Source organism: Monodelphis domestica, chromosome 2, assembly GCF_027887165.1.
Source record: "Monodelphis domestica isolate mMonDom1 chromosome 2, mMonDom1.pri, whole genome shotgun sequence".
Taxonomy (NCBI): domain Eukaryota; kingdom Metazoa; phylum Chordata; class Mammalia; order Didelphimorphia; family Didelphidae; genus Monodelphis; species Monodelphis domestica.
This window is the reverse complement of record NC_077228.1, coordinates 347,658,400-347,802,578: the sequence shown is the minus strand read 5'-3', so window position 1 is coordinate 347,802,578 and position 144,179 is coordinate 347,658,400. Positions and strand designations below refer to the sequence as shown.

Sequence of the window (144,179 nt, the reverse complement as noted above, 5' to 3'; positions counted from 1 at the left end):
GTTCATGGTAGATAAAATGAACAATTTTTATCAAACAAAATTTAAAAGTTTTTGTACAAACAGAGCTCAATGAAGCTAAAATTAGAAGACAAGCTGAAAACTGGAAGGGAAAGCAATCTTTGCAATAATTTTCACTGAAAGGAAGTCTTATTACCAAGATTTATAGGAAACTGAGTCAAATTTATACAAACCCTTCCCCAACTGATAAATGGTCAAAAGGTATAAATAAGCAATATTCAGGGAAAGAAATTCAATCCATGAATAACCGTGTGAAAAAAAAATCCCTGTTGGGTTCAGGAAGGTGGTTCAGTGTATTGAAAGCCAAGCCTAGAGATGGAAGGTTCTGGGTTCAAATCTGGATTCAGATACTTCCTTACTGTGTGACTCTGGGCAAGTCACTTAACCCCCATTGCCTAGTCCTTACCACTCTTCTCCCTTGGAACCAATACATAGTATTGATTCTAAGACAGAAGGTACGGGTTTAAAAAAAAAAACTACCTGTTCATCTCATTTGTCCAGTTATCAATTGAGGGATCATTTTTTTGCTTTTGCATTGGTTGTACCTCATATCTGGAATATGTTTCCTTCTCATCTTTACAGCGTAGAATCCCTGGTTCCTTCAAAGTTCAAGTTAAATGTCACCATCTACACGAAGCTTTTCCTGATCCCCCAGATGTTGGTCAGTTGGCTATTACCTTTCATACTCCAAGAGTACCAAAATAACATCACTATGTTGAGATCAATGTATAGTGTCTCTGACTATGACTGCTCAGAAGGCTCTACCACAGGTTGGGCACAAATAGCCTGTATGAATATTTTGGATGGAGATATCTCTAAATTTGCTGATTTCATGTTTCTTTTGCACTACTGCAAAACTACTTTGCATATAACTCCTCCCACCAAAAAAAAAAAAAAGAATTACCATGTATCTATTTTATATATACTTTTACATGTAGATGTTGTCACTTGGACTAAATACCATGTTCTCTAAGTGCAAGGTCCTTGTCATTTCTGTCTTTGTATTCTCATCATTTAATACAATACCTGACATATAACTAACTGATGCTTAATAAATGCTTGTTGGTTGATTGACTTATGCATTCGTATTTAAAGCAGAAGATGAAAAGGTAGAGAAATTCTAAAATTCAATAAGACTTGAAATTAAATTAACATATACTTTTAACATTCAGTTATTTCAAAGCACAAATGGGAATAAGTAAGGTTCAGTTGGGCAGCTAGGTGGCTCAGTGGTTGCAAGCAAGACCTAGAGATGGGAGGTCCTGGCTTCAGACACTTCCTAGCTGTGTGACCCTAGACAAGTTATTTAACCCCAATTGCCTAGCCCTGTCGCCACTTCTGCTTTTGAACCAATACTTTGTATTGCTTCTAAGATAGAAGGTAAGGATTTTTTAAAACAAAATCAATCATTAAGAATTCCTGTTTTCCCCAAAAAATACACCATCCCTGAAATACTTTGACTACCATAAACTCAAAATAAAACTAAATCAACAAGTATCTCACCTAGCTGTATTCCCCAACCTCTGCATGAGTAGAAACATTGTAGTCAATCTCTTCATCACTACATACCTTCGTCTCTAAGAAAGTATCCTCTACCTTTCTCCATGAATTTTTTTCTCCCTGCTAGAGTAGCAATATCTTGAATGTTTTAACTTTGCTTAACTCCTTATATGTGTTTTAAGTGTATATGCATTTAGCATTGCCGACTTCAAAATGACGGGAGGGCTATAGCAGTTATGCTATAACTGTTCATTTCCTATTCAGTCCGGAGCCATGCATCTCTTATGGACTCTAAGATACAGATAAAAACGTAGTAACAGACCATGTATCAACAAGTGCTCCTTTGTGTTGAGATGGGTAGAGATATTCTTATAAACTCCAATGAAAATTGTCTCCTCTCATATTCTGGGAGAGAATCAGTTTATAAAGTCTCAGCTCTGAATTTTAACTTACTTTCCTAATTTCAATTTTTGACAGCTGGGGAATGGTGATAGCTTTCTGGGTGATTATTTTTCTCACTATAGGTGACAGTCATATATACTCTATTCATATCCATAAAAACCTACGATAAAAATAATCTAGCAAAACCTGAACACCATGTTTTATCCAAATAAATGCATTATTATGGTGAATAAAAATATAGAACATTCCAAATATAATATTTTCTTTATGTAAACGTATTTTATGGTGAATTGAAAGCCTAAAAATATCTTGACACTCCTGTTCATTTTACTTCTTTCTTTTTTTTGTAGCCAATATTTTAAAATATCTATTATTTCACTAATGCTGTTATTCCCTGAACCATTGTAGATCTGTTCCCCATCTTCTCTATCATTCCTCAAAAAAAAAAAAACTCTTCTTAAAAGCTCAATGTTGTCTCAAATATATTTAATTCCTTTGTCTTATCCCATTATAGATCTTGGGTTCAACTTTGTTGCCTTTGGGAACTGTATATATGCTAATATAATTCTCCTCAGTTTGGTTTGAATTGTCCATTCCAATAAGCTTTTGTTTTTTTATAAAGACAAGCTGAAGACTTGAAAAGTAATGTATTCTATTTTTCTAACCAGGCTCAATTTGGGACCTATTAAAGTTGATAATAGACCCTTTAGATGAAGGAAAGAATCAATTCTGAGCAGGATGGTTGGGATAAGCAATATTTATATGAAATTGAAACTAAACAAGAGTCTATTTTGTCAGTTTTAATAAACTTAAAGGTTCTTTAAATATTCTATTAAAATAACTTTTATTACATTGCATTTATTGAAGATGCTTTATATTGATGAATAATAAGCTGTTGCTATGGCTGAATATTTGAAGACTACCAAGCTTTACTCTCATTTGGATTGATCGAGTTTTTTTTTTTCCCCCTTTGGGCTCTTTCTTAGTTGTGCTATCCATTTCATTCTAAAAGCTGGAGTTATGGATTTATGTCTGGGAAATAGTAACTGTTGAAAATTGGAAATTTATCAAAAGAATCAGAAAGAAGGTTTCCTAGAAATGTGAAGGAATCAATGCTAAAAATCTAAAAGTAAACTGAAAGATAAAGATAATCACAAGCAAAGAGATAACATTGGCCATTAATTCCCTAGTTTCTTAAAGATAGAGCCAGGAGGAAGAGTCAACATGCCCCTGGTTTCCAACTGCCACTTCTGGACCTTCTCTCTGCTTCTATTTTTCAACAATTGCTCCTCCTTTGAGGTTCACACTATTCAACTATATCACCTTGTCCTTGTTGCTGAATTCTAGGCCTTACAAACTGCTCTTCTTCCTTCTCTAATGAATTATTTACCTTACTCACAATCTTCTGTTCCACCTCAGCACCTGCCTTTATCCTTTGTGTTACCTACTGGTGACTCCAATATTTACAATGATAATTCTTTGAATACCCTCACTCCATATTGATCATAATCACGTTTTCTTCCATTTATCCCACTACTTCACAATTCTTATGCCTATTCTTTATCTTCACTGAGACCTTTAGTCCCTCATTTCTTCTTTGTACTCCCATTTTACCAGCTCTGCTTGGGCCTCTCTTTCCTTCAATCTTGACCCTATAGATATCCTCAAACTTTTATCAATCTCACCATTTGCTTTTTCCTCTCCTATTTCTATATTATAAAACAATACTTGAAGAAATCACAAAGTTATATGAACTGAGTCCATAACAAATTCATGTTAAGTAATGTCAGGAAGGTCTTCAAAGCTATCCAATAATTTAAATATCTTTAACTCTCTTCCTACAGTGAGAGTCTTAGACTTTCCCCCTCTTCTCAAATCTGCAATTCCATCTCCCTGCCCTCTCTCGGTAGAAAATCTCCCCCTCCTAATTTAATGAAAAGACTGAGGCCATCCATTATGACTTCCCTTATCTCTTTTTCTCTATAATTCCAACCTCAAATATATTTACTTATGCTCTCCTTTTAACCAAGTTTAGAGGATGAGGTGAGCCTTCTTGCTGAGGCTAAACATTCCATTTACAGCCTAAATCTCATCTATTCCTATCTCCTTCCAGAGATGCCTAATCAATCACTCCCTACTCATCTTTAATCATCATCTGTCCTTCCCTGCTTCCTACAAATATGCTTAAGTCTCCCGTAGGCTTTTAAAAAAACTTATCCTTGAATTTAACAAATTTCAAATGCTCTCATATATAACGGATCTTTTCTGAGGAGCGGAGATGCCATCTCTCACTAAGGAGACATAACACCAGGGTCATATTGCTACTCAGTTCAGATCCGAGTGCCTGGCTATTAAAGAGAGCAGTTAAGCTCTTTCTTGTTGATTCTAGTTCTTCATACACTATGTTCAGAGCCTCAGGGAAGTTTGCTTAAAGCCTGTATTTGGCTCATGTCTATAACTTGTCCTAAAAGAAATAGAAAGATACTCAATGTACAATGGGGATCAGGTATAGAACAGCTATTTATTACCTCCACACAAAAGAAATGCTTAAAACTCAAAAGTTTTATAGGCATGGATTGGCAAAGACCTAAGTAATCCATATTACTTAGAAGCAATTTATGGAATTGCTAAAAAAAAAAAAAACACTTTGCTTTTGATTTGACTATACTCTCTAAACAACTCCCTTAGGGAGCATATCTCTGCCAAACCTGGCCCGAGTTTGGCTCATCTTCTCTGAGAAAGATATAGATGCAGAAAATTCCTCCTGCTATCAGGTAGTTCCAAATTAGACTTCTCAAATTCATGAGGTTGCCTCTAAGGATAGAGATGTCCATCTTAGATTAGGCACTGTTTTGTCCCTTATACTCAAGGGAAAAAGCACAAAGAAGAGGAAGGCAGGTTCTTGAGATTTTGTCTCAGGCTCACCTAGCTGGTACATATATGAGTTTCTGGAGTAGAGATGAGAGAGAAAATGTATTCACTCCACTCCAAGTCCCAGAGAAAGTTCCAAGTAGTAATATATTCAGGAAATAGAAATAAGAGAGTGAGAATAGAAGTTATCTTCTCCTTCAAAATCTATTGATGGACTAGTTCTTTTTCACTCAAATGTCAATCCTCTTTGATATCTTTCCTCTTCCTGATATTGTTACAGAATCCAAGAGATTGCTACATCACCCCAAACTACTTCAATATTGAACACGTGTCCCAAAAAGTACATAGGAAAATTGAGGTTCAAATCCACAAATGCTACATGATATGGCTTCCACTGGCCCATCCCTACACATGGGCATCCCAAAATGGTTTCCTCATATCTCTTGACCATAACACTGTATTGGATATTGTTGATCACGTTTTCCTCCTGGATATTCTCCTACCTTGTCTTCTGTAACACTACTCTCTACTGGTTCTCTTCCTGTTTGTCTCATTTTTTTCTTAGCTTCCTACATTGGTTCTGTGGCCTCCTATCTTCTGTGTATATGTCCTACAAGATTCTATTCTAAGACCTCTGTATTCTCTCCCTATGCCTGGTAATTTCTGTTGGTGATCCTCTCTTCTCTCAAAAATTCAATTATCATTCCCATGCAGCTGATTCCAAAACTTATACATCCAAATTAAACTCTTTCCTGAACTATAGTGCCGCATCTTTAACTACTTACCAAACATTTCCATTTAGATGTTGTGAAGGCATCCCAAATTCAATAAGATCAAAATGGAAATCATCTTCCCTGAAACTTTTCTTCTAAATGTATTTTTATATGGAACCATCAACACCCATCTAATGGCCCAAAATTCTATCATTCCCATATCTAATACATTCCTAAGTCTTATTGTTTCTATTTCTACACTATCTCTCATGTTCTCCCCTACTCATACCACCTTATTCAGATCCTCATCACTTCTCTTCTAATCTATTATAATAACTACCTAACTGATGTCTTTGATGCCAATCACTATCATCTCTAATCCCTCTTTCAAACAGTGGTCCCCTATCCCTAAACCAACAACAGCTGATATTTATATAGCACTTAAGATTTACAGAGCATTTTTGCATACATTATTAAATTCAATAAGTATTTAATAAGTAATTGCTTATTTGAGGCCCTATTCCATACATTAGCCCATTTGACCCTGATTATAGATTCTATTAGTATCCTCATTTTGCAGATAAGGAAGTAAAACTCCTTAAAATTGGGTAGATAGCCTTCATTGTGATATTCAGTGCTTAACATTTAATGCAATGCTATGCTATAATATTCAAATATTCAATTTGTCTAGTAGAGGAATCTTACACAGGCATTTTATCCTTTAACTATCCAGGACTTAGTCACCAATAGTTCACTTAACGTATTGGTCACAGTTTCCCTAAATGAATTTTCCACAAGCAAAATGAAATTGTAGCAATGGATAGGTAAAGGACATTTGAAAGGGCCAATCAGACTACAACCTCCAGAAAGACTATATGAACCTAGTTCAATAATACACTGTCGGAGTCATGCATTTCGAGGTCACTAGCTAGCCCTTTCAATGCCTGGACTAGAAAGCTAATTCAAGGCTGCCCATATCCACAGAAATTACAACCCTGAGTCAACCACCTAGGAATCAAAACTCAGAACCAATCAAAAGACCATCAGTTAGGACTCAAGAGAGCACCTACCTTTTAATGCTTTGTGAACAGAATTCTTGTCATATTGCTAAATAGAACTTTTCAATGTCTCATGAGAAGTCTATGGCTCTTGAGTACTATGTAAATAATTCCTTTATTGTGAAGAGACAGACTCAGAGAGGTTAACTGACTTGCCCATGGTCACACAAGTATTTAAATGTTACAAGAAGAATTAAAACCATGGGCTCTGCTTACTGAAAGTTCAATATTCTTTCCATTGCTTTACTCTAAAACAAAGGTTTTTCCCTGCCCAAAATTATCTTTCATGTAAAGCACAGACTCTTTAGTCTGGGTTTTAAGACTTTCCACAATCTAATTCTTCTAGCCTTCCTTCACATTATACCAACTCATGTATTCTGTTTTTCAGCCATACTTTACCAGCTATTCTCTGACCTCAAAACGCCATAATCTACCTCAGTATTTGCATTCTTTCTTCATTCCTTTCAGAATATGCTTCTTCCCTCCTTCAAGTTTCAATTTAGTTGCTACCTCTCCCATGAAATCTTCACAGATCCCTAAAGTTGAAAATTTTCTCTTCCTCCTCAAATTCTCTCAGAGAATTTTTACCTGTATTTCACATTTATCCTATCACATATTACCTTGTATTTATTTCTCAGCATATATCCAGTAGAAAAATGACTGGGATTACTTCATTTTGTCTTTTCTCTCCATCACATAGCAGACAGTTTTATTGCAAGGTTAAAGTTTTCAAAAACACATCTCTTCTATTTTTTTTAAACTCTTACCTTCCATCTTGGAGTCAATACTGTCAATACTGTGTATTGACTCCAAGGCAGAAGAGTGGTAAGGGCTAGGCAATGGGGGTCAAGTGACTTGCCCAGGGTCACACAGCTGGGAAATGTCTGAGACCAGATTTTAATCTAGGACTTTATGTCTCTAGGCCTGGCTCTCAATCCACTGAGCTACCCAGATGCCCCCAAAACATATCTCTTCTATAAAGTAAGACATTTAACTTTTAAAGCAGTTAATTATTGTTTGTTGAATCCTATTTTAAACAATAGGGAAGTGTTCAACATCCCATTTGGGACTGTATGTTCATCTTTGTTCATTCAATATTGTACTTTTGAATACAAAACACAGGAAATATAGCCGAAGAACTAAACATGCTCAAATGGACCTGTGACTTCACTGTTGTGGTCCCTCTGACTATACAGACTGTGACACTTCCATACCTGCCCATCCACTGTGATCTAGTCCAATCCTATAATAAGCCCTCCACAGAGGCACAACCCAACACTGTGTAGTTTTTCCTTATTTTTTCCTTAAATCAGGAGGGTACCAGGAGCTCAGAGGTTATCTATCTCTTGCTCTGGCCATAGGTACAAATCATCTTATTTTTATTCATATATTCACTTAGTTATATCCTCTGCCACTTTTTTTTTCCATAATTTCTTAGTGTCTGAGGGTTGCAGCCTGCTTACATGCACTTTGCATCTCTCTGTTGTCCTCTAAGAGACATTCATTTTTAATATGTTGAAACTATAGTGTTCTGTGACTTGTAGTCATACAATAACACCAATAAAATATTATTAATAAAAAATGGGCCCATAGTCAAGTCTCATTTTATGGAAGAGGTATGTTCCTAAAAAGTTCAAATAGTCGTAAATCACATTGTATTTTTTTCATTAGTTGCCATTAAAGAATAGAAAGTTCATTACTTTAAAAAACTGTAAACAATATTTTTAAAAATCATATAGTTAGGGGGGAGATCAGTGGATTGAGAGCCAGGTCCAGATATGGGAGGTCCTGGGTTCAAATCTAGCCTCAGACACTTTCCAGCTGTGTGACCCTGGGCAAGTCACGTAACCCCCATTGCCTAGCCCTTACCACTCTTCTGCCTTGGAACCAAATTGGTTCCAAGACAGAAGGAAAGGGGTTTGTTTGTTTTTTTTACCATTTAGTTATATAGCAGTAATGTTATTATTTAAAGAAAACCTAATTTTCCACTAGAATATTAATAACTCAATATACCAAATATCTGTAATTTCATTAATAATGTCAACCTAAAGTCTGCAAAGTAATTGTCTTTAAGCATAGATTTTGAAAAAACAAACTCTTTATCTTCTCTCTTTGTATAAATTCTAAGAAGAGTAGTAAGGGCTAGGAAATTGAGGTTAAGTGACTTGCCCAGAGTCACACAACTTAGAAGTGTCTAAGTCCAGATTTGAATCCAAGTCTTCCTGATGCCAGGCCTGGTGCTCTATCCACTATACTACCCAGTTTTTAACTACAAATTAAACCATGTGACCCTTCCTCCTCTTCTTTCAACCCCAGTTGCTTTCTAGTAATTCTGGGGTTAAGTATAAACTGCTGTATTTGTCCTTAAAAGTTAAGTGCAAGGTAGTTGGGGGGGGGGGGGGAGGCACTAGCAGTTGGGGGAATCAGGATAGGCTTCATCCAGGAGAAGCTGCTTGAAGTGCATCTTTGATAGACTCTGTGAAGTAAAGTTAGGAGATGGTAAACCCTCAATGTGGGACCACTAATACAAAGGCATATAGAAGGGAGATAGAGCAGGGTCTAAGGGAATTAAATCAACAAGCATTTATTAAGTGCTTGTATATGCTAAGCACTGAAACAAAGAAAAGCAAAAGATAATCCCTCCTCTCCCAGTTTAATATGGAGATATCATGCAAACAATTATGTATAGACAAGATATAGGTGAGATAAAATAGAGATAAAAAAAATACAGAGGTAAGGCACTGATGTCAAAGAAGATCAAAAAAGGCTCTTTATCTGAACATAGGATTTTAGTTGAGACTTGAAGGAAGCCAGGAAATCCAAGAAAGGAAATTAAGGAAGAAGAGAATTCCAGGCATAGAGGATAGCTAGTTAAAATGTATAGACAAGAAAGTACTTCATATGAGAAAGAGCCAGGCCAATGTCATGGATCCCAGGGGTGTTTGAGGTATAAAAAGACTAGAAAAGATATATATAATTATCCTCAATTCCAAATTTTAAAATCTTTTAAAGCAATTTTAGGAAAAGAAAATCACCAACAGTCCATGTTGGATCTTCTGGAGAAGATATTATAATGATGCCTACAGAAAACACACACTACATCAAAAGATCCCAGATGAACTTTGGAATATAATGAACTAATCTGAAGGGGGTGAACATATCATTTATTCTGAATGTAAACTCTTATGCCAAAGGGGACTGCCCTCTAATTGGCTTTTTGTCAATGTATCTATCAATCATTTGGGTTTTTTTCCTCTTTCTTTTCTTTCCCTCTTATCCCCAAATTGTTGAAATTCCCTCTTTGTAAAGTGCAATATTTTATACACCTCTAGTAAGAGAAGCTTTAGAGGTATAAGCTACATATGTGGAATGCTTCACTGGGGAGACCTGACATGTTAATATCCTAAAAAACCCAAATGAGGAGATTTAACATGCTGGTTTCCCAAAGAATCAAAGTGGGGATTGTGTGAAGGAAACCCTCTCCTAGGGTCACATATTTGGGTCTGACCTGCATCCTTGCGCTCCAGTGTGGGTCATGGGACAGTGACGTAGGCATGTCAGAAAGGATGAGGTTGGTCTAGGATAAAGGTCTAGGATATAAAAGAGGGGGTTCCAGAAAGAGGACTCTCTCTATTTGCTCCGGCGTGTGGTGAAAATAAGGTGGCTAAGGGACCCACTTGGAGAGTTCTTCATATGGCTTGTAAGAAATAGGCTTTTTCTCTGTCTGCCTTCTCTTATTCAAGTAAATATTAATAAACTATGGAAATTAAGAACCAGAGTTTAATATAGTTTTAACAGTAAGTTCTATTTAATAATGGTTAAAGACTATTCTTATCCTTTAGCCACTTATCTATATTTCAGCTTTATACATTTGAATCAGTACTTTATATATCATAGATGAGATCTCTATTGGAGAAACTTGCTGCAATTTTTTTCCCTTTCCCTTTTCCCCTTCTAATTTAGCTGCAATGGTTTTGTTTATGCAAATCTAAACAAATTGTCCATTTTATATTATTTGTTGTTCTCTATTTAATCATGAATTCCTTTCCTATCCATGCGTTTGAAAGGTAATTTTTTTTTCTTGTTCCTATGATTTGTTCATGATGTGACCTTTTATATTTAGGTCATATATTCATTTGGAGTTTATCTTGGTTTATAGTGTGAAGTACTAATCTAAAACTAATTTCTGCCAAACTTCAGTTCAATGATCCCAGTAATTTTTATTTAAGTCCTTCCCCCAGTAACTGAATCTTTGTGTTTAGCATACACTATGCTGCTACATTAGTTCACTTCTATATGTTATATAAATAATTTGTTCCACTGATTGACTTCCTTGTTTTTAACCAATATCAAATTATTTTAGTAAATTACTTCTATGTAGTACTGTTTTGACACTTGATACTGATAGATCCTTTTTTTTCTCACTTTTTTTTTCATTATTACCCTTGAAATTTGTGCACCAATTTTCTGGATTTGAAAAATATTCCTTTGGGAGTTTGATTGATACAGAACTGTATGAGCAAATTAATTTAAGTAGTAGTATCATTTTTATTTCATTGGTTCAATCTATCCATGGCCATTAATGTCCTTCCAACTATTTAGATCTCTTTCTTTCTACAATTAAAAAAAAATGTATAAACTGTTCCATAAAATTCTTGCTACATCTTAGCAGATAGACTTCCAAATATTTTATAGCTCCTGTAGCTATTTTAGAAGAATTTCTCTCTCTAGCTCTCCTTGCTGAATATTGTTGATAACATATAAGAATGCCCTGACTTATGTGGATTTAATTTATATCCTGAAATTTTGCTGAAATTATTTTAATTGACTTAGTTTATTCCTTAAAGCTTTCTAAGTAAATCATGATACCATTTGCAAAGGAAGTCCTGTTTTCTCTTTACCTATCTTTACTTACTCAATTTGTTTCTTGTTTTACTTCCCTAAAAATACTAATAGTGATAATGAATACCTTCGTTTTTACCCCTGTTTTTTTTTTTAAACCCTTACCTTCCATCTTGGAGTCAATACTATGTATTGGCTCCAAGGCAGAAGAGTGGTAAGGGCTAGGCAATGGGGGTCAAGTGACTTGCCCAAGGTCACACAGTTTACCCCTGGTTTTATTAGAAAGGCTATGAGCTTTCTCTATTAGATATAATATTTTCTCTTAGATTGAAATATATTATCTACCATATTAAAAGTACATTTATTCCTATGCTTTCTAGAGGTTTTTAATGGAAATATGTGTTGGGTTTTTGTCAAAAAGCTTTTTTAGCATCTATTCATAGAATCATAAGGTTTTTTATTTAAAGCACTAAAAAGATTTATTTTATTTATGATCTATTTTTAAAAGAACCCTACATTCTTAGTATAAACCTCACCTAATATGATTCTTCTAATTTAGAGTTATAGCCTACTTGCTAATATTTTATTTTAAATTATATGTCAATCAATATTCATTAGGAATATTAGGAATATTATTCTAGTTTTATTTCTATGTTTTGTCTTTCCTTGCATCATACATATATGTATTAGAGAGAGTTAAGAAAGGTTCCATCTTCTCTTATTTTTATAATTTAAGGAATATTGAAATGAATTGTTCTTTGTATATTTGCTATAATTCACTTATAAACCCTTCTGATCCTAGAGATGTTTTCTTTAGAAGTTCTTTACTTGTGTAAGGGTGGAAAGGGGGTTATTCATCTAAAAAGGTTGGAGTGGATTATATGTAAAATAGGGTCTACAGGAATTTAATTTATTCCAAAGAGATTTATTACAAAATATAGAAAGAGTGAAGTATGAAAATCAGAGAAGTTAGAGTAAGATATCTAGTCTAAGCACTAAGTAATTTACTCTGACCCCTGGCTCAACCCGGGCAGGGGAATTTAGTCCTTAAACAGAGAAGCCTCAGCCCTTTTAGTGTGAATTTTAGATTTTCTCCACCCTGAATAAATCTTTAAAATCCTAACAAACAGGAATGTCTACACCCCTACTTAAGGATTAAGTGTTGAAAAGGATGGCCTATGACAGACATGTGCTAGCAAATGACAAATAAGAAACAACTGACAGACCTCATGGGCTGTCCACTAAGTCAAGCTTAAGCTACCATTGGTACATGTGAGACACAGGAAGTGATGTAAAAAAAAAAGGCTATATATTCGCATACTTGCTCTTGCCAGTCTCTCTTTGGCAGTGGAGGCGTTGAGCTCGGAGGTCTCTCTCTCAGAGACTTTGAGTTCAAGTAGAGTTGTGGCTTGTGGCAGCATTTTGGTGTCTTGGCATGAGTCAGGTGAGGCGTCTTCCCTGAGCTCTCTCTCAGAGTTTAGGCTGATTCCTTTTTTTTCTTTACCTTTTCTAAAATGCTGTCCTCCTAGGAGGCCCCTCATCTTGGAGGAGGCCTGGCTAGAAGCCGAGCTAGATTAAATCTTGGAGGAGGCCTCCTGACTGAGGTTCTCTGAACTCCCCTTGGCTCAGGTTGGCCAGAGAAATCTTATAGCCTTTTCCCTGTCTCTTCTTCTTAATTCTTTCACTCTATATTAATTAAATCACCATAAAATTCCCAAACTGATTTGAGTACTTTTATTGGGATTTTAATCAATCCCTGGTGACCATAAGTATAATATATTAGTCAAAAAACCCTAAATTTACCCCTTACAGTAGTCCAGGACTTGGGAATACAGAAAGCCTCTCTTGAGAGGATAGGTCTCTTTTGAGGCTAGTTTCTTCAGAAAAAATCCAGGAAAAGAGTCAGCTTTTTTTTTTTTAACTCACCATGTGTCAATTCAAAGGAAGAGATTTACAGACAGTCTCACCAAGAACAGGATCTCAGGTGCAGTCAGCAGATTCTTCTCCAGTCTCAACTCCAAAGAATGAAGAACTGTTCTCTCACAGGAAGTTCAACCCCAAGTAGAACTCCAAGTAAAATCTGTGTTCAGGAAGTTGTAACTCCCTTTTAAAGACATTTTCTTTTGTGTCACTTCCTGTGCCTTCCCCTAATTTTACATCTACTGATTATAGTTGAAGCTTTTGCTTTAGGACTGCGCAGGGACAGTCAGTTTAATTCTGATTCATCACCCACTCTTGCACATATGGGTCACAGACCTGCCCCACTCAAGTGTGAATGGGGTGTTTACACTTTCGGTGATTAGATCTAAAAATGGGTAGGGGATTCATTTAATTTTCACAATCAGGTGTGGAAAGGAAACAAGACTGACAGTTTGTGGGGGAAGGGGCAACTGTTGGGTCTTGTAACTAGCACTTCCTTCCTACTGGGAGTGGCAGTTGGGTCTTTTGACTAGCACTTTCTTCCTGCCAGGTTTGGGGACTTCCTTCCTGGTGTTGGAGGAGAGAGGAGCTTGTTCAGCCCAGTCTGGTGTGGTGTGCCGCCTCTTCTTGGTTCAGCCTGAAGATTCAGGCCCAATCACTTCTGAAAGTTAGACCTGTTCTTGTTTGCTTTCTATCTACTGCTAAGATTCTGAATTAGACAAAGCAGGACTGATATAGAGTAGACGGGAGTGGGAGAATCCCTACACCAACCTCTGGGCCTGGCCTCAACTCTGAAGCTGAGGAAAAACTCCAATCCCAACTGGTTATTAAACTTTATATTATTTGAATTCTCAGTCAGATAAGTGGACTATCTTTCTGGACACAGAAGAGCTGAACTTCAGTTCAGTCATTGCAGGACAAACAGTCCTTATTGGACCCCTGACGCTTCCTCTCAGCAGGGGGCATCTCCCTCCTTTGCTTCACCGAGCGATATTCCCTCTCTCTCCTTAAACTCCTCCCCTTAAATTCCTCCATACCCCCATACCAACTTCCCATTATCCCCCTGTTTTCCAATCCTCCATTTACTTTCCCAATAAATATTACATAGGAGAGAGTTAATTAATTTAATTTTCACAATCAGGGAGAGTTAAATTTAATCTTCACACTTGTTATTAATTTTCAATAAAAAATAATTTGGTCTCCTCTTTCTTAAAAATTATATTAGATAACTGGTGTTTTTATTAGGTTTTTATTTTTATGTTTTCAAAAAATTCCAATTCCTAGTTTTATTAGCTGCAATTTGCCCAGTCCTAATTGTTAAGGAACGATTTTCTTCTGCCAGCTTTTGAACCTCCTTTTTTATTTGGCCCATTTGTGCTTGCATTGCTTTCCTTTTTCTTCCCCATTTTTCCTCTACCTCTATTAATTGATTTCTTAAATCCTTTTTGAGCTCCTCCAGAATCTGAGTCCAATTCATATTTTTCTTTTGGACTTTGTGTGTTTGCTTTGCTTTCACTGTTCTCTTCTATATCTGTGCCTTGCTCTTTGTCTCCATAAAAATTCACTATGGTTAGGTGTGTTTTTTTAATGTTTGTTCATTTTTCCAGCTTTTTTAAAGTTAGGGTCTGTTCTCTGGGAGGTTAGGGTACCCTCTTAAGCCTCAGTCCTCCCTTGATGCTACCCTTAGTCTCATTTCTGGGTTTCTGCAAGTTTCAGTTCTTCCAAGATAGTATAATGGCCTATGGGCTGGGAGCTCTGAAAACCACCTCCCACTACTGATTCAATCACTCCTGAGACTGCTGATAGCTCAAATTTTAGTCCCAGTCTTGGGTATAGGCTTTTGGTCCCACTCTGGGTCCTGGGGTTCTGCCCTGAGCTTTGGCAAGGATCACCTGGGCTCTCTCAAGACAGCACCTTGGGGACTGTCTCTGTCAGGGATCAGGGAGGGGAAGGGAGGGGAGGCTCCAGGTCTACCAACTGCCCCAAATTGGGATCTACATATTTACCACAAGCCAAGGCTGGACCTGGCCTTGCTCTGCACCCACAGAGATTAGGCTGTGTGGCACAGACTACCCTCAACTTGAATTCCAGACCTCCCACAGATTTGCTTGGAACTTTAAGGGTTGTGGTTTGGGTTTGACTGCTCATGGCCCAGGAGTGGTCTCAGGATCTGGATGTTGGCCTGGGCCCAGGTTCAGAACTTGGAACAGTAGATGTTGGATGAGGGGGGGCGGGGGAAAGGAAGTGGTGAACTTGCTCTTAGTTTGTTTCTTACTCCTTGCTATGGCCTCCTGCTGGCTGTGTTCCCCTCTCACCCCAGTGCCCTATATTTTCTCTGCCTATCTTTCAAATTGCTCTCTTCATGAAAGTTACTTCACTCTCTCTCCTTGTTGATTCTTTCACTCTTGTATTCATTTTGTGACATTATTTTAAGACTGGTTGGAGAGGAGTCTCATGGTGAGTTCAAGATTCCCTACTTATACACTTATATATCTTGTCTCTGGAACCAGAAATCTCAATTCCTTTTTTAAGGCTCCTTATCAAACACATATTATCACCTAGTGATCAATAAATATATTTAGCATTTCTGCCTTTCTAAATTTTTTGGAGAGGTCATTATTCCCTAGTACCTGGTCATTTCTTATAAAGGTACCATATGTAGCTAAGGCGTATCTAAGTTTATTTCTATTCTCATTCAGGAATCATGAGAAATGTATTGTCTAATTTTTCTAAAGAATTTTTGTCTTTAACTTCTTTCCTGTTTATATTTTGGTTAGATTTATCTAAGTCTGAAAAGAATACATTACACTCCCCAACTAATACAATTTTACTATCTATTTTTCCTCTCCCTAATATAACTTTTCCTTTAAGTGTTTAGATGATTTGCTATTAAGTGTTTATATTTTGTATTGATATTGATGCTGGAAAGAAGTCATTGTCTATGGTATCATTAAGAATACTATAATTTCCCTGCTTGCTACTTTTTATCATCTCTATATGTATCACAGCTTAATTTGACATCGTACTTGGCTGCCTCTGATTTTAAGTTCAAGTTGAATCATAGTAGATTTGTTCTAGACCTTTAATTCTAGGTGAATCTTCATATTTCAGGTATTCCTTGTAAATAATATATTGTGAGATTCTATTTTCTAATTCATTTTGCTATTTTTTTCTGTTTTATGAATGAGTTCATACCATTCATAGTCAATTTTAATTATTTAAATGCACATATTTCTCTTCATCCTGTCATCTTGTACTTTTCCCTCCCTTTGTCCCCAGTCTCTCCTCCTGTACAAATTAGAAGGTGGCAAAAGAGAAAATGTGGCACTGCTACTTATGATTTATAAATGAAGTCACCTTTTCTCTTGTTGTCATAACTCTTCTCTATCCCTTGCTTTATGTATTAACCCAGATGTTTATTATTTTTTTTAATCTTCCCTTCTCATTCCTCCCTCCAATATTTGAGTTTGCTTTCCTTATGAATATTCCCTTACCTATTCTACATTTATGTTTACACTCCCCACTTCCCTTCCCTTGTCTCTTGCCCCTCTTTTTTTCCTTTTGAGTTTTGTGTATCTTAATGCTAACTACCTAAACTCTGTTTTATGTCTGTTTTCATATCATGGTGGAATCTCTCTTTTCTATGAATAACTACATATCTATTCAGTTCTGGTCTTTTCATCAAGAATGTTTAAAATCCTTTATTCCATGGAATCTCCTTTTCCTGTTACATTTATTCTAAGTTTTACTGGATATGTTATTTTCCTGTGTAAGACCTACAAGGGCAAATCTCTTCTATATGTGTCATTTTCCCATTCTCAAGCTCTTCTCCTATTCACAAACTGCTGTAAGCAGCTATAGGGCATCTCACAATTGTGTTGTCTGCATGCAATCCAAGCTTGAGATTTGGCAAAAGAAGAGCAATGACAGGACAAGAAGTGTTAAGAGCAAAAGGCAGTTTAGATTTGAAATGTCTACTAAGTCAAAAATTTTTTTACCAAAAACTGTATTCCCTTGGGCCTAGATACACAAAGAATATGGGTCTTTCACATTCATTCTGTAGCTCAAAAAACATCCCAAGGTATATATTATATATTGTCCCTTTTGCAAACACCTCTCTAACATTAAATACAAAATTCAATTTAATAAGTATTTATTAAGCACCTAGTATATGTAAGGGTCTGTGCTAAATCATAAGGAAAAACCTTTTAAAAGCTTACATTTTACTAAGGCAAGAATACAACGTTAGTGTATGCAAAAGAGTTTTAGTAGGAAGGAGATAACTAACTTTGATTGAGCCTTGAATGAAGATAATACAAGTCTCAGAGATCTCCAAATTATCACACAAGTCAAGCCATAACATAATCTATTACATGTATTCAATATATTCATAGATCAAACCATGTCCTCTGAAACTAACCTACTTAATGTAAAAGCCTTTTCTATTATGATTGATCTGTAAGGAGAAGAGTAAACCTCTCTAATAGTATCAGCATTGTAAAAAAAGATTATTACTCATTTTAATAGTTTTGGAAAAGCATATGTCATTTAGTAACTTCTGCTTAGGCCAAGTAGAGTCTTTGCATGTCAGCAGACCAGCAGGCATTAAAATAATAACTTTCCTCATTCAAGAAACTTAGATACAAAACACCCAAAGATTTTCCCAAATAAGAATGGGAGTTCCAGAGAAATCAGTGTTGTATAGTGGGTAGACTCTGGTTTGGAGTCAGGAATACGAGAATTTAAATCCTACCTCTAAAAGACATTGGCTGTGTGATCCTAAGAAAATTTTTTAAACTCTCAGAGAACCCTGAAAACAACACCAAAACTTGCAGAATAGTTGTGGAAGGAGGTAGTTGGGGGGCTCAGTGGATTGAGAGCCAGGCCTAGAGATGGGAGGTCCTAGGTTCAAATCTGGCCTCAGATACTTCCCAGCTGTGTGACCCTGGGCAAGTCACTTGACCCCCATTGCCTAGCCCTTACCACTCTTCTGCTTTGGAGCCAATACACAGTATTGACTCCAAGACAGAAGGTAAGGGTTTAAAAAAAAAAGAGTTATGGAATAGTTACTGTACTGATATAAGAAGTTTCCTTGCCAGGACAAAAACCTAATAAAAAATCAAATTGGGGGCAGCTGGGTAGCTCAGTGGATTGAGAGCCAGGCCTAGAGACAGGAGGTCCTAGGTTCAAATCTGGCCTCAGCCACTTCCTAGCTGTGTGACCCTGGGCAAGTCACTTGACCCCCATTGCCTAACCCTTACCACTCTTCTGCCTTGGAGCCAATACACAGTATTGACTCCAAGACGGAAGGTAAGGGTTTAAAAAAAAAATCAAATTAAAGTAATATTCGAGAAGTTTTTCTTTTTTCTATTAGACTATTTTCACTCAAATTTCCTAAACCTGGTGGAAATAATTGAGAGACCCTGGTACCTTTTCACTACCATGTGGTAAAGTTTAAATGTGACATAATTAAACTACCTAATAATTTTGCTAAATTAATTACAATCCTAACAGAAACTTAGCAGAACTTATCATTATTATCTTAATCTTTACTCAGCCAATTTACCTCCATGGAGCACTCTGTATTTCCAGAAATGGGTTCTAAATACAGAGCTTCTATTTGCTTAATGAAGCTTTGTACTTAGCCTAGCTCTGTGGGGTGCTGAAGAACTTGAGGAAGATGAGAATCAGGGTAGTTGGGAATAAGAATGCAAAGTGGAACTTCACTTTACAGGCTTCAGACACTACACATAGCTTACTCTGATTACAACTTCAGCAAAATGGAGTGGCTTGTTTACTGAAATAATGAACAGTAGATGGTATCAATTTAGGGGCAAAGTTTTCATTTGTGTTTCCCTGAGGCTATGTGAAATGAAACACCTTTATTTATTTCCATAAAAGGAGCCATTTTAGTTTGGGGTTTTTCCTTTGGATAAGATCATTCAAGACCACCTAATATATTAGTCTAAGTCTGAAGTGAAAACAGAATTCTTTTTTAAACAATGAAAAGCATTGTCTTCTTATCTAATTAAATTTATGATTTCAAAAGCTGAAGGAGACAAAGAAGTTTAGATTTTCATCTAAGTCTCAGGGGAAAATATTTATTTATTGCCACTTTTACTTATACATTTTCTTCCTGTTCTGTTAAAATAACAGTAATTTTCAAAAAGCTATCATTTTATATTAATCATTATCTGATTACATTGCTTTTACTGCTTCCTTATCCTGTAAGCTCTTTGAGGGAAGGGACCATTTTAATTTTCATCTTTGTATCCTCAGATCTGAGCACAGTACTTTGTATATAATATGTATTAAATAAAAGTTTAACTAAATTGAACTGCCATTGCTATTTGAAAACATCATACTTTGTAATGGAAAATAAATGTGGGCTGATAATATGTAAAGTATTATCTTAATACTGGAGGAATTGAATAATAATAATTTTAAATTCTAGCTATGAATGAAATCAGGGAAAAAAATGTATACCTCAATAAAAGGATGGGCACAAGTCCTCGAAGAAACAAATCAATGAATTGGCAGTTACTTATCACATCCTTTAAGGCAACAAGAAACATCACTTCTTGGGAAATTTGGTTATCTTAAATTAAAGTATTCACAATAAGTATCTGGAAAAAGATACTAGCTTATGTACCTATGGCAGAAGATAAAGAGATAGAGTAATTCTATGGAAAACTCAATAAAAAACCCTCCAAATTAAATCAATACATACTTTGATATTTGTTGACTTCAGTCCAAAAATGGGAATGTCAGGATGGCAAGAATAGGTTGGGAGCATAGGTTAGGAATAAGGAACGGGAGAGTCCAAAGACAATAACTATACAAAAGTCTTGTGTTAATCAGCAATCAATTTTATTAAGCACCTACTATCTGCTAGTAACTATGCTAAGTGCTGGGAATGCAAATACAAACAGAAAAACAGGAGCTTATATATGCTCAAGGAGAATAAAAAAGAGAAAGAAGCAGAGTAACAAGGATAGTTCACTTGGTAGGGAAAGTCCAGAATGCAACATACAGAGGAATTAAACATGGTTGCTTTGGGTGCCTTCTTTAAATGAAGGTTTGAGAAGTAGCTGACCAATCAGATGGAAAGGACCAAGGGCAGATTTCAATTCCAACATATGGATTCCAGGGCTAAAGTGAGCTTCCAAGATTAAAAAGTTTCTGAGACATGGTAGACATAATCTAGAGTGCAGCTTGGAAAGGACTATATCCAGTTCATGAATACTTTCTTTGAAAGAAGAAAATAAATACACAGAAATACATATAAAATATACACAAAACCTGCCTGTTCCTTACTTATAACATCATTTAAAGATTCTTTGGATCAATAAGCAGATGATTCTTATAAAATTTTTATAGATTCAAAAGTAGGCATATAGTCTGGTAATTGTTATTTCTTTTTTTGATATTTCTAAAATCTAAAGATTTTCTCTTGAATCACTGAAAACTTGAGGACAGTCAGATTTTTCTTCTTTCTTTTTGTGACTGTACATTTGGCACTGCCTTTTTGGTCTTCTAAACAAAATAAGAAGAACCAAAAAGATAATTTTTATGATGAATACAATAATGTAAAGGAAAATAACATAAAAAAATTTAGAACTAAAATCAGTGCAATGACCAATCATGACTAAGGAACTAATGATAAAGCATGCTTCCTGCCTCATCAAATTGGTGATGGACAATAAATGAAGAATGAGACCTACATTTCAGACATGACCAATGTGTTTATTAATTTTGGTTAACTATACTGGTTAAGAGGAAGAATTCTATGGAAGCACAAGGAGTCCTTGGAAAGCTACAATATTATAAATTCTTTATATGTCTATTTCTCTGCAAATAAAATTGTTGTGTTTCATCTTTTCAAGAGGAAATCGATTATATATGAAACAGGCAACCTTATTTCTGTAATTCTATGGAGAAGGAGGAAGATTGGGGATAGAATTGTAGGCTGTGAATCAAAAGCTAACCTACATGCCAGCACTAATAAATCATTCACTAAACTTTTTTTTCAGCAAAGTTCCACCTTTATTATCCTCTAAAAATCAGTTTATATTCTACCATGTAAACTAAGCAAGTCTACCACTAACAAACACCTTACTAAGTGATTAAATTGTTTAGAATAGCTATAACTTTGCAGCCTCTTCTCCATTACTTTGAGTATTTTCTGAAATCCACGGCTGTGTCTACATTTTGTACAGTCATACCTTGCCCTCTTCTCCTTAAACCATTTTAACCACAAACACAGTGTGCTAAACAGTGTAATAAGTGTTTCTTGCACTCAAATAGAACACCCTAAAATATGTAGGAGATAGAGTAGAAAAGGAGCCAAATGAACATATATGTGAAAAATTCATAAATACATATATGTAATTAAATTTACAAATTATTACATAAAGGTGAATTATTATTTGTATTAGGTGATTGCAAATTTATTGGCAATATACAAAAGGTCATATATAGTCTGGAACAAGTCATATGTAGGCTTTCTCTCCCTTAGTGGGTCAGTTTGAGCCTACATCAGTGCCATATAGCTTTTTTAGAGTCAACTTGATCTTGTATTTTTGGTCTTGATATCCACAGTCTCCAGGGTATTGCTGTCTTCAATGTTCTTTATACCTGACTTAATGATCAGGGGAAACTTCATGACCATATATAATCAAGTGAAGTCAATAAGTATTTATTAAATACCTACTATGTGTCAGGTACCATACTCCTACCAACACTTTTCTTCTGAAGCTACCTTTGAAGCCAAGGTAGAAACTAGAGGACATACTGATTTTCTGTTTTTTGTATCTGTGGACACCTTTTAAACTTCCTGCTAAGCCTTTGATTTGGCTTTTCTTTTAGGGAGCAAAACTTACTTCTTTACCTTCAATATCTTGGAGAGAAAGAATAGAAAAAACCCTTTATTTTTTTAAACCTTGTGAGCCCAAATATTTATAAGAAAATCCAATGGCTACCCTTGAGGAATTTCTACATACTAATGGGTGGATGTACCAAATCAAAGAATTGGGATTTCATCAAACGATGCCCTAAAATCAAAATATAGTATGAAATATCATTGAAAAAAATGAGTCATCAGAAAAGGTAGTTATCTGGTTATATCAGTGCAATGGATGATTGATAATTATAGTGCTCCACTTATATGCAGGAAATGGAAAAATAGTTAAAAGAAAATCTCCAGCACATTGAGTTTAATCTTCTCTGGAAATTTTTTAGAAAAATATGGGTGGGCAAGAATTCTGTAGAATAATTGTAAAATGTAGTTTGTGTTATTTGGGGTAATTTAAAAAATATTTTATGAATCAAACAAGAAACAATTTACAATTAAAAACATTTTCAAAAATTAGCAGGAATATAATTATTTCCACATCATTATAGGGCATTTTTTGCAACATGGGTGAAATGCAACTCTACATTAATATATCACATTTCTAGACAGAGCAAAAAATTAGAAAAGTCCTAGGGAAAAGCAACTCATAACTTAGATATGGAGTGAAGTTAGTTGGGGGGAGAATGGGGGGTGGCACAGGGAGAGATACATCATGGCTCTCCAATCAAATAGTCATCAGTGTCTAGACCCACGGAGGGTAATGAAAGTGTGTCAAGGATAAAAAAAAAAGCGGGCACTAGTTAGGGAATATTGTTCACAATTCCCACTATATGAAATCTAACCAATCAATTTTCCAAAGTCAGAAGGTGAAGCTTAGCTGATAATAAGCACATTAAAAAGTAAGGGTTGTTTTTTTTTTTCATCTATACAAGGTATTCCCAAAGTCCTAGTTCAATTTTAAGTTATTAAACTACTACAAGCTTAAAACTGCACTAAGACTAGTGGGACACCCCTTATAGACAAAAACAATTCAAACTCAGATAATAACTTCTACCAAAAAACATTGTTGCTAAAGATATACTGGTACACTATTGCCTTCCCTCCACAAATACAGGAGCTAATGGCACATGGAAGACTCATCACAGACCTAAGAGGAACATCAAAAACAATCATGTTCTAACCTCCTACTCCATTATCTTGAACTCCAGTCAACTCCGCAGCATTCTTCAATGAATCCCCCTCAATTACCTAAGTTATGTATTGGCTCTTCTTTCCATTTTTAGTGGCAAACCATTAAGAATAGTTCTCTATTTAGAGTATTTGTTTCTAAATGTTGGAGAAAGAGCCAAGAAATATTGCTTTTCTAAATTGCAATTATCCCCTCAAACTGTGGTCATATGATTTGACCTGGTGTTCCTGATCACTTGGTCATCCCTTTCAAACCACATCCAGTATGAAAAGGAGGTTAAAAACATGTATGATCAAAGACCATGAAATAAGTAAATCATGAAATGTTTGCCTAGAGTAAACAGACTTGCTTGCAAAATGCCAAAAACAAAAACAAAAACTTAGGAGAAGCCTTAGGGTTTAAAGAAGGAAACTTTTGGATGAACTGAAATGCTTATTTATGTAATGAAGCAGCTACATGGCCCAGTTGATAGAGCTCAAATCCAGTCTCAGACACCTACTGGTTGTACGATCAGCAGGTAAAGCATTTCCTCTGTTTGTTATAATCTACTGGAAAAGGAAATAGCAAACCCTCCAGAATTTTTGCAAAGAAAAACCCATGGACAGTATGACAATGTGGTTACAAAAACTTGGGCACAACTGAACAGCAACAACAACTTACATAAAAGAGCAATGAACACATAAAATTATAAAAACTGAAACCCAAATAAATTCAAGAAAGTTTTATGAAAGTTCAAAGATGGTAGGCCCATTACACATTGATAAAGGGAGGATTTTAGATTGCATTCTTATTCTCTAAAGAGAATATTATAAAGAAAAACAACTATATTATATATATACCATATATCTCTTGTCAGAGACAGATTACTAAAATAGTTGGAGTATTGATCTAATCCAGTGTTGCATTCTGTGTGTGGACAAACTATCACCATTCCCAGATATTTGGGCAATAGAGAAAGACCCACACTACACTCCCTATTGTGGGGAAAGGGTTTTAAAGTGCTAAGTGCTTGTTGCTGAGCACTCCCATGTGTATTATATATACACAAGGTGAATATAATTCACCAGAATAAAGAATAATAGCAATAGCTTAGGGGGAAACTTCACTATGGTAGCATAATGAAAAAAATTGATGTTTTTCAATAATATACTGCATTTTGCCAATATAGAAAGAAAAATAAATAGATTATAAGCTTTGCCTAGCCTCACAAATGTTATTTCTATTCTGGTATAACAAGGTTTATTATACTGGAACTTCACTTCAATGCTGTTCTCATCATACATTTCAGGGACTATTTTAAAAATGAGTCTATCTTCTAATGAGTTCTCTTGGTTTTTTAGGAACTAAATGAACTGAGGTAACATCTAATTACACCCTATTATAGTGTCACTGTGAAATTATAGTCTGTTTACAAAAATAGGAGCATAAAAGATTTAGAGCTAATAAAGAACTTAGAGGTCAATGAATCTAGGAACTTCATTTTACAGATGTGGAAACTGAGGCACAGAGAAATTAAGTGACTTGTCACAGGGTCATATTGGTAATAAGTGTCTGAGTTTTTAGGATTTGAACATCAATCCTCCTAACTCCCAGGTCTAATGGCCTCAGCACTATCCCATAATACTTGTTTGGTATTCCAAAAGATAACCATGTATATACGCCAAATCAAAAGAATAATGCTTCTGGGCCCGCAAAAGAATGGCATTCCCCAAGGTACTTAGTAAGAACATTCCTCAGAATAGTATCATAGAAAAGGACTCCTCCCTCATTTTGCTTTTTGCTTTTGTGATAGAGATTTCAAATTCTAGAACTGGAGTTACAGTCTGGGAAATTGCTGGAACCTCAGCCACAGCAGGGGAGGGGCCCCAGGAGATGTTCTGGAATCTGGGTAGAGCAAGAGTTTCTGTCAGAGAGAGACAGTTAGGTCTCTCAATCCTGAGACAGCCTAAGGAAAGATCTGGTCAAGACTTTGCTCCTGAGGAAAGACTTACATCTTTCTCCTGATGATTTGGATACCCTTCCCCCCACCAATTCACAACAGAAGTGGCAGTTGGAGAAGACAGCCAAGCAGATGACAAGATCACTTCACAGATCCTGGAGCCCTGGGTCTAAACTGTGCCCATGGGCCAACACCAGGGTCATCCAAGTCTGAATCTCTCGGGCCCCAAGGCTGCCAAGGCCTGGATTCTACAATTTGAGGAGGGAGGTAAGGGCAGCTAAAATAGGGTCACCTTTTTCCCTCTTTCCTCACAAGAACCCTTCTTGCAGCCATTTCCTTGTGTTATTCCCCAACTGAATTAGTTTAGAATAAAGGTTGTTGTTTTTCCCCAACTGATTCTAGCATGAGTGGGAAACAGTTCCAGCTTAAAGAGGAGGGTAACTATCTCTCTCTCTTTGAGGATGGAACCTCTCTATACATTAGTAGTAAAGGGAAGTCAAAGGGCATTTTGAGGTGAGCAGCCATAGCTGAGGGGAGGCTTGAAAGGGGGAATTACTCACTCCTCCTTTCCTCTCCCTTGGCCAAGTTAAACAGCAGCTCTCTCCTCTGAACCCTGCTTTGAGAGGGGAGGTCTCTACTCTTTCTCCCTCTCTCTCTTTGTCACCAGACTTGAGCCTCTATTACACTTTGTAGCCCAGGATTCAAACTAATTTCTCTGGTAAATATATCCAATATTATTGTCAAATTGCATATAAGTATTTCAATTTTTTATGTTCACTGAAAACTGCTACTGTATGGTACCCAACTAATAATCCATGCACTATCTATCCAAGACAGACAACTATATATTATAGCCTGAACAACAGACATTCTAGATCCACTCATATTTTCCTTTGTGCATCATTAAGCTGACATCATTTGAGTAGTTATACATCTCATTAAGGAGAGACAATTGCTACACAATTCTAATCACAAATAAAAATATTTGGAGTACCTCACCTTCTACTATAAAATACTCTGAGTTGCATTCTGGGAACTAAGAGCAAAGTTTGCTCAGGTGACCAAAACTGTTCAAACATGCAAAAATAGAAAATAAAATGCCTCAAAAGAAAGCAAAGGAAGCACACATCTTATTCAGGTGAAAGAAGAGAATAGCTCAATGAGTACTGCTTTGGGGGAGCTTTTATATTCCAGACCATTTCCATGTGGCTTAAGATAACAGGTAGGGGAACAACCCTACTTGCTATCAAACAGCCTGAGGCAATGAGACAGTAGAATGAAAAAGAAACCCAACACTAGCCCTACCCACTTTCATGTGACTTGAGGAAACAAAAAGGCAGAGAGGAAAGCAGCCCGAGGCCAACCTTATAGGCTTCAACTTGGCATAAAGCAACAAACCTGCAGAGCAAGGGAAAAGCCCAATACAGAAGATAACAGGGAAGTGGAACCCAACTGGAAAAAACTGCTGCAAGCTTCCCCAGAAGAAGGATGTTAGTCTACCCCCTTAGAATTGTATTCTGAGGGGCCCCAAAACAGCCAGTTCTACTCCAAGTCCCTAAGAAGATGACACTGAAAGCTCTGAACATCACTCCCCCCAACTCAAGAGCTGAATGGAACCTTGACAGATAGGCATAACGAGGAGGGGAAATAATAACTAGAAAAATAAGCAAAAGACAAAGAAACAAACCTAACTTTATAAAGTTACATTAATAACAGAGAAAATAGAAGAGGACAAAAAGCAAACATGCAATGCTTCAAAGGGAAAGTTAAAGAGATGTCAGGTCCCAAAAGACCTCTTGGAAGGACTTGACAAGAAGGTTAAAAACCAAATGATAAAAGAAATGATAGAAAGATTCAACAACTTGGAAACTAGAATGAACCAAACAAAAATGGAGGCCAAAGATAAAAAAATACTAAAGAAAACAATTCTGTAAAGACTATATAGGCCAAATGGAAATGGAAATGTAAAAACACAAGGAAAAAAATAATTCCCAAAAAAATTAAAATTGAGCTAATAGCTCCATAAGGTATCAGGAAATAATAAGACAAAATAAAAAGAATGAAAAATAATAGAAGGAAATCTGAAATACCTCACTGGAAAAACAACTGACCTAGAAAATAGATCCAGGAGAGGCAATCTAAGAATCATCAAAATTCCTGAAAGTTATGATCAAAAAAGATCCCAGACACTATATTACAAGAAATCATCAGAGAAGACTGCCTTGATATCCTCAAGCAAGAGCAGAAAATAGAAATTGAAAGAATCCACTAATCACCTCCTGAAAGAGACCCTAATAAGAAAATATCCCAGTATTATTATAGCAAAATTCAAAAATTTCCAAGAAGGAAACAAATTTAATGCTTTAAGTATCTCATACATGTGGTTTTAAAATTTCCTCCATCTTGCTTGGTCTAGCACCCAAGAATGTGTACACCTACACTACATGGGCATGTGCTAGCTAATGACAAATCAGAAACATCTAACTGCCCCCTTGGGCTGTCCTAAGCCAAGCTTGAGCTACTATTGGAACATGTGAGATGCAGGAAGTGAAGTAGAGAACAGCCTCTGGAGTTCTCATCACTTCGTGTGGAGAAGGCTAGATGCCAGTTCAATCCTGGAGCTCCAGCTGGGAGGAGGCCCACAGACAGCTTTCCTTCAGATTGGTCATGTGAATGATAAGGACTGACTTCCTTCTCTGCCTTGGCTCTCCAAGGCCTTAAACTCCTTCTTGGCTCAGCCTAAACCAGAGCAGTTGAGTTAACCTCCTTTCCTTCTCTCCCTCTGATAATTTCTTCCTCCTGTTGTAATTAAATCACCATAAACTCCATTCTGACTTTAGTGTTTCATTAGGATTTTACAAATAAAATCCTTGGGTGACCAATAATTATTATATTCAGTCTTTAACCCTAAGTTTGAATCTAACATAGAGATTAAATGAGACCTGGTAGCTTCTATGCCATAAGGCATGGAATATAACTAGACATTAAGCCCCAGGAGAAAAATTGGCATTTAATAAAATAGAGTACTTCCAGATACTCCTGACTAAACAAAACAAACAAACAAAAAGGTGCTGAAAAGAAAATTTGATGACCAAATTCAACACTCAAAAGAAGCATAAAAAGGTAAATGGAAAGGAGTGATGATTTAAGGTTTTCAATAAGGTTAAATTAAATACATTCATACTTGGGAAGATTTTTAGGATAATTAAGATATATATGTGATACTTAAGTCATGTAAAGTACTTAAAGTATTCAAGATACTTAAGAACCTTATCTCTATTAGGACAATAAGGAGTATACGTAGAAAGAAAGAAGGGAATGTAATAAGATAGAATGATATACTCCCCCCAAAAAAACAATCAAGAGATAAGAAAGAGCAGCACTAGGAAGAAAGAAAAAATGAAAGATAGAAGTGTTCAATTATCTCATGTGATGTAGCACCCAAGAGTCAATACACCAAAGAAGATGAGAGATGTGGCTGGCAATGCTTAAACTTTATTCTCATTGGAATTAACTCAAAGTGGAAATAATACCCACACTCAGCCAAATATAGAAACCTAATTTAGGCTATATGGAAGGAGAAGGCCAAAAGGAATAAGAGAAGGGCAGAGCATAGACAAAACAAGGACAATATGGGGGCATATGTTGGTCCGAAGCAAAACATTTCTGACCTGGGAAAGACTGAAAGGAGAAAGAGAGACTATCAACATACGGTAATTAATTACCATAGTAAGCTAGTGTTCAATAAACCCAAAGATCCAAGGTGTTGGAGAACTCACTATTTCACAAAAACTGCTGGAATTAGCAGACATCTCCTTTATGCTCAGAGAGCTATAAAACTGGGCATATCTTCTGACTCAGAAATACCACTACTGGGGCAACAAGGTAGCTGAGAGCAAGGTGTAGAGATGGGAGGTCCTAAATTCAAATATGGTCTCAGACACTTCCTAGCTGTGTGATCATGGACAAGTCACTTAGCCTTCATTGCCTAATCCTTACAGTTCTTCTGCCTTTGAACCAATACACAATACTGATTCCAAAATGGAAGGGAAAAGTTTTTTATTTCAATTTTCTTAAAAAAGAAAGAAATACTTCTACTAAGTTTGTTAAAAAAAAACTGTTGGGAAAATTGGGTAACAATATAGCAGAAACTAGGCATAGACCAACAACTCACATCATATGACCAAAATAAAGTTAAAAGAGATACTTGATTTAGAAATAAAGTGGAATGCCATAAACAAATGAGGGGAATGTGCAAAAGTTTACTTGTCAGACTTAAGGATAAGGGAAGAATTTATGATCAAACAAGACAGAGAACATCACAAAAAATGAAATGGATAGTTTTGATTACATTAAACTAAAAAGTTTCTGTATGAACAAAACCAATACAACCAATATTAGAAGGAAAACAATCAGTTGAGAAAACATTTATAGCTAGTATCTCTGATAAAGGCCTCAATTCCCAACTATATAGAGAACTGAGCCAAATTCATAAGCATACAAAGCATTCCCCTAATTGAAAAATGGTCAATGGATATAAATAGGGAGGTCTTGGATTAAGAAATCTGAACTATCTATAGTCATAGGAGGAAATGTTCCAAATCACTATTGATTAGAGAAATACAAATGATCTTCTAGACATGTTAAAGTTTTTATCTTTACCCTATAAAGCTGATAGTCCTTCTGTACATAGACAATCAGTTCTATCACAATTTGCTAAAATGGGGGGGAGGGGGGGAGAATGCAGTGAAATGAAATGTGATTAAATATAAAAGAAGTTCTTTCAGATTAGGGGTTGATTGAAAGTCTTAATACTATCATAACATATCCATGTGCAAAATAAAGAACTGAGAATGTTATCCATGTATTTTAATAACACATTAAACATCTCAGTTCTTTGGATACTTAAAGCAAAAACAGAAAAAAAATTTACATTTTACTTATATTTCAAGACAATTTTTCTTTTAATTAGTCACCTGAAATATCTTAATTCTCTACTTTGCACATACAGGAAGAGCTTAACGTTGTTTAAACATTAGAAAAGGTGACAAAGAAAAAATCTTCCTTTCTGGAGATCCTAAAGAACAGGACAGGTTTTCATTAGTTTGGAATAATTGAGAAAACCACAAGAAGACAAGAATATGATCTCTGGAGGCTCATTCCAATCTTCTTTCAATCTAATTTGATTATTTAAAATGATTGATTATAACCGAGGTGAACAAAATTAATATCCCATATTATTAAAATAATTTTAATGTTTTATAAAATAATTACAAAAATAATCTTCCTATTTTCCTCCAAAATTGTGAAGAAAATTAGAAAAGGAAGTATAAATTTGTTGCTTTTATTTTATATCCTATCAAGCTTTGCTATGTTTTGTAATGTACTAAGAATAAACAAAAAATAAAATCACTATTTTGCAAAATATATATTAATATTTTAATTAATATTTTCAATATTTATATTTATTTTTACTAAAAAGGAAGATGCTTTGTAGAGGGTTTATTAATTTTTTTAAACAGTGAAACCATTACCTCCTATGAAAAGTTGATTTGGTCAATCATGAGTCTTTTGAATGCCTATCAGTTCTTTATTAAATAAATTAACTACACATTTTGATCTACAGAAAACTATAGCATTACTATCAAAATTCATAGGTATAAAAGTAGGTACATAATTAAGACCACTCTAAAAATTACTATAATTTTCCACTTTGGGAAGGATGCATATACTTCACAGTACTTATATACCACCTGCATTTCATTATTTTCATTATATCCTCTATTCTCAATTAGAACAATAGAGCTAGAGAGAACATTCTAAAACCATTCAACTTGTAATATGGATGATGAAATTGAGGAAATGTTGTATGGCCAGAAGAGTAATGAATTGGGATTTAGAGGACCTCGTTCTAATCCTGATTCTACCACTTAGTGATATTAGACAAATATTAGACAAATATTAGACAGATGACTTCTAAGATTTCTTCTAGTTCTAAATCTAAATCTAAATCTAAATCTATGAAGTTCAGATATATTAAGTGACCTTTCAAACATCACAAGCAACAGTAGTTAATGGCCAAATCAGTATTCTTTTTGAATTTGTTTTATTGTTTCCCTGCTATCTCATGAAGTTATTTGCTTCCATTCCAATTTTTAGGAAGCCATTTTTTTTTGAGACTTTGTACTGCCTTTCTGAGGGAGTTATTTTCCTGTTTGAGGTATTGTATTTCTTTTTTTAGGTAAGTGTTTTTTTTCATTAAATTTTTGTTCTAATCTATTGATTTTTTTCTATCATTTTCTTTTCTAATTTTTCTTATTTCTTATTATTTATTTTTCATTTCTTTTTTTGGAGATTGTCCATGGGTTCATTTTGAGCTTGACATCTTTTCACATTTTCCTTTAAGACTTCACACAGTTTCATTTTTGTATTGCTGTCTTCTTCTGAGCTTGCTTTTTGGTCACCTCTCTTGTTGAGATATTTTTCTATCTACATGCTTTTTCTCTATCTTTTGTTCATTTGGAGTTATTTTTTCCCTTGATTTTGTCTATATGCTGAAATTTAGCTCCATCCCTGGGGTGAAAGGAGTATTGTCCCACACTTGCATTATGCTGAGGATCAGTTTGGCTGTATCAGTTTCAGAGTGAGAGCTCTGTAGAGGTGGCCTGCTGTGTAGAGATTTTCAGTTATTCATTTCAGCTGATTGAAGTTGGGTTCTCTCCAAACCCACTGAGGTTCGGCTTTGTTGGACTGAGTTCCTTCCACTGTACTGGGTTGAGCCCATCTGGCCTCTGTTCTGGCTGAATTATGAAGGACTATTGTTACCCCACTGCTGCCTTTTCTGCTGCACTGCTGAGATCGGACCAAGTCTGACTGTTCTCTTCCTCCCACTTTTTGTGCTATATTGTGTCTGAGTTACACTGAGGCTTGTTCAGTACTCTTTCCTCATACCCCAGTAAGATATGTCCTCCTTGCTGTCTCTCGGTGGTTATTTTGGGTCATAACACTGCTTTGCCCCTTCTTCTGTTGGTCCTGCCACTCCAGAATTCATTTTAAGTGTTTTTATTCTTCTGTGGTAATTTGGAGAGTGGTTGGAGGGCTTAAGAGATTGATGGTGACCTAAAAAGGATGTCAGGAGAAATGACACAATTGCCAAAGAAACTAAGCTTGTGTTGGTGAACCTATGGCATGTGTGCCAGAGGGGACTGCTCCCTTATCCCTCTTCATGCCCACCTGAGGACATTTCTCCCATCATCTACCCCCTGCCCAATAGCCTAAGGAGAATGCTTCAAACCCACCCCTGTCTGGGGTAAAGGGATGGCTCACAGGTAGCATGAGGGCACTCAGTCTCTGAAAGGTTCAACATCACCAAACTAAGCATTTGAGTGATGCAATAAGTATTACTGTTAGGCACTGAGGCTCCATTCTCTTATCACAATCTCTAATTCTTTCATCTGCTATATCCATGAACCTATTCTGTATTCCCACCTAAATTGTGGTAAGACAGTATGGGTTAGTGGATAGAAAATAGAGCACTGAACCTGTTAGTCTCACCTGGTTTATATCCTAGCTCAGACTCTTACTGATTGTATGCTCCTTGTGTGGGAAGGATCAATATCCTAAAACCTCTCTCCCTCTGCAAGTTGGGCTAGCTTTTCTTTTGAAAGTACTGAGACTTAGTTGGCACAGGGGACCATTGTGATATTGAAATTTGATATGTACTACTCTACTTCATTAAGGCTTAATCAAATTACTATTCTCCTTCATTATGTGAATTTAAACTCCTTAAGTTTACAACTTTAGTTCACTATTTTACTCTTATAAGCCACCCATCACCCACTTTTAGGAGTCCCTTATTTAAAATAAAGGTTAAGTGTATTCCATGAAGCTTTGATGTCAGATGTTAGTTACTGTTATTGCTCCAGGCTTTACAAAATTCCTGTTCTCCAATTTTAACCATTTCTAACTTAGTTATACCCACATTGCTATAGATTGTATCACTTTCTTTTTCTTTAGAGGTTCATCTTCTACAATTAAAAGAGAACAATCTTGACTGCATATATGTGGGATGGGAGGTGGAGTGTCCTTGTTTACTGAGTATTGAATCTTTATTGCCAATTGTCAGTCTTACTAGTATGCTGATCATTCTAGGAATTTTGTTGGCTCTGTTTCTCTTATTTACAGATTCTATCATAACAGTTCGTAAGCCAGCCACAAAAAAGAGTAATGAGACCCCAGGATGATCCCTCTGAGGAACCCCTCTACTGTACTCTAGTAGATAATTTTCCCAAGGGACTTCTTCACTCAGGGCACGTTGGAGGTCAGACTCCCCCTCAGCCTCAATCCTAATTGATCCTAACTAAAGCAAACATCAGAGGGATAATCTCACCCCGCGAGATTCAGGATTTTTGTCAGAGGTTCCCTGTCCCAAAACTGTAAGTCTCTGCCTTAGGAATAACTGTCCTGATACTAGGATTGGTAGCAGCAAACTTGAATCTATCTTGAAGCATGGTTCTATGACAGTAGATAGCAAGAGCTACCAACTGAAATGCTCTCAGGACTGCCAAGTAAAACACCTTGTAAGGGAGCCCCTTGAGTTTCATTAAACTCATAAATTGAGCACTAGGCCTGTGATTAGGCTTCCAAAGGCAGCCACACATACTTGGCCAGTTAAACTGAGTCAGAGTAGAAAGCAAAGGCAGAGGGATTCAGTGAAATCACATGAACCCTTAGACAGGGACTCTCAGAAAGAATTAGAGCAGAATTATTTCTCTTACATATATGAGAAACCATGAATAAGTAGGCCAATCTCTCTTTCAGGTGGGAAAATTCCTGTATCACGTTAAATAAAAAAATAAATTGGCAACAAGGCCTTGAAATTAATTCTTTAAAATAAAAAAAAAAATGTGCACACTAACTTTGGACTAAATTTTCTTTTTTTTTTCTTTAAACATTATTTTATTTGGTCATTTCCAAACATTATTCATTGGAAACAAAGATCATTTTCTTTTCCTCCCCCCAAACCCCCATCCCACCACCTCTCCCATAGCCAACGCACGATTCCACTGGGTATCACATGTGTTCTTGGTTCGAACCCATTTCCATGTTGTTGGTATTTGCATTAGAGTGTTCATTTAGAGTCTCTCCTCAGTCGTATCCTCTTCCCCCCTGTAGTCAAGCAGTTGCTTTTCATCAGTGTTTTTACTCCCATAGTTTATCCTCTGCTTGTGGATAGTGTTTTTTAGATCCCTGCAGATTATTCAGGGACATTGCATTGACACAAGTGGAGAAGTCCATTACCTTCGATTGTACCACAGTGTATCAGTCTCTGTGTATAATGTTTTCCTGGTTCTGCTCCTTTCGCTCTGCCTCACTTCTTGGAGGTCGTTCCAGTCTCCATGGAATTCCTCTACTTTATTATTCCTTTTAGCACAATAGTATTCCATCACCAACATATACCACAATTTGCTCAGCCATTCCCCAATTGAAGGGCATCCCCTCATTTTCCAATTTTTGGCCACCACAAAGACTGCAGCTATGAATATTCTTGTACAAGTCTTTTTACTTATTGTCTCTTTTGGGTACAAACCCAGCAGTGCTATAGCTGGATCAAAGGGCAGACAGTCTTTTATCACCTTTGGGCATAGTTCCAAATTGCTCTCCAGAATGGTTGGATCAATTCACAACTCCACCAGCAATGCATTAATGTCCCGACTTTGCCACATCCCCTCCAGCATTCATTACTTTCCTTTGCTGTCATGTTAGCAAATCTGCTAGGTGTGAGGTGATACCTCAGAGTTGTTTTGATTTGCATCTCTCTGATTATAAGAGATGTAGAACACTTTTTCATGTGCTTATTAATAGTTTTGATTTCTTTGGCTGAGAACTGCCTGTTCATGTCCTTTGCCCATTTATCAATTGGAGAATGGCTTGATTTTTTGTACAATTGCTGTAGCTCTTTGTAAATTTGAGTAATTAAACCTTTGTCAGAGGTTTTTATGAAGATTGTTTTCCAATTTGTTGCTTCCCTTCTGATTTTAGTTATATTGGTTTTGTTTGTACAAAAACTTTTTAATTTGATGTATTCCAGATTATTTATTTTGCATTTTGTGACTCTTTCTAAGTCTTGCTTGTTTTTAAAGCCTCTCCCTTCCCAAAGGTCTGACATGTATACTATTCTGTGTTCGCCTAATTTTCTTATAGTTATCTTCTTTATGTTCAAGTCATTCACCCATTTTGAATTTATCTTGGTGTAGGGTGTGAGGTGTTGATCTAAACCTAATCTTTCCCACACTATCCTCCAATTTTCCTAGCAGTTTTTTGTCCCAAAAGCTGGGATCTTTGGGTTTGTTATATACTGTCTTGCTGAGGTCACTTACCCCGAGTCTATTCCACTGATCCTCCTTTCTGTCTCTTAGCCAGTACCAAATTGTTTTGATGACCGCTGCTTTATAATATAGCCTGAGATCTGGGACTGCAAGGCCCCCTTCCTTTGTATTTTTTTTTCATTATTTCCTTTGATCCTTTGTTCTTCCAAATGAACTTTGTTATGGTTTTTTCTAGATCAATAAAAAATTTTTGTGGAAGTTCCATGGGTGTGGCACTAAATAGATAGATGAGTTTGGGTAGGATGATCATTTTTATTATATTGGCTCATCCTACCCATGAGCAGTTAATGTTTTTCCAATTGTTCAAGTCTAGTTTTAGTTGTGTGGAGAGTGTTTTATAGTTGTGTTCATAAAGTTCCTGTGTTTGTCTCAGGCGATAGATTCCTAAGTATTTTATTTTGTCTAAGGTAAATTTGAATGGGATTTCTCTTTCTAGTTCTTGCTGATGAGCTGTGTTGGAAATACATAGAAATGCTGATGACTTATGTGGGTTTATTTTATATCCTGCAACTTTACTAAAGTTGTTGATTGGGGGGCAGAGTCAAGATGGCAGCTTAGCAAGCAGCAAAAGTTCAGACCTCGTGGAAGACCCTTCCTTACCGATACAGACTGAATGCTCCTAGGGCACCGAAATTCAATCTGAACAACAGGACAGAAGCGGGGAACCCTCCTTCTGGACTCAAATCAAAAGGTACGCCCCCCCCAAAGCCTGAATCCTAGAATACTCAGGGCTAAGGGGAAGGCAGAGCGAAGGTCCCAGGACCCCTCCCCCATAACCCAGAGGGCTAAGCCCCCAGAAGCAGCGGGAACCTCTGAGCGGGCAAAGGTGCTGGTTTGCAGGGTCTACCTTGTGAGCAGCAGGGCGCCGGGCTCGGAGCATCCAGCTTGGACAGCAGGGAGGAAGCCAGGGAGAAACGGGTGGTGGCTGGGTCCCTCCATCAGGCTCCAGTCTCACCCTTGCCTCGGACACATTCAGACCAATCCAATTGAACTAATCCCATCAGAACTCCTCAGAGTTTAGGGAGGCGGGCAAAGGCACTTGCTGACAGCTGAGAAGCAGCTGGAGAGAACTGGAGAGAGCCTGGGTGGCCCAGTCTTCCAGGAGTCTTCAGAGCCTCAATGCTTCATACCACATACAGCCCAACCCAATTGAACTCAATACAATCAAAATCCTCCAGAGGACAGGGAAGCTAACATTCCTCCCCTAGAGACTGTACAAAGAGATCTGACAAAGCTCCAAGAGGGGAGACTGACAGCCCCAAAACCAAAACAAAATGAGAGGAGCAAGAGCACAGCCAAATACAGGGAGCAAAGAAGGGATAAACTCGAGCAAACAACAGAAAAAGAAGAAAGAAATTACAATAGACAGCTTCTGCACAGGTAATGAACAAAGAGCGAATGAAACAGAGGGGGAGGACCCAGCAAAGGAAAAATCAGAAATCCCAGCGAATTGGATACAGGCTTTGGAAGAACTCAAAATGCAATTCAAAACACAATTAAGAGAGGCTGAAGACAATTGGGAAAAGAACTTAAAAACTAAGATAAGTCATCTGGAAACAGAAAATAGTGTCTTGAAAGCCAAAATCAACCAGCTGGAAAATGAGTCAAAGCAGATGAAAGATGAGGTGAAGAAGATGAAAAATGACCTCCAAAGAAAATCCGACCAAAAGGAAAAGGACGACCAAAAAACTAAGGATGAAATCCAGTCTTTAAGAACCAGAAGACAACTTGAATCGAGTGACCTCACAAGGCAGCAAGACACTATAAAACAAAACCAAAAGAATGGAAAAATTGAGGAAAATATGAAGCATCTCATTCACAAAACAGAGCATTTAGAAAATCGTTCAAGGAGAGACAATTTAAGAATTATTGGCCTACCAGAAGACCATGACAAAAGAAAAAGCCTGGACATTATATTACAGGAAATTATTAAAGAAAACTGCCCCGAAATCCTTGAACAAGAGGGAAAAGTGGAGATTGATAGAATCCACAGATCACCTCCTGTACTTAATCCCCAACTGACAACACCCAGGAATGTTATAGCCAAATTCAAGAACTATCAGACCAAAGAAAAGATATTACAAGCTGCCAAGAAGAAGCCGTTCAGATACCAAGGAACCACAGTGAGGATAACTCAGGATCTGGCTGCATCCACACTGAAAAAAAGAAAGGCATGGAATATGATATTCCAGAAAGCAAGGGAACTAGATCTACAACCAAGAATCAACTACCCAGCAAAACTGACTATATTCTTACAGGGGAAAGTATGGCCATTCAACAAAATAGAAGAATTTCAAGAATTCATAAAGAAAAGACCAGACCTGAACAGAAAATTTGATGTCCAAGCACAGAACTCAAGAGAATCATCAAAAGGTAATTAAAAAAGAGGGGGGAAAAGAAAAACAAAAAAAAATTTTTTAAGAGACTCAATAAGTTAAAATGATATGTATCCCTATAAGAAAAGAGGTCATTGGTAACTCTTAAAAACTGTTGTTATTAGCTGTGCAGCAAAAAGAAGTATACTTAGAGGGAACAGCAACAAACTGTATAGGATGAAAGGACAAGACATAAATAGGTATATAAATATATGCATGCAAAAATACATACGCATGAGTATGCATATATATATATAACTAGAGCTTAAAATAGGTTAATATCAAAAGAAATAGGAAAAGAAACAAATGGGGGTAAATTTATATGTCATAAAGAAGCTCATGGTGGGAGGGGGGAGAACATCAATACATTGGAAGGGTAAAGAGGTCAGAAACAGGAAATACTCAACTTTTACGTGCTTTGAAAGTGACTCAAAGAGGGAAAAATAATCCAATCCATTGGGGGCAGAGAATAGATTTGCGCCCTATAGGGAAGTAGAAGGGTAACAAATGGTCTGGTGGGGAGGGAAGCAGTATAAGAGAGGGAGGGAGTGGGGGGTTAATTTTAGAAAGCCTACAGGGAAAATAAGGGGGGGGATAAATAGGGAGGAGGATAGAAAGGGAAGTAAAATAAGGGTGGGAACAAGGGGGACTGTTCAAAAGCAAACATTGGTGTAGAAGGAAATAGTGAAAGAAGAAAAGGCAGGTAAAGGAGCAGAAATCAAAATGCTGGGAAATACACAGCTAGTAATCATAACTCTGAATGTGAATGGAATGAACTCACCCATAAAACACAAGCGAATAGCAGAGTGGATTAAAGTCCAAAACCCTACCATATGCTGTCTACAAGAAACACATATGAGAAAGGTAGATACACATAGGGTGAAAGTAAGAGGGTGGAGCCAAATCTATTGGGCATCAACTGACAAAAAGAAGGCAGGAGTCGTAATCATGATATCCGACAAAACCAAAGTAAAAATAAACCTAGTTAAAAGAGATAGTGAAGGTAATTACATCCTGATAAAAGGCAGTATAGACAGTGAGGAAATATCTATACTCAACATGTATGTAACAAATGGCATAGCATCCAAATTTCTAAAGGAGAAACTAGAGGAACTCAAGGACGAAATAGATATAAAAACTATACTAGTGGGAGATCTGAACCTTCCTCTATCCAAACTAGATAAATCAAACCAAAAAATAAATAAGAAAGAGGTAAGAGAAGTGAATGAAATCTTAGAAAAATTAGAGTTAGTAGACACGTGGAGAAAAATAAATAGGGACAAAAAGGAATACACCTTCTTTTCAGCAGCACATGGTACATTTACAAAAATTGACCCTGTACTAGGGCATAAAAACATTGCAAACAATTGCAAAAGAGCAGAAATAATAAATGCAACTTTCTCAGATCACAATGCAATGAAAATAATAATTAGTAAGGGAACATGGAGGGGTACATCAAAAATTAATTGGAAATTAAACAATACAATTCTCCAAAATCAGTTAGTTAAAGAACAAATCATAGAAACAATTAATAACTTCATTGAAGAAAATGACAATGATGAGACATTCTTTCAAAACCTATGGGATGCAGCCAAAGCAGTACTCAGGGGAAAATTTATATCCTTGAGTTCATATATTAACAAATTAAAAAGGGCAGAGGTCAATGAATTGGGCATGCAAATTAAAAAATTAGAAAGTGAACAAATTAAAAATCCTCAGATGAAGACTAAATTAGAGATCCTAAAATCCAAAGGAGAAATTAATAAAATTGAAAGTCAAAGAACTATTGATTTAATAAATAAGACTAGAAGCTGGTACTTTGAAAAAACAAATAAAATAGACAAAGTACAAGTCAGTCTAATTTAAAAAAGGAAAGAAATAAACCAAATTGACAGTATCCAAGATGAAAAAGGAGACCTCACCTCTAATGAAGAGGAAATTAAGGCAATCATTAAAAACAACTATGCCCAATTATATGGCAAAAAATATGGCAATCTAGGTGATATGGATGAATATTTACAAAAATATAAATTGCCTAGACTAAAAGAGGAAGAAATAAATTATCTTAACAACCCCATTTCATAAAAAGAAATTGAACAAGCCATCAAAGAACTCCCTAAGAAAAAATCCGCAGGTCCAGATGGATTCACAAATGAATTCTATCAAGCATTCAAATAACAACTAATCCCAATATTAAACAAACTATTTGACAGAATAGGCCAAGAAGGAGTTCTACCAAATTCATTCTACGACACAAACATGGTACTGATCCCAAAACCAGGCAGGTCAAAAACAGAGAAAGAAAACTATAGACCAATCTCCCTAATGAATATAGACACAAAAATCCTAAATAGGATACTAGCAAAAAGACTCCAGCAAGTCATCACAAGGGTCATTCACTATGACCAGGCAGGATTCATACCAGGAATGCAAGGATGGTTCAATATTAGGAAAACCATCCACATAATTGACCATATTAACAAGCAAACCAACAAAAATCACATGATTATCTCAATAGATGCTGAAAAAGCCTTTGATAAAATACAACACCCATTCCTAGTGAAAACACTAGAAAGTATAGGAATAGAAGGGCCTTTCCTAAAAATAATAAACGGTATATATCTAAAACCATCAGCAAACATCATCTGCAATGGGAATAAAAACTAGAAGCCTTTCCAATAAGATCAGGAGTAAAACAAGGATGCCCATTATCACCTCTATTATTTAACATTGTACTAGAAACACTAGCAGTAGCAATTTGAGAAGAAAAAGAAATTGAAGGTATTAAAATTGGCAATGAGGAGACCAAGTTATCACTCTTTGAGGATGACATGATAGTCTATTTAAAGAATCCTAGAGATTCAACCAAAAAGCTAATCGAAATAATCAACAACTTTGTTTTTTTTTTCTAATTTAATTTTTATTTGGTCATTTCCAAACATTATTCATTGGAAACAAAGATCATTTTCTTTTCTTCCCTCCCCTCTTCCCACCACCTCTCCCACAGCCGACACGCAATTCCACTGGGTATCACATGTGTTCTTGATTCAAACCCATTTCCATGTTGTTGGTATTTGCATTAGAGTGTTCATTTAGAGTCTCTCCTCTGTCATATCCCCTCCACCCCTGTACTCAAGCAGTTGCTTTTCATTGGTATTTTTACTCCCATAGTTTATCTTCTGCTTGTGGATAGTGTTCTTTAGATCCCTGCAGATTGTTCAGGAACACTGCATTGCCACTAATGGAGAAGTCCATTACCTTCGATTGTACCACAATGTATCAGTCTCTGTGTACAATGTTTTCCTGGTTCTGCTCCTTTCGCTCTGCATCACTTCCTGGAGGTTGTTCCAGTCTCCATGGAATTCCTCCACTTTATTATTCCTTTTAGCACAATAGTATTCCATCACCAACATATACCACAATTTGTTCAGCCATTCCCCAATTGAACGGCATCCCCTCATTTTCCAATTTTTGGCCACCACAAACATTGCAGCTATGAACATTCTTGTACAAGTCTTTTTCCTTATTATCTCTTTGGGGTACAAGCCCAGTAGTGCTATGGCTGAATCAAAGGGCAGACAGTCTTTTATCACCCTTTGGGCATAGTTCCAAATTATCCTCCAGAATGGTTGGATTAATTCACAGCTCCACCAGCAATGAATTAGTGTCCCTACTTTGCCAAATCCCCTCCAGCATTCATTACTTTCCTTTGCTGTTATGTTAGCCAATCTGCTAGGTGTGAAGTGATACCTTAGAGTTGTTTTGATTTGCATGCAACTTTAGTTCTGTAATCCATTTTTTTTAAAAAACCTTTACCTCTCATCTGAATATCAACTCTAAAACAGAAAAGCAGCAAGGGCTAGGTAATTGTGGTTAAGTGACTTTCCAGGATCACACAACTAAGAAGTGTCTGAGATAAGATTTGAATCCAAGCCATCCCTACTCTAGACCTGATCCTCTATCCACTATGCTACCTAGGTGTCACACTTTCACTCTTGTAAGTCACCTACCATTCACTTTTAGGAGAAGCATGTCAGATATTCCAGGAAATTTAAGTTGTTACTTTTGCCCCCGCCTATAAAAAATTCCAATTTCCCATTTGTAGTCAGTAAAAAACTCAGTAACTCCACAAATGATACAGATTGTGTCACTTTCTTTGCCCTCTTGAGGTTCCTCTTTCACAACTTTTAAAAAACTGCCTCAACTGTCACAGGGGTTTTTGGTTACCAAGGAGCCTTAAACATCATTTATTGCCAATTACCAGCTCTGCTAACAAGTTGTTACTGCTCTTAATTTTATTGTCTCGGTTTCTCTTATTCAAAGACTTCAGCACAATACTAAATTAACAAAAAGACTATTAATGAAAAACACTTCCTCATCACCTGAATTCAAGGCAGCTTTAGGGGCTTAGTCACTTTACCAATAGTTGAATATTCTTCTGTTTCTGAGTTTAAATAAACCTTTTTATCTAACCATTGAATAACCTACAAGTACCTAAATTTGTCCCAATGTTGAACCTAAACCAACAAGATCCTGACAAAAATAGTCCTTGCCTTCAAGGAGCTCACATCCTAATGCGGGCAATAGTACACAAATTACATACACCTATAAGATATAGCAACTATGGATGAAAGATAATCTCAAATGGAAAACAGTAGAAAATGAGATAAAAGTGAGAGAGCCAATATTTTCTTTTATAAACCTTAAAAGAGTGATAGAAAATCCTGTAGTTCTTTTTTTCCTATTCCTTTGTAAAAGAAGGACATCAAGTGTGGTGGGGAAAAGAAAAGTTTCTACTGATTTAATGTAGAGACTTGGATTAGCTAATTTTCCACAATGTTTCCAAAAGCATAAGTTTAATAGGAAAGGGGATGTAGAAAGATGCTATAGCAGTGAAGTGTAGTAGCCTAGGTGAGAGGCATCAAATGTATATAGTGATTACCATAGCAATACTATTAATATTGTGTGAACTTAATCATAAACTTCCTCAAGTGGTTCCAATCAAGGACAGAGTGCAGTCTATATGAAATGGTTAAATAATGGGTCAAGGCTTTGAAGAGAAGGAAGATAGACTAGTTCAAGAATGATGGGCTTGGAAGAGCAGAGAGAAAGTGGGAACTTGATCATAGAAGCATAGATTTAGAGAGTAAAAGGAACCCTAGAGACAATCATGTTCAACCATTTTTTCACAAATGTGAAAACTGAGGAACAAGGAGATTATTTGGCTTACCCAGGTGTTGGGGAAGGGCTTGCTGCCAGTGTCTCCATAGAGTGGCAGAAAGCAATGGGGGAGAGAGGCACCATCTGCTGTTCTTCCTAGAATTTGTTTTGCTAAGCAATGAAGTTCCAATCCAGCCATAGTTCATTTCTGGAGGTTCTCCATTATTCTATAACCCATATCATCTCTCTACTTGCAGTGGCACAGTCTCTTGCAGTTTTCACCTACAAATGTACCACTTTTATGTTCAAGAATTCTGAATTAACCAACCACAGCCTTCTGGACTTTCATCTCTTCCTCTCCCTTCCATTACAAAACTCTACTCTTTGTCCACATGATAGCCTCCAATCCCTTTACTTCTCCATTCTTTCAGGCCAACTCCCCTGAATTCTTTTCTCTCTACTTTTTCACTCCCTACTCTTTTATCCATCTGGACCTCTTTCTGAACCATTTTAACTGTATATGCTCCTTCTTTCTTGAATCCCTAGCTCCCTTACATCATCAAGTACACTCAGCTAAACCTCAGCCTTGGATCACTCCCACCATTTGCTGTCTTTGCTCCTATATATAAGCTACTGAATGAAGATGAAGAAAATCACACCACCATTCTGACAGGGTCTACTACAAACACAACTGAACCCTCACTACTGCTAAGTAATTCTACTCTACCTCTCTTAGCAATTCATTATTCCATTTTCTACAGTGGTTTTTCCAAAACTTTTCATTCTTCCTTATACCTTTCATGAACCACCCCTTCTCTCAGCTTATGTTTTTTGCCTTATATTTTTAGGGAAAAAGTAAGGTCATTAGCTACAAGCTCCCTCTTCTCCCCTCTTTCTCATTTCTTGTCCCTCAGATGCCTTCTGCCATTATCTCCTTCTTCACTTTTGTCTCACATGATAAAGTAGCCTTATTCATTACTAAGGTTAATCTCTTTACTCTTTCAAGTGATCACTCACTCAAGAGATTCTATCCTATCTCCTCCAACAGATTGGCCCCTCTGTCATCCCACTCTTTCATTTATTTTCAGTCTCTCCCTGTCTTTTGTTCATTCCCTATTGCCTACAGACATGCCTGTGTCTCTCTAATCCTGAAAAAACTCTCATTTGAGCCTTTCATTCCTGCTATCTTTCTTTATCTTTTCTGCCTTTTGTAGCTAAACTTCTTGAAAAGGCCTTCAACAATAGGTGCCTTCACTCTCTTTCTTCTCTGGCTCTTCTTAATTCTTTACAATCCAGCTTCCAACTTTATCATTCTATCAAATTGTTCTCTTCAAAGTTATTAATGATCTCTTAGTTGCCATATCCAATGAGTATTTTTTATCCTTACTCTCCTTGGCCTCTCTGCAGCTTTTAACACTGTTGATTACTCTCTCTTTCTTAATGCTTTCTTCTCTCTTAGTTTTCATGACAACACTCTCCCAGTTTTCCTCCTATTTATCTGATCACTCCTTCTCTGTCTCTTTTGCTGGATCCTTTCCATATTCCACCCTCTTAAATGTAGGTGTCCCTCAGGATTCTGTCCTTGGACTTCTCTTCTCACTCTATACTACTTCATTTGATAATCTCAACTCCCATAGATTACTCTCAATACTAATGATTTTCAAATCTACCTATCTTGCCCCAATCCAGTTTCATAACATCAACTCCCTTTTAGACATCTCAAACTGGATGTCTAGTAATTATGTTAAACTCAACATTCCCAAAACTGACCTCATTATCTTTCCCCCTAAATCCTCCCTTCTTTTTATCTTCTTTATTACTTCAGAAAGCAATAACCTCTTTCCAGTTCACCAAGCTTACAACCTAGAAGTCTCAACTGACTTTTTAGCTGAATCTCTAAGATTTCCACATATACCATCATGTTAACTGCAAACAGAAAGTTTTATCACCTCTTTGCCAATTCTGATTCTTTCAGTTTCTTTTTCTTCTCTTATTGCTTTTACTAGCACTTCTAATACTATGTTAAAAAATTATTGTTGATAATGGGCATCCTTGTTTCACTCTTGTTCTTATTGAAAAGGCTTCTATGTTATACCCATTACAAATAATAGTTGCTGATGGTTTTAGCTAGGACCTTCATAATTATTTTAAGAAAAAATTCATGTATAATTATGCTTTTCAGTATTTTTAATAGGAATGAGTGTTGTATTTTGTCAAAGGTTTATTCTGCATCTATTGATATAATTGTATGGTTTTTATTACTTTTGTTATTAATATAATCAATTATGTTGACAGTTTTCCTTATATTTAATCATCCCTGCATCTCTATTGTAAAAATAAAATAATGATGACAAGCTACATAAATATAGATAGAAAACTCACCAATACCAGTTCAAAACTATTTGGATACTTTTGATGGATGTAATCAAAAGTATCTTCAGTGATAAAGTGAAGCTCAAATGTGAACCTCCCTTCAGGGCCAGGCACAAGGATGCTAAAGAGACTCTTATTATAAAAATAAAATATTTATTGAAATATATGTAAGGATAAAAAAGGATTTCTAATTCTAAGAGATTCTAAATCCACCCAAATAAACTCCCTGGATCCACAAAGAACCACTTCTCATGTGTTTCACAGGCTACACTAATCCTCCCTGATCTGAGTAACCCAAATTTATACTATCTAAATAAAAATTACCACTATTATCCTTATAATTTTTAACTTCACCTTCAAATTATAAAATAGCAAAGGCTAGATGGTTGAGTCTTAACAAGAATCAAATTAGGACTCTGAGTCCTAACCAAAGACCAGATCTTTCTTTGGTCTTCTCAGAGTTAAGTCAATCTAGAAAAACCACAATAGATAGTCAATAGTGTTTCCCAAGCTGAGAAAGGAAAACATTGAGCTCCTTTAGGTCTTTCCCTCAGACAGAGAGAGAGGAAAAGATGTTACCTCTTCCAGCCCTGAGAGAGAATCTCTCAGTATGTGTCTCTGCCAACTGCCAGAGACCAACTCCCACCTGTCAGAGAAACTGACACAGAAAACTGGTTATAACTGTCAATATCTGAAATCAACATGCTCTCTCAGCTCTGCTTCAAACTCCAATTCTTTCTCAAGCCAGCACTCTACTTTTTATCTCTAAACTAATAAAACAATAGTTATTTTCTAATACCATCCTAACACTATATAAATCCCATTTGGTCACAATGTATAATCTTTGTGATATATTGTTGTAGTCTTCTAGTCAGTATTTTACTTGGGATTTTTGCATCCATAAAGACAGAAAGGAGAAACTATAGAGACAGGAAAGAGGAACCATAGATACAGGAAGTGAGGGAGGAAATGGATAAAAAACTGTCAGCTAGGGGGCAGCTGAGTAGCTCAGTGGATTGAGAACCAGGCCTAGAGACAGGAGGTCCTAGGTTCAAATCTGGCCTCAGACACTTCCCAGCTGTGTGACCCTGGGCAAATCACTTGACCCCCATTGCCTAGCCCTTACCACTCTTCTGCCTTGGAGCCAATACACAGTATTGACTCCAAGACGGAAGGTAAGGGGTTTAAAAAAAACACAACTGTCAGCTGCTGACAGTTAAAGTGGTCTCTTGCTGACAGTTGGGGGAGTTGCTAAGACTGAGGGCTGACAGTTGTGGGGAAGTTGGCTGCTGGGCATGAGTTGGTTGTTGGATGTTATTTGCTGGTGGTGTGGGTAGGTGATTAGTTGGTGGTTGGGAGATTGATAGATTGATAGATTGATAGATTGATAGATTGATAGATAGATAGATAGATAGATAGATAGATAGATAGATAGATAGATAGATAGATAGATATAGATAGATTCTGCCTGGTGAGCTGAGCTGAAGGGTGATCAGCTGGACTTTCTCTAACAGCAGTTATAGGTATATATAGGCAGTTGTAGGTAGTAATTATAGGGAGTTATAGGATAATTAGTATAGACATTAGGAAATTTTCTTTACTTCTTTCCTATATTTCTCTACTATATTCATTTTGCTATATTCTTTTTACTATCTCTATTTTAATTAAATTAAATTGTTAATTGTTAAAAACTGCTAGAAATTTTCTTTTCTCTGGCTTAAAGAGATAATGTTAATTTATAACACTACTATATTCTCATTAAAAATTAAATTACTAAAAGCTGTTCTCTTATTTTGTCAAAACCCCTATTTAACCCTTATACAGCTTTCCTTGATGGTTTCTTGAATTATGGTTTCTAAACCCTTTTTTGGAGTAGAACTTCCCAAGAGTCCAACAATTCTTAGATTGTGTCTCTGTGCTCTATTTTCCACATCAGTTGTTTTGTGATAAGATGTTTTATTTTCTCTTCTATTATTTCATTCTTTTTATTTTGCTTTATTATTTCTTCTTGACTCAAGAAGCAGTTAGCTTCCCCTTATCCAGTTCTAGTTCTTAAAGGATTATTTTCTTCCATCAGTTTCAGAATCTCTTTTTCCATTTGAGTAATTGTTTTATAGTTTTTTTCTTGCATTGACTTTATTTTTTTCCTTTTTCTTCAACCTCTTTCTTTTGGTTTTTGAGGTCTTTTTTAAACTCTTCAAAAAGCTCTTTTTGAGCTTGTAACTATTGAACATTTTTCTTTGCCATTTTAGAAGTAGATGTTTTATTTCACTGTCCTCTGAGTCCTAGGGATTTATACCTGATCCTGGATTATATAAATTGGAAGAACTAAATAGGGGCTAGGAAATAACAAAGAAAAAAAATCCCTACATCTGAGGCACTACTATTTAACTCCCTAGGACTTAACACCCTGGGACTCTCACATAAAGTTTAATAATTAAACCTATTGGCCTGGCCGCTAAAATTTAAAATAAAAAATGAGTAAGCAAAGGAGTAAAAAACTAGCTATTGTGGGGACAGAGAAGACCTGGGTTTAAACTCAGAGGACAATGAAAACCCACACTTATTGATGTATGCTCCTTCCTTACTCTTCTTCTCCTGATACCACAGACTGGGATAGAGCAGGTATCTATTCCACTTGGGAACTTGGGCCCCTGAATTCCTTTCCTTTTCAGTGGTCTAGTCTGTAGCCCACATAGCCATTGCTGCCTATTGACTCTACTGGAATGTAAACTACCAGGTCTAGCATATGGATAAGGCCAAAAGTCCTGTCCTCAGGTGTTTGTGCTTGTCTACTCTGTGGTATTTGCTCTGTCAACCACTAGTTGTGGGCCAGCAGGGATATCTGGAGCTAATGCTATAGTGGGCATAATTGCTCCTAAGGCCCTCTGCCTACTAACTCCACCATTATCCTCCACCAGGATGCAAGCTCCCAGGTTCAACAGACAAAGTGAGGCTGCTGCTCCTGTCTTCAGTGCCTGCTGCTTGTTGATTCTGAATGGTTTGTTCAGTGATGTTTATGATATCTGATGCAACTGAAATCAGGGAAGTCAGAGACCTTCCTCCCTAGTCATCCTTGGCTGCTTAATTTCATTTCTGACTCATTTATTTTTGCTCCTTTTTGCACTGATTCTATAAAGTCATTTTTTATTGTGGGGGGTATTGGGAAAGTGAAAAATTTTCATTCTCTATTCCACCATCTTCCTACACAGCAATCAGAAAACATTTACTTTGGAATACCTTTGTGAGTGATGCGTCGGCAATAGCATCACTGGTGATCTGTTATCTACCACTTCCCAAGACATTCTCTTCTTTATTCAATGAATCCAGTCTTGTTTCTGAACTTCAGGGTCTTTCTGTCCTCCCCATACTAGGGTACTGTGTGAAGGGAAACCCCCCCACTCTCCCAGAAATCACATACTGGGGTCGTCCTACCTGTGTCTCCAGACGGCTAGCTTTACATCATGTGACTGGATATCACATGAAAGCATTCCAAACATAGGTCATGGGGGATAGTGACCTAGATATATGACCCAAAATATAAAGGTTACAGGTCCAGGGGTAAAGGAGAAGATAAAAGAAGGGGTTCCAGGAGGTATTCTTTCTCTACTGCCTTGGACAAGGCAGTGAAAGGATAGTGACCAAGAGAGAACCATGAGGTGGAGGGCCACATGACAAGATTAAAATAGACTTAAATAGTTCTATATCTATCTGTCCTTTTTTATTCAAGTAAATATTAATAAATTCCATGGAAGCTAAGCACCAGTATCAATTTAGTTTAATGTTTAAATAACTTCAATATTCATATTGATAATCTTTCAAGTAACCTAATTTCTCAGTTCCTCTATTTAGTAATTTCCCATGACATACTCTTCCACTCTATATCAGCTACTTAGAGAGAGTCAAATCATAATTCTTAGCATCACCTACAAGCATTCCACATTGCATTAAAATTGTGTCCTGTTCTGGTTCCCTCCTCAAGTTCATGAACCCTCAAATTCTTTTATCTGATCCTAATCATTATTCTGTCTTTCCCTCTGCCTTATGATTCTACACTACTAGGTATACTTAAGTCCTTTGCTTCCTTATACACCAATAGTGTCTTCCAAAAGCCCAACCTTATATTACTCTTACTATGTGCCTTTGGTCCTATTCACAGGTTCTTAAAGAGAGCTGAAGAAAAACACAAAACCAGGCTTATGGAATCTACTCTAAATCTATGTTACATAATCTCAACTGTGTCCTCACTGTAGCAAGACAATCCTTTAATAGTTCTTTTATCAGTTTCCTACTCACCACAACAACTTTTCTAGTCTTTTAACACAGTGCTCTCTCCTCCCACCCTCTTAGCTGAGAACCTTAGCTCATATTTTACTGAAAAAAAAAAATCATGCCATCATTCAAAGAGCTCCCTTTTCCCTCCTTATTTCACATTCAGATACCTTCCCTTACTACCTACCCTGTCTCATATGAAAAGGTAGCCCTTTTCTTTAACAAGGCAAACTCTTCTACACATACCCTTGATCCTATTCCAATCCCATCTCAACAGCTAGCCCCTCTATCAACTTACTCTCTCACTTATCTTTACTCTCTTTAATGTATGCTTCCCTGCTGCCTACGAACATACCTGTCTTTCTCCATTCTTTTTTTTTTAACTTATACCTTCTCTCTGAGAAACAATATTAGGTATTTGTTCTAAGGCAGAAGAACAGAAAGGGCTAGGCAACTGAGGTTAAGTCACACAGCTAGGAAGTGTTTGAGGTCACATTTGAACCCAGGATTTCCTGTCTCCAAGCCTAGCTCTCTATCTTCTTAACCACCTAGTTGCCCTCCATATTCTTAAAAACTTCCATCAACCTGCCCATCTCTACTAGCCATTATCCCCACTTCCTCTCCTCTGATTATCCCTTCATTCAGTTGAAACTGCTTTCTCTAAGATATCAATGATTTTTTTATTGTTCTGATTAGACTATGAGCTTCTTATAAGAAGTGGCTCTTTTAGGGGGGGAGTTGGTTTTTTTTTTGCCTTTCTTTGTATTACCACTGATTAACCTAGTGCTTAGCATAATAAGTGCTTAATAAATGCTAGTTCATTCACTAGTTTTGTGTATATCATATATTGTGATTATATTGTAAGCCCAATTAGCACAGAGACTATATCTTAATTTATTTTTTTGTATCTCTTCCAAGGCCCAGCACAAAGAGTAAGACCAAGTAAGACATTAATAGGAGTTTTAGGAGAGTCTCAGTAGACACCCACTGTTAGTGGGCATGACTTGATTAAAGAGCTAGCAAATGGGACTGAGTAAGAGAACCAAAACTGTAATGACAATTTAGAAAGGAGAAAGTATCCAAGAATAGAGGGAGATCAACAGTGTCAAATACTGAAGAGAGGTGAGGAAGAATGAGAATTGAGAAAAGACTATTAGATTAGGCAATGAAGAGATCATTACTTACTTTGGAGAGAGAAATTTTGCTTGAATGATAACAATGGAGGCCAAACTGTAAACAGTTAAGAAGAAGAAAGAAAGTGGAGATGGCCAAAAAAAAAATCAGGAAAGATATATTGTATGATAACTAGAAAGAATGGACAAATCAAGTGAGGGTGTTCTGAGGATAGGAGCAACATGGGCATGTTTAGAGTCAGGAATGAAGCGGCCAGTAAACAAGAAGTGACTGAGAATTAATAAGAGTAGAGGAACAAAATAATGTAAGTCCATGAATGAAAAGCAAAATATTTCTTAAAATTTGAGGGGGAAGGGTTGGAAATTAGGGAAAGTTTCTTGGAAGAAATGACTATTGAGCTAAGACTTTAAGTATGAGAAAGATTTTAATGTATTCCACACAGAGGTGGAAAAGTATAGAACTTTCATGGGTAGTAATTTGTTAGTAGTGCTGGGCTCATAAAGGAAGCAATGGGAAAAAAAGGTTAGAATGGTAACTGTAATGGTGGAGATGGGAGGAAGGAGGGAAAAGGGGTGAAAGAAAGTGAAAGAGTTGTTTCTCTCCTCCTTACTTATGGGGAGAGATAAGCCAGGTCCTGTCCCTTTTGACAAAGGGTATGGCTCCACAGGGGTGTTATCTGGGAGATAGAGGACAGAAGACTAGAGTGAGATTGCCTCTATAAGATGTTGAGATGCCTCCCTCAGAGGAGCCCAGGGCTCTTGAGGTCAAATCTATCTTTGAGAGGCAAGATGATCCTTCATAATTTTGCTTCCCAAAGGGACATTACCTGTCAGCCTTTCAGGGGTTTAGAAATGATCAACTGCCAAGGAGATGTCAGTTTCCTTGGTCAGAGAGTACTGAGTTACTGGGGTCTGGAAATCAAACCCTCTCTTGGTAAGAAGTGTGACACTCCCAGGCTTTTGAGAGGTCACAGGAGAGGACAGGATTTCAGCTTGAAATCCTGTCTCTATGATTTCAAATCCTAATCCCCTTTGTTATATTATTTAGAGACAGGCCCAAACCCAAAGTCCTAAATTTCAAATTATTTATTGAGATTGTAGTAGGAAAGGTGATGGCAGGGGTACAAGGGAGGAAAATGGGAAGTGGGAAAAAAGAAGCCCTAAAGATTCTCCCCTCTTGCAGATTGGCCTTTCAGAATCTGGAGGCCAAAGGCTTCTCACCCCTGGCCTTTCCTTTTTGCCAACTGCTTTCTTGCCCATACTCTTAAATAAACTAAACTTTAAAAGTATGAATTAAAGGACAAGTAAGGGAGAAAGAGAGAATGTCTCTGGGAAGGATCTGGATGGCTATGATCAAAGTCCAAATCCACAATCCTTCTTGAAGATCTTAGATAGCTGTAGTTGAGAGTCTTAGTGGAGATATTTCAGGGTCTTAGAGGGGAAAATGGGGCTCAAATGGATGGACTCTTTCTCAGCTTTCAGGAGATCCACCTTTCTCCTCTACCTCCCAAGCTAGAAGTGCCCCTCCCTCCTGTCCATTGGCTCCAAAGTTCTGATTCTTCCTTGAAATCCTCAGCTTTCTCCTTGTCCTTCCTCCATTCTCTCATCAGCTGATCTCTCCAAGAGACTGGTTTCTCTTCTAAATGCAAAATCTCTCCTCTCTTATTTTTCTATAAAGTCAAACCAGTTTGTAAAGGTACTTGAATTATGAAGAGCAAAGATCCTGGGGAAGCTTTTATATGGAATATATAGAATGCAACACATAATCTCAATTCTGAGCCACAGAGGAAAAGAAGGAATGAAAGCAAATGGAAATTGAATGATAAGATAAGCAGTTGTAGAGCTTTAGTTTTATGAGGACTATATTGCATGTATATCTATAACTATTATAATTACTTGAGTTTTAAGAAAAGAAAAAACTGTGTAAAAGTGCCAAGTTAAAGGCTCACCCTATTCTGGGTGCTTATTAAAGCATGGTGACCTTAAGTTTTTTTAAGGTCTATGCAAGTAGAACACAAGTTTCTAATAGATCCTATCAAAATGTAATGGATCTGAATAAGAATTGCAGAGGGACTATGTTTGTCCAAAGACTAACTTAGCTAAGTGTGCAGCAAAAGCACCTGGTATCATTTTATGGTATGACCAAATGTATCAAATTAAGCATTACAATTTAAAGATTAAAATGTTGTTATATGCCAAGTATTCATAGTTTTAGGATTTTAGATCTTGACAGGAGCCTAAAAGATTATATAGTCTTATTCCTTCAACTTCCTTTTACAGATGAAGAACCTGAAACAGAGAAGTGAAGTGACTTGCTCAAGATCACATGAGAACTATGTAGCCATCTACATTCAAACCCAAATCATGTTACCAAATCCAAAACTTCAATACCAAAGCTGTTTTCAACGTTGATTTAAATATTTGCTTACTCTGTGACCTGGGCAGTTTATTTAAGCCTCTCTCTGTGCTTGTTCTCTTAACTGTGAAAGTTAGGGGTAATAATTCTTGAGTACTGGCCTCATCTATAATACAATAAGGGGAAAAGTTTTAAATAATAATATTGTTATGCCTGGTCAGATCTGAAATTACCTTCCCAGCAAGTATGCAGAGAAATTAGGTTCTTCTAATTTGTAGGTGTATTAGAAATGATACTGGTGCTTGAAGTTGTAGTAAATAGATACTCTGGCTTGATTAGAGAGATACTAGGGGAAACTTCAGGGTACCCAATTGTAATAGAGAGAGATATACTAGGGGAATACTTGAGGGTGTCTATCAATTCCCTAGATGGCTAACTGATTAATATTTTTCCTACCCTCCTCCTCCTGCAATACCTCCCTTCACCACCCTCTTCTGAAGCCTTTAGCTTCGCCCCTCCCCCCTCCTTCCCTCAGTGGACTATGAGGTTTATGAGGAAAAACTCTTTTCTCTTCCTTTCTCAAGTAAGGGGGTTTATTGGGAACAACAGGACAAGGATAGAAGATGGAGTGAGCAGGATGGAGTTATCCCTAGTCTATAATGAGGGTTAGGAGGATTTTGAGAAATGTCAATTCTGTCACAGCTGTGACACAAAAGTCTGTCAGGGAGTTATGAAGGACAATTGATTGTCTTCTGTCTTCTTCTAATCAGCCCAGTATATAATGGTCAGTTACCAATATCAACCACACCAAAACCTCAGTCTAGGTCAGAAGAATCCAGTCTCTCCCTTGGTCAGAAACCAAGGAAATCTCCCAGTTCATCTGCTAGCTAGTGTCCAACTGTTTTTCCTGGGAACATTCCAAATGGAATGTTCACCTTGATTGACAGATGATGTCCCCAGCTTTCTGTCTTGCCTGCATGAAAATTCTCTCTTCCTTCATGCCTCTTCCACATAGGGCACAGAGAACAATCTCAGACTTCCTTAACTGATATCCCAAATGCATCTCAAACTCAGTATACTCAAAGAAGAATTCATTATTTTTGCAGGAACACCTCACCCATATTGCCAGATTCACAATGGTAGTGATGTCCTCTAAGCCACATTCTAACTCACTCCACATATTTAATGATACTAAATCGTAGTTTTTACCATATATATCTCCTGTGTTTCTTCTGCTCTCTATTCACATATAGCCACCACCCTAGTTTAAGCAGTTATCACCTGCCTGTATTATTACCTCATCTCTTCCCATTCAAATCTATATTCCACTCATTTAGGGAAATGATTTTCCTAAAGTGCAAGTCTGACCATGTCATCCCAGTCACCACTCAGTAGATTCTAATGGCTCCCTATTAGCTCCAAGATCAAATATAAAGCCCTTTTTCAGCAGTTAAAGCTTTTCAAACCTGACTTCTTTCCTGTACTTTCAATCTTCTTAATCATCTCCACACTTTAAATACTGCTTTAAATCGTTGTTTACATCTGTTCATCATGTCTGAAACACCTCTCTCGAACTCTTTGCATCCTTCAAAGCCCAGCTTCCTCCAAGTCTCAGATTAATCCTCTCCCTCCTTCAGATCATTCCTGGTAATCTCAGCTGCTAGATCTTTCTCTTCTTTTGCCCTCCTATCTATTGTTTATAAGTATTGTGTGTAGCAGTTAGTTTACATGCTTCCCTATTAGTATGTAAGGTTCAAGGACTGTTTTTCCCTTACTTTGTATCTTCAGTTCTTAACACTGTACCTGACAGGTAGTAAACCTGATAATAATAATACTAACAATAAAAATAATGTAGGGCTTCCTAACTTTCAGGCATTTTACAATTATCTCATTTGATCCTCACAAGTAGTGGTATTATTATCATACACTTAAATTTTATACCTTATTTTTATACATTACATATCTTACAGATGAGGAAACTGAGACAAACAGGTTAAGTGATTTGTCCAGGGGATTTAAACATCACCAGCCAGCTACTAATTGATTGACTGATTTCTTCCGGGAAGGGATAACTCAAAACTGTTAAGAATTTGAGGAAGTATTATTGGTGGGAGACAGGGAGCCCCGAGTCCCAATTACCCTATTTCCATTATTGACTTTTGGACACAGAAGCCCTGGTCTAGGCTTATTTGGCATCAGATGGTGTTAGTCACCAGACAGAATGATCAACAAATATTGCCACTTGGTTTACTGCTTTTGTCACAGTCATTAAGTGGAGGAAACACATTCTGTGTTCCCAGGAATTACGATCGAATGCCAGGGAGGGATATGCATGTTTATTAAGGGAGCGCATAAAAAGGTCCCTTTCTCCTACGCCTCGGCTTTCTTCTCCGCACAGCTGCCCCTCTACTACCCATACGGCGTGCTCAAGAGGCGGGATTAGGAAAATTCTTCCCAAATTAGGAAGAGAAACAGTTATTCAGTTCAATTTAGAAGTGCCAGGTTCCACTATCCCAGGTTCCCCCCACCCCCTCCATGTCCACCCCGCGCTTAGTCCTAGAAAGACAAAACGCTATTCATCTCCTGTAGAACTGCCAGCCAAAAAGCGTCCATTCGCGCTCTTTATTCTGGTCGGCACAGCAGCTATCGCGGGATCTACATCTAGAAACTTGGGGCTGCAACCCAAGGCTCGCGACACTACTTCTGAAGGCTCGGACTAGAACTGCCCAGCTGCCTCCAAGACTTTCTTTTCCTTTATTACTCCCAGGGTACAGCGCGCCGAGACTACTAGGTTTCAGACCGGAACCGGAAAATCGGGAGGCGGGTTCTCCCCCAGCCCGGACCGGAAAGCGCCGTTGAGCCCGAGCCGGAAGACGGCCTCGGCCGCTACCCCCACCACGGCTCCCCGGGCCCCCGGGTCCCCGGACTGTCGTTGTCCGGGCTGAAGGTCGGTCCGGACGACGGAGGACGCAGACCTCCGGACTGTCGGGGCGGTCTCCTGACAGGGCCCCCCGGCTGCCGAGAGGGATCATGTCTACTGCCTCCGCTGCCTCCTCCTCCTCCTCTTCCTCTGCGGGTGAGATGATTGAGACCCCCTCACAGGTCCTCCGCTTCGAAGAAATCGATTATAAGGAGATCGAGGTGGAAGAGGTGAGCGTCGAGCCCTTTCTCCCTCCCTGCTTATTTGTCTGCCTGCCTTACACTGGACTCCTTGGGTCTAGTCTTACTCCGCAGCTCTAAGGCTGGAGCTTGAGGGGTCCAGGAAGTGGGAGAAGGGGAGGGGTTGAAGCTGTTGGATCTTCTCTGCTTTCCCCTGCTTCAGGCTTTCTCGAGCACGATTTAGTTTCCTTTTTTCTGTAAACTCTACACAATTTAGACCCCTGTGTATGGTGGAGAAAACGTTCCTACGGCTACCGATTGGTTCCCAATTCCGCTGCTCCTGCACCCCAATTCTAAAAAAGGTCCAGTTAAACTAAGTGCTGTATTCGCATAGCAGTAATAGCTAGTTAGGTCATATGATTTCGAGCGAGATTTTGAAATTAGCTAGTCACCTTTTCATTTTACAAATGAGGAAACTGAGGCCCAGAGAAATGTTCCCTGACTTTCCCAGTCACACTGGTAAGTGACTTAGTAACAGTGCTGGCTGGGTTTTGCACCAGATTTTTCTTTGACTCCAAATCTGAGAGAAGATAAACTAGCAGTTAGCTATTAGTGGAGAGCCTACATTTTCGATATTAAAGGAACCTTAATGCTCATTTCATTTAAACCCCTTATTTTATGATTAAATTAAAAGGGAGCCAGAGCAAGGAGGAACTTGGAGGAGATAATGGCAGTGAACAATTTGGATTGTTGGTTTACAGTAAGAAGAAAGAATCAAAAATGACAGGTTATCAACAGTCTAAGTGGTGCCTTTTATTGAAAGCTTGAGGCTGGAGAAAAAGAAATTGAGAGTGGAGTTTAACTACTTTTGTTACAAAGTAAACTTATAAATTCTCTAACTACATTTAAAATATGCTTACATATTATTTGTCTGAAAGTAACAATCTTTCTGAACCTCTTTCCCACTCTGTAAACTAAAAGGATTAAATTACATATTCTGAGGTCCCCTCTGTGCTGTTTGATTTTACAAAAATTGTGTTGTGTGACACTTAAAGAAACGAATCTGTTGTGTAAAGTTAGGCTTTGTTATAAATCAAACTAATCCTTGAATGTGAATATGGAGTGGAAACATGCTATACAAAATGGGGATTCCTAAAATTAAAGATTAAGATGATTATCATTCATGGTTCACATGAATGATCCTTTCTTGTATGCAATCCATAGAGCACCAAAAAGAGCACAGAATTATGTAAAGAAACCTCATAATTCTGGTCTAGAATTTTTTTAAAAAGGAAACTTACTGTGTTACTGTTAGGAGATCTACATCTATCCCTTCATTACAACAGTACTTCAGTTTTTCTTTGTACTGTATAATAAAGTTAGTACTCTAGTTTTTGTCTAGCTAGCTAGCAAAGATGTGATTGAGATTGTGTGTGTGTGTGTGTGTGTGTGTGTGTGTGTAGTAAACAGATGCAGCTTTAGAAGAAGAAAAGCAAAAACAGATACATATTTTACCCAATTTTTTGCCTTGGTAGTGGGATTTTTTTCCTCCCAAGGAATTCCTCACAGTAATGAAATCATAGAATCAGACCAAAACAACAAATTATACATAAAGAAAAAATTAAAAGTTAGACATGTGGAAGGTTTTAAGGAAATTTATATTTGCACTCAACTAAATAGCTTAAAATTTTTTTTAGACAATGAGAACTCTTCTTGAAAAGAGTTCTAGAGGGCAGATAAGGTGGCTTACTGGATTGAGAGCCAGACCTACAGATGGAATATCCTGGGTTCACATATGACCTCTTGGCCCCAAACACTTCCTAGTTCTATGACCCTGGGGTAAGCCAGTTAACTCCCATTTCTTAGCCCTCTCTTCTGCCTTAGAACTAATATATGGTATTGATTCTTAAGTGGAAGGTAAGGGTTTAAAATTTTTATATAAAAGAAAAGAGTACTAACTCAAGTCAGAGGATTTTCTATGGTTTCAAAGCCTTTTTCTGCCCATGTAACCTTAGACCAAGTTGATAAACATTCCTGACTCTCAGTTTCTTCATCCATAAGATAAATGTATTAATCTACATGACCTCTAAAGCCCTGATATCACCTCTGAATACATGATCTTATGGTTTTCCTATATTAGAAGTATTTTAAAGAACCACATGTTATACTGACATGTTCCCAGTCACTTAAGTACATCTTCAGCTTTCATACTTACAATACTTATTCTGTAATGTAAATTACTATTAGTATTTAAAATAGAATATCACAGCTTTATCATATACTGAATTTTTTGTTTAATATGTAACTTATTGAAGAAACTTTAGTCCAATTCTCTCATGTTTTAATAAGAAAACTGATCATATTGTTATTTACTTGTGTTCAGGCAGACAAGAAAAAAAACGTTATTTTGTGGGGGGGAAATAATAAAATGTATTTTAACATATTGATTATTAAAATCCAGCTAACCCTTAAGAAGCAATAGCACAACTTCATTGTTATTTCAAAGGAATTTACTTTCTGAAACAAGAGTTTTTGTATCTTTTTTTTACCTCATTGAGGCACATATACTTTTGAGAACAAAAGTTGTGTCACATATAAACATTATAATTTAAAAAACATTCACCATAGAGAACTGCCGTATCTGAATTCGAATTGCTATAAAAGGCAAAGTATATATCTGGCAAAGCTGGAATTTGAATCTGGAATTGATGACTCTAAATCTTCCATTCTATCTCTACTACAGAATTTATAACTAGACCTGGGGGTGGGGCCTGGGGGGTGACTATTCAATAACAGTTATTAAATTTCTACTTTGTGTATAGAAAATTATAATAGAATTACAAGAAGACTTCTGTTGATAAAGAAGTTACAGTATAGTTGAGGAAATAAAATACATGAGAAATGATTGCTCAAGCTGTGCAAAATAAAGTTTCATGAAATCTTGGAGTTGGAAGAAATTCCAGCTCATAATCAAATAGGAATCCCCTCTATCGCACTCCCAACCAATGAATGAACCTACAGTCTGTGTTTGAAGACCAAAAGTAAATGCCTACCACTTGAGTCATTTTATTACATTTTTGGACAACTCTTATTTGAATCTATAAAAGCAAAATCTGGGCATCTGTTACTTCTATCCATTATGCCTAGTTATATTTGCTGAAACTAAGCAGAAAACAGGTCTTCCATATGATAGTACTAAAAGCTTTCAAGTCCTTAGAAAGTTGTCATGATCTTTCTATGTCTTTCTTATCTCAGTTGATCAACTGCAAGTCAATATTACACAAACCAAATATTTAAGTGTTAAATGGATTCCTCTGTCAAGATTATTTGCCCAGTTTTGAATTAGATTTTGAAGGAAATAAGAAACATTAATGAAGAGAAATATGAAAGTCTAGATAAAAGGTAGCAATTGAGCAGACCCATTGGAACACAAATGGAATTTATAACTATATGAATAGATGAATTTAGCTAGAACAGAAGCAGGAGTCATAGTAAGTAATGTCATTTCTGATATAGGACCAAGTATTGGAGAACCTTTAATAACTGTGAAGAAGGGATTAACTCTCCCCTCTCCTACTTTTAAATTTAATCATCAGAAGCATATAGACCCTACTTAATGCCTAAGTGTGGGAGGTCCACAACCCATGTGCTAAAGTGGGTGACAACTCAGAAACAACTAACCGCCCCCTGGGCAGTCCTAAGCAAAATTATAGATGGCAATTGGTCCCCATAAAGTGGAGGAAGGGACATGGAAAAAGCACTATAAAAACCCTGAACTTTCTGTCCAAATGTACTTCCTTCTTCAAATTTGGCCTTGGAGGAGCTCCAGCTTGGGACTTCAGACAGTTTCTGGTAAGACTGCTCTTGGATTTTCCCCTTCAGACTACCATGTGGGTGAGTGAAAAGGCTGGCTCCTTTCCTGGCTTCTGGAGAGATTAATTGCAGGAGGAGCCCATGTGGTCATTCACTGGGCAGGAGTAATTATCTATTGTGATAGGTACCTTCTCTACCCTCTTTCTCATTTCTCTACTTTAGTCTTTCCCTCTATTTTGTAAATAAAGCTGCTAAAAGTCATTTGACTTGAGATATATTAATTTCAGCAGCCACATTCTCTTATATTTAGTCCAAACATAAATTTTAACCCTTACATAACTTAGAATTTCTCAGGTGGGTTTTGATGCTTTCTACATTAAAACCAAGGTATATAAAATGGAATTTTTATATAAATGCATACCTACCTTATATAGGGTACTCTTAAAGGAGTTTAATTTTTGAACTGCAATGACCTAATTTTAAATGGTTTCAGTTTATAAAGAAAAGAAATTATATTCTAAAATAACTTGTGATTTTTTTCTTTTGTTACATATTCTATAATTTGTTATGGATATGGTCCACTGTAATAACAAAATAAAGTTTATAGCTCAGAGGGACTTAAAATTGGTATCTGTTGATTTAAGGTGGTAGTCTTGGGCTTCCACAGTAATATTAATTTGGTTTTCTTGGAAATTATGAAATGGTTATGAAAAAAGTAATAAACCCTTCCCCCACCCCTGAAAAGGTATTTATATTGTATCCCTTTGGTCTAAAGAGATTACATAGATTTGTCTCTCTAGTAAGTCAAATACTATATATAATATATGGTTCAGAGGTTGTATGCATAATAAGATTTCTACTGAAAAATTCAAAGATTAGTCTAATCAAAGTTTCACATTTATAATATCTAGACTGTCATCAGCAGATGGCAGTTCTACTCTGCCATATGTTTATTAATAGATTTTAAAGTTCTGAAATAGTTGGAGGCCCCTAGTCTTGAACTAATAAGTATAAGATCTTTGCTGTTGGTTCTTGTTCCAAATTTCTAACCATACAGATAAGCAGATAACCAGCAGGCTCATTCATATACTCTACAAAAAACTGAGACAAACAAAGTTAAAAGCTCTGGTTCCTAACTGCCAAATATGTATATGTGTATATATATATATATATATATATGTATATATATATATATATATGTGTGTATATATATATATATATATATATATGTACATATTTTTTTTTTTAGTAATTAAGAAGTACTTAACAAAGACATGTTTCTGGCCATAGTCTTTAAAATTTCTATTTAAATAATTAGATGTAAAAGTAGTCTTCAATTACATTTTAACCTACCTAGATAAATTTATGGGCCAATTTTCTAGTTTAAAAACTATTGGAGTATTTTTTAAAATTATTATCTAACTTAGAATGTTTTTTATCCTAGAGAGAGTAAATTTATTTCAGATTTGCATAGTGTGACTTTCGTGCTAATATCTACACAGAACTGTGTACTTTCTGGCCATCTGTAATACTATGTTATAGGGTTGTTGGAGTTTTTATTTTTTTTTTGGCATGTATAATTAAAAGAATATATGAAATTTGCTTATTTTAAAGTAGAGGGAATACTTTTCAGAGAGAGATAACTCCTTCACATTTCTGTTTTCAGATTTTTGTAGAAGAGATGTGATGACTACTCAAAATAATCACTTGAGACCTAGAAGGGAGGCACTATAGTTCTTTAACCTTTTATTGAATTTTTTTAAGTTTTGTATTGTTTTAAAAATAGAGTTTCAACACATGTGATAACCAGTGGAATCATGCATCGGCTATGGGAGAGGGAAAGGTTGGGGGGGAGGGGGGAGGGGAGGAAAAGAAAAATTGGAATCTTTGTTTCCAATGAATAATGTCACAGATCTAGGAAGTGTCTGAGGCCAGATTTGAACCTTGGATCTCCCTTGTCTAGGCCTGGCTCTTAGGCCTGATTCTCCATCCACCAATTCACCTAACTGTCCCCTGAGATAATTGTTAAAAGAAACATATGTCAAATGTCCATTCCTTTATTTATATGAGCATGAAATTAAAACTCCTTTTTGGCACAAACTTATCCCTGTGATGAAAAATAAATAATTTACTCCTTAACTAGATTTTGTTGTCTCCCTCAATTGTCAGTAAAGTCTGAGTTTACCATTTTAAGACATTCTGTTCTATCACACTGCCACAAGTAAAGAGGAGCCAGTATTGACTGAGTTATTTACCTGAGTAGTGCAGATTGCTCACTGTCTTTTTTTTTTTTAAACCCTTACCTTCTGTCTTGGAGTCAATACTATGTATTGACTCCAAGGCAGAAGAGTGGTAAGGGCTAGGCAATGGGGGTCAAGTGACTTGCCCAGGGTCACACAGCTGGGAAGTGTCTGAGGCCAGATTTGAACCCAGGACCTCCTATCTCTAGGCCTGGCTCTCAATCCACTGAGCTACCCAGCTGCCCCCACTCACTGTCTTTTTTAAGTTTTTTGGGGATGCTAAAAATGCTCATTCCTATTGTAATATCTCCTCCATCTACTATTTCAAATATTTTCCTAAAAGCTTAATTTCTTCTACCACTAATCCAACATCCTTTACTCCATTACATGTGCCATACATCTGTTCTCATATTCAGATTATTTCTAGTCCCAACTCAACACTTAATAATTTTGTAACCATGGAAACATCACTCAACCTCTGTGAGCCTCAGTTTTATCATTTATAAAAGGGAGAATCACAGTACTTGCATTTTGTATAATTGAAAATCTGTTACCCTAGAAAAAGAGCTACATTTCCCAGGAGCCCACTGGCTTCCTGTTATTACGTATTTCCTACAGATAGGGAATATTAGGCGGGGACGTGGAAGGTCCCATCGCTTTACTTTTGCTCTCAAACTTGGTGGTGTAACAACGTGGGTGTTTGAAATGACTGATCAACCATGGGCATGTGGTCTTTATTTTGTATCTTCTTTATTCCTTGATTTCTAATGATCATTTAATAAACCTCATAAAATATAATCTTTTTATTATTGAGATTCTAACTTTTACAATTTCTACTTCACAGGATAGTTGTGATGAAAGTATACCAGTGTTTCTCATTTTTTTTTTCAGTTGATGACAAAACAATTTGCACTAGAGATGATGCATTTTTTTCTTCAGATGCTTTTCCACTGCCCCAACAAAATCCCACTTTAGAGCCATCTACTAAGGCTGACACGCATCCAGCCATACTTAGATATATATAGATGCTATAATCCTAAATCTATTGTTCAAGGTAGAAATTGACAAAGCAAAGAAACTCAATTTGACAAGGAATGCAGATTCAGTACAACCATAAGTGATCATTTTCATAATAGTTTTTAAAGGCTTCAAAATTGCATTTTGAGGATAATAGATAGTTTTAAAACTTTATTTAAACCATAATGCATTTGCATATGTAAATAGATATAATATTAAAATCCATTACTAGCTAGCTATCTGTTATTTTAATGTGTATTTTCAATTAATGATCTTTAAGAAACCCCTCAAATTTAAGAATTTTCACTATCATAGGAAAAGTCTGAATTGGTTTCCATGCATTTTACACTTTAACCAAAAATAATATCCATAGGAAAGAAATTTTAAAACAGAATAGTAAGTAGAACAAAGACTATTCCTTAGAAAAAACTGGTCATTTTTCCTGCTTCAATAGTGAAAGTCAAGTATATTCCCATATTGCTTTGAAATTGTAAAGAACCACAAATGTTCATTTCCTTATAGACTTGAACACACAAACACTCTTTAGGGAGATTGTAGACTTTTAGTTAAGCAAAGATAAAATGTTTTCTTTCTTTAGTCAACCTTCTGCAATTTTAAGTATAAAAAGATAAAGTAATTGGAATATTTCTGATCTTTTAAATTAGAATTCCTTTGTAAAAATGGTTTTTTAATTAGAATTTTTCATTTGATCTTTCTGAAGATAAACTTAATCCCATTAAAAGCTTAAATTTTATCTTTTATCATAGGATTTCAGTATAGTAGAGAAATCTTACCTGAATTTAGCAGAAAAGTAAAGGGAATTATTTATCTAACAGATGAGTAGTAAAACAAAATGTCAGGCTTTTATAGTACAAATTGCATTTTATCCTCTAACCACCAAAATGTGATTCCTTAAGTACTTTCATCACTTTGGAGGATCCAAACTAGTACTTTGGAAATACCATATTTGGAGGCAAACATGGAACCTAGACAACTAGATTGCTAATTTTTACGTGTAGTTTTTTTTTTCCTACTTAAGATAAAAAAAGGAGAGTAGACTTCATGCATACCTCTTTCCCTTGCTAACCTGGAGAAACTTCAACCAAATTGCTAAACAATTTTTAAGAAAGAAGCATTTATCTTGTTTTCAAGAAACGTTTTCATATTACAAAATCTATGCAGCACCCCTGACAAATGGCCATGTACAGTCATTCTCTCTGCATCATCTATCCATTGCTTCTAGTTCCAGCTTCTGGGGCCAAGCAGACCAAGTCCCTCTTTTTTGAATATCAGGCCTTCAGATACTTGAAAACTACTGCCATGTTCTTGTCTTCTCCATATTTTGTTATACCCTGGGCTTTTTTCATCTTAGTAGATATACTGTTTTGTTTAGTGTCCTCAAAATTTTATACCCAGAACTTAATGCTGAGGTCTATCAGCTTCCCTATTCCAGATAATCTGCCTTTTAAAATAAAGCTACATGTGTCATTTACTAGTTGCAGGGCCGACAATGTCATATTCACTGAATTGCAGACTTAGGAAAAACCCAAATTTTCTTTTTCAAAAACAATTTATTGATGCTTTTTGTTTTTTTTATTATAGTTATGTCTAGATATATAGTTCCCTTTTCCCCAAATTAAATATTCCCCTATAACAAAGAAAAATGGTTCAGCAAAAAAAAAACACAATTGATATATGAGACAACACATACAACATTCTGTTCTCATAATCCCCAATTGTTTTACTAAAAACTCCAGATCTGGGCCAGAACTGTTTTTCCTATTTCTTTGTAATTCAGCATTTATCATAGTGCCTGGTAGATAACAAGTGCTTAATACAGCTAATAAATGGCTGGGTAAATAGAATTCCTGGCCTAGAATCAGGAAAACCGGAATTCAACTCCTTCCTCCAACATTTCCTAGCTGTGAAAACTCTTAACCTATCTGTCTCATTTTTCTCATTTACTAAATGGGATTAATAATAGCTCCTAACATATAGGAATTGTTGTTGGGATAAAAAGAGTTATTTATAAATTGCTTTGCAAACCTTAAGGTGAAGTATACATATATATTAGTATTAGTGTTATTAATACATGTTTATGTTTTGATTGATCTACCTACATATGCTTACTAACCAAGAAAATTGTTCTAGGCCATTTACTTATATGTAGGTGAAATAGTCAAAAGAATGGGAGATTGGATTTGAAGCCTGGCTCTGTCATTTACGAGTTGTGGGACCAACTGCAAGGCGCTTAACTTCTCTACATCTATAAAAGAGGACTGTGAACCTCAGAAACATTACGAATACTTTGTAAGCCTTATATAAATATAATTTGTTGATATCTCAAGCTCTGTGTGGGTAGGTACTTTGTATCTCCTTCCATCTACTATAGTTAATGTACAAAATTGTTACTTAACTTGCATAATTTCAGTATGAGAAATCAACTACATCCTGAAGTACTCTATTATAATAGTGAAATCAATATTTTAGTAATGAATTGACAGTCAATTATAACTATATAACCTAAATAGTTTATTAATAGAACAAGCAACTCAAGAACAAGTTAGAATCTGACAATCCTATTGAAATAAGCAGAAATAGTATGGAGTACTTTTGTGTGAAAGTTTTGTGTTCCAAGTTACTAGGAAGTAATAAGTACATGCAAAAGAATTAGAGGTACAATATAAACACAAGAATTTCAATTCAACAAACATTTATTTAGTATATATTCTTGTCAGTTATTTTATTAGGCAAAGGAGTATACAAAAACAAAATGAAAAACTGCCCCTATCCTTAAGTCACTTATATTCTACTGTGTAAAACAGCTTGACCAGGAACTAGTGTTCAAGTGAACATCTGAATAATAAACTTGTATTTGTCATCACTGATGAGTCATCTGCAAAATGGTATGGAGGGGCAGCTAGTAAGCACAGGGTATAGAGCACTAGGTCTGGAATCAAGCTTCAAGATAGCTGTATGACCCTGGGCAAGTCACTTAACCCCAGCTTACTTTTGGCTTAGAACTATTGAGATAAGAAGGTATGGTTTTAAAAAAAAAAGTTTGTTCCCCAGACTTTTTATTGTAGATATATATTCTTTTCTGAATACAAATACTTATTGAGGGATAAAATAGCAAGCTGGTACTTTTTCTTTGATATGAAGTTTTCCTGTTCTGATCAACACTTTGTTGGCACTATAGCACTTACTTCCTTTTTCAAGTGGTCTATGATTTCACCACCCACAAAAAAACATAGCAGTGCAACCTGACCTGATTGCTTTAATTTATTTTCTTATGTGCATGTGACTAAAATTTTCAGAAATTAATAGTATCTGTCCTTTGGATTTGTGTGTGTATACACATATCAAACAATAGGATTTAAATGAACAAAGCAAATAAACTATTCTTTAAGGGGCCTATTAACATAATTGCTTACACTAATAATTTACTATCACAAAATAAGTGAAAGATCAAAATGACTAAAAATCTCATTATGTTAATCATGATTAAATATATTTCCCTTGATTGACAAAATATTTTAAGACCCATTAATCAATGCATTTTTGATGGACTCTTACTAGAACTAGCAGCTCCTAAACTCATGGGAGGGGAAGGTAATCACTCCTAATTTTATTAGAGTGCCTCCTTCAAAAGTACACAGATACACACACACTCCCTCTCTCTCTCCTTCTAATAATCCCCAGAATTACCCCTCCATACCCTAATGGTCTTGATGAATTGTTTGAGGATAAAAAAAGACAAACAGTGTTACAGGAAGAGAAGGAAAAAAAAAACAGAAAGAAAACTATAGACTTCCCTAATTAATATTTATGCAAAATTTTAAAATAAAATACTACCAAGGAGGTTACAGCAATGTATCACAAGGATCATACACTATGATTAAGTAGGTTTTATACCTGGAATATGAGGATGGTTCTATTAGGCTTAATTAATTCATTAACACCACCACCACCCCCCCACTTAACATTCCTATATTAACATTCCTGACTGTTCCTGTTTGCAATATTCTTGGCAATAGATTACAATTAACAGTTCAGTATTAGAAAAACCATCAACATAATTGACCATATCAATAAAAAAGGGGAAAAAATCAATCTTTTGATAATAAATTCTATGAAAATATTTGGATTTTTCTTCAGATGAACATATACTCAAAGCCCTTTCAACTTAGTAGACTATAAGAACGTGTATATCTTTGGCATACTCTTTAAGAACCCAGATTCACTGCTACACCATGATGAAATGTTGCAATAGGATAGACATGATTTGGGGAGTTAGAGTTACGAAAGATTATTTTAGTGTTTAAGTTTAGTGTAGACTCAAAGTTGAAAAAAGTTTATTTTATATGTATAATATTAAATGTATGCCAAATATATTTAATATGCTTTATTCCTTTTAATACCCTTTTCTCTAATTACTGAAAGATTTAAAATTTTCTGTTTAATGTCAAAATCTTTGTTCTTCAGCAATAATTTTGTGGAATGGATAAAAAATAGTTACTTTGTATCTATCGTGTAGCCACCATTTGCAGAAGAAGCATAGCAAAAAAGGTTCTCTCTTATCCCTTCCCTTGAGGAATATGTCGTCTTCTTAAGGAAACCAGATGTGCTACATAAACTAAGTAAGGAATAAAAATAAGTGTGGGATAATATGGTCTAGAACATATGGACTTGTAGAAATAAGGTGACTAATATAACAGTGAAGATAGGGGAAAGCCTTTTGTGAAAAGTAAGGCTCTCACAGGGCAGTGTGGTGGATAGAGAACCAGGCTTGCAAATGAGAGGTCTTGGGTTCAAATCTGACCTCAAACACTTCCTGGCTTTGTGAATCTGGGCAAGTCACTTAACCCCTATTGCCTAGTACTTCTCTTCTGCCTTGAAACTGATACATGGTATTGATTCTAAAAATGTTAGGTAAGGGTTGAAAAAAAAAGTAAGGCTTTCTCTTGTCAAATCCTGAGAGGCATGATCCAACAGAAAAGAGCATTTCATGGGGGTAGATCGATATGAAAAGATTGGAGTAAAAGACTCAAAATGCAGAAAGAAAGCAATGTAGTCAGGAAACAGAGATTAGGTAGAAGAATGTTGTTGGGGGAGGAGTAGAGGGTTGGTTAGCCAATGAGGACTTTGGATACTCGGTTGAAGAATTTAGATTTGCTGCAATAGACAGGAGCCACTGTATGGGAATGATGTCATTGAGCAATTTATGAAAGCAAATTATGAAAGAATTTATGAAAGCAAAATATGAAAGATCCTACAGTTATATGCTAAATGAACTGAACAGAGAGAAATGGTGAAAGGAAGACTAGCAAAGGGCCTTTATTTCTTACTTAACATTTTATTTTAGTCCTAGTTAGAAATATAATTGTTATTTTGGATTTTAACCACATGACATTTAAATTCTCTGTTACTGATCAAAATGTGAGCTATGTTAGCCAATATAGATATCTTAGATAAAATGGTACAGTGGGTTAAACAAATTATAAAATGTCCTTTATACAAATGTTTCATTTTTTTAATGTTTAAAGACAAAATCCCATCCCATCTATCAAAACTCAGGTTGTTCTTTTTCTTATCACATTCAAAGCTGTTCTGTTACTTTAAGATCCTCAAATTAGAATTTTCTCCATATGATAAACTGCCCTCTACACAATCTGGTATATAGAACAGAAATCTTAATACCTGTAAACTTTCTATGGACTTTACTGTGAGTATAAGCATCTCACAAATCTTTTCATGCTTGGGATGACCTTTTTGCTTATTTACTTTAATAGCTCCATGATTTTATCTATATTGGCCACTATATTGCTGTAACTCCTGATAACTTCCCTTTCTTCCGTTTCATAGACACTGTCCCTCTAACAAGTGCAGTAAAGCAAAACAAATCAGTAGTTCGTATCTAATGCTATAGGTTTCATACTTCACCTATAATCCACTGCTTTTTCTACTGAGATGAAGGAGGCTTCATCACTCCATCCATCAGTGCACTGATGCTTGTCAGCATTGTTTTCCTCCACATTATTATGGTTGCTTTTAAATTGTTATGGTTCTGATTACTTTGCATGTTTCTCATCATAAGCCACTATTTGTTTAATCATACCCCAATTGATTGGCACTCACTTTGCTTCCAATTCCAAGGTGCTATTATGCATATTTTTTTATGTAACATTCTTCTTAATTTTTAGTCTCCTTGTAATTTATGCTTAGTAGTGGTATCACTGGGTCAAAAGATATAAAAACTTGAGTGAATTTTCTAGTATATTTCCTAATTGCTTTTCCAGAAGAGTTGGACTAGTTTATAAATCTACCAACTGTACTTTAGTGTACCTGTCTTCCCACAGCCCCTCAAACATTTGCCATTTTCATATCTGATAGTTGTCTTAATTTATCTTCTTATTCTTAGTAACTTTAATATTATTAAGAGTTTTCATTTCTTTTTCAAAACTGGTTTCATGTCCTTAGACTGTTTTGCTATTAGGGAGTAGCTCTTATTTTATTTTAAAAGCTATTAAAATAATACATCATCAAAATCAAATACCTTTTTCATAAACTTAGTTGTATACAATATAGAGTAAAATTAGAACTATAAATACTTAGATACAAGTTCAGTTCCTTTCTAATTTTAAACTATTTTCAAATACTGCTTAATCAAGGTTATTTTTGCACTTAGGAAAAATTTTGATACCCTTAGTGTTTCTTGTTCATCTATCACATCCATCACAGTTTGGTGAGAAAAAAAGATCTAATTGACTTCTGACCCTTCTCTTTTTATCTGAAAGCCACCTATTCTATTACTGCCTGGCCTAAGTCTCTTTCTGTAGTGGCTGAATGACTTGACAACACTAAGCCCTCCACTATGCCCTCTAATAATTAAACAGAATTGAGGAAAATATATTCAAATTAATTTGCTGTAATTCTCCTTTAGTCAGAGAGAATTTGCCTTCTGTGCCACTTTTGTTTCTCCCTCTTTCTTAAACAATTTTTCAGTTAATACAGATAGCTAATTTCTCTTCTAGTTTCTATGCCCAGTTTTCTGCCACACAAATGACTTGTTTATAATTACAAATGGCTTTTATCCATGTACATCTGGATACATTTGTATACTTCAATGTGTAACCTTATATATGTATTATATGGATTTTAAAAAATCATTGGTTAACTTTAATTACTCTTTTCTCTTTCCACTATTATATGCTTGACAGTTAAGCATCACATTTTCTGAAGCACATAGGCCTATAAATGTGTGGAATCTATTTCATCAGTAAAAAGCTGGTGATCTAGAAATCATTTATACAAATAACCTTCTATTCTTTTACCGGAATAAAGACAACTTGATTGTGACATTCCAACCACATTTTTCCAAGGTAGCAATTGGATTGGTAGCTTTTAAAAATTAAAATAGGTACAGAAACATTCTGAAAATTAGTCTTGTTTTAGAAACAACTTACTTGATACTATCTAAGTAAACCAAAGAGACTTCTCAATTTGGGAATAAATGTGATTCTCCTAAGTCATGAAGATCTTTTTTCCCTATGCTCTTGCTATTAATGTCAGATCACATTGCAATTAGAGGCTTTTTCATAGAAGCACTTTTGCTTTTGGGTGTGTATACCCAGATAGTCCAACCCATATCCAAAGAACAATCTCCACTGATACACAGGAAAACTATTCATCATTTGGTTGGGGATCTCCAATAATAAAGAACCCATTACCTCCTTCGGCAGTCCCTTCCTACATCTGAATAGCTTTGTTAAGATTTTTTTCCTTATGTCAGGCACAAATTTGCCTCTGTTACTTTGACCCATTGCCCCTAGTTAGCTTTGTCTTTTGTCACCAACCAGAACAAAATATAACTCTTCTTCTGCAATGAGGTGGTTTAGTAGATAGAACTCTGAACCTAGAATCACAAAAAAACATTAAGTTCAAATCCAACCTCAGATATTTACAAGTTGTATGATACTGAGAAAGCTACTTAACCTCTTTTTGCTTCAGTTTCTTCAACTGTAAAAAATGAGAAATATAGTAATACATACTTCCAAGGGATGTTATGAAGATCGATTGAGATATGGGTATCCCTTGTGGTTTTGTTAGATCGTGGGTCAGCATAAGAAATTAAATGGGAATTTGGGAGGAGTTTTGCAGAAGCTGCAGATGATATATGAAGGCCAGCAGACAACTCAAAAAATCTAGAAATGTGATGATTAAGATTCTCTGAAGACTGTATCTTAATTTGTAATTATGTATTAAATAATAAAAGTGATCCAGAGAAAGAAAAGGCTTCCAGCCACATGGAGCCAGCTGTTCCCTTAGGAAGCCTTCCTGAAAAGCACACCTACTCCTCCTGGATTCCCAGGGGGGTGGGGGGGGAACCCTACTCTTTCTTGGTGCTCCAATTTATGCTGTTCTTGATCTCTCTCCAATTAGAGGATTACAATCACTGCAGGCAGTTAGGTGGATCTTTTGAACCCTTGAATCAAGAGGTTCTTAAACTGACTGAAGAGAGTACATGCCCACTTTTCTCTATCTCACTATCTTAGGAGCTTTGTTTACAAATAAACATTCTTTTTCAAAAAGATCTTGGGGGAAGAAGCAAGTTATAGCTTCAGTCTTAAGATTAAACTCTTTTTTTAAATCCAAAGTGCCAAAGGGTATAGTTAAATTTCCACAAGCCTATGACCAAATACTTAACCCAAATTATATAAGGTATTATAAACCCTCATAAAAGGAAGAAAGAAAAAATTCAGACTTCTTTGTTATGAAAATAGGGCCAAAATTTTTTACACAGATTTTCCAGATCATGTGGGCACTATATCCTTAATGTGGAAGGGATACTTGTAGTTGTTGTACAACAAACATATTCCATACACTCCTGCTATTGCTTAAATAGTGTTAGTCATAAGTAGCAGATTTTGCACTTTAGGAACCATTAGAAAGTATCTAGGACAAGAAGCATGAAACTGATTCTTGAATCACTTTAAGACAGTCCTTTGGGAAGCTGAAGTGAAAAAGACCCTCCTGCATTATGAGACTAGAAAAAGAAAAAGAAAAAGAAAAAAAAAACCCTTGGTTGTGACAGAGGGAACATGGTAAGTAGTACCTTCTTACTTTAATTATTCTTGCTAATGTAAGTGTTAGACTCAGGTATTTATATTCTTTTTAAAGAATAAGTCATCTCAGTGCCACATACCTCCAGTTATTCTCTTCCCTCTGTTGATGGATTTTTTTCAGTCTTGAAGCCCAACTCAAATGTAATCTCTGTAAAACCCTTCCAGATTTCTTTGGCTTTTTCCCTTCTCCAATCTGCAAGTGATCTCATAATACTTCTCATTCTTCTTGTGTAATTTTCATTCTTAATTTTACTATATTCACCTTTGTATTAGTCTTCTTCCTACTTAATTATAATCTCCAAGTGCAAAGACTTATGTCTTAAATTATTTTTTAGCTGAATTGGGATACTTAATAAGTATGAGAAGTACTAAATATGGATAGATGCTTTATCTTATACTTTTTATTAGGGTGCTTAATAGCTTCCATTTCACTAGGCCAACTTTCCTGACATCTCAAATGAGTTCTTATTTAAATACATCTACAGCTTCTTCCTGTAAACTGATTCATTCAGAATAGGGATTTTTAACATTATTGGGTTGTAGACTTTTTTACACCTTTGACTTCTAATGAAGCTTATAGAATGTCCTAAAGTTATGTTTTAAATTCATAAAATAAAATAAAGATTACAAAGAAAAGCAATTTAGTTGAAATTTAGTTAGCAGTATATATTTTTTAATTCAAAGATCCCAGTTTAAGAACCTGATTCCTAAAAGGAAAAATAAATAGAAACACTTGAAAGTTTTATATTAGTCTTCAGATTAAAACTCCAAAATGTATATAAGACATGTAATTGCTCTGTGACCTTGGGCAAGTCATTTAACTTCTCTTTGTTTCAGTTAACACATCTGTAAAATGCTGATATTGATAGCCCCTTCCTCCCAGGGTTGTTTTGAGGATGAGATAAATTTATAAACCACTTAGCCCAGTACTGAAACATTAATAGACTTTTATAAAAGCAAATTATTATTACCTAGACAATAAAGCACAAATTTTTTAATCTGGTATGTAGCATACCATTATATAGCTCCAACATATTTCTCCAACTTTTTCTCCTTATTCTCCCATATTAAATCCTCAACAGCCAAATTTGTCTATCTACTTATTCTTTTCTTTTTTTTTTTTTTTAAATATATTTTATTTGATCATTTCCAAGCATTATTCGTTAAAGACATAGATCATTTTCTTTTCCTCCCCCACCCCCACCCCCCATAGCCGACGCGTAAGTCCACTGGGCATTAGATGTTTTCTTGATTTGAACCCATTGCTTTGTTGATAGTATTTGCATTAGAGTGTTCATTTAGAGTCTATCCTCTGTCATGTCCCCTCAACCTCTGTATTCAGGCAGTTGCTTTTTCTCGGTGTTTCCACTCCCATAGTTTATCCTTTGCTTATGAATGGTGTTTTTTTTCTCCTGGATCCCTGAAAGTTGTTCAGGGACATTACACCGCCACTAATGGAGAAGTCCATTACGTTCGATTATACCACAGTGTATTAGTCTCTGTGTACAATGTTCTCCTGGTTCTGCTCCTCTCGCTCTGCATCACTTCCTGGAGGTTGTTCCAGTCTCCATGGAACTTCTCCACTTCATTATTCCTTTGAGCACAATAGTATTCCATCACCAACATATACCACAGTTTGTTCAGCCATTCCCCAATTGATGGGCATCCCCTCGTTTTCCAGTTTTGGGCCACCACAAAGAGCGCAGCTATGAATATTTTTGTACAAGTCTTTGTGTCCATTATCTCTTTGGGGTACAGACCCAGCAGTGCTGTGGCTGGGTCAAAGGGTAGATATTCTTTTGTCGCCCTTTGGGCATAGTTCCAAATTGCCCTCCAGAATGGTTGGATCAGTTCACAACTCCACCAGCAATGAATTAATGTCCCTACTTTGCCACATCCCCTCCAGCATTCATTACTTTCCTTTGCTGTTATGTTAGCCAATCTGCTAGGTGTGAGGTGATACCTCAGAGTTGTTTTGATTTGCATCTCTCTGATTATAAGAGATGTAGAACACTTCTTCATGTGCTTGTTAATAGTTTTGATTTCTTTATCTGAGAACTGCCTATCCATTTCCCTTGCCCATTTATCAATTGGAGAATGGCTTGATTTTTTGTACAATTGATTTAGCTCATTATAAATATGAGTAATTAAACCTTTGTCAGAGGTTTCTATGAAGATTTTTTCCCAATTTGTTGTTTCCCTTCTGATTTTAGTTATATTGGTTTTGTTTGTACAAAAGCTTTTTAGTTTGATGTAGTCAAAATTATTTATTTTACATTTTGTGATTCTTTCTATATCTTGCTTGGTTTTAAAGCCTTTCCCCTCCCAAAGGTCTGACATGTATACTATTCTGTGTTTACCCAATTTACTTATGGTTTCCTTCTTTATGTTTAAGTCACTCACCCATTTTGAATTTATCTTGGTGTAGGGTGTGAGGTGTTGATCTATTCCTAGTCTCTCCCACACTGTCTTCCAATTTTCCCAGCAGTTTTTATCGAATAGTGGATTTTTGTCCCAAAAGCTGGGATCTTTGGGTTTATCGTATACTGTCTTGCTGAGGTCGTTTTCCCCCAGTCTATTCCACTGATCTTCCTTTCTGTTTCTTAGCCAGTACCAAATTGTTTTGATGACTGCTGCTTTGTAATATAGTTTGAGGTCTGGGACTGCAAGGCCCCCATCATATGTGTTTTTTTTCATTATTTCCCTGGATATCCTTGATCTTTTGTTCTTCCAAATGAACTTTGTTATGGTTTTTTCTAAATCAGTGAAGAAGTATTTTGGTAGTTCAATGGGTATGGCACTAAATAGATAAATAAGTTTGGGTAGGATGGTCATTTTTATTATATTGGCTCGTCCTATCCATGAGCAGTTAATGTTTTTCCAATTGTTCAAGTCTAGTTTTAGTTGTGTGGCGAGTGTTTTGTAGTTGTGTTCATATAGTTCCTGTGTTTGTCTTGGGAGATAGATTCCTAGGTATTTTATTTTGTCTAAGGTGATTTTGAATGGGATTTCTCTTTCTAGTTCTTGCTGCTGAGCTGTGTTGGAGATATATAGAAAAGCTGATGATTTATGTGGGTTTATTTTGTATCCTGCAACTTTGCTAAAGTTGTTGATTATTTCAATTAGCTTTTTGGTTGAATCTCTAGGATTCTTTAAGTAGACCATCATGTCATCCGCAAAGAGTGATAACTTGGTCTCCTCCTTGCCTATTCTGATGCCTTCAATTTCTTTATCTTCTCTAATTGCTACTGCTAGTGTTTCTAGTACAATGTCAAATAGTAGAGGTGATAATGGGCATCCTTGTTTCACTCCTGATCTTATTGGGAATGCATCTAGTTTATCCCCATTGCAGATGATATTAGCTGTTGGTTTTAGATATATACTGTTTATTATTTTTAGGAATGACCCTTCTATTCCTATGCTTTCTAGTGTTTTTAATAGGAATGGGTGTTGTATTTTATCAAAGGCTTTTTCTGCATCTATTGAGATAATCATGTGGTTCTTGCTAGTTTGCTTGTTGATGTGGTCAATTATGTGGATGGTTTTCCTAATGTTGAACCAGCCCTGCATCCCTGGTATGAATCCTACTTGATCATGGTGAATGATCCTTCTGATCACTTGCTGGAGTCTTTTTGCTAGTATCCTATTTAAAATTTTTGCATCTATATTCATTAGGGAGATTGGTCTATAGTTTTCTTTCTCTGTTTTTGACCTGCCTGGTTTTGGAATCAGTACCATGTTTGTGTCATAAAAGGAGTTTGGTAGAACTCCCTCTTTGCTTATTATGTCAAATAGTTTGTATAGTATTGGGGTTAACTGTTCTCTGAATGTTTGATAGAATTCACAGGTGAATCCATCAGGCCCTGGGGATTTTTTCTTAGGAAGTTCTTTGATGGCTTGATGGATTTCAATTTCTGATATGGGATTATTTAAGAATTCTATTTCCTCTTCTGTTAGTCTAGGCAGTTTGTATTTTTGTATATATTCATCCATTTCTCCTAAATTGGTGTATTTATTGCCATATAATTGGGCAAAGTAATTTCTAATGATTGCCTTAATTTCCTCCTCATTGGAGGTGCTGTCCCCCTTTTCATCTTTAATGCTGTGAATTTGCTTTTCTTCCTTCCTTTTTTTAATTAGATTGACCAGTACTTTGTCTATTTTGTTTGTTTTTTCAAAGTACCAGCTTCTTGTCTTATTTATTAAATCAATAGTTCTATCACTTTCGATTTTATTAATTTCTCCCTTAATTTTTAGGATTTCTAATTTGGTTTTCTGCTGGGGGTTTTTAATTTGATCGCTTTCGAGTTTTTTCAATTGCATTTCCAATTGATTGATCTCTGCTCTCCCTTGTTTGTTAATATGAGCTTTCAGGGATATGAATTTGCCTCTGATTACCGCTTTGGCTGCATCCCAAAAGGTTTGAAAGGATGTTTCGCCATTGTCATTTTCCTTGATGAAATTATTAATTGTTTCTATGATTTCTTCTCTAACTAAACGATTTTGGAGTATCATATTGTTTAATTTCCAATTGGTTTTAGATTTGGTTTTCCATGTACCATTACTAATCATTATTTTTATTGCCTTGTGATCTGAGAAGGCTGCATTCATTATTTCTGCTTTTTTGCATTTGTGTGCTATGTTTCTGTGACCTAATGTATGGTCAATTTTTGTGAATGTGCCATGTGGTGCTGAGAAGAAGGTGTATTCCTTTTTATCCCTATTTATTTTTCTCCATATGTCTATTAATTCTAATTTTTCTAAGATTTCATTCACTTCTTTTACCTCTTTCTTATTTATTTTTTGATTTGATTTATCTAAATTTGATAATGGTTGGTTTAAGTCTCCCACTAGTATGGTTTTATTGTCTATTTCTTCCTTCAATTCTCCTAGTTTCTCCATTAGAAATTTGGGTGCTATATTATTTGGTGCATACATGTTGATTAATGATATTTCCTCATTGTCTAGAGTCCCTTTTAACAAAATATAATTACCTTCCCTATCCCTTTTGATCAGGTCTATTTTTGCATTGGCTTTATCAGATATCATGATTACCACTCCTGCCTTCTTTCTATCAGTTGAGGCCCAGAAGGTCTTACTCCATCCTTTAATTCTGACCTTGTGGGTGTCAACCCGCCTCATGTGTGTTTCTTGAAGACAACATATGGTAGGGTTTTGGATTCTAATCCATTCAGCTATTCGTCTACGTTTTATGGGTGAGTTCATCCCATTCACGTTCAAAGTTATGATTGTCATTTGTGGACTCCCTGGCATTTTGATTGCCTTCCCTAATTCTAACCTTTTCTTCTTCGGCTCTACCTTTTAGTCCAGTGATTTACTTTGAATCAGTCCCCCTTGTCCCCTCCCTTGATGTTTCCCTTTTTAGTCCCTCCCTTTTTGTTCCCTCCCCCTCCCCCCTCTCTTTCCCTCCCTTTTTGTTCTCCCTCTCCCCCTCCCCCCCTTGGTTTTCCCTTCTCCTTACCCTTGTTGGGTAAGATAGAATTCAAGATCCCAATGGATCTGGATGTTTTTCCCTCTCAGAGTTGATTTCCCTGAGATTGAGGTTTAAGTAACCCCCCCCCCCCCCTCTCTTCCTCTCCTTCTTATAGGAGTTTTCTTCCCCTCCCCTTCCCCTGTGAATCTTTGTGTGAGAACCATTATTCTATTTGGTCTTTCTTTACCCCCTATTTATACATTACATTTTCCCCACATATTAGTATACATAGGTTGATATAAATGTAGTCCTTATAGAAGAGAGTTTGAGTAAAAGAAGATAACATTTTTCCCCTTTCCTTAATATTTACCTTTTCAGGTATTCCTTGCTCTTTGATTTTCGGTATCAAACTTTCCACAGAGCTCTGGTCTTTTCTTTGCAAAAAGTTGGAAGTCTTCTATTTTGTTGAATGCCCATACTTTCCCTTGGAAGTATATAGTCAGTTTTGCTGGGTAGCTGATTCTTGGTTGGAGACCCAGCTCTCTTGCCTTTCTGAAGATCATGTTCCATGCCTTACGATCATTCAGTGTAGAACTTGCAAGGTCTTGTGTGACCCTGATTGGCATTCCTTTATATCTAAATTGTCTTTTTCTGGCTTCCTGTAGGATTTTTTCTTTTGTTTGATAGCTTTGGAATTTGGCAATTACATTCCTGGGAGTTGTCTTTTGGGGGTTTAGTGTAGAAGGTGTTCTGTGAGCTCTGTCAGTGGCTGTATTGCCCCCTTGTTCTAGAATCTCTGGGCAATTTTCTTTGATTATATCTTGTATCACCATGTCCAGTTTGGTGTTTATTTCTGGCTTTTCTGGGAGTCCAATTATTCTTAAATTTTCTCTTCTCCCCCTGTTTTCCAGATCTATCACCTTGTCGGTGAGATATTTTATGTTCTCTTCTAATTTCTTGGTGTTTTGGCTTTGCTTTATTAGTTCTTGCTTTAAAGCCTGGTTTTCTTTTACAGTTTGGTCAAACTGGTTTTGTAGATGCGTGAATTTCTTTTGCATCATTTCCCACTTTTCCTCCCAGAGGGCTTCCATCTTTTTGGTCCTTTCTGATTCAAATTCTTCATGGGTTTGTGGAGAGTTTCTATTTCCTTTGGAAGATTTTGGAGAATTTTCTTGTATATCTTCTTCTATCTGCTCTGTATTTTGTATTTTGGCTCCATAGAATGTGTCCAGAGTCGCCCCTTTCTTCTTATTTTTCTTGGTATTTTGGGGCTTCTGTGCTTCTGTGGAATTTGTCATCTCTGAACGTGGAGGATTGGCTTTTCTTGTCTTTGTCTGGTGATCAGAGGCTTTAGTCCTGGGCAGATGTTGGTTCTATGCGCGTTCCCTGGGTTAAACTGAATATGCCTCACTGGAACTGGAATGGAAGGGTCGGACCACGAGGCCACACTCTCCCCCTGGCTCGATTTCCGGAAGTTGCCTTCAGAATCCCTGGCCGTGAGGCTGTTTCGTAGGCCTGCGGGGGGATGGGCTGCCGCTTCCCCAAGCTCCGAGAGCACAGACTTTCACTGAGACTTGGATAGCAGGATCCAGCCCGTGAGGCTGTCTTGCCTGCCCTGAGGGTTGCTGTTGTTTTGACCAGCTCTCTGTAGCGGAGGCCCCAGGCAGTAACTTTCACCCGGACTGGGACTTGGGTAGAAGACCCTGAGGGTTGTTGTTCCTCAGACCCTGCTCTCTGAGCCCGGCGCGGCTGCCGCTTCCGGGAGCCTTGGACTCTGCGCTCCTACCCCTGAGGTCCGAGGGATCTCGGGTTCTGGCTTTTAAGGGGAGCCGTACCTTTTGAACCGGGTCCAGGTCCAGGAGGAGGGTTCCCAGGGTCTGTGCTGTTGATCGTTTTGAATTTCGGCGCCTTAGGAGCTTCTAGTTTGAGATCGGTCGGGAAGGGTTTTCCGGAGATCTGAACTTCAGCTTTCTCTAAGCCGCCATCTTAACCGGAAGTCTCTACTTATTCTTTTCTTAACAGGTTTTTTGTGCAGTCTTTCAATTCTATCTTCTCCAGGAAGGCTAACCCAACTCATCATTTCTTGAACAAAATGTTTATTATTCTTAACGATTTTATTAAAATTAATAACTTACATTAAAATTAGTGTCTTTTGCTTTCCTCACAGTTGTCCTATGAAGTGTTATTATCCACATTTTTCAAATAGAGACTGAAGCTCAGTAAATTTTGCTGACTGGGCCAAGATCATATAGTGAAGTTTCAAAGCCCAGTGAGATCCCTTGCCACTATGGTAGAGCCACCTCCTTTTATCGCTTTTTATTCATATTATTAGTTAATTTTTCATGTGTTTATATCTGTTCACCCATATTAGACTATAAATTAATCGTCTTAAAGGAAGAGACTATTCCTAATACAGGTAGATCCTGATTTTAATGAAGCAGGATGAAAGTTATATTAACCATTTCTCAGTAGTTTGTATAATCAAAAACCTTCACTTATTTGGCCACTAGATGGCAATGAGCATCAATGTTACTTTCTTGCTATTCTATTTGTACTAGAGGCTGGTAAAGGGCACTGAGTAAACAAATTAAGGCAATCAGAAATAAAGCATAGGTGTTTCTAGCCCATGTTGAATGAACAGATTGATACAATACAAAGTGATAAGTAAAAAAAAGACTTTGTTTCTCTGTTCCCATATAGGCCAACTTGCATTTGACAATAGTAAAGATTGGTTGTTATTTTACATCAACCAGTAATAAATCAAGTAAATAAAGGTTTTCTTTGGAGTCTGAAAGCCCTAGGATCAAGTCCTTAAGCTATTAAAGCTAATTACTTAACTTCTCTATGTCTTAAGCAACTCTTAAGGTTATAAATTGCATATGAGGTACCAGTCTGCCTCCTTGGTGTAGGAGTTTCTAAATCACAGATTTGGACCACAAACAGAAATTCAGAAGTATGATGTCAGAAGAAGATGCATTTCTGTAAGGCATATCAATAAATTTTAAAAGAATGATACCAGAAGTTCTAGAATACATAATATGTAGGTAAGAGTTGTTTGTCAAAGGAAAGGGAAGTACCTTAAACTGTGGTCTGGAAATAAAGTGGAAAAGAGATATTTGGGGGATGATTTGAAGAGAGAGGGCCTGGCAGGAAGGTTCAGAGATCTGAAGAAAGCCTGATGGCTGGAGCATGCAATTCTCTATCCTCCACCCTGAACAATTTTTGGAAATAAGTCTCTGGTATCCGTAGCAGCCTAGCCCAGTTTAACTTGCCCTCCCAAGAGTAATAAAAAGACAAAAGAAGGCCTTTTTTCCCTCCACATGTACCCATGACCATTTAAAGGCCTGAACCAGATTTATCTTCAGAGCTACTTGTAATGATTTCAGAGGTTTTCCTTAAAACATCCTCTGCACAAAATTCATAACTTCTTTGAAACAAAGTCTTTCATTCGCTGACTTAAACTTGCAACCAATATTAGGTCCTTTGCCAGTTTTATAAGAAAACTAAAATTAGAGAGCAGAAGGCAACTAAAGGTCTATGTAATTTGGGGAAGGAGAAAGTAGAGAAAACAAAGATAGGAACTTCAGTATATCAAAGACTAATGATCTCCCTTATTTTTACAGGATCAGTTCTGTCTGTTATCAGTTTAGCAAGCACTTACGAAGCTTCTGTTCAATACAAAGTATTATACAGTTTTAGAAATGGCTGTATACATTGATAGCTCATCAGGAAAACTGCCATCAAAATTTTATATTGTTTGTGAGCTGATTTTGTTTGTGTTTAATAAGATAGCCTTACTATAAAGAGATTTTGTCATTACAGTTCATTTTCTTCCAGAAAGATCCTCCACAAAGAGTCAATCCAGTTAACATGCTAGAGGTCCTTTTCCCAGATCTTTTTATGCTTCATGATTATTAGTGAAATATTCTGGCTATCCCATCAATTATATCTCACTACATGACTATCCACTTTCTTTTTGAATTATAAACTTTCTTGATGTTTTCCTTTTATAATGCAAGTTGGATCGGTGGTTTGAGAGCCAGGCCTAGAGAGGCCTCAGACAAATGTGGCCTCAGACACCTCCTACCTGGGTGACCCTGGGCAAATCACTTAACCCCTATTGCCTAACCCTTGCTGCTCTTCTGCCTTGGACCCAAAACACACTATTGATTCTAAGATGGAAGGTAAGGGTTTTTGTTTATTTTATGTATATAGTATATATAATATAGTAGTTTACTTGACCTTGCTGTACATTTTCCAGTGGCTTTTGGATCAGCCTCAGCTTTGACTCTTCAGAAGCTATACTATTCCAAGATTCATATGTGGGTCTTTGTACCAGGAAGTAGGTTAGACTTGTTAAAAGCACTGCTTGGTTTCCCAAATGAAATCCAGTATATTATCTCCTTTTTAGTTCTTATCCTAACTCATTATCTGTCTTCATTGTCTCCCCTAGGTGAATGTACTGATGTCCTAATAACTAGGGAATTTACCATCCAGTTGAATGTTAAGTCTGAACAACATAAGTATTTCATCCAATTGGTTTTTCCTCTGAATTGTTAAACCAGAATCTTGAGTTATCATGGCACTGCACTCACTGAGGAGGCCCTATAATGTTTTGAGGCGTGATTTACTCAGCACTAAATATACGAATAAGAGGACCTGGCTGTCTATAAGGAATTTCTCTTTCATTTAGCTCTTTTGCAGTTATCTTCTGTGACCAGGGCTGACACTTTTCATGAGTGTACATTTCCCTGTTTTATGTGCTTCCGTTGAGGTTAATAATCAGTGGATCTTTGAGCAAGAATTATTTCTAGAATTTCATTAGTTTGGGAATGGTGTATGACTTTAATATGTTCACGAAAGACTTCATGTTGGAACAGAACTTTTATACAGCTTTTTTGTTATCTGCAAACATTCTTTTGGTATCTTCTCCTTTCTGAGATACCTTGTAAAATGATACCCTCTGTTCTTTCAAGGTTGTATTACTGTCAGCAGTAAGTCCCTATTGGAGGATAGTGTGGAAGAAATGATAACTGCCTTCAAGTATTTTAAGGGCTATTATATGAAATGAACATTGAACTTGTTCTAGAGATCAAGTCCTAGTACCATTGTATAGTCATTACAGAAAAGCAAATTTCACTTCAGGTCATGTAAAAACTGAATTACTTAAGTTTACTGTCCCCAATGAAATGGTCTGCTATAAAAGAGAAGTCCCTTTTACTAGAAGCATTCAAACATAAACCAACTATCAGGGATATTGTAGAAGTTTTTTTTTTTTCCATCAAGTGAAATGTTGAGCTAGTTAGACCTTTGTAAATTTTAATAATTTAGATATTCAAAGAACTTTATTAAATTTTTCTATTTTAAAAAATCTGACATTTTTCTTACTTTGGATTATATTTACCCTATCACTTTTTCTCCTTTCAGTTTTTCTTTCTTTTTATACTGAAGTCATTTCTTACTCTTGTCCAAATCTAGCTTTTCTCACCATTTTCTCCTCCTTATTCTAAAAGTTTCTTTAAAGCATGTTTGTTACAGTTGTAAGCTTCTTGAGGACAAGGACTACATCTCCATTTGATTCTGTACCTATTTACCTTTTATTAGTTTACTGCTATGCATTCAAATGCAAATTATCTCTTAAATTTTTTTCAGCCACTGACTTTCAGACTAGCATAAATAAAATTTTTAAATCTTCCTTTGCACCTAATTATAACATTTTTGAATCCTAGGTTGTTGGAAGAGGAGCCTTTGGAGTGGTGTGCAAGGCTAAATGGAGAGCAAAAGATGTGGCCATTAAACAAATAGAAAGTGAATCTGAGAGAAAAGCCTTTATTGTAGAGGTTTGTATCCCAGTTTGTTGTATCTTGAGAAAATATCTTCCACTATTTTAGTTCTTTATCATGTAGGTGATGCTTGAAGTAGTTGTGTCAATAAAGTGGCTGTTCCTTTAGCCACTATATAAATAAAGAGTTCCTTTAGCCATTTGAATATCAGAGTCCTGCCTGATTGAAATATTGGTAATGACATTTCAGATGCTTTTCCTTACATATCTTCTTAAAAATAACCAGATTAACCACATTGACCAAAATACTTAGCTATGGCAAGATTAATAGCTTTGCTTTAAGGAGGTAGAAATTACTTATTCTCACATTACCTGAATTGAGCTAGGGAGCATTATATCTTTTCTCATTCATATTTTTTCCCCTTTAAGTCAAAGTAGATTCTTTGGAAGGTAAAAATTTTAACCTAGTTTAGAGAGAAAATAATATTGAGTTCGCATCTTACTTATTGAATCATATAGGAATTTCTAGAATTCCGTAACTGGAAAGATACTAACATATATTAAATTTTTTTCTTGCTTTTTAAACTGACAAATAAGCAGAATTTCATGTTACCAAGAGTAAATAAAATTTATTTGTTGTCAGTTTCATTTTTAAAGCTAGTAGATAATTGATTTGTGCCTTCGATGTTGTCTCTGCTCTTATAGCTTATTATAATTTGTATTTTCATTTAAGCCATAATTTTTAAGTAACTGCATTAAAGGTTAATACTTTTTTAAAGGGTTACTTAATTTGTTCCAGCTTCGGCAATTATCCCGTGTAAACCATCCAAATATTGTGAAGTTATATGGAGCCTGTTTAAATCCAGTAAGTTTATAACTTTCTTAAGTTACTAACACCTGTCTTCCTAATACATGTGCTTGTGGAAATTTTTTCTTGTTTTGCATTTTTTAATGGGTTTTTTTGATGTCTTTTATTTTTGCATCACTGTCATTTCTGAAGTCTCTTCTTCCCTTTCTCCTCATCCTCCAGCAACAAGTGCTCTCTTATAATAATGAAAAACAAGCAACTAATACTGTGATTTGACAATGTCTGCAACATTCTGCCCCTTTAATCCCAACCTCTCCACCAAAAGGAGAGAGACATTTCATTATCTATTCTCTTAGACCAACTTTGCTCATTTTTATAGTTACTGCATTTATTTTGAAATAGCTTTTAAAAAAATATTGTAATTTTGATCATTTATGCTTGAAAATAAAATGCTTTATGACTAGTATTTGGAAAGAATGTAGAGTATGCTATTCTATATACAGACTCAGGCTGAAATAGTTATTATTTTCAAACTTTTAAAACAATCAAGTTTACTTAAAACAATTTTATTCTCATGCAGACTTCACATTTGTCTTTTCATTATTCATGAATGTAGTAAAAGCTTATTTTCTTGTTCTAATCTTTGCCAACAACATCATTTTTTTCTACTGCCTTTTGGATTATTTATCTTTGGATTTTATTTTCTTTTGACCTTAAATTAGGGCATACTTTTTTAGCCAACTATTTCTTCAGGCTTATTAATTTTTCTTATCCGTATCCTATCCAATAAGTTTCTTCAAGGCAGGAAATATTTTGTTTTTTCTTTGTATCCTCAGCATCTAGAACAGTTGGGAAATCTTAACATGTAAAATAGCTTGATTTGTTTTTCTTCACCATTTTAAATTAACTTTCAAATAATTTTAGTCATTGAACATTATTAAACCCAACTGTGTACCAGAGTACTGGAGATGCAAAGACAAACAATGAAATTATAATTGTTCTAAAGGCACTTGCATTCTTTTCAGAGGTTAGCCATTACTAAAGTTCTCAATGTGGACCCAGGACAATTCAGATAATTCTCATTGATTGTAGCTTGCCTTTTTTTTCCCCTGATATTTTGGTAATCTCAGGAAACCCATATTTAGACTTTTAATTCTGTAATTAACTAATGATGACCTTGGGCAAGTTAATCCATTTTATGTCCCAGTTTCTTCATCTGTGAAGTGGATTGGAATAAATGTCTTAAATGACCTTAGGAGTCCTTCTCCTCCCCCGCCCCCACCACCCCACCCCACCCCCATGTTTCTATCCTGATGTGCATGTCTTTCCACTTTAGGTATGTCTTGTAATGGAATATGCTGAAGGAGGCTCTTTATATAATGGTGAGTATCATTATAGCAGGAAATACCACTTTTTTCAAGAGATAAGTTCTTAGCAACACAAAAAAAACCTTTTATTATAAATTATAAATCAGTTTATATGTAAAACACTTTGAATGTCATTTGATAATAATAATAGGATATTAAAGATGTAAAGATGGTGATTTCCAAAAAGTCATAAAAATAATTGGAGTTTGTCTTTTTTAAATAAAAGTAAAATCTAAGCATTAATGATATGAAATTATTCTAATTATCAAATTAGTTTTTTTCTGTGGTTAGGATTCCTTTCATAAATTAAAAAGCAACTTTTGTAATTTGGAAAGTACTCAATAAAATAAAAGTATTAGTTTTTAATAGTTTTGGCATATTTTATTTTATGCCTCAGCCTTCTTTCCCCCTTTTTGTGCCCTCTCAAATTTGGGCCTTTTCATTTCACATTTGCCTGTCTTTCTAAGAACTGTAGGAAAGAAATTTATGGAAACCCTCCTATTTCATAGACTTATTTCAGCCAAAAAAAATTTCTGGTTCTTGCTTCTTTTGTTGCTAGAATTTGAGGTACAATCAAATTAGTCCCTTTTTAAAAAGTCTTTTTCCATGAAATATTGGTGCTTATTTCTATGTATACCTATATATACCATATATAAGAAGGAAATAGAGTAGTGTCTCTATTACATATAAATGAGTCACATTGAATATGAACATTATTATATGATTGGTAATTTATATGTAAATTATCTACTTAAAATTAGGCATATAAAATTAGTTCTTTTTAATGAGAAGAAAAATTTTAAAAGGATTCATGAGGGGATTTGTGGAAGAGCAAACTGACATTGAGATGCCCTGGCCGTGGTGGTAATGGTGGTGGCAGCATTGATTAACTCTGTGTGTATGGTAATATGCAATAAAGTTCTTTTTAGTTTGTGCCTTTTCTTTTAGTGCTACATGGTGCCGAGCCCTTGCCATACTACACTGCTGCCCATGCAATGAGCTGGTGTTTACAGTGTTCCCAAGGAGTGGCCTATCTTCACAGTATGCAACCAAAAGCTCTAATTCACAGAGACTTGAAACCACCCAAGTAGGTTCCCAATTCATTATCTTTTTGTAAGAAAATTGATTATAATATTACCTTGTATTTTCAAATGTCATTTATGATGAACTTTTTATCTAATAAAGCAGCATAATGTCATAGAAAGCATTTGTATACAAAATAGTTAAGTGCTGCCTCTAAAACTGTTAGGTCATTGTGAGCAAGTCACTGGAGCTGAGTTTCCTAAATCTATAAAATGATTAATAATGTTTGTCATCTCTCTAACAAGTTGTTGAGGGGAAAGTGCTTTGCACACCTTCTCCCTCCTTTCATATCCCCCATTCTTGCCCTTCATTTGTTCTAAGCCTATAGTTTCCTTGATAGAGGAAATTCCCTCTTTGTAAAGCACATTCTAAGCATGTCACCTCTAATCAGTAAACTCTTGTGGTTCCTTATAACCCCTAGGATTATATATATGCTCCTTTTTTTGGTATTTAAAGCTCTTCATCACCTAGCCCCTCCAATCTCCCTAGTCTCCTCATATATTACTCAGTCACTATGCACCCTGTGACCTATACATATATTACTCTCCTTCTGCACTCCATTTCTTGTTTCTGTATCTTTGTACTGGCTATCTCCACTCATGGAATGTTCTCTCTCCTCACCTCTGCCTTTTAAAATCCATGACTTCCTTCCTGACCATATGCCATTCATCTCTCTCTCTCTCACTCTCCCTCCATCCTCCCTTCCTCTCTCTCTCTCTCTCTCTCTCTCTCTCTCTCTCTCTCACACACACACACACACACACACACACACACACACACACACACACACACACACCCTTACCCTCACCAGATGCCAATGCACTCGCTCCCCAGATTACTTTGAATATATTTGGTATCATATGTATATATGTATATACATATAAAGATATATCTCTCTATATGTGTGTGTGTTTATACTTAGATTTTTATATATTTTTTATGTATGTATATCCTTAAATCTGCCCTTGTTATTTCCCTCAGTGTTCCTTGAAGGCAAAGACATCAATTTTTAAATTTATATCCCTGGTGCTGGGCAGCTTGGTGGTTCAGCAGATAGTGTCAGGAAGACCCTAGTTCAAATCTGGCCTCAGATATTTCCTAGCTGGTTGTCTCTGGGCAATTCACTTTACCCTATGCCTTATTTTGTGTAATAATGTCATTTTATGTTATGATCATAATTGTTATCATTCTAGTCCATTGGCCTATAAAATTATTTGGCTCTCTAGCCTCATTGGATCTGATTTTATGTCTTAAGGACTCATTATTTATTGTATACTACAACTTTACTAAACATTTAGATTTATTCCGTATAAAGTAAAAAATTCAATTGCTAGTAGTTCTTTGTCAGAATTATATTGTGTTTTTTTTCATTTACAGCTTGGAAAATGGCTAGTTCATAATTTTAGGTATTTTATTTCCTAAAATTCTGAACTCTTACCATTTTCCAATATAAAAATTCCAATATATATATATCTTGGGGGATGTTTATTTCTTATAGATAGTCTGTTGCTAAGCTTATTTTTCCTCTTTGAATTTCTCTTTTTCTGTAACCTTTATAACTTTACCACTATAGCCCAACACAGTCAGGTCAATACAATGACATTTTTAGTAAGATAAGAGAATTTGGAGATAAGTAGTAGGTATATGCTCACTTTGCTGAAGTTTTTTTCATCACATATTTGAAGCATTAAGCTTTTTCGTAAGTTCTCCTAGTTGTCAATTTTTTATTTTTTTTTTAATTCAGCTTTGCTCAACTTTATATGGATATGGCCCTAGGTATGCATGCCATTTTTCTTAGAATCTAGAGCTGTGTATGTGTGTGTAACAAATCATTTTCCATATAAATATATGTAGGTATATGTGATTATACACATATAGTAGGTACATATAAGCCAACTATATCATAAATAAACCAACTGAATATTTTTAACAACTAGAGATAAAGAATTAATTATTTCAGTATTGACTAGATGAACTTCATTTGCAATCAGAATTTCCAATAGAGACTACTTTGAATTTAAATAGTATTGCTAGACAAAAATCTACAGAAGGAAACTAAATTATTAAAATTTTTGACAATCCATTAGTTAAATTATGAGCCAGACACAGATTCCACATCTACATTTAATGAAGTACTCCCCACAATTGGCAGCACAGGTCTAGGCATGCTGATCTAACATTTGATATGAGTGGTTACTTATTTATCAAGCTATCTTAATTAAATTTAACTATAAATTCTAATTGATCTGCTAAACAAAATTAAGGTGCATTATTTCACTTGAAAAGTTAATTTAAATTGATAATTAAAGAATGTGTACTACTATTTCTTGCTGAAGTTCTATACTGCTGTGCCAAGACAAAATTTATTACCAATTCATTTTTCTCTTAATTGGCAGAATCAGAAAATTGTTTCTAGGTGAGGAAATGTTCCATAGTAATAGTTCTTGCAGTGTAGCAGTTGTGAAGCCCAGAGTCTAAAGGTCAGAGAGTTACTAAGTTGGCATTTCATTTAATCCTTTTAACCATAGTTGCTTTAGAGGCTTTTTTTTCTTTTCTTTTTATCCTCTTTTGTAAAATGGGAGTGTTTAGTTATAGTCATCTTAACTTTTACCTTACTTAATAATTTATTCAAAAGAAGATTCCCTTTACTAACTCTTAAGTAAAGCAAATAAATGCTTCTTTCCTTTTCTGCACAGTAAGTAGATAGAAAATATCACTGACTTCGAGCAAAGCAGAAAGCTTTCAAGATCTGTGGACCCAACTTTTCACAAGAAAAACTAGTACTATAGAAACTTACAGCGCTTTGATTTGTGGTCACCCAAATTTTTACCTCTTTAGTTATGGTTGTATTCATTCACATTGTCATAGACTTGAAACTTGGAAACATATTACAAAAACTTTAATTTTATTTGAGTAAAGGAATATTATATCCAGATACAGAGTAGCATGAATGACTCTCATACCCCTTGGTTAATAAAGATTTAAAGGTGGTTTGTTGTTTTGTAATATTACGTTTTAGTCTATAATTGCAAGCTAAAAGAAACACTTTGTACTTGCATGCTTTTATCATTTTACAATACTTTTGAGTTTTCCTTAGTGTCATAACCCATAAAAGGAACTAAGATAAATTCCATTTTTTCTAATTTTTTATTAGACTCCCTCTTCTGTTAACTATGCTGTTAATGAGATAGCCAAAACTGAGATTTAGAGATGACTTGCATAGAAGAGAGAAGTAGATAATGATGCTATTTGCCCTCCCACTTACCTTTTTAGCTTATTACCTCCTTTATTTGCTGGAAATCTTTAAAAGTGCCTAATGATTATTTTTTTCCAGATAGATAGTATAGTCAGTAACTATATAGTGATAAAAGTAGTGAGAGAATAGCATGAATGGGTCCAGGAATTCTATTGAATAGGGAGTGATGAGATGGAAATAAGTTAATTTTTGTTCCTTTTGTGTTGACTGTTATTTGAGCTCCAATACCATTTATTTTCTCACTGAGCCATGTACACATATACAACAAACAGTGATCATTTATTTACGGATCTTCAGAAGTTGAGTAGTAATGTTTTGTTACCTCTACTAATGAAATTTGTTTTCCACTTAGAATTATATTATTGGTCTTACAAAAGTTGTTGTTTTAACAGCTTGCTGCTGGTTGCAGGGGGGACAGTTCTAAAAATTTGTGATTTTGGTACTGCCTGTGACATTCAGACACACATGACCAACAACAAGGGAAGTGCTGCTTGGATGGCACCTGAAGTTTTTGAAGGTAAAATGATGCTAGTTTGTGATGACCTAATTCTTCTTTTGGATCAAAAACATGATTTTTTTAAAGTTCCAAAGTAATTTTTGTGCTCTTTAAAGTAAGATAGGTAATAAATCTTAAGTGTAAATAAGTGTGTAATAATTAAAATGGGCTTGACAAAAGAGTTTTTAAAAATTGTTGTGGTTGCCATTTATAAAAATAAACTCTTAAGTCAAAAGGTTATTAGTAGATTTAGTAGCTTTGTTATAACAAGGTAGAGATAGTAAAGGGTGAAATATAGGAAGGTGATAGGGAAATTGTCTAGCCTACCACTCATTCCAAGTCTGCTCCAAAGAAATCTAGCTCCCTCCCAAACAAAGTCCCAATCTTCAACCAAAAGAGTGGGAGAGTCTCAGCCTTGAAGTTCCAGTCTCCAGGTGGAAGTCCATGAAAGTCTTTCCAACCCAGAAACAAATCCAACATAGAAGGTTCTAACCCAGAAGTCCTCTTTCCCCAAGAGCCATCAATCAAGGCAGCAGAATAAATCAGAATCCCCTTGGCTGGCTTTTTATAAACAATTTTATAGTCTCCCAATTTGCCTAGCACTACCTGGGGGTAGGGTGGGGGGAGGGGAGGTAGCAGTGCTTGTTGTCTTTTAGGAATAACTAAGGGTTGATAACTAAGTAAGTGTGAAAGGCAGGGGACTCCAAGTTCTTGAGTAAGTTAAACAAAAAATTTAAATTCTCTTTCACAAGTGTGCCCTTAAGAAATTGATTTTAGCACTAAAAACTTAAATGAATCTGCTTTAGAAAGAATTCATTTGTTGGATAAAAGCAATATTTAAAAAGAATACAAATGACAATGTTTGACTGAGTTCAAGGATATGATTATACTGCTTCAAATTTTCTGTTACATTTCCATTTGCTATAGATTCCTGGTGATAGTTTTGTCTATTTCAGACATTTCATAAATTTCATACTGTGTTTATATTGTATAGACACTATTTAAAATTAAATATATTGCAATAAAGAAATTTTTTTACTATAAACAGTAACCAACCAGGAAATAAGAACCATTATTAATTTAAATTCAGTTCAGTGATTGACTTGGTATTTCCTGATGTAATTTGGCTACAAAATACTCTGATAATATTTAGTATATTTTAAAGTAAGAATCACCTTAGCAGCCTGAAAGAATTAAGGCACCCTAGCAAAGTATGATTTCTCATTCTCTACATATTGAATTGTAGAAAATTTTGAAAAAGTTTTTTGTTAATTTAAAACTTTTATTTAAATATATTTTATTTAAATATAAAAATTTTAAACTTTTTTGAAAGCCAGCATTTTGTATAAATGTCATAGAAGAAAGCCATCAGGTTATGCTAATTACTTTTTTTTTCCAGGTAGCAATTACAGTGAAAAATGTGATGTCTTCAGTTGGGGCATTATCCTTTGGGAAGTAATAACCCGTCGGAAACCTTTTGATGAGATTGGTGGTCCAGCTTTCCGCATAATGTGGGCTGTTCATAATGGTGAGTGGAAAGAAATTTTATATATATATATATATTTATGTATTAGAAATTATATGTGAAAGTATTATCCTTCTATCCCCATGAGAGTTTTCAATATTTGTTGCAAAGTATTTATCTCATTTTAGCAAATCTCTTGGGAGATCTAAACAAACATTTCTCAAAAGAAGAATTGCAAGCTGTTAATAATCATGTGAAAGAATACTCCAAAAAAAAACTAATAATAATAATAAGAGAAATATGGATCAGAACAACTCTGGAGTTTCACCTCACATCTAGGAATTTGGCAAAGCTGAAAAAAGATAAGAATAGTCAAAGTTAGAATGGTTGTTACAGAATAAACCCACCATTTGATGGAGCTATGAATTATTACTACCATTTTAGAAAGCAATTTGGAATTGTCCAAATAAAATGACTAAAATGTTTATATTCTTTACCTCAGAGATGACACTAGGCATATGACGTGTGTGTGTGTGTGTGTGTGTGTGTGTGTGTGTGTGTGTGTGTGTGTGTGTGTGTTGTTAAGTTTCCATATAGCAAAATATTTGTAATAGCACTTTTTGTGATATTCAAAAACTGGAAACAAAAGTAGATGCCTGTCAGTTGGGGAATGGATCAAGTCATATGTTCTATGGTTTAAGAAACAATAAATGTGACAAATACAGAGGAGTGTATGGAAAACCTTTAGTGAACTGATAAAGTATGAAATAAGCAGAATTGAGAAAGTAATGTTGACAAAAAGTACAGGGTACATAGAAAAAACAATCAGAAAGTAACTGAAGATTTTTCAGTAATCCAAAGAATAAGCATGCCCCAAGAGGAAATAGGCTCCCCTATCGTTTTTAAAATCTGGAAGATTCATTACATTTTTCTGATTTTTTTCAATGTATTGTTCAGTGTTGCTGATTTTTTTTCCTTTTTCAAAATATTCCTTGTTATATAGGGTGTTTCTCAAGAATGTTTGGGAGGAGGAATATAGGAAGAAGTTTGGGCAATGTGAAAGCAAAATATATCAATAAAAAGTATTTTTTAAAAATAAGTCCTTTGGGAACAAAGCGTTCTAATATAAAATAATTTTGACCTCCAGAAAGTTGGGGAATGATCTTATCTAGGTATAGATTTTCACTAAGTTTAGTAAAAATCAGATCCGTTCAAAAGAAGACATTACTTCAAAAATAAATGAAGGATGCCTGCCTACCTGCCCTTAAATTATATGTACCACAGATGGTAGTTAATAGCCTTTGGGATTTTTATTTCCTCACAGCCGCTTACTGAGATTTCTCCTCCCTAGCAAACGACTTGAAATTGTTTTCTGATACTACCCACCAACTCCATCCCTACTTCTCATCTTTTTCCTAGAACAGAGTCCTTGGCAGTAGAATTGGCTCTTGCAAGAAGGGCAGTGTCAAATCTTACTACCTTTCTTCTCCGACTCCTTTTCAATCACTACCACTGTTTGCCCCCACCTCATCTTACCTTTTAGGATCACAGATCTAGACCTGAGGGGTACCTCAGGGGCCATCTAGTTCAAGCCCCTCCTTTTACAGGTGAGAAAACTGAGACCCAAATGGTTAAGTAACTTGCCTAAGTTCACATGAATAGAAGTAAGCATCAGAAGAAGGTTTTTTTAATTTCAGAATCTGTGTTGTTTTGCTATACCAAACTGCTTCCTCCTTCAGACATCTTCAGTGAAATTCATCCTGCAATTCTCATATGAAATTCCAGGATAACCTGATCCTGGTTTGCCTATGAAATAAATTCATTCTTTTTAGAGAAAATGGTTTATTATTAACACATGTTTTTGATTTTGTTTTTGCTTAGAAAGTCCCAAGTCGGGGAGAAAAGAAAAGTAACTCCTTGCATAGGAGGGCAGTATCCTCTTTCCTATCTATTGCCCCTTTGTTATTACCAATAAAAATCCTAGATAACCTTCCAGATTTTATGTGCTTATATGGCTGTATTTCATTCTTTAGTTGGCAAAGAGACCCTCTTTGGAAACAATAGACAGTGACAAGAGAATGGGAAAGAACTTGATAAGCCTTTGTCATTCTTAGAAGAAAAGGGAATAAGGGGAAGTGTCAACTGAAATTGAATATTAGAACCTCTTATCTCTATATATGTCTAACTTCTACCCCTTTGAGCCACCCTGGCCCCCCACCCACTCTCACCTCCTGTTCCTTTATAGCCTACTCTTTGCTTCAAGCCATAAAATAGAGGGGATAATAGTACCTAGCATCCTAAATAATATGTTTTCCTCTAAAATAGTCACACATAAAATGGTTAGTCTAAAGTACTTAAAATACAAAATTATATATCAGATATAAATGTCATCTTTTTTAACCAAACCATTATAATTTTTGGAAGACAAACTCTTAATAAGTTGGGAATCACTTGTACCTATGGAGTTTACACCATCATTAATGTAAGTAAACTAAATGTTTATATTTTGTTTTTAAGGTACTCGACCTCCACTGATCAAAAATTTACCCAAACCTATTGAAAGCTTAATGACTAGGTGTTGGTCAAAGGATCCTTCTCAGCGACCTTCCATGGAGGAAATTGTGAAAATAATGACTCACTTGATGCAGGTATAACTCTTTCTTGAGGGGGTTTGGGTTTTGAGGTTGGGAAAGTTTCATTTACAAGAGATTAGAGTAATTTTTTAAATTTAAGGGAATGATAGGTTATCTGACTTTGTTCACTAATGAGCTTTTCTGGGCTTCAGTTTACTCAACTTGATGTGAAAGAGTTGTACTAAGGACTCCTAGGCTCTTCTAATTCTAATTTTCTATGGTTCTAATTTGCCCTTGACAATTAAATGTAAATTATTCTTAGTATTTTGAGCAATTAGAGCTCTATACAAATTATACATACTCTTGATGAAAATTTCTTTATATTTAGATACTTTCATTTTGGAAATACATATACTACACAATTTCCCTCTGGTTTGGAATAGGAAGGAATGAGTACTGATTTACTTGAAGATGTGGGACATTTTCTACATGATGGAGAGATTGCTCACTTAAAAACTTAAGCCAGACATATCAGCATCATTATAGATTTTAGAGTTCAAAGAAATGTTAATTTCTTTTACAAAGATCACTCCTCAGACATAAAAATACATTGTTTCAAAAAAATAGCAGTTAAGATTCAGTGACTAGAAGGGGCTAGACTTGGAATCAGGAGACTTTGGTTTGAATTCTGCCTTTTGTACTTATCTTTATACTTTTATACTTAATCATGACTTGAGTCACTTAACCCTTTAGAGCTTCTGTTTCCTCATTTGAAAAATGGGAATAATAAAGTATATACTATCTATATTAGAAGGTTGTTAAGGAAAACATTTTACAACCCTGGAAGCACCATCTACATAGTAATTTGCCATGGCCTTCACTTGAAAAAGTTTATGTGTGAGTTAAAGTACCACAATTCTTAAGAGTGATTTCTATATTGTGAAAATCTGATGAACTATTTAAGAATAGATTTTGACAAGGTTTTAACCTTGATAACTTAGGGTTGACCATAGCTGTGTCTTAATAGCTTTGAAACGGATCATTTGGATCATTTCAGTCAAAAAAGTAGATATTCTTGTAAAGATAATTAACTAATTGCTTGATACAGCAGATTCATCTGCAGTTAACCAACTCATTTGGGCACCAACTCTATTACATAATCAAAAGGTGAAATCCGTATCCTTAAGAAGCTTGTTTCTGTAAGTTATTGAGATTACACAATTCTCAATGTCAGTCTTTAATTACTTAGCAGTACCAGTTAGGTCAGCATTTGGTTATCATTGATGCAAGTACGTTTTAATAAGAGGGATTTTGGGGGGTTGTTGATTGTTTTAATTGCATTTTTAAAATTTTGTTAGCTGCATAGCTGGCTTTATGTACTCATTGGAATGCGTACTGGCCCCAGCAATGAAAATCAAAGCTTTCCACACCTTCTCTGTCCTGTGGTTTACTCTGTAGTGTGTCCTACATACATAAGGCCTTGCTATGATTTTTTAAAATATTTCTGAGTTACCATAAACACTTATTTGTGCTAAAATGGACAACTTAATTCAAGGAAAAAAACATTCTAATCTAATTTAAGAAACATTTTTAAATAAATGTATTCTTAATGCTGTGGGTTATGAATTATAATCTGTCTCTGGGTCAGAAGAAATATTTACCTTTCTATGTTAGAATGTCCCTCAGTTCTTTCAAATTACTGAATATTTAATAGCTGTGGTAACTGGTATCATCCATGTTAAGGTACAGACTAGATATATATTTTTTAAAAAGATAAATATCTAAACCTCAGTTCTGACTTGGTTTTATGTTTTGGAAGAATCTGGCACTGAGTTTGCTATAGTGAAATAATTCAAGTGCTTTCTACATAGTGGACACTTAATAATTGGTTGTTAAATGAATGAATTGTATCAGCATGTATCCCCAGTCATGCTAAACTGTAATTTACATTTTTATACAGTACTTTCCAGGAGCAGATGAGCCATTACAATATCCTTGTCAGTATTCAGATGAAGGACAAAGTAACTCTGCCACAAGCACAGGTATATGGAGAAGTTAAAATAGTAATAATTTGATTTCTCTAAACCTATGAAATTATCATTAACAAGCAAAAAGTTGATATCTAGATTTGCATTTTTTTTCCTTTGTTTCATATGATTGAATGCAATTTTAGTTTTTAGGTGCCTCAGACTATGTCACAGTATCCAGACACAAAAGGTATTGTGGACCAAAGAACTGCTTCTAAGTCTGGATTCTCACATGATTATTTGTGAATGGGTTGAATAGCATATTTGTATTGGCTTTACTTTTTTTTTTTTTGCATAGAAGCAGGGAAAGCTAAAATGACTCACTTCTATTACTCCTTAGATGAAAAGCTGAAATTTAGTCAGGTATTTCACATTAAAGTTCCCAAATCTTATAATAAATGATGATGATGATAGCAATATTTTGTGGTCATCAAAAAAGCAGCTTAAACCTAACAAAAACTCCACAAAATTTAATTTTTAAAGCATTTTAATTTAAGAATCAGATTTGATCTTAAAATATAATTTATGCTAGAGCTCAGCTTTGTAAAATTAGAAATTGTCCTTATAAATTCAGATTATAGTTTAAAAACCTTTCTTTGCTGGGAATGTTGACTTTTTACTCCACTTTTTTACTTTGGTGAATTAGGCCTTATGCAGTGGCTATAGGATATGAGGAAAATTAAAAGAGTAAGGGCTCATATATATTAAAAGATCTTCTTGAGGTAATAGAAGGGAAAAATTTTTCTTATGGCTAAAAACTTCATGTGCAAGGTACCCAAGTCCAGGTAGAGAGTTATGGCTTCTTAAGATCTCATCCTTTCACTGCCCTCATTTACACCCACTTGCCTGGGCTACAAAATAGAGAAAATAGAGTCCTAATGAGCGTTCCCAACTTTCAGTGTTATCCTTATCTAGGTCAAATGCCAACAGTTTTAATGTACAAATGTTTCTCTTACTTTAATCACCTTTGACTGTAAAAGTGCTTCCCCTGCTCACAAAATCTTCATTGTTCACTATTGTCCATAGCATAAATCATCCTCTGTAGCCTGATATTTTAAGTCTTCCACAATCTGATTGGATCTTGTCTTGCTCCTCCTATCCCCTTGTTTTTGCATATGTTGTCCAGGAAGCTTGCAACGTGCTGCTTCCACATAGCTACCTTTTAAAATCCTTCTCTTCTTTTTGGATTAGGCTCTGTAAGAGCTGATCTATGAATTAAGCCTTTAAGGAACCTATAGATGCCAGTCAGTAGACAAACCAGAGAAAGGAGAGTATTCCAGGGCCAGCAGGCACAGCCTACATAGAAAAGTATGAGAGGAGATGAAATCTCTTGTGCAGGGAGCAACAAATGGGCCAATTTGGAAGAAATAGAGAGTAAGTAAAGGAGAGTAATGTGAAATTGGTCTGAAAGCATAGCCTAGAATCAGATTGTGAAGAGTATGAATGCTGAGCTGAGGGATTTGTATTCTTTCTTAAAGGCAATAAAGAGATAACGAAACCTCTGGAGTAAGGATGTGACATAGTCAAACCTGAACTTTTAAGAATATCATTTTTGCATCTTTATAAAAGATAGATGAGAAAGGTGGGAGAATAAAAGAAGAGAAGCCAATTAGGCAGCCATTGCAATAGTGCAGGCAGGAGTCACAGAGATTCTGGCTAAGAGAGTGACCATATAATTGAAGAAAAGGGAACATATCTGTGAGATGTTGTGGGGATAGAATCAGCAAAGCTCGTCACGTGTTGAACAAAAAAGAATGAAGAGTCAAGGACTGTGAACTAAGCTTGTGAACCTGGATTCCTAGAAAGATATCCTACAACAAAAATAGGGTAATAAAGAAGGACTAGGATTAAAAATAAAGAAGTTTAAAATGCCCATGGCACATTCAGATTGAAATGTCCAATAGAAAGTCAGTGCGTTAGGACTAGAGCTTCTCAGAAGAGGAATGAGGGTTGTAGATGTAGATTTGAGAGTCATATGAATAGAAATTACATCAATTAGAGCTGATGAGATGATTAAGAAAGATGTAAAGGTAGATGGGAAGAGGTTCTAAGACTGAAGCAGAGAAAGCAGAAGGAGCAGCCACAAGTAGATAAGAACTAGGGGAAAGGAGAATGTTCCAACAGTTTTTAATGTGGCAAAGATGAGAGAGAGGATGAGAACTGAAAAAAGGCTCCTTCTTTCTTAGGTGGTCTATAGTACTCTGAGGCCTTTCTCCATTGCCTGTGCTCCCCAACCTTCTACCCCTACCCCAGCTTGTTCTTATATTTCTTCAGATGAGTAACTTCTTAATACAATCAAATAAACATTTAGTAAGCACCTGCTATGTGCCAGCACTGTGCTAAGTGCTAGGAATACCCCAAAAAATAATACCTACCCCTTAGAAGCTTATTGCCTAATGGGGAAAAATGACCATAGTGGGAGGCCTCAACAGAAGGAAGCTAATAGAATCAACTGATGCTTTTTGTAGATGAGATTTTAGCTAAGACTTAAAGGAAAGCAGAACATCCAAAGGGCCAGGTTTGGGTAGGAAGAGAGTACCAGGCTTGTGGGGACAGCTAGTGAAAATGCCTACAGTGGGAGATGAAGTGTCTTGTTAAAAAAAAAGTGTCTTGGGGAGGTATCACTAGATTACAGAGTACATAGGGAGACATTAGGAGGGATTAAAAGTATAAGAAAATCGGGAGTTTTGGAGGTGGAGAGAAGGGTTTGTGAAGGCTGTGAATGCCAAAGAACTTTGTATTTGATACTAGAAGTAATAACAATATGTAAATGTGCTGTTATTGTTAAAAAATTACACCACCACATTTAAATGTTGCTTTAAGGTTTACACAGAGCTTTCCTTACAACATTATATATTATTTTAAATTAAACTGTTATAAACATTTTGCCTTCATAGGTTCATTCATGGATATCACTTCTACAAATACCAGTAACAAGAGTGACACTAATATGGAACAAATTCCAGCGACAAATGATACCATTAAGCGCTTAGAATCAAAATTGTTGAAAAATCAAGCCAAACAACAGGTTTGTTAAGTGAAAAATTATATATCCATCTTGCCAGTAGTATAAACATTTTTACATAAACATTTTTGAGAGTGGTTTATTTTCCGTGCATATTTTCTGCCCCTATTGTTTTGTGCAGTATCTATTGTTTTCCATTATACAGTTCTCTGTCTTGTTCCTTAAGCAGGTAGATCAGACTAGATAGGCCTAATTATAAAATTAATTTTTCCTCATATCTACCTTCCACCATCTTATTATTCTTCCTTGCTATGAACATTGCCTTTTCCATTTTGTATGGCACGATTCTTGTCATGCACCAACAAAGTCTCATATTATTAACTCATTAAGTATATAATGTATCTTAAGTCATGTTTTATACACTAGCCTGCTCAGACGTAGGAGACAACTGCAAGCCTGCTTTTAATGGTATTAATATCTGTTTTGTTTTATTGCTTAAATTATCCATTTGAAATTATTTTAGCAATAATTTTATTCTTATGCCTTAAGATATTTTAGCAAAGGTCAGTTATCAAATGGAGGACAATTATCTCTTAGAAGTATAGTGGCTGTCCTCATGAATGTTACCAGTATTTCAGAATCTTCCAATCTTCTATGATCTCCTAGAGACTAGTCTTGAAAAAGACTGTAGTTAGCACCCTCCTCCCTCCAGATTGCCTCCTGAAGGAGACTTCATCATAAATTTTCAGAGCATCAGTTATTCAAACAGTTCTAAAATTTTAACAGAGCGATTCTGGGCGTTTAAGCTTGGGAGCATCTCGAGGGAGCAGTGTGGAAAGCTTGCCACCATCATCAGAGGGCAAGAGGATGAGTGCTGACATGTCTGAAATAGAAGCAAGAATAGCTGCTACCACAGGTAAAAAAGGAAATGCAGGTATCTGAGGTGGAGAGCACTAGCAAGTATTTTATCATGTGAATAAGCTTTCAAATATAATTAATTCTCTGTTATATTTTTGTTGTAATAGTGGTTTATGTTTTGTTAATAGTGGGTGTCTGGTGGTGGTTGTTTGGTGTTGTGGGTTTTTTCCTTTTTGTCTTAACAAAACAAAACAAAAATTGGATTGGATTGACAATATACTTCCTAAGTCTTTAGCAGTTCATTTAAGGATGCCTTTGTTACAGGCTGTTGAAGAAATGATTCAAAATTAATATGTCCCTTTAAGTTCAGAGGAGAAAATAGAAATACTATAATTTACTTTTAAGTCATTGTTTATATCAAACAAAGCCTTTATCAAGCATAGCTCAGTTGATACTTTAACTGAAAAAACTATGGGAAGAAACCAAAATTCTTGCCAAACAAAGATTGTCTTATCTCTGCCAATAGATTGTAAGCGATGTGATTTATGTAGGTTATTTCCTACTGAATGACAAAATATTTTGTTTTAAGTTTGGCAGAAAACTATGTTCTAAAGCCCAAGATTAGATAATTCTGCCTGCTGTTCCTCATATGAGCATGAATAATTGAATTAACTGTGGTTATTTTTCATTTGGAAAAGTGCTCAGTAGTTTTTCATTGGATTCTTAAAGAAACTAGCTTTATACTGATGTGGTTTTGTCTTTTCACATTTTTAAAATGTCATCATGAAAGATAGAGGATCAGAAATTAAAAGGTACATGCATATTTAACTTATTGGAGTTAACAACATTGCTCCTTTTTCCTAGCAACATTTTCAGTTACTTTAATTTGTTCTTCTAAAATGATGTTTTTCCTTTTGTCAAGATAGAAATTGACCAAATTCCCCCCCTCCAAAAAAAAAGAAAGAAACATGAAAACTACAAATTTAGACAATAGCTTTCTCAAAAAAAGTTAATGTTGCCTCCAAAATACTGACCAAAAAAAAAAGTATCCTGGACTCTATAATGCTGTTTTGTTTGTTTTCTGGGATCACTTGCTCTGAGAGTAAGTGAACTAATCAATATTCAAAGATTGAATAAGGGCTGGCAGGCTCATGCACACTTAAGACATGGCAAGAGTAATTTTAGTCTTTGAGGTGAATTACAATTTGGTCTCTGCTTTTAAAACCATTATAAATCTGGTTTTGTTTATTTTATATGAGATCCACTTTTCCCTAATAAGAAGTTTATATGGTTGTGTTTCTGTGAAAGATTAGAAATTATTTATCTTTATGGTTTTCAGTTATAGTTAGTTTATACAGGATATACAGGCCTGATAGGTACATTCAAGAAAAGAATTGCATCCAATTTAAAATTTACACACACACACACACACACACACACACACACACACACACACACACACACACATATATACACACATATATACATATATCCAAATTTTTGTAATTGGAATACTATTGATAACTTATGTACTTTGATCATTCCCCTCTTACCTTCCTCATATAATATAGGCAGGTTTTTTTTCCCCACAGACAATTTTAGGAATTATCCTCCTTGTTGCCATGCAGCTTTGACCATCTTTGTCTGTCTTTGTCTGTTTTTATCTTGGCTTAATTCAAACTAATGTGTCTGAAGTGTTGTATTGGTAGTTGTTCGCTTTTTTAATCTCTGCTTTTCTTTCATAAGCATGGATAAAACGTTAGATAGTCTTGCATGTAGTTTTGCATGTTGTTAACATAACTATAGAAAAAGTATTCTTTTTTTTTTGTAGTCAATCATTCTGTATGTTACTATTTGTAGTGGTTTGCATGTGTATTGTATATGTGTGTTTTTGCAGCCTGTTCCAAGCCTAAACGGGGCCATCGTAAAACTGCTTCATTTGGCAACATTCTGGATGTCCCTCAGATCGTCATATCAGGTATCATAGACCACCTGAGTTGGTCTAATAGCTAAGAAGCTGGAATAATGACCCACCATATTAAAATAAATAAACAAAAATAAATACTTATTGCTCCAATTTTTAGAGACCATGCAAGTAGCTATTTAAAAGGAAAAAATGACTTGCACAAAATGATCAGGTTGGTCAGCAGAAGCGTTATCATCATAGCATGGCTTGAAAAATGGCTCAGATGTCAAAATATAATTGAAAAAGCCAGTATTTTCTAGGAGAAAATGTGACTGCTAGAATTGATAGAAAGAATTCCTCTCATCTTGAATTGGATAAATGTTTGCTAAAATTAGAAGGTTCTCTGACTTCCTAGTATATGACAGAAAAAGGCAATGACTTTTAATTTTCCCAAATTCCTATGTCCTTCTTCAGTACATGTCTTTCTCCCTCACTACCAACTTCATATCCTGCCTCTTTTTGTAGGTAGCAGATGAAATAGGAAGTTCACAGTGGGGAAAGGGATTTCATGAATGCTATTTTACTCCATTTGGAAAGCCAAAACAATATAGAATTCTGAGATATGATGTTTTGCTGCATATGTTACTAAAGAAGAATCTTATATACCAAGAATATACTTCTGATTCATTACTTATATTAGGATAATTGTTTTGTTTTGTTTTGTTTAACTCTTACCTTCCCTACTATGTTTTGGTTCTAAGGCAGAAGAGTGCTAAGGGCTAGGCAATGGGAGTCAAATGACTTGCCCAGGGTCACACAGCTGGGAAGTGTCTGAGGCCAGATTTGAACCTAGGACCTCCCGTCTCTAGGCCTGGCTCTGAATCCACTGAACTACCCAGCTGCCCCTGGATAATTGCTTTAAATTAGAAAATAGTTTGTGACTTTTCTGCTCAATCCGTGCATGGTATCATAGTCTGTCTGATTTTTGCTTTTTTTTTTTTAATTTCACCAGTTTGTTAGATGATTCTAAAACAGGGTATTCAGTGAAAGCAACATATAGTTTCACTTTCACTATATTTGGTTGCCTGTTCCTCTGCCAACCCCTAATCTTAATGAGGTTATTTGCAGGAATTTTCCCCCTCTTGCATTATTCCCTCCCTTAAGGCCTGTTTTATTTGTCACAAATAAAAGGAGATTCTCTCTGAGTTGTTCAAGCAATTAATTGAAAGGAGTGACTCTTGTGGTCAAAAGTAAAAGAAATTATTTAAATGTATGAAAAAGGAAAATTAATTAAACATTGCTTATTATTGTGCACTGAAATCTAGTCTAAAATTTCTTTATTTCCATTGCTACTTCCATGTCACAGTATACAGTTTTGCATTCCTATCTACAATTTAACTTTTCTTAAAACTGCTTACTGAGTTTTATTTTCATAAGAAAAGATTGAGAGACAAAACATTAAAACTTTGATTTATTTCTAACTTCTTGGTTTTTGAAGTCTTAAAGTGATGTTAGCTTAAAACAAAAAACAAACCTCACTTTCTACTTTAGAATCAATTCTGTGTATTAATTCTAAGACAGAAGAAAAGTAAAGGATAGGCAGTGGGGATTAAGTGACTTGCCCAGGGTCACACAGCTAGGAAGTATCTGAGACCTTGAACCTAGGACCTCCCATATCTAGGCCTGGTTCTCAATCCACTGAGCTACCCAACTTCCCCTTAAGTTAGCTTTTAACATAGAGATTTTTATCCAACCAGAATAGTTCTTAAGTTTAAGAAATTAATTTTTAAGACACCTAAGTTCAGTTCACTGCAATTGTTACCAATTTGTTATGACACCAAATCCTGACCTGAAATTAGTTGTTATCCATGTAAGCTTTGATTCCCTGTAATGCTTAAAGCAATCAGGAAAATATCAAGATAGCCAATAATTTTATAGAACACTAAAAATTCTATCCAAAAAGCAAATTTAGACCAAAAGAAAAAAGCTTCTTGATGATTCATGCTATATAAAGAATGAAGAATCTAAGGAAAATCAACATGGAAAAAAGGAGACTTAAGAGAAACAGAATAGCTGTTTTCCACTTATCTAAAGGACTATCATATAGAAAGCAAATTTGACATTTTCTGCTTTGCCCCTGGAGGGCAGAATTAGAAGTTGTTGCTTGAGTGCAAGTTGCTAAGAGGAAAATTTAGGCTTGATAATGGTTAACACTTTAACCCTAGCAGCAGTACTATCTAAAAGTAATGAGTGGTTGACCACTTGTTTGGTCTGTTGTAGGGGGCATTCTGATTCAAGCAAAATTTGGACCTGATGACTGAGGTCTCTTCTGACTCAAATTCTGTGTGATTCTGTAAATGGAAGGAAAACATTACCTGTAACCCACCCAAAAGTGTTAATTGATTTATTGAGCATGTGGCTTTTTGCATGGCTATGCTTTGTATTGTCAATGTTGTGCCTGGAAATGTCTACCACCATTCGATTTGGATTGAACTGTGCTTTTAAATCATTAAAGAATATCATCTCTTTCAAGTTTTATCATTCACATTGTTACTTTTGAATATGAAGTATTTGATTTCATTTTAAACTGATAGATCTCTAAATTCATTAAGTGGCCCTTTCAAAAGTTCATTTTTGTAAACATTTTTGCCATATTTTCTAATTAAATCTTTTGTGCAAATAAGTGAACTCTTTTCTTTTTGGTAAAAGAACATAAGCTCCAAGATTGAAAGTAGTTTTGGGGAAGGAAATGTACATCATATATGAAGTCCTATAAATCATCTTTGGGGAATGAGCCAAATGTCTTTAATATTGATGAAAGCAGCAAATATTTAAAACTTAGTGATCCTTAATTCCAAAAAATTTTCTATGTTTTAGTTTGGGTTTTTTGTTTGAATTAATGTATTTCCCAGAGAGTTATATGGCATAGCCAAAGAAAATACTTTTTGATGTTTTAAAAATAGAATTTAGAAGCATAGAAATTCACACATATTTTCTATTAAGGTTGAAGTAGTCCCAATATTGTCTGAAATAATGTTTCCAAAAATTAATATTTTTCCTTTGGCACAAAGTAGTATATAGGAGATATAGTCCCTGGAATGCATTGGTGATCAGAATTAGCTTATTTGTGTAAGTATAGGCTACTTTATTTTTTTATGTAATTTATGATCCTTTTCAAAGTTTTCTGTTTCTTAAAATTCTTTAAATTTCCATGAGTTCCCCAAAAGTCAAAGACCTTGACCAAAGTTCTCAGTCACTTTTTAAAGTGTCTAAATAGTTATACCAAAAATATAGCAGCATAGTGAATCATATGTAAAAAAGGCTAATAAACTTACCTTTCTATCTTCTGGCTACTATAAAAAAAAATTCCCCTTGTTCAAAATTTAGGGCTCTTTTTTTTTTTCCTCCATCCAGTCATTCACCAAAGTAACCTTTTTATAGGGGGAAGAATAGAGTGGACTAGCCACTTAATTGTCAATCAACATGAGAGAATCAGTCTCAGTTACCTGATCCATACTACAAAAGCATTTTGTATAACCTTGCTCTAGCCTAGTTAGACCAAAGGTTATACTTTTAACATCAATATCTAGTCAATGTAGATATTCCCTCTACTGGGCAAATTGCAGCATCTTTTTTTTTTTAATGGTTTTGATAGTTTGGATTTCTTCCTTAGGAAACTACCTATTCCTGTCATTTACCATTTGAGGAATGGATCATATATCTTGGAAATGAGATCCATATTAGGAAAACATGCTGTAAAAGTTTTGCAGGCTCCCCCCATCTTCCCCCCCCCAAAAAATAAAGTTTTGTTCCCAGTTGCCTGTTTCCATTCTAATTTTGCTGGCATTGTCTTGGCTTTCACAAAAAAAAAATTCTACCGAATATGGTTCTACCCTATATGTATTATAAAGGAAATACTTTATTGCCCCCAATTTAAATCACTCCTTCATATTCCTTCCTACTTTTTCTTAAAAAGTACTGTTTCCCAAAATAATAGCTTATAATAGCAACAAAACTATCCCACAACTGTTCACTATAATACCCCCTATTCCATTCAAAAAACAAAAACATTTTAGAGCTAGAGCATTTCTTGGTGCATCATTAGCCTTTAATTCAGTAGATGGGAACTATTTGTGAGTCATATTATATACCTTTCCCCTGGAATAGGAATGAGACAGTGGAATAAGCAGTCCACACCAAAAAAAGAATATAAACATGTCATCTACAATTTAGCTAAAAGCACCACTAGACCATGCAGTCCTACTTGTTTTCATTTGTATAAAAGGTTCTCCAAGTGACTTATTGCTTCCTCAGCAAGTTAGGGGTATATAGGGCCTGGTTACCATAGGGGAGGGGGAGAAAACATTTAGGTCATATAAAGTTCTCAATTCAGAATGCAGACAAGTTAGCCTTGTTTTATGTTTATTGAACTTTTTTGTGAGCTAATAGATTTAGATTTTTTCCCAAGGCCAAGATATATTTTCTTGAGTTTTTTCCAGCCAGCAAAATTTTAAGGATTTAAAAGTTATAATCCTTAAGGTAATTTTTTTTAATTTATCATTATAAGTTAAGATTAAAAGCCTGGAAATCTTTGTTAATTCATTTAACTTCTACTTCGTATGTCATTTTCTATTTCCTTCTTATAACTTTTATTGCCCATACCACATATTCTTTTCTGAGTGACTAATTTTTCTTGCCTTGGTAAAAAGTATGTTAATAAGGTGGCATCTAGGTAATTGAAAGCCAGGCCTAAAGGCAGGAAGTTATTGGTTCAAATATGTGGCTTCAGATATTTCATAGCTTGTGACCCTGTGCAAATCACTTAACCCCCACTGCCTAGTCCTTACCACTCTTCTGCCTTGGAACCACTACTCAGTATTGATTCTAAACCAGAAGGTAGGTGTTTGTTTTTATTTTAAAAGTATGTTGATAGAGTAGAGATTATAGTCTTGAAACAACGTATCAGTCACAGTATAAACTATTTATTGTATCATACTTGTAGTTAGTTTATGGTGGTAAAGGTTTTTGTTAGGAGAATGGGGGAAAGGATTAAGTGGTTTATAGTTTTAAGAAGTTCAGAATGTAGGATTTGAGATAGCTTGGGCTTCAGTCCACAAATGAGCAGAAAGAAGCTAGCCAGTTAAAAACTTATATGTTACGTGGAGAGAAACTGTCCTAGTGGATACAGTAATGACACAGTAATTCAGGTTAACTGTTATGAAACCCAGAATGTTGTTTAGAGTTTCTTATGTAGTACTGGTTATCTCTTAACAAAAACTAACCAAGAATTCACAGTGCCTTTTGATAGAAGAAAAGTGCTTTTTAAAAGAACTGTTATTGCTTGTTTAAGATGCAGAAGTCTTCAGCGATCCATACTTCTCTAATAATAACATTAATTGCCCACAGTTTATACTCAAATTGATTTGTCATTGTAAAGTGTAGCTGCTTTTACAGGGAATTTTGTACTTAAACTGTTCTGTTAATGCTATTATAAAATCCTGTCATTCATAACTCACGATTGAGTTATTAACTTAATGTAAGAGAATTTTCCCCCCTCCTTTTCCCCTTTACCTCTATTTATAAGCATTTGAAAATTCTCCATCAAATCTACAGATGGACTCTTAACTGCTTCAGTTTTTAAAAAGTGGTATAAAAGCACTTTGCCACCTATTTTGTAATTTCTGAGGCTAAAATAATTGAGTAAAAATAATGAAGTGATTTAATGCTATAATGAGTAATGTGCTCATAGCTTGTTCTTAGAGAAATGATAAATTAGCTATAGATTTCAGTCACAATGATACCAGAATCTTTTTTTTTAGGTGTTCTGCCTAACCACTTCCTGTTCTTTTTTCATGTATAGTTTTCAAGGATTTTGAAAAGGTTCTCAAAATAAATAGTTCTCATCTTTATGCATATAAGAATGTTTTTTGAATTTAATATGCAGACAATAGGACTATATGTTTTTATATTTTAAATTTTTATTCCATAATAATTACAGATACATTCCTTTCTTTAACTGCCAATCCTGGTACACTAGGAAATTTTCTAATTTTTTTAATGATATTCAGGGGATGGAAGGGTAGCTAGTTGGCATGGTGGATAGAGCACTAAGCCTGGAGTCTGGAATCTGGTTTCAAATGTGACCTTACACACTTCATAGCTGTGGGACCCTGGGCATTCACTTAAGTCTAATTCTTGCCTTCAGTCTTAAGAGTTGTTTCTAGAATAAAGTGAAGGTTTAACAAAATTTTTTCAAATGATATTCAGGATTCTTTTTTGTCTTAGTTAAATTTGAATCCTACAGTCACTTTTGCAATGATAATTGGAAATAGGGACAAATGCCTTGTCATTTAGGAAATATTTTGTAGATAATGCTGCTAATGGAAAAATACAGAAAATTCTGTAAATGCTATATATAGAAAGGGGGAAATGGCAAGGTCATTAAGATGAAGTTTGGGGAGAGTTTATAAAGTAGTTAAGAAATTCTGGGTAAAATGTATCTAAAACTAGCAAGGAACAAGAAAGTAGACAATAATAGGTACTACATCAAAAGTTAGGTTTTTTATCATTTATGAATGCTTTCTAGGTGTGTTAGTACAGTTTGAGCACAAGGTAAAGCCTGATGGTATTGACCTTAAAAAATGTACCCCTGGAAAGATAACCCTCCCCAGGTTGAGATTTGGGCAAGGGGGCAAGAATTTATTGAGTGCTTGTTGTGTGCCACCACACTGTACTAAGTACTTTACAAATATTACATTATTGATTTGTCTAGAATTCATTAGAAAGCAAAAGTCCAAAGTGATACCTTCCTCAAATATGAAGCTACTTTTATCTGTAATTGTTAACACAAAAGTTGCCAAAGCATCAAATGGAGATCTGAAAGTGCAGACAAATTGAATTGTCAGAATACAAAATCATTTCTAATTTTGTCTGAAAATGATATCATAATGCAGTACAAAGTGCTCTTAGAATGTGAATAAAGGTATCTTGAGAATCTTAATCACAAAGCAGATGTTTGAATAGTCAAAGCTGAGAATGCAAAACCAAGAGCTGAAGAGCATCCTATATATCAAAGTAGTTATAAGAAAGGAGTCTGGAGAAGGAGAAGGACTTTGAAAGAAAGGTGTACTGTAGGGAGTGGGAGAGAGAAAAGAGAAAGTTCTTTGGAAAAGTTTTAAATTATTACATAGAAAGGTGAGTAAAAGAAGCCTTCCTAAGCCAAGAATATAAGGAATCTGGATAAGTGTGTTTTCAGGAATTTCTGATTCCAATTCCTAAACCAGGAAAGCAATGGTCCATGTAAAGCTTACTTATTCATTTTTAGCTGACTTAAGGATTAATCAATTGATTTCAAAAGCCATCTCTTTCCATCTGACATTACTGCACAGAGAATGATTCAGTGATATAACATATAGGTCATGGAATTATTTTTCCCACCTAGCATTTATAACCATATACTTTACCTATTTCCTTGGTTCTAAAATAAAATGTTGTTCTTTATGGTTACCTATGAAATCTGTATTCACTTGTGACTTCAAAACTAGCCATGATATTCATAGCACCACCTGATTAACTAGTTAGTAGATCAGGCACCCATTCCACTAGGTTTCTACTAGTTCTTTTACAGGACCATGTATAATGTTTGTATGAGTGAGTAGCCAAATTAGTATTCTATAGGGTAAAAAAAATTAGAATCAATCAAAATTTCCTATGAACAGACCTAGTAATTTTCATTTGAGATAACAGGAGATGGATTATCTTATATTCATATTTCTAAATTATGACTTAAAGCTTGATATTGGAGCAACAAGTATTTGTTGATTGCAATCCTTTTTTGCTTTGTGTGAACTATTTGCCAGATGGTTTCTGCCATGGTTATGCTAATTGAAATGCATCACCCAGTACTGCTTGCTTTGTCTCTTCCTACTAGCCTGAAAATTCCTCATTTAAAGGAATTCACTCTTTGACTCTCAGTTCTGCTTTCCTCTATTTCCTTAAAAGTTTTGATTCCCTATTTCTTCCCTAACCCAATCTGAATATTTTAGTTTGTTTTTGTTTTTATTGCGATAATGATCTAATGGTTTAGGGACAGTTATACCAGGTTACTTAGATTCACAAATGTTGCTAATGTGAAACGAGAATCCCAGACACTTTTATGAGCTTGTTTTATTCAAGCTAATTTTAGAATTGTGTTGTTGAATGAAATGTGTCCGAAATTGATTTTAGGCAATTGTTTTTAGACATGGGAAATATTGTTTATATCCTCCAGAAACAAAATGAATTGATGATATTACCGTTAATACCATTGTGTACTAAGTTTCATTATTAAGTACTTTCTAAGAACTAGTTTTTTCACATTAAAAAGATTGAATACTTTGGGATCTTTGAAAATTTTGGATAAATGTGACGATAATTGTCTTAAGAGTATAGGTAAGAATTCAGCTTCATACCACTAGAATTTGAATTTAATTAAATATATTTATGCAGAAAACCATTATTATTTTAAAAGGTTCATTTAAATTTGTGTCAGATAAGTACATTGTGGTCTTGAGAACAATAAGTATACTGAATTATGCCACCAATTAGAGCCGAAGTTGGGAAAATCAATGTGATGTGTAGGTTACGAAATACTGAATATGAATGGTATGTGATCATAGGGGTTACAAGTACTATAATGAATGTTTCTGAGTGCTGCCTGCTAGTAGGAGAGTTACGTAATGCAGCTTTCAAAGTCAAAAGAATGTAGAGCATTGTGTCAGCTGTTACTCAGAGCATTTTGGTGTTTCCTTTTGGACAGCTGATCTCTCATCTTAGGAGATACTATATAAACAATCCTATTCCAAAACAAAATGCCTAGTGAAAATTTTGCTTAATTCATTCAGTTTTTAAAGATTTGCTTTCTTTTCAACTGATGAGATTTTTGAAAATTGTATACCTAAAAAATCACAGTCTTCAATTCACATGGACAACAACATTTATAATTGATAGGGGAAAGGCAGATAGTTGTTTGGCCATATAAGGAAAATGCGAGGAAGTTTTTGTTCACAACTGGGCAGTTAAAATGTTAAGATTCAGTTCAACAAATTTATTAAGCACCTACCATGTTCTAAGTCCTGAATTCTGATGAAGACTAATATTGGACTAAGTATGATTTTGTATATTTCTTAATGAAAACAAGGAAGCTGAGCCTAAAGATAGTGGGGCTTGGAAAATAACAACAACAACAAAAAAGACCACAGGTCAAAGCTACTAGCGTCTTACAGCATGCTTAGCTATCTTGCATAACGTAAGGCCCTTGAAATAGATGCCGTCATCAGCCCCAGCCCCCAAGCATTAATCCTATTTAAACACATGACAGAAGATGGTGGAAGAGAGAGTAGCAGCTATTCATGTGGTAGGAGTGGTTATTGTATTAGGGTATATTTTCTGTTGCAGGCCAGCATTTTTTGAGTTAAAACATTGCAGCTGTCTCTTCTCCTTTCCTTTTCTTTCCCCCTCTGCCTTTTTCTTCCTCTGCACCCAAACTGTCATCCTTTTTTTTCACACTTTGTTTCTCTCTTTGGATTTATTTAAAGTCCAACTTCCTGCTGTACTCTTATTTCATTTCTAAATACATGTGAGTGTTTTATTTTTCTTCTCTCTAGCAGGCAACGGACAGCCAAGGCGTAGATCCATTCAAGACTTGAGTGTTACTGGAACAGAACCCAGTCAGGTAAGACAATTCTTACATTCTCTGTCTTTGAGGAATACAAAATTAGAGAAGACTGCAACTTATTTTCTAATACATTTTGTACAATCTGAGCTATAAATTCAAATAAATTCTATGACATGAAACTTTGACCAAGTTCTTTTGATCTTGAACTTTAATCCTTAGAGCTGAAGCAAGCTGACTTGACTTGAAGAATGTCTAATGAAGGCAGGTAGATTAAAATCCAAGTAAAAACAGAAAATAAAATAAATTAAGCTGGGTATTTGAAGGTTTGGGGGAGAAAGTTTATGTCAACTAGTAAAGCAGTTTCACTTAGAATATTGATAGAAATATATGATAGTTTTTTAATAAATTCGCTATTGCTCTGTAAGATGAACCAATGGTACTATTCCTATCTTGTAGTTCAAATGGGCTCTGGCATTCCCAGGAAATCACTGGCATGCCTAGAAGACTCCTCCATATTTAATATGGCATCATTTATCAAAATTATATAGTTATAATCCTAAAAAAATTACTTTAAAAAGTGAGCATTCTTTAAATGCCTTTATCCATGTTATGATTAACTTATTTCCTTCATTAATTTTCATAATGTAATTCTTCATTTTTTCTTCTATGTTATTTCTTTGACACTTTCCTAGATGACTCAAGAAATTGTATTGTTTATCAAATGTCAGTGTTGTAATTTCAATTAAAATAAAATCTCTGGTTATTTGACTCAGCTAATGGGAATTAACTTGGTGTTAATATGATTGAATCACACTTTTTACTTTTTCCTTTATTTATATTAACTTACTCTGTGTATATTTTCTTTCTATATTCTATAGAAATAAGTTTTGATAATAGTACCTTTTTAATTGATTTTTTGTTTTTATTAAGCTAATTGTATTCAGATACAATGCATCAAAAATTAGAAATTCTACTTTACAATTCTAATTCAAAACTCTAACTCATGTTAAGTGTTCTTAAATGTTGGCTATCGTATATGATGTGAACATTTATTATTTGCAAAATATTTTAATGCCTTTTATTCCAAGATAATAATTCATTGCCATTTTCAATTTTTATAATGCACTTTAAATGTTGAAAGTGCTTTTAAAATCATTAACAAAAATCTAAAAGCCACACAACCCCATTCAGATCTTTAAGTACTCAACCTCCATTTTATAAGTAGAAAGATTTTTTAAATGGAATTTAAAGTGTTAAAATTCCAGGGTTTTCATTTTTCTCACTGAAAAAAAAATTCTTGTTTTTGAAAATGACTGTGGTCTACAATAGGATTGCCCAAAACGTTTATAATATGTTTCTTTTAGTGTTTTTGGTGAATTTAAATTTTTGTTTCCACCTAATTAGCCATTTTGTTCATTGTTAATATTTTATTTTGTAACAAATCTGAGCTTTCAACTTTCTATTTTCCTATCTGAAATATATTTGTTAATTACTCACAATTAGTAGCAAATAATTGGACATCTGTCATCTGCTTGACTTCCTAGAGGCTTGATGATCTCATGCTTTGAAACTTTCTTTACTACTGTCATTGATATCCTAATTATGATCTGTCTTCTAGCCAAGAGTTACTCCTTCTACTAAGAATGTGATGCTTCCTTTCATTCATTTCACAAGGATTGTAATGCCTTTTTACACTAAAGAATAATGGCATTGCTTTGTATTAGTGCTCTTCTTTCAACCTTATTAATTTTCCTACTAGTGCATTCTTGTGAACATTATGGTTTCTTTCTCATTCCTTGATACCTCCAAGTGTGAAAGTATAATATACCCAAGTCAGAATATCTAGAGTAAAAACCCTGTTGGGTTGAATTGTTCTAAACTACTCTAACTATTAGAATTAATTTTTAAAAAACTATATTTTTTTTTCATTCGAACAAGATAAACTATTTAAAATAAGTTGTAGGAATTCTATAGGTTCTGGTTTACCTGGGCTGCTTTTTTTTTTTAAATAGATCTGCTATCATAAACTCTTTAATTATTGGCTGTTTGTTTTGAAAATAAGCACTAAATATCCCTTCTGCTGCATAAGTTTATGTCAAATGAGATTCAAAGAAAATACCCTTGTTTCTTGTGGAGATAATGTAAAGGTATTTTGGCATAGTAGACATTGTTGGAAATAAAGTTAGGAAATTCTCAAAACTTATCTCCAACTCTTGCTAACTATAAGAGGATGCACAAGTCGTCTAAACTATGTTAAATTTCAGCTCTCTGGGACTTGTCTACCAAATTATATGTGGTCTAGAACTACAGAAAAGCTGAAAGACATTCCCACACGCTTGGAATCATAATTCCTTGACTTACTGACATGGTATATACACGAGTAGTAACATTATTACTTAAGAAAATTGTTGTCTTCTCAGTATAGTTCTTTAGAAACAAGCAGGCTCCTATTACTTGGGAATATAGAGTTTAATGAAAGAACACCTAGTTTATTTTGCCATAGAACAAAGAGAATATGTCTCATTATGATTATTGAAAAAGGAAAATGCCTGGAAATCTTAATATACCAAATAATCTGACATAATAATGTCAGAAAAATGTCAGAAAATTCAGGAAACATTATTCAGCAACTATGTACGTGACATTTTTCTAGGTGCTAGGATATATTGTCTCTAGATACTGGAAATGGAATACGGGAATATTGTCTAGAGAAAGGAATCAATGAAATTCTATTTCTAGTTTAACCAGTGACATAAGGTAGGGTTCAACATTTTAAAGTAATTTATATTTCCCTTCCTGCAAACTAGTAGTTACTATCTCAGTAAATTTTTATGTAGAATAAGATATATAGAAAACCCTTATGTAAAAAGTATGTGTGTTGATTGAATCTTCAAAATACACATGAGAAATATTTTTTAATTCAATAAATATTTGTTGAACATTGTTAGAAGCCTGACATTATAGGAATTTAGGGATATGATCCTGTCTTCTCACCAAAAAAAAAAAATAAAATAAAATAAGCCTAGTTATAATCTGGTTAAAGAGATGTAAATGAAGCAATTGAAAAACAAGTACAAGATAATAAATAAGATATCTAAAATATATCCCTAGTTCTCTGTTAGTTTTAGTCATACCTTGGCTTCTGACATTAAGTGGCTAGTCTCCTTTAGTAATGGACTAATTTAGACTTCTTTCCACAATGATGTGTTTTAGTTGTGTTATGGGCCAAACAAATGTAGACCATCTTTTGTAATCATTCTCCTCACTGGTGACAATGGAAATTGTTTTCTGTAAATCTAGAAATAATCTTTTTGAGATTTGAAATTATTTTCACAAAGGAAATAAGCTCCATTGTCACACTCTTGGGAATAAATCCTCATATTTGGGGCATGAATATGATCTTATAGCAACTGTAAATTTACAGAAAGCCTGCTTACTCTAGATAAAGGCAAAAGACAAATGCTTTAGTTATTTTTTAAGGTAGTGAGTATTATTGGGAAATACAAATTTACAATCCTCATAATCATAGAATGGAGAACCAAATATGGATGATTTTCCAGGGGTCTGTTTTTTTAGTGAAAAATAAAAGTTGTTTGCTTAGTGGCTTTATTCTTATTGCCAGATAACCAGTCATCCAATTCTTTCTACATTAGGAGAGGAACTCTAGGTCCTATCACCTGTATAGTAAGTAATTCTTACTTGTTAGGAAAGCTTGGAAAACTAGTGGTTCTAATTCTCTGTATGGAACATCAGATGAGCCACCTGCCTTTTGTATAGTAAAGGTTAAAAAAAAAAGAGAGACTAAAAAAGAATAGGTTCAAGTCATGGAAGATATATTATAAATAGTATCACTTATAATTTTTGTATCTAATTATATATCTACAACCACATAATCAAGGTCACCCTTTGTTTCTTGTTCCCTAAATCTATATTCTTTTTTCCCCCTTTTCTTAATAAGCAGCTATCTAGAAATTTCTTTCTACCAAGATCTTGCAGTAGCCCACCCCCACCCCACTCTACTCACCCAGATCTCACCATTCTCCTATGGTTCGTTGCCCTGTGATATAAGCCATAAATATCAAATTGTTCCAGAAATCAGATTAAAGAAAGAAAAAATACTGAAAACCAACACTAATTGTGGGCTGATTTTTGGTTTATACAAGGCAATTTAGTGTGAAAAGGAACACAGAATGTGGCCTATATTTAAGTCTTTATATACTTATATATGAATGTCTTGTTTTTTTCTCTGTAGAATGAAGACTCCTTGAGAACAGGGATTGTTCTGTCTTGTTTTTATTATTTTTATATCCCCAACAACTAGCATAATACATGGCATATAGAAGGTGCTTAATAAATGCTTGTTGGTCATTGATTCAGATCAATGTTAAAGATAACAAGGTCTGTCTGCTCTGCCTCTTAAGGGAGACAGCATGATATTAATAAAACTTCTGCTCTTAATGATACAGAATGAACCTAATAAAACTCCTTATAACACATGTGAAGTACAGGAGACTTTATGGATATCTGGGACAAAGAATAATACCTACTTTGTAGGTTTCCTTGTTATACTAAGAAATATAAGCTATACATTGAGTATAAATAGGTATATGGAAATACCTAACATGAATGCTGAGTTCATTGTTTTATGGCTAAGACTATATGCAGAAAGGGGTAAGTTGGGTTTTCTAGCATCAGGTAATTTGGTTATTTTTTTTTTTAACAAACCATTGTACCTCATCTACGCTATTCTTGTTCTACTGTCAAAAAGAAAAAAAGGAAATCACATAATAACAAGCTTTCCAGGGTATTTGTAGTTTAAAGAAGCTGTATAATAAAACCAGGATTATTTTTGAGGTTAAACTCCTGGGTTAGTAATCTCATCTCTTATGTACACTGGCTCTCTGACCCTGAAGAAGTCTCTAAAGTCCTAGTTTCCCCAAGCAACCCTTTCAAGACTTATAGAGAAGGGACAGACTGGCATTGGTGGAGGAAGTTCCTTGATGAAGTCAATAAAATGCTTTACTCATAACATGCAAGTTTACATGAATAAATTCACTAGGGGCTTTCCCCTCCCCTCCATCCCCTGCCCAGGATAAAGAAAGTATATCCATGCCATCCAAATACTTAAATTTTACTCTTTTGTTGACTTGTAATAAAACTGACATTGACCTCCCTATTTTGACAGTTATTTATTGGCATGTAGTTGAAATGTTCATTGATTAGTCACTTAATGGACATCCCATTAAGTCAGTATTTAGGGTTTTTTCCCCTTGTAATACACAGGAGATAACATAGGGTTTTCATAGATTCAGAGAATTAGAACTGAAAGGAAACCAACCACATCTTAACCTACCTTAGAGACTACAAGGTGGAAGTGAAATAGAGTTCTTGGGCCTGGAATCAAGACAACCTGAATTCATATCCAACCTTAGACAAATTTACTAGCTGTATGACCCTAAGAAAATCATTTAACCTCTTGTTTGCTTCAGTTTCCTTTACTGCCTCTGGTTTGTGAGGATCAAATGAAATGATTTTGTAAAGAACTTAGATGCCTGGCACATAGTAGGCACTATATAAATACTAGCTATTATTATCAATTAAAACCACCCAATTCTACAGATGAGGAAGTTGAAGGCTAGAAATGTTAAATAGATTTCCCAAAGTTGCAGAACTGGCCAAATTACTTGGAAAGTCAACCTAAATGATAGCATTAGACAAGATATATTAACTTTTGAAAAATATGTTCCCAGTTTTAAAATTGAGACAAAAATCATGTCATCATTCATTTTCCTAAAACAACTCTTGATTCTTTTTATATACGTAGAGATTTGATCCTGTACAAAATAACTCTGGTAAATGCCTGTCTGCGCTAATTACTTCTTCAATTTAAATTTGGTTTAATAAAACTGCTGTGTGGTATTTCTGTGCTCTATTAAAGATTTGTCATCATTCCCAGTGGTAAATCAAATTATCTACCTTATGAAAATAAAATACTCATTTTAAAAATACCTTTGATACTTTGTAACCTTGTTGAACTATTTTTTAATACTTTGAAGTTTTTGATCTTATCAAAACTACTGACTTTTTTTCATTAGTTGCTTTGTTCATTAAAAATGGCCCAAATTTAAGCACAAACCAGTTGGATTTCAAATTAAAGACTAAACAGATATCATATTTCTCATTGATATCACTTACCTTTCAATTTTTTAATTGGAAAATTACTGTTCCAGGTTTTGATTGATTTTATTTGAAGTTTACTTTTAGCTTTTATACCCAACACATTGAAGCAGCATCATGTTCTTCATTGAGTAATGTATCTTTTCAAGTATAAAGAATCCGTTGTCAATTTATGGTTTAGGGTTTAACTTGTTATAACCTTTCCTATGGTCTTAAATTAGTAGAGACAAAATTGGAAACTGGTGACAAAAATATCAACTTCATTCCCTGGTTTCATAGATCCAGGAACTCTAGATGAGAACAACCATGTGGATAATATGAGAGAGACTGGTCCTAGGACAGATGACAAATTAAAACAAATTCCAAAGTAGGAAAACATTTTCAAAATGGACTCAAACTTCAGAATTATCGTAGTATATTTTGTGTTCAGCTATAAGATTATTCACTTTACTAGGTTTGATCACATTTTTTAAGAGTTCTCTCAATCTTCATCTAGATATTCATTTATTTCCATTGGAATGTTTTCTGAACCTCTTTGTGGTTTATTTCCCTTTGTTTTTGTTTTAAGTTTTCTATCTTATAAATTTTCATTCATTGTCATGAGTCACAAATATTTATTCCTATATTTTTCTCTTCTTTCTTGTAGTTCTAAATTAGATCAAGTCTTAATACTCTTGAACAGTTGCCTGATTTCACTAGAACTCTGAAAATAAAATATTTCTTTGTAAGCATTTGTGTTGGAAAAGAAAAACTACAATCCAGTCAGTACAACATTCTCTTTTAGTCACTAGGACCTTTAATAATTTTTTTAAACTAAGGAGGATTTGAAATCTTATATCAGATGACCTACACTTGATTTATTTGGAACATATCTCAGAGAAGGATGCCAAAGTAGGAAATGCTGCAACAAATACATGAAACTCTTTATTGGTTTCTATTTTATTGATTTAAGTTAGCATAGTAACTGGAAAGAGCACTAGATTGAAGTGGAGGGCCTCCAGGTCTGAACTTTGCTTTGCCTTTCATTACCTTTGTGACTTTGGTCAGATCACTTAATCTGTCAGGTCTTAGTTTCCTCATTCATAAAATAAGGGAATTGACCTCCTAGATGTTGTGAGCCTGAGGTGAAACACCAGTGATGTGTTAATGCATCACAAATTCTGTTTTATATTCACCCCTCTAGTTACATTTAAACCTTTTAAATTCTATTTTATTACACTTTGATTTCATTTATCTGCATTCTTTTTTGTTTCTATCTCTTTTGAACTACTTCAGTGGTATACACAAAGCAAAAAAAAAATAAAAGACTTATTTTTCATGAATAGTTTGTAAAACAATATTCAGTCATTCCTTTTCGTATGGTCATTTTTACATGGAATTCATATGGCAACCTTTTTTCAGAATAATTGTTTTTTTCCCAATCATCTTTCATTTCTTCTTTTATAGGTGAGTAGTAGGTCATCCAGTCCTAGTGTCAGAATGATCACTACCTCAGGACCAACTTCTGAAAAACCAACAAGGAGCCATCCCTGGACCCCTGATGATTCTACAGGTAACTTAATCGTTGTTTCTTATTTTTAATAGGTTGTATGTAAGGATTCAGTTTTACCTTTATTATGTTCAGTTAGTGGTATCAGTCATTTATTTAGTACTGTGAATTTCAAAACTATTCCACCCTAATTAGACCATTCTTTAGAAGATCTGATTTAGCTATTTCCTGATCAATAACAATAGAGATACTTGGAATAACAGAATTAGGTCTTGGGAACTACATTTTCTCCTCCCTTCTTAGTTTAACAAGATTAGGAAGGTCTGCATTAAACTCACGATTTAATTATCTGAGAAAATGGCCTTCAACAGACATGTGCAAAAAAAAAAGGACAGACCTCTGGGCTGTCCTAAGTCAAGTTTGAGCCACCATTGGCACATGTAAGACACAGGAAGTAAGGTAGAGAACTGCCTCTGGAGTTCTCATGACTTCCTGTGGAGAGGGCTAGAGTTCAGTTCTATCCTGGAGCTCAAGCTTGGAGGATCCCCACAGACAACTTTCCTTCAGATCGGTCACATGAGTGATAAGGACTGACTCCTTTGCTTGCCTTGGCTTTCCAAGGCCTTAATGCCCACTTTGGCTCAGCCTGAGCCAGAGTGGTTCTGAATTAAACTCCTTTCCTTCTCTCCCTCCCTCTCTCTCCCTCTAATATTTTATTCCTCCTGTTGTAATTAAATCACCATAAAAATTTGGCAGCTGACTTGGGTATTTTATTATTTGGGATTTCCCTTGGTGATCATTTAAATTTAGATTTTTTCAGTCTCAACCATAATATTCACCCTTTACAGTACCTACTATGAGGGTTAAATTAGGAGTTTTGAGAAAATAAGAGAGAAGCTTTTAATAATTTAAGTTTTAATGAGAATATAGTAGTTATAAATTAATATCCCTTTAAGCCAGAGAGAAATCTAGGAAAGAGGTAGAGAAAGAAAATTTCCTAATGTCTATACTAGTTATCCTATAACTACCTTTAGTTACTACATAAAACTGCCATTAGAGAAAGTGCAGCTGATCACCCTTCAGCTCACCTCACCAAGCAGAATCTATGTGTATATATAATCTCCCAACCACCAACTAACTAATCACCAACTCACGCCACCAGCAACCAACCCCCAACAACCAACTTTCAAACCTCGTAACTAGTTGCCAGCCCTAACTGTCAGCTACTGACTCCTTTTATATCCTTTTTCTGCCTCACTTCCTGTCTATGGTTTCTACTTCCTATCACAGTGGTCTTGTTAATCTGTACACATTTCTATAGTAAGAAGACCTCCAGGTCCCCCATTAAATTAAAGAAATTTAAGAATTCCTTTTCACAGTAATATATGCCAGATACTTTGCTGAAACCTGGAGATACAAAAATAGTCAAAAGGCAGCCCTTGTCATCACAGAGCTTACAGTCTAACAAGCATAAAGATGTTTACAAAACACCTCTACTGGAAAAATAATAAGAGAGGAGAGGTGTTAGAATTAAGAAGAGTTGGAAAAGATTCCTTGTAAAGCTGGGATTTAAAGAAAGCCCATAGGCACAGAGAAGGAAAAAGAACATTTTAGGACTAGGGCACAAGCAGGAAAAATGCCCCAAGCCAAGAGATTAGAGTGTTTTATTTGTCAGACAGCAAGACAGCCAGTGTCCCTGGATCAAAGAGTACATGGGGGAGTAAGGTATAAGAGTACTGGAAAGAAAGGAAGAGAATAGGTTATAAAGATTTTTGAATACCAAATGGATCATTTTGTACTTCATCCTAGGGGTGATAAGGAGCCACTGGAATCTAGTGAATAGTGTAAGATTTAAATTAATACCCAATACTCCGAGTATCATATTTTATAAAGTTTATTAATAATCACTAGAGGTAAAGAGATAAAAGGGCAATTATTTAACAAAATAGAACCATGTGACTAGACTCTCTTACCTGTTTAAAAAGACCACCAGCTGCCACTGCCATTTACAGGAAGAAGAGAGAGAGGCAGAAATACGTTAGCATGTAATGACACGAGAAGAATGGGGTACTGGGAATTGTAATTTTTAGGTTGTCAGATTCCAATTATACAATCCCCTCTATGATTCTTTGGGAGACTAGTTTCCCCAACGGATCATTTAAGCATAACCAGCTTATACCTCTTAAGGATCTTCAATTAGAGGTACACACAATATTGCACTTGCTATGGGGAAATTACAATAATTTCAGGATAAAAGGGAAATAAAGGAGAAAGAACAAAACCAATGATTGCTAGGCACATTGACAAAAAAACAATTAGGGGGCAATACCCTTTGGCATAAGAGTGTACATTCAAAATAAATGCATTCAACTCCCCACAGTTCAATTCACCACATCCCAAAGTTTATTCTGGATCTTTTGGGTGGAGGTGTATGGTTTCTATAGACATCTTCATGATGCCTTCTCCAAACAGTTCACTTTCTTGATTTGGGGAGGTAGCAAGTTTCTTGTCCTAAAATTACTCTCAAACAAGAAAATTTTTTATAATTATGGAATTTTATGACAATAATACAATCCCCCCTGAGGAAGATGTTGACCAACACATGGATCACCCAAGGATACATGGCTGAATTATGGGGGGTTCTCCCCCAAAAAATGTAAGATTAAATTTAATACTCAAAGCATTATATTTTATAAAGTTTATTAATACTCACTAGAAGTAAAGGAATAAAAGGGTAATTATCTAACAAAATAGAACCATGTGACTAGACTCTCTTGCCTGTTTAAAAAGACCACCCACCTCCACTGGACTGCCATTACAGGAAGAAGAGAGAGGTGGAAAAACATCAGCACGTAATGACAGGAGGAGAGTGGGGTGCTGGGAATCATAGTTTTAGGGTTTCAGATTCCAATTACACAGTAGGAGATGTGCCCTAATGAGAACTATACTTCAGGGAAATTATTGCTGGCTGCACAGAGAGTAGGTTAGAGTTGGGAGAGACAAGGCAGGCCATGAAGTTATTGCAGTAATCCTAGTATGGCATGATGAGGTCCTGTACCTGAGTGTGGTGGCAATGCCAGAGAAGAGAAGGGGGCCTTTGGAAAGCTGTTGCAAAGGTGAAATTAGCAGGCCTTGGTAACAGATTGGATATGAGGAGTGAGAGAGGAGCCAAGAATGATTTCAGGGTCATGAGCCTCTACAATAAAAGGGAAGATAGGAGATGATAGATAGAAGGGGAGTTTGAGGGAAAGATGAATGTTGGGTAGAATCTTTACAAAGGCAAAGTCATATTTCAATTATTCAAGTAGATATTAGGGCATGTACCTTAGCAACATTCAATAGGAAAATAAATCTGGTTTCATGAAAACAAGCTTGCCTTCTGTATTTTTGTTTCCATGGGTTTGAGTATTATTCCTGATAAGAGGCATGAAGTGTTTGGTGGAAATCAGGTGTTATTTTTGGTAGTTGTTTTTTGTTTTGTTTCCAGTGTTTTTTTTCCTTTCTCATACTTCTTTCTGATATTAGTAGAAAACTAAGATCATTTAACTTCCTGCTTGATATTCTTAACTAATATACTATAGGAAATAAAAGGTCTTATTGGCCCTTACTTGAAAGACTATAAATTACATGGTATAATAGAGTGCTGAAGTTGGAAGTAGGAAGACCTACATTAAAATCTTGCCCCTAATACTCACTGGGCTCTGTGGCTGTAGGCAAATCCCTTAATCTCTGAACCTGTTTCCTTCTCTGTAAAGAGAAGGTGTTGACTTTTAAGGTACCTTCCATCCCAAAATACAATTCTAATTCTACCATATAACAAAAACAAGTAGTTACTCCTTTTCATGGTCATGAATCCTGAAGTCTTTTCAACCCAAAGGAGGCAACTAGTTTAATGTGTTATGAGGTAGATTTTACAAAATGGACTCCAAAATAGTCTCCAAGAAGTCATGAGTGGCCCACAGTGAACACTATCTACTTTAAAATCAGCATGTCACATTGGATTTCAAATTGAAGTAGCTTCAGTGAAAACCAATTGTAAAATCATATCACATTTACAACTAAGCTAAACTTGACATAAGGCAAAAAAGATGCATTATAGAGTGTTACAGTATGTCATCATCAGCATTAATGTAAGTAACAATAATAAGAATTTTATTATTACTCACCAACTCTAGGACTCTCATATAATTTTGTGTTGGTTTTAGCCCTTATCATCTGTCTTAGAATCAATTTCATGTATTGGTTCCAAAAGCAGAAAAGTGGTAAGGGTTAGGCAATGAGGGTTAAATGACTTGCCCAGGGTCACACAGCTAGAAAGTGTCTGAGGCCAGATTTGAACCTAGGACCCTCCCCTTTCTAGGCCTGGCTCTCAATCCATGGAGCCACCCAACTGCCCCATGCTATATAGTTTTCAAGATTCTTTGATCCACATTTGTAACTGTCATGCCTAATAGGCAAACCCAAGCACCCATAGCTCTAGAGAGAGGGTGCTGGTTTGGGAGTTGGAATACTTGAGATGAAATTCCATCTGCCACATTTTTCTATCTGGGTAACCCCAGGCAGGCCCATCTCCCTCTTTGAGCCTTAATTTTCTCACCTTTAAAATAAAAAGATTAGAATAAGTGACCTCTGAGGTCACTTCCAACCCTATATCTGTGAGCTTAAGTGCCACTAGAGAATTTAGGCCATTCAAAAATTTGAGAGACAAGCATATTTCATAAATAAAACAAGTTTTCAAGTCATGAGCACATTCCCATTCATCTTTATAGGAGTAAACCACTATCTATATATGGTAATAGATATTTGACATGCTTTAGTCATGTTTATAATTTAATTAAAACTGAACTGGGCCACTTCCCTTCCCATGTGTGTCCTGTAAGATAGCACTATATTTAGCAATGGGCGTGCTCACTGGTTTTAGTTAGTTTAAATTTAGTGGTGGCTTCTTCACTCCTAGCTCAGCACAACCCAGGATGGTTCAGGACATTTATCACTGACTACATGGGCCAAAATTATTACCAACCTGTGGCAAAGTGATGCCCCCTCAATCTTTACCAATGTTAAAGAAACTGGAAAGCATGGTTTTCATGTGCTAACATAGATATACGCATTTGAAAATTCTAGCCCTCCCTTTTGGTTCTTCAGACCTCAGGAAAAGAAGGACTTGTCCCTTAATTATCAGTATATGTCTCTTTTATGAGAGTTGAGACCTAGAGGCAGACATATTAAAGCTCAGCCTAGAATTTAGCACATAATACATGATAAGCTTTTATAGAACTTTTTATAAATGCATGTTTCATATGCCAGAAAAATTCAGTGAAAAGTTCTCTGATGTAAGTCATATTTAATATAGTTGAGTTTCAAAAGCTCCTCCAGTGGAAACTAACACGTAGGGGATGCAATTTACAGACTTTGTCTAGAACTTATAAATTCTTTTCCCTGCACCACTGACCTTTGATCTCCATTGTGACATCCAACTTAACCTTGTCTCCCTTCCCAGCCTGAACCAACACTTGGCTTGACAAGCATGTGGCAGACTGTAAACTTATATTAAAGTATTAGAATTCTACTGGACAAAAATTACCTGACCCCTATTTTTTCTACTTTGTAACTTTTTTGCCCCTCTCCCCTCGCCTATAGGTAACCAATGAAAATGGAGAATCCAACTTAAGCCAGAAGAGATTAAATTTCACTGATACCAGCTAGATTGCCATTGCCCTATTGATATTTGTAAATGTTGTTTTAACCTTTTTTTGGTCAGTATCATTGTCAAATAATAAGTAAAATCTCATGAATTCAGAATGCAAACTGGGAATTTATAATCATTCACAGTGTTAAAGTTTGCCTCTATTAAGACAGAGTTTACACAGAAAATAAGTAGTTACAAATAGGATAGCAAATCATAAAAATGAAGAAACTTTTTTTTTTAACTGAGGAACATTGGCTTCAGAGTAAATGTCTAAAGGTCACAGAAGTAAAAAGAAAATTTACTAGGTTGTTTTTGCAAGAGCAAAAACATTTTCATTTCACATATTTGATAAATACAGCAACTTTAGAATCGTATATTAGGGCCTATTTAAATTGGAGGGGCTAGGCATATAGTAGAGTACCTAAAGTCAGGAAGACTCAACTTCATGAGTCCAAATCCAATCTCACTACTAACTGTGTAACCCTGAGCAAGTCACTTAACTCTTTTTGTCTCGGTTCCTTCTCTGTTAAAATGAGTTGGAGAAGGAAATAACAAATCACTCCAATATCCATGCCAAGATAACCTCAAATGAAGTCATGATGGAACAAAACTGAAAAAATACTTAATAAGAAGTTGGAGAGGGTGGGGAAAAAGAAACAAAAAGTCAGAGAAGGGGGCAGCTGGGTAGTTCAGTGGATTGAAGTCCAGCTCTTGAGACAGGAGATTCTGGGTTCAAAACTGGTCTCAGTCACTTCCTGGCTATGTGAACTTGGGCAAGTCACTTAACACCCATTGACTAGCCCTTACCACTCTTCTGCCTTAGAACCATAAGGTAGAAGAAGGTAGGGGTTTAAAAAAAAAGTCAAAGAAGACTTAAAGATACTTCTGAGATAGAAATAAAGAGATATAAAGCAAAAGCATACTCATTAGCTCTTTTTAGGCATTTCATTATTGCAGAAGCACAAAACATAGTCTCTAGCTTAAAGTGTATTTGGAGGAGCCAAGAACACAATGTATTGTAAGATTAAAATTAATATCCAATAACTTCAAGTATTATGTTTTATGAAACTTATTAATAATCACTTGAAGTAGAGGAAACAAAAGTAAAAGTAAAGCCTGAGTAAAAAGCAGTTTTTCTGGACTATGATAGCAGGAGAAGAAAGTGTGAGCATGGGGTTACAGAAACTTTTCCAAAATATAAGGACATAACATGAGAATGAAAGTGGGATTCTGGGAAATGGAGTCCTGGGGTACAAAATTCTAATTACACAGTATGACAATAGACAGTCCAGTGCTAATGCTATGACATAGACTGAAAGTGCTAGAAAGATTCATCTTAGATATGGGCTATTGAAAGTCAAAATGGAAGAACTGGAGCAAAAACAGAGGTGAAAATAAAAAAAAAATGATAGGTTTCATGTAAGGATGTACTGCGTACAGAACCTTATAATACTTGTTCTGAAGGAGAGACAATAGGTTTAGAGAATTATAGTCAACAGTATGGCATGACAAAAGCATTAGGGGCAAAACAAGGTGCTTTCTGAGGTCTGAATGAAATGAGACAAAGATTCAGGGAAGACCTTCATACTTGAAAAGCAGGACAGAATGGCATACATGTTGTGGATAGAGGGATTAGTATAAGTGAGAAAGAAGGACAATCTTCCTCTTATTACAGAAGGAAAAAATGAATGTGAAGAGCCTGAGGTTTGGGAAATGGAGGAGACTGAGGAAGCTTATATTAGAGTGTTCCAGCATTCGCGGTGAAAAACTTTGATTTCTCCTGTAAGTGACAGCTCAATTCAAGAACAAGAAGGAAAGGCAAGAGAAAGGGGAAAGTTTGGAACCATCAATATAGGGAGTGAGATAAATATAGAATAAAAAGATTATGGTTGCAACAAAGGTTCCCACTGAAGTTTAACTTCCATCTTGGAATCAATACTGTGTATTGGTTCTAAAGCAGAAGAGCAGTAAGGGCTAGGCAATGGGGCTTAAGTGACTTTCTGTGAGGGCTCAGAGCCACCTAACTGCCCCCTACCAAGACATTTTTAAATCAGCCTGATTTCAAGACTAGTTTTCTCCAATGAAGCTCAGAAGCTCCTGGTGTGAAAGCAGGGGGGAAAATGAATTAGAAAGGTAACCCAGAGAGGAAGTTTTTCAAATCATCATGACAACATTAAAGTGTCTGATAATGTGATTAAAGCCATATAAGAATGATGAAATGAAAGAGTCAACAAAGGGATCTCAGAGAGCATAGTAAAGATAAGAAGTAGAGTAAGTGTGACTATAGTAGTAAGAGAGGTTGGTCAGTTAGGATGAGAGAGGAATTTAAAAGTTCAGACCTTGCAAAATAGAGTCATTTACCTGGTGAGTGAGATCTAATCTTTGACCAAGCCAGTGTCACCCAAATGGGATAAAAAAAAAAGGTTAACATTGGAAAGATTGGGGGAAAATGACATGATCAGTATGAATGCTAAAATCTATGAGTGGCAGTGAATGGTATGGAGATGATGACCATCAGCCAGCCCTGAATTCACTAAAAAACCAGGGAGGGTAACTCAGAAATACACAGATGATGGCTGACTAGAGCAGAGGGTACCAGTCGGAGTGTGATAGTAATTAAGTTGGATATGTAGAGCAGAACCAGATCACAAACTGCATTGAAAGACAGAAGTTTTAGACTTGCTATATTTGGTTGTAAAGAAACCAGTGTGTTCATGGAGTAACAACTATACCAGAACTGTTCATTAGGGATAGGGTTAGGAACTGAACCTGTGATTTCAGTAGTATTAGAAAACCTAAGTGAGAAAACATCTCTCCATCAATATTGATAGGCAACCCCAGACTTAGGTGTCCAAAGTACCAAACTTGCTAACCTAAGTATTTTGTAGTCCACAAAGTATTTTGTAGACCAGAATCAGAATAAAATGTCATTGAAAACGTGTTTAAAAATATAATACAACATAATGTTCTTTTGTGATTTTCTAAGTTGTTATGTAGTCAGCTGGGGTCCATTTTCTCTTTTAAGTTTGATACCACTGGCTCAGAGCACTAGACATCAAGTGACTTGCCCAGAGTCACACAGGCCAGACTAGGTCAGGGGTGGGACTTGAACCCACAGCTTCCTAACATTAAGCCAGCTCTTTAGCCAACTATGCCATTCTGTCTTTCTATTTGTTATATTACTGAAAACTAAATGTGCTGTTTTGCTTGTATAACTGTAGGCATAATTAAAATACTTCTTGCCCAACAGGAAGGCAAATCAGCCAGGTGAAACTGAGCTTATGGTCTCAAGTTCCAGGTGCCTGGGCTAAATGTGTAAGGTAGATATTTAGAACAACTGCTTGGTTCAAGTACTCAAGCATTTTAGAAATGCACACTAATTATTCATTTCTTTTTATTAAAGTGACTGACTCCCTTGGGGAACCCTGTAAGGTAGTAATACTTTTTTAGTTCACTTCTAATTCCTGAGTTGCCATTTTGGGGGTAGAGCGCTATAAATTTAGACTAATTCAGACTGGCTTCATTTACCTTCATTTTCCCTTCTGCTCTTTTCCCCTCTTTTCCCAGTTTAGTTTAAATGTGGTAGTTTTTACTTATTTGCTAAAAATGATTTTTTTAAATTATATATAAATGTTCTTGTTTCTTTTAAACTTAAACATCCACAAATGCAGACATTTCATTATTCAAAGAACAGAAGAATAGGTTTTATATTAAATTTGTAGATTGATTTCATCACAGCTAAAAAATTCTTAAAATACTAGGAAGGAAGGATGGAAGACAGCAAAAAGCAAAAAATCAGGAGGTCATTGAGCCAGGAACCTGTCTGTCTAGACTGAATGTTGCATGTCAGCTATCCTTTTGGCCTTATCTTCATTTCTAGTATTTTTTAGGGAGCATCAATCACTAGCATGCCAGCAGCTCACCATTTTGTTCTCTGGTAACAAGAAAGGAATACTATTGAAATGTCTAATATTATTCTACCATGATTTTCCCCAGTACATTCTTTTGAAATTTCATGCCTTATAATATTTTAAATACCCTGGGTAACACTTCTGGAATAGTGGCAGGAAGAAAAGTATCCAATAACATCTTCTAGTGCTAGTTGTTTCTAAGATATTCTGAAGATATCTCCATGCAGGGGCAGCTGGGTGGCTCAGTGGACTGAGAGCCAAACCTAGAGGTCCTAGGTTCAAATCTGGCCTCAGAAACTTCCCAGCTGTGTGACCCTGGGGAAAGTCCCCAATTAACCTCAATTGCCCAGCCCTTTCTGCTCTTCTGCCTTGGAACCAGTACTTAATATTGATTCTCCAAAAGAGGGTAAAGAGTTATTTTTAAAAATGTCTCCATGAAGGGGGCAGCTGGGTAGCTCAGTGTATTGAGAACCAGGCCTAGAGATGGGAGGTCCTAGGTTCAGATCCAGCCTCAGACACTTCCCAGCTGTGTGACCCTGGGCAAGTCACTTGACCCCCATTGCCTAGCCCTTACCACTCTTCTGCCTTGGAGCCAATACACAGTATTGACTCCAAGACAGAAGGTAAGGGTTTTTAAAAAAAAAAATGTCTCCATGAACAATTGCCATTTCAAACTGTTTTAGCATAATTGGCTAGAGAATTAATGCAAGCAAATAACTAGTTAGGCCACCACCTAGGTACAGCCTTAAGTAAGCCAGGTATAAAGAGGAAATGAGGGAAAACAGGGTTTGGTTAGGTAGGACTTCTCTGGATCAGAGCTTAAAGCATTCAGTTGTCAGGTGTCTGCCAGAAAGCAGAATCTTTGATTAAAATGAATTTTGTCAAGTTCTGTTTCTTTTTGGTGTGATGATCCAAGACTGTCTTAATAGTGCTGTAGTTGTCAGGCAGTTTAATGCTAGGATATCAGAACATGATTTTGCGAAAAACATCTGATAAATCCATACCTCATTTTACTTAGCATTTATATGAACACCTTAGTGGCTATTTTTAAAATTTTTAATCATTCTGGATAATTAATAATACTACATATTTTTCATTTGGAAAATTGGAAAATTCCCAGCATGCTTTTCAATTTTTTAATGTAATTGTCTCTATGAATACTTGAATTCTAGATACTAATGGATCAGATAACTCCATCCCAATGGCCTACCTTACACTGGATCACCAACTACAGGTAACATGTTTCCTTGCTGAATACTCCTTAACTTTTAGTCAATACTCTTTTACTAAAAAGAATTTTTCTTTAGAGATGACAACTATGTTATTGGCCTGTTTCAGTTTTGAATAAAGTTACAATAAATTGCTTTTTGTTTGGGGTAATCAAATGAGAAATGTGTAGATTGATATGTTCTTATTTCATTATTCATTTTAAGGGACTCTTACATCTTTATTCACAACTATTTAGCGTAATATTTTTAATCTTTAAGATCAGAATATTAAAACATGCAGTTATGTGAGTTTCTTCTTTATTATTTGACACATTCTGCAATCCATTCTGATGTTAATGTTGGTTGAATATATAAATAATAACACGGTTTGGTGTTTTTGCGTGTGATTATGTGAGCTATAAACATCTTTTGGTATAATACAAGTAATTTGGCAACCTGAAATTTAATACTCTTAGCTAAGAGAGCTTTGGTCATGGCTCTGTGTAACAAAGAAAGTGTTAAAACAGTGAGTGTAAATTTAAGTTCTGAGTTAACCCTGGCAAGAGTGTGCTGAGATTTTCTAGGACATGGTTTAGCACTTATTTTTAAAAGCTTACTGGTTTGTGCAACCTGGTACTGGATAAATATATTACAGTCACAATCCAACTAGCTAGATTAGATAATGAGATTTCACTTGATTATGTTTTAACATGTCTGATTTATTTTCAGCCACTAGCACCATGCCCAAACTCCAAAGAATCCATGGCTGTGTTTGAACAGCATTGTAAAATGGCCCAAGAATATATGAAAGTTCAAACAGAAATAGCATTACTGTTGCAGAGAAAGTAAGTAAACTCTTCATCTACACTATCAATTTTCATTCATAGAGATTTTCAACATGTCTTTGAAGATGTTAAAATTTTAGGTTAGGGAGCAGATATTTTGAGAGCCAGGCCCAGAGATAAGACATCCTAGATTTCAATCTGGCCTTATATCTGTCCTAGCTATGTGTCCCTGGGCAAGTCACTCAACCCCCATTTCCTAGCCCTTACTGCTCTTCTGCCTTGGAACCAGTGGAAGGTAAGGATTTAAAAATAAAATAAAATTTAGGTTATCTTTTTGCAGAAATGAAGATTGAAGTGTCTTCAGAATAATTAACTATATTCTTAACCTCAAACCTTCATTGAGATCCATATTCTAAAGTGAAAATTTTGCAGGGGTCATTGTATCTACATCAGTGAGCCCTTTGGCTTGCTCATATATGTATATACTATTTTTACTACAATGGGAGATGCATCAGTGCTGTTGCAACTCTGTTTCCTGAACTTTATATTTTTAAAGTTAAAATATTACTAAAAGACATAAACAAGATTTTCTCATGAATTACTAGGATGATGAAGATAACTTTTAGGACCAGATTTGTGATTTTATTGCGTTAGGGAACTTCTAGGGAGGAAATTGCTTCTTCCAATGCAGATCAGCATTTGTGCTGTGCTTTTAGTCTTAGAAAGTTGCATGTGGTAGAACTGTCAAACACAAATAGAAACAGGAACCAATAAACTGTACAAAAGGATCCCTGAGGGCCCACATTGACTTAGATGACTACATAGTAACATTATCTATTTTTTACTGTATTTTTTTTTCTTAAAATTTTCTCAATTTTAATCTGCTTTAAATCCTCAGGAGTGTTGAGGGCTACATATTGGCCAGTGATGCTAAAAGGTTTAATAACTGCCTCAGGTCATGCAACCTGTATGGGTCAGAGGCAAGATCACTATGCCACACCATTTCTCCTTTATTCTGTTATTTTAAAAGTATAATATTTGCAGAAATATTTTTTTAATTCTCCAGTATATATTTCGAAAAGTCTAATTATTCTGAAATTATAGCATGCCCATACATATACTCATTCAACCTAAATCAAATTCTTTTGCCCTATTTTTTTTTTGTACTTTTTTTCCACTTAGACATTTCTAACTTTGCATTCCTTTTAGTCCATAACTTCACCTCAGGAAATGCATGTTTTATCTTGGCCAAGTTGGGACTAGTGGTGGTTACTGAAATAAAATCCCAGGGGAAGAAATACTTCGTGAAGAAATATTTTGAAAACATTTGTTAATTGTCTCTCAATTTTGGTATAGGAATGAACATGAAAACTAGGAGATACTATCTTTATGGAGTGAAGTAATTTGTTATGTTACTTGTTATTTTGAAGACTGGGCCTCTAAATTTTGATAAATTACTATCATATATAAGCATTTATTGTGAGCAGAGTATTGCCATTTGAAGGTGGAGTCAGATACAAGATGAACTGTTCTGGAAATTCAAGATATAAGACTGTTGATACTTGGTGTTTTTAATTTTGTTGACACTTTACAAGTTACTATCTTAAGTAAATTTTTCATTTAAGGAAAAAACTTTTGAGGAAAATTCTAAAGAAGGAAGGCAAAGTATTTTTCTAGCTTTAAATACTTAATGTTTTTATTTCACAATCTTTTATTTAACCCTTACTTTCTGACTTAAAATTGATATTAAGTATCAGTTCCAAAGCAGAAGAAGCAGTAAGGGCCTGTCACTTAGGGTTAAGTGACTTACCCAGGGTCACACAACTAGGAAGTGACAGAGGCCACATTTGAACTCTTATAAGGAAGAGAGTATTAGAGCAACTTTGCAGGGGCATGAGAACTCAGGACCTCTCACCTCCAGGCCTGCCTAACTTTCTATCTACTGAGCCACCTATATGCCCCCATATTCGTTTTTTTAATTTGTTTTACTCAAGAATTTTATAGTTATTATTCACCCCACCCCCAAAGTCCAATTCTGACATACTCATTTTTTAAGTTAACACTAAGCCCCTCAATTTTAAAAAATTTCAATAAAAACAAGCTCTCTAGGCTAGAGCTCTACCAAGGTCTATGATTGTCTTTTCTGAAAATATATACAGAATTAAGTAATATAATCCAAATGTATTCTTATGAGGGGCTTACATGTAATTATTCAAAGTATGCCCTGTGTTTCCAGCAAAGTGGTATATTCTAAAATAGGAAAGGGATTTATGTTAGATAGCATCTATTTCAATTAAATGGCTGGGGCTGTCTTATCTACATCTTTGGCTGAGCTGCATAGAGTTAAATATGATTGTGACTTCATGGCATGAATGTCTAAGTAGAATTTGTATGATAAAACCATGTACCTTACCTCCTGGTACCATAAGAAATAACCTTTCCCTGACTAGATAAAAAGTGGGGGTAGGAGGTTGAAGGGGTGATCAGACAGGATATTCCCATTTTTGTTACTGTTTTTATTTTTGTTGTGCCTTTTATCATCTCTAAATCCTCTCATTCTAGGAGTGCAGTTACTTAAAGTATTATGTTATTTATATAGTTATATTAGGACTATGAAATAATAAAATAGTTTTTGAAGATACTTTCCATCCTACTACATTATAATTATATTATTTGAGCAGCATGCTTGATATATATAATGATGAACCAGAATTAAAGTTTTAATTGCTTGAACTACCAGTTAGCAACAAATACTATCTGAATTCTTCCATCATAATTAGGATTTTATTATGCGGTGTCCTTTTTAGGCAAGAACTAGTAGCAGAATTGGACCAGGATGAAAAAGACCAGCAAAATACATCTCGTCTGGTACAAGAACATAAAAAGCTTTTAGATGAAAATAAAAGTCTTTCTACATACTACCAGCAATGCAAAAAACAATTAGAGGTCATCAGAAGTCAGCAACAAAAACGGCAAGGCACTTCATGATTCCCTGGGACCTTGGATTTGAAAATTGCACACAGAAAGACTTGGGGGGGTGGGGAGGGCATTAGTACTTATAATTCATGAGTGTTAGCTTCTTGATGTGTTCTGAATGCCTACTCCCTATATTTGCTGCATTTGTTACATCATTTATTTTCCTATTCTTCTGGTGGACATGCAGTTCAGTAATCCTATTGAATAACATGGAACATCCATGACTTGAACAAGCAGCAGAACTCAACATTAAGGCAGATACAGTGAATCATGACTGCATGCTTATTGTGTGAAGGCTAGCCTGACAGAAAGAGAAGGTGGGTTACAATGGCTGCTATCTTGAAGATCTTTTGGGGTTTCATATTAGGATGTTACCTCAGTAAGGACAAAACAAAAACATATCTCATCTCAAACAAATTTAAAATATCACTTTTAGATGAAAAGAAGCATTATCCCAAGTTTAAAGACAAAGTACTGTCCTAAAATAATTGCAGAGACATTTACCCTATAGGCAAGATATAAAATGGAAGGCAATCTGATACCAACACCTCTGCCTTAGTGATTTCCTTCCATAATATTTTTGGAGGTAAGTAAGTAGCTTTTGCTTCACTTTAGAAAAGGAGCAGTTTAGCCTTGTCTTATTGAACTGCAATTTGATGGCGCTACAATAAGCAAAATGTCTCTTTTTTAAAAATGTTTTTAATTCAGTCTGATTGTATGTATGCATGGGCTGAAACCTTAGCACTTTTGTGCCTCTCATAGCTCTTAAACTGAAAAACCTAATCAAAATGATCCCATCCTAAATGATCATTCTTTCCACAGTAATATTTGGCTGGTTTTGTGCTACTATTCAGAAAGCTTTGGGAAAAGAAGCAGAATTCCTCACAGATGCAATGTTGTTCTGTGTCAAAAGACTTGCACTTGATAGAAAAAAGGAATCTACCAAGTGAGGAATAAAAGGTAAAAGCAAACAGCATCAATTCAACAAACTCTCTGTTCCAAAAATGTGAGTGATGTCTGCTCCAAGCAAGCCTGTCCTAGAGCAAATGCCTTAAGAGAAAAGGATCCACACTTCATCAGCTAGAAATGGGGGATGAGAGAGAAAAAGAGAGAGTGAGTGAGTGTTTGAGTGTGTGTCAGTCTGTCGTGTCCACAATCATGTAGACAGAAATAACTTTAAGGTAGTAACAAAAGATCATGGAGCACTTAGAATTTTCATAGACAGTAATGTCTCTTCAGCTGGCATCAAAGTCAGTCCAAGTGGATATGCTATTATTCTCAGATTTCTAAATTTGTATTTTCTGAGGAGAAAACTTTTAAAAAAGCAGGTTGCTGTGTCATCAAAATACCCAAAAAATAACTGAAATTTTTATTTGAGTTGTTTAGTTATTCGGATATATTTCAAATGAGCCTTTATTTAGTCTGAAGGACCTTAATGTCAGAGCTGTTGATTAAAATTTGAGTCATAAAAATGACATTTTTTCTTCCCAGTAAGTTTCATGGTATGTGGGTTTGTGTGCATATGCATGTGTTCATGTACACAAGCATTTGTATATGTTTGAGAGAGAAAATAGGTATCATAAAGATGAAAGATGATTTGTTACTAAAAATTGTCATTTTTAGCTTAAATGTATTATTGGGAAGTCTCTGGAATCTAAAATTTCTCTTTTTTTTTAAATAAAGGTAGGGTTATCATTCCCAAATAATTTGATTAGCTAGCCGAAACTGATATTGGGATCAACTTAAGGCCACATATATTTATAGCAAAATGTAATTGGCAGAGAAAATAACTAGAAATATGAAGAGCACAGTTATCCAAAGCATTGCTGCTTTCATACATCTGTCAGTCTGATGAAATGGACTCAGTCCATGATCAGTGATTTTCATAACATTTCAAAGCTTGATGCATAGCAGCATGGATGCAAAGGCATGATTTCTCCTGCATGGTTAATAACGGCAGATGACAGATCATATCTCTGGATATCAACTGGTTATTGCTGTATCACATCGCCACCCATATATAAAAGGGGAAATCAAATTTCTTGAGCTTATGTGAAGGTCATGCTAGTTTGAGGACATGGTACATAATTTAAATGGCCATTTAGAGCAGTTGCTTCTTTGTTTACAGTCAACTCGTATTTTTAAGTACTGTAGTTTTCCTATACATTGAGTGAAATTCAACTTGTTTAGTTCTTAAGTAGTTTGTATTGCCAGTCTAAAGTCGTGTGTTTATTTTCTTGTTTTTGTTTTAACATGGGAGTAGACAGTGCCTAATTATCCTTGGTCATGGGAGACAGGGATAGATGGCATGGATCATGTAAATCCCTATGTAATCCCCAAACTTTATGTTAACCAATCACCACCCTCAATCCAAACTTCTAAATGGAATTTTATCAAAAAGCCAAATTCCATTCTACTTTTTACCTTCTTGCCTTGACCATCATAGATGAGTGAAGTTGAGAAGGAAGGAAGGCAAGAATTCTAGGTGATGTACCAACTAAAGGATTAAACTTTGATTACTAAAAGTTGGCTTTACCTATGTAACCTTTGCCTACCATAAAATGACCTGTGAAGACATACTTTGTTCATCTAAGATCTATGCAGTAGCAATGACTTTTTGAGTCACAAAAGTCAACCACCAGTATTTTCCTTTTGGCAACATTAGCATGTTCAAAACACTTTTGTTATACAGTTGTTTACAAATGTTGTTCTTGTCTTTTTTGTTTAAATATTTTAACGTGTTGACTATTTTTCATGTTACTCTTATGTTCCTAATTAACATCCCTCCATATATTCATAGAGATGAAGTATCTATTTTTCTTCCTCACCCCACCTCTTTTTAAATCTGACTTTCACATCCTTGTTTCTGCCCTAAAAAATTGATGAATTACTACTTATATCATGCAGAATTTTTATGTAAGATATTGTGTAATGCCATTATCCTTCTGTATTCCATGTGACTCTAACCCCAAAAATGCTTTTTTTAGATTTATTTTTGTTTTTGATGAAAAATTGAAGATTGTAATTCAAAACTTGTATATAAAACGACAAGTGATTTCATATGATAAAGGAATGAGCTATGTGGCTTTCTGCTGCAATAGTGTAATTACCTTACAAAAAAAGCTAATAAAAACTGATCATTTTCAGTAACCTTGTAATATCTTTATAGTTACTATTCAGAAATGTTTTGATTTGTTGAGAAAATGGGGAGGAGGTATTTGTATTGCCTATCCCAGATCAAGACTCTTAGTCAACAAATTATATCTTTTTAGTAACCTTTCGGAATCCTGAATGAATGATTTGCTGTTTTCTATGTCTACAAGAAGATTACTTTCCTAATGGGAAAATTGCTTTTCTCTGCCCTCAGACTTTTTAACAAATTTCAGTCATAATATTCATGCCATTTTCTCCTAATCCTCCCACCTTTCCCAATCCCATCATACACAATACACACATTTATTTCTTACATTCATATCTGTTTCCTTGCTGTTTCCCCTCTACATTCTTACAAAGTCTTCCTCAGAGTGGCCTCTTGGCTATTGGGATAATGCCAATTGGTTTTCTATCAAGTATTTTAATATATAGAACAACTGTACCCGTCAGAATCGCTTCAACCTTCCATGTTTGCTCTTTTAGGTGAAACTTTTTCCCATATCTTAAACACACTCACATCTGTGCCACTAACTTAACATATTGACCAAGAATAGCATGCTTGTGCACTAAATGATAATGAAAGGCTGTAATTAAAAAACACTTTGATGACACCTGTTATGTTTTTACTCAAATATTCTCCTTTGTTTAAAAATTAGTGTCTCTAAAAGAAGACACTTTCCCCAAAAACTGCAGATGTGTTGACATGACCTGGTAGTCCATATGGAAACTAGGCATTTCATAAATAACTGACAATATTTAAAATAATTTAGCCCTTGTTTCGGTAAAGCATAGAATCACAGCGTTTTCTGAGTATTTCCTTATTGGGAATCATTTCATCCATTGCTTCATTTTACAATTGAGGAATTTGAGGTCCTACAAGATTAAATACATGATTTTGTGCAGGTCATTTAATTAATTGCAAACTGCAGACTAGAACCCAGGTCTCCTAACTCCCAGTGCAGTAGACATTCTTAATATTTCACAGAGAGTTCTTTGCTTTTGTTGTACTACCCAAAGACTAGTTAAACTCCATCATCTATAGTAAGATAAATATGTACATCTCCATTTTTTGACCACAGAAATATAAAGTTGGTGGTACAGTGCAAGTTTCCTAGTACAAAGTAATTAATTAATTCAGCAAATATATAAGTGCCTGTCTACTCTCTCCAGAGGTAGGGAGTTTCCAAAATCAAATAAGATAATATTTAATGGAACTTTAAATCTTGTGGACAAAAACAATTATAATGTACAATATTCAATTATATGTATAATATTTTTTGGAGTTGCAAAACAATGTCAAGATGAATAGGGGATGTTAAATAGTTAAAATAATGTTTATAGGAATATAGAGCTAGAAGGGATACTTAAGGTTTATCTAATCCAACTCCTTCATTCCACATGTGATGACACAGACACCCAGCAAGGTTGATTTGTCCACATTAAACTGGTGGTGTGAGCTCATTTGAATCCTTGTTCTCTGATTCCAGATCCAGTATTCTACTGTACCATGCATGCAGCCTCCTTTTGTTGAATCAAAAAAAGATTGCTGATTCTCAGTTTGATTGTTTTTACTAATCATTACACCAGAGATGTCAGACATCCACATTATTCCCAAGTGCAGCCTGAACAAAATTTGGAGGACAGTGAATAAAATTGGAAAATATTTAAATTTATAAAATATAATAATGCAAAGGTATGTGGCTTTCTAAGTCATGTGCCTGAAAGGATCTTTCTATATGGTTCCATGACACCCCCCCCCCCTTTCTGTTTTCTAATTCTACCCTGCTGTCACCTCATTCTGGGTCTTAAAAAAAAATGTATCATTCAGAATTTTTATATTCAATGAAAGCTACTCTCTTCAGGGCTTATCATTAGCTATAGGGCAACCTTTTTGCCTAGTACTAGGACTGAGGTGGCTCTTCACCCCAAGCCAGCATCTGAAATGTGTTACCTTTCTGGCAGTAATTTAAGGAAGCAGTTCCTTACGTGTCTGTTTTTCTCATCCAGAGCAGAAAGGACTTCAGCTCCTTTTATCTAATCCTATTTTTCAGCCTGGCCAGCCTCTTTCTCAATGACCTCTGCAGACTTGGTGAACTGAGACCCCACATAGCCTAATAGACTGTTGAAAAAGGAGGCCAAATCCCTGTGATAGTGAGTCTCAGCCAGCCACATAGGACTTTCAAAATACTTTGTCTGCCATTCTTATCATCTAAATCTGATATTTTAAAATCTGAAATAATGGAATGCAGTCTCCTATCATTTTATGATTGCAGAATTGTTACTTTGTGTAAATAATACAGGACTTCAATCCCCACAAGCCTTTGCTCCACTTCCCCAAAATGCTTTGTAATCTCACAGGAATTATGAGGTGGACCGAGATCGAGAAGGTATTTAAGCTGATTCAAAGGCTTTTGAAGGCTCTTGGACTCCCGTTTGGGGCAGATGTGGCTTTTTTCCATAATGTAGGTGAGGTTATGTCTAGGCCACTCTATGGCCTGGACACGTGTTTCTTATCCTGTATTTTCTTTAATCCTTAATCTTCAATTAACCTCTAAAAAATATAATACTCCTTGAAGAGAGAAACTAATTTCTACCTGCCTCAGTCTCCCCAGTCTCCCCTAAATTTTCATCTTTACATTTGAAAGTGCCATGAAGTTACCAAGCAAATAAATACACTTATCTCCTAATGACTGAGGAAGTTTACAAGATGCAATTGCTTTTTAATTCCTTGTCTCAAATGTTTTTTAGCTATAAATCTGAAGGGGGAGTTCTTTACCAGTCTATTCCACATAATCAACACTCCCAGATCTATTCAGCTTTAGTTTCCCTCTGACTCCTAATCCCACATCACCAAGTGCCTCCTAGATGTTTTAAACTGAATGTCCCATAAGCATCTTAGTTTTTATTATGCCCAAAACAATTCATGATTTCTCCCCCCAAATGACCCCTCTTCTAAACTTCCCCATTATTATCCAGACTGCCACTATCATCTCAGTCACCCAGGTTTACAACCTCCATGCCATCCTCAATTCCTCATTGACCCCATGCCTAGTCAGTTGCCAAATAATGGCATTTTTCTCTCATATACCTTCTCTTTTCTCCAGTGGCACAACCAAAAGCCTAGATCAGGCCCTCAGTTTCTTTCTCCTGGGCTATTTGAATAATTTCCTAATTTTCCAGCCTCATTCCTTCCCCACTCCAATCACACAACTGCAAAGGTGATTTTCCTGGTAAATAAGAATGACCGTGTCACTCTACTAATCAAATTCCCCAGTACTTCAGAATCCTTGGCAGTGAAAGCCCTTCCCAGCTTGGCCCGTTTCCAGCCTTACACGTTATTCCCCTTCACACATTCTGTTGTCTAGCTGCCCTCTTGCAATGCCTCAAGCATGCCATTCCATCTCTTACCTCCAGGACTTTGCACAACTTGTCTCCTGTGCCTTCCATTCTCTCTCCTCACCTTGACCCCTTGGATTTCCAGGTTTCCTTTAAGAGCCAGTTTAAATGCTACCCTTTCCCCGAAACCTTTTCTAGTTCCCACAGCTGCTGGTGCTTTGCCCTCTGAGTTTACTTTTCACCTGCTACATTTTGTAATGGACCTGTTCTCTCCCCCCTTAAAATGTAAACCCTATGAAGGCAGCCACTGACATCTGTTTCTGGATTCTGAGCACCTACCGCAGGGCCTAGCAAGTAGTAAACACCAACATGCTTACTGATTGATTGTTTCTCTATCAATGTTTTATAAACTCTCAGTCCCAACAAATATCTTTCATATATATGTTAAGAGAAGTGCAAAATCAAGCTTGCTGTATTTGTTTTTACTATATAATATACTAAATATTTAGCACAATAAATGTTAGTCACCTGACTTGGAAACCAATCTTGTCACTCCCCTGGCAGCACAGAAAATGAACAAATGGATTTTCACACACAATAGGTTCATTTTCTGAGATATGAGAGCCTTTATGTAGCACTATCATCAGTTTCTTAGAAAACAGCCTTGTAGGGGGCAGCTGGGTGGCTCAGTGGATTGAAAGCCAGGCCTGGAGATGGGAGGTGTGACCCTGGGCAAGTCACTTAACACCCATTGCCCAGCCCTTACCACTCTTTTGCCTTGGAACCAATACGCAGTATTGATTCCATCACGGATGATTCCACGATGGAAGGTAAGAGAGAGAGAGAGAGAGAGAGACAAACAGACAGGAAGGAAGGGAGGAAGGGAGGGAGGAAGGAAGGGAAGGAGGGAGGGAGGGAGGGAGGGAGGAAGGAAGGAAGGAAGGAAGGAAGGAAGGAAGGAAGGAAGGAAGGAAGGAAGGAAGGAAGGAAGGAAGGAAGGAAGGAAGGAAGGAAGGAAGGAAGGAAGGAAGGAAGGAAGGAAGGAAGGAAGGAAGGAAGGAAGGAAGGAAGGAAGGAAGGAAGGAAGGAAGGAAGGAAGGAAGGAAGGAAGGAAGGAAGGAAGGAAGGAAGGAAGGAAGGAAGGAAGGAAGGAAGGAAGGAAGGAAGGAAGGAAGGAAGGAAGGAAGGAAGGAAGGAAGGAAGGAAGGAAGGAAGGATTTAAACAAAGCCAGAAGTGATGGTCGTGATGACAAAGATGAGGGTGGTTTTCTGATGCATCAATAATTGACAAACTTCCTACCACTAGAAGCAGAGCAATACTTCCTTCAGATTGCCCTCAATAGTTGAAAATCCCTTGTCCGCTCAACAAGCATGGCCATGTGCCCTTGCCTCATCTAAAATTTTACAGTACTGAGATGATAGCATTTTCTGTCATGTATAAAGTTGCCCAAAGATACCATAAATAACCTAATCCATAGTAAGGTCTTCATGAAGCAGCAGCCCTGGTCCAGAACCCTGGGACTCGGGAAAATAATATCTTTAATGCATAAATTAAAACAGGATACAAATTATATGGATACCATCATCAAAAATTATGTTTTAAAGTTCCTGGACTCCAGAGTAAGACCTCAATTGCAGAGCAAATTTCCTCACTTAGAGTCCCCTAGAGCAGTGAAATCCCAGCTCTATTAAAAAAAGGGGCTGGGGTTTGGAGAGAGACCCTCCTGGATTTGTCATTGTACTTGAAATGACACACTGAGAAAAATTAAGACTATGTTATAAAGATCCATGACCCTGGACGTTGCCAGTTAGGCCAACCCCAAAGGAAATCAAATGAAGTAGATGTTGAAGGATTAAAATGATTCCCTTTATGGGGTTCAGACTTGTGATTTCAGCACCTAGAAGTTAGTACATGGTCATATTTAATAAGAACTTTCAGAAGCAGCATTTGAACCCAGGTCTAACTCCAAAGATAGCTCTCAAAGCTCCCTCTTATAGCTTCCCAAAAGTGACATTTTATTTGACAAAATTTATTGTGATTTCTTAGTCTTTGACTCTCCTGTAAAATTGTAACAGTTATAACAGCTTTCCTTTTGAAAACAAGTTGATGAAAAGAAGCACAAAATGATAGCATTCAAGTTCTTGAAGAAAAGACAAGTCAACAAGGCAAAATGAACTTCAGGAAGACATTTTAATAAACAGGATGTTTGTGTGAGAAATGTTAGTGAAAGGAAGCACCAAGAAATAAAATGCAGATGGTGGCTTGTAATTACTCCAAGGTCACAGAGCTAATGAGCATCAGAGATGGGATTCTAACATGGTCTTCCAACTTCCAAATTGGTATTTGTTCCACTGTGCCATACTGTCTCACTGAATGGAATTTGCTTTGGAGATCAAAAATATGGGTGTTGGAACCCACATAAGCAATGTAGTATAAGGGAAAGAGCAGGCTTTATTCCCAGCTCAGCAATGATCTGGGTATCTGCCAGTCAACAAGCATGTGTTGGTTTGATGATAGAGGCAATATGGCATCACTTAGGAGTTCTTCACCAGGGATTTAAGATTGTTGGATAGTCGTGGATAAATTTCAGAGTATGAATTTAGTTGGGGGAAAAAGATATCTTTATTTTCAGTAACTTCTACTGAAATGTAGATTCCCTTCTATTTGAGAAGTCCACGCCATACACAAAGGGACAGAATCCTTGGGGTTATGGAGTAATGGAATGTTCTCATGCCAACGTCTGAAGCCAAAAGTTCAGCATCAGAAACTGAAACATTTATTACTGGAAAGACAACAAAGATTTATTATCATCTGCTTTGCTGATCCACTCTGAGGGCATCCAAGTTGCAGCTGGAAATGAGTGAACTCTGAGGGCAAGGACTCTCTTTTTCATTTGTATCTCCAATGCTTTGCTCAAAGTAAGCACTTAGTAAATGCTTAAAAAAAAAACAAGAAGATTTGAATCCCAGCTTTGTCACTTGTTCCCTGTGTGACCTTGGTCTAATCACTCAGGCTATCTGGGCTACCCTTTCCTCATCTGTAAAATGAGAGGATTTGACTAGACCTCTAAGGTTTTTCTCCACTCCAAATCTATGATCCTCTGAAAATTGAAGCAATCACAG

General features: G+C 35.6%; 1 protein-coding gene across 9 annotated transcripts; it reads left to right on the top strand.

The window, feature by feature from the left end:
- Positions 1 to 55,742: 55,742 nt before the first annotated feature.
- On the top strand, positions 55,743 to 137,717 carry MAP3K7 (mitogen-activated protein kinase kinase kinase 7). Of its 9 annotated transcripts, none has more exons than XM_007484327.3 (17): positions 55,743 to 56,513; positions 83,821 to 83,931; positions 84,673 to 84,738; positions 86,018 to 86,063; positions 86,997 to 87,135; positions 90,780 to 90,904; positions 92,283 to 92,411; positions 94,866 to 94,996; positions 96,882 to 96,963; positions 99,846 to 99,976; positions 100,700 to 100,829; positions 102,669 to 102,749; positions 112,322 to 112,389; positions 119,956 to 120,061; positions 130,771 to 130,832; positions 131,536 to 131,651; positions 134,399 to 137,717. In XM_007484327.3, exons 1-17 carry the CDS (start codon positions 56,394 to 56,396, stop codon positions 134,577 to 134,579), a joined length of 1,824 nt encoding a protein of 607 aa, XP_007484389.1. In that variant the 5' UTR covers positions 55,743 to 56,393; the 3' UTR covers positions 134,580 to 137,717. The 9 variants fall into 9 exon arrangements, with proteins under 9 accessions (XP_007484389.1, XP_007484390.1, XP_001367287.1 ...); XM_001367250.4 differs by having other exon boundaries at positions 56,062 to 56,513; positions 112,325 to 112,389; XM_007484328.3 differs by lacking the exon at positions 102,669 to 102,749 and having other exon boundaries at positions 56,014 to 56,513.
- Positions 137,718 to 144,179: the final 6,462 nt, after the last annotated feature.

Bases quoted from the DNA above. Each gene is read 5' to 3' on its own strand.
- MAP3K7 (XM_007484327.3), top strand. From the start codon at position 56,394: ATGTCTACTGCCTCCGCTGCCTCCTCCTCCTCCTCTTCCTCTGCGGGT. The intron at 90,905-92,282 runs GTAAAATGATGC...TTTTTTTTCCAG, and splicing joins GGCACCTGAAGTTTTTGAAG to GTAGCAATTACAGTGAAAAA. The intron at 130,833-131,535 runs GTAACATGTTTC...ATTTATTTTCAG, and splicing joins CACTGGATCACCAACTACAG to CCACTAGCACCATGCCCAAA.